Source organism: Rhinolophus sinicus, chromosome 3, assembly GCF_057876585.1.
Source record: "Rhinolophus sinicus isolate RSI-liver-muscle chromosome 3, RSI-T2T, whole genome shotgun sequence".
Taxonomy (NCBI): domain Eukaryota; kingdom Metazoa; phylum Chordata; class Mammalia; order Chiroptera; family Rhinolophidae; genus Rhinolophus; species Rhinolophus sinicus.
This window is the reverse complement of record NC_142503.1, coordinates 143,833,031-143,967,287: the sequence shown is the minus strand read 5'-3', so window position 1 is coordinate 143,967,287 and position 134,257 is coordinate 143,833,031. Positions and strand designations below refer to the sequence as shown.

Here is a 134,257-nt window from a genome sequence, read left to right as displayed (position 1 = left end):
AACACAGCAGAACCCCCAAAGTCTGCGGAACAGAGACCCAAGGCTGGCAGCATGTGGGTAAAGGCAGTGTGAACTGAACCCCAGACAGAGTTTCCAGGATCTAGGGTTCTTTGGTGTGGAGAGAACCGAAGAGATGATTCAGTTCCATCCTCTCATTTACAGACGAGGAAACTGAGGCCCAGGGAAGTGAAGGGACCTTCACAAGGTCGCTTCGACTTTTGGAGACATGTTAGGGGATTTTCTGATCCCCAGACTCTTGCTACTCCATCCTATACCCCAGAAACTAGAAAATCCCCTGGGGTTCTCTGCCATTCCCCAATTCTCCTTTGGAGAAGAAAATTCTCTAAGGAAAGCTTTGTTTTCTGATCCAAATAGCTGTGCCTGCTGAATTGGGATCATAGCACTCCTCAGGCAGAGATTGCCAGACTTTGCTACCCTGTGACACCGCAGACACGGCAGCTTCCCTGCCCCGGGAATCTTCCTCTCACCAAGCAGAAAGCACGACAGGGCAGCACCACCAACCCCGGGCAGCTTCTGCCATCATCACCATATTGACTTCCACAAGGTGGAGAGGGGCTTCCTTGCTCCTGCCCATCTTATCTCTGGAGATGTTCTTAATCCTGAGAGCAGTGAGACTACTCGCTGTGGGTGTGTGATGATGACAGAAGGAGAAAGACAAACATTTGGCTGAAAGATTGCATTCCGGTGCTTCTTGCTGCTCTAACCAGGTATCCGCTGAGTATTCCAACTTCTTTCCTAACCAGGAAATGCCAGTTATCTGCCTCCAGTGCGTGCTGCCCTTTACAGGTCCTCAGGCTTCCAGAGTGGGTGGATACACTCTGGATATGCAGCTGTGGTATAGTCATGTATGGAATGGCAGAGTTGTTCGCACCTTGCAAAATGCTTTTGTGGAGATGATCTCATTTGACCCTGTGGGGCAGTTAGCACAGCTATTGCTATACCCATTTTATGGATAAAGAAGTGGAAAATAGTTTCGATGATTCTTGAAATTCATCCAGTGTCAAGAAGAAATTAGAACCTGGGTCTGCTGGATCCAGTATGTTTTCCACCAAAGATGTAGCAGTCTTTCTAAAAAGTCTAATTGTTTTTAAATAGACAGTACCTTCCCTTCATTCAACATTAAAAAGATACAAAAAGGCATATAAAAAGGTGAAAAATAAGTCTCTTCCTTGCTTCTCAGCTTCGTTCCCCCAAAGCAACTCCCTAGAGTTGCCTTCTAGAATTAATCTGTGTTAGATCACAGTTGAGCCTTGAACAACACGTGTTTGAACTGCACAGGTCCACTTATATGCAGTTTTTTTTTATCTTGTAAACAAATGACATTAAACTTAATGGTATCTGTAAATACAATACAGAACTGTGAACATATTTTTCTTACGATTTTCTCTACCTTACTTTATTGTAGGAATACAGTGTACAGTACATAGATAGCATACAAAATATGTGTTAATCTACTGTGTTATCTATAAGGTCAACAACAGGCTATTCATAGTTAAGTTTTGGGGAGTCAAAAGTTATATGCAGATTTTTGACTGCGCAGGGGATCGGTACCCCCAACCCTTGGGTTGTTCAAGGGTCAACAGTATATGTTGTATCAAAATACATATGTGTATGTATGTATGTGTGTAAACATAAATTAAAAATAGCTTTTATTCACTTAAACATGTATTTTCCTCTTCTGCACGTGCGGCTTGCTGCCTTCCATAAAGATCAGTTGTGCTCAGATGGTTGGGGGGGTGGAAAGAATATCTTTCAGTTAAGTGTGTGTCCACCGGAGCCAGGCCGCAGGGCAGAGCTGGCACTGACACATGCGTGTTATATAACCTTTCTGATGAGTTTTCTCATCTGACAAATGGACCTAATAACTCCTAACTCATAAGTGAGACAGTGTCTGTAACATGGTTAGCACATAATGCGAGTATTCAATCACTGGTGGCTGTTTCCTGCGTGCCTACTATGCGGCAGACACTGCACTAGGTACAAGAGAAAGGAGATGAGTAAAACAAGGCATTGGCCCTGAACATGCTTATAATTTAAAATAGGAGAAAGAACCATCCGACGCGTCACATAACAGGTCGAAGGCACTGGCGGTTGCTGTCAGCTGATTCCACAGGTTGGTGGCAATGGCAGCTGTGATGGTGGGCTTTTTCCTGGGGAACCCATTCAGCTCTCTGGTGGGACAGCGCATCGAGAAAGTGCAGCAGAATGGGCAGGAAGCAATTAGTGTAGAGGATAAGAGCATAGACCCTGGATTCAGATATTCTGGGGTTCAAATCCCATCTTGGATGAGTTACTTGCTTTCGTCTATAAAACAGGAGTCATAAAGTTGTGAGGATTAAATGAAATAATACACAGCAGATAAGACAGTGCCTGGCACATGAGAGACCTTCAATAAAGAGTGATTTTAATAATTATAATATTTAATTCTACACATGAATAACTGCCACGTTAGGAATATGTACCAGGTGCCAGGGTAGCACAGGGAGAGGAAGAACATTGCAGTGATATGAGAACCTCCGTTGTAGCCCCCGCTTTGAGGATCATCACGTGCTGGTCCCTGTCGTTGGCATCTCACCTGCATCTCAACACTCGCAATCTCCCTGTGAGAATGGTATTTACTGCCTTTCACAGGAGGAAACCAAGGCTTAGCGTACTTGTCCCAAGGTGGGGGCAGAAATAGCCACTTTCTTCTCATCCTCCTCATATCATCTGGCTCCCCAGGGAAGAGACTCACTAAGACCAGGACGTCAGGGACCTCGAGTGCTTCCTGGACGACATTCACTCCTTGCTCTTCAGCCTTTACTGAGTCCTGTTATGTCCAAGCCCTTGGGCTGGGCCTGGGCGAGAGCTGGACAAGATGGCAGCTCCAGCCCTCCGGGCATAGACCACAGCCTCAGTGTGCACCCGCTGATTTTCTCGCAGTTGTGACAGTAAAAAGAAAGAGATGGGCTGGACCTGGGACCGACCCAGTTTAGGAAGATTTGGGACTCCATCTCCACCTGCTCTTGCCTCTGCTCTTGTTTTGGGGGGAGGTTGGAAGGAAGAGGTAGACAGACAAGGAGCAGAGGAGGAAGTCATTGGGCGCGTAGTGAACCAAGGGGAGATCAGTCCCTTTTGAGCCTGGACTCACAGGGCAGTGCCCTCGTTGGGCCTCCCATTGCCCCCACTGTGGTGAGCGCTGGTTGTCGGTAGCACCTCTCACACTGTGGCCGCCGCAGTGGTTGCTGAATTGACAAAATGCCAGAGTGTAGCTTCTGCGACTATCATCACCACTGCTGTTGATGTTATCCTTTACATCGTTTATGCGGCACCTTCTAGCTTACCCACCATTTCGTCGTATTTTATAGTAGATTAGAAAGTTTGTGTGCAATTGGGGTGTGTGGGTGTGAGGGGGAGGTTGGGAATTGGACTTCCACATTACTACTCCTCACTCTATCTTAATTTTCTACCTTCTGAGGTAGACTGGGTAGGTATTCTTAGCCCCATTTTAGATAAGGAACAGAGGATGTGAGCATTTAAGTGACATACCCAAGGTCACAGAGCTTATCTACAGCTGAGCAGAAGTTTGATGTGCAGGGTTCTGGCGCTAACATGCTTGGAGGCCATGCATTCATCTCTTGGTCAGACCTCGCACAGGTTCTGCCCGTCCCAAAAAGCCCCTCAGCTCTGTGTTCTCTGTCAGGTATAACCAGCCTGTGTCCCACAGGCCACTAGGCCCGAGGGAATATGGTTCTCATTGGCAGATTCCTCCTACTATGTTCTAGGGACACTCCCCAACCTCACCTTTGGCTCCTGTTAAGGACTGAATTATATTCCCCCAAAATTCATATATTGACGCCTCCACTTCCCATGTGACTATATTTGGAGATGGAGCCTTTAAGGAAGTAATAGAGGTTTAATGAGGACATAGGGTAAAGCCCTAATCGGATAGGATTGGTGTCCTTATGAGAAGAGGAAGAGACACCAGCATACTCTCTCTCGCCACACGTGCACAAAAGAAAGGCCACATGAGGACACCGCAAGAAGGCGGCCATCTGCAAGCCAGGAAGGGACGCCTCACCGGAAACCAACCCTCTGGCATCTTGGTCTTGGATTTGGAGCCTCCAGAACTATGAGAAGATAAAAGTCTATTATTTACGTCACCCAGGCTGTGGTATTTTGTTATGGCAGCCCTAGCAGACTATTACAGCTCCCATGACCTAACTCACTACCCTCCACCTCCACCTTGAGGCATTGAGGCTAGGTGGTTTACCCACGAGCTCCTCTCCAGCATTCTCCCAATTACTGTTTAAACTCTTCTGTCTCTTCTTTCTCACCATCTCAGCTCAAATCGTTCACCCTCAAGTTAGCTTAACATACTTAGCCGTCCTCTGTTATTCCGTTTCTCCTCAGCTCTTTTCTGGCCCATTAGGTATTATTATAAGACAATGGGTCTCTTTTTCCCTCCTATTCTCTTACAGTTGCCAATGAATTACTCAGTGTTGGTGGAGCCCAGTGTACAGGTGTAGCAATATCTGGTTTGGAGTCTCATCTTTGCTGTCTTCTAGCAGTGGGCCTTGATCAAGTCACAGCGTTGTTGGAGAGTAAGTGAATTAGCGTACATGAAAGGGATTGTACCAGTTGTAAGGTGCTACTGCAGTTGGTGGTGAAGGGGTCTAAGCTAGCTCCTTGGAGAAGCGCTCCCACCGAGCTGCGCATTGACCTTAGGCCACCATTGAGAAGCATTATTCAAAGCAGCCCTATGAAACTCACCCTGCTCTTAAAGAAAGATGTCCATAGATTTTCATAAAAACTTTCTAAAGACGTTTCTAAAGAAATAGCTTGTGATCCTGAGAAACAAGTTTGTTTTCATCAATGAACCCCATGAATTATAAAAATGATCATGTTTCCCTCTTTGTCTTGGCTGCTTGGGAGCTCAGAATTAAATCAACAGCTTATTTCTAGCAAGCTTATTTGCCCTTCTGTCAAACACTGTATGTAGTCTCACTACTGTGACCTGACTTTCCTTCTTGCTTGTTATCTTCACTTAGTTCTTCAATGTAGTTATTTCACAAGTTAATGGAGGAATGCATTCTTGTAAAGATGAAACGAACTCAGAGTTATACAGAACAAAACTTGAAAGTATTTATTTACTATTTATGGTGTAGTACTCTATTTGTGCAAGCAGCCTCAAATCCATTTGGAACAATATTAGGAATAATCAAGTTTTAAATAGCAAACAAATAAAAACTGTATTTGAAAGCTTACTACCATGCTAGATATGTTCACATATGCTTTCTCTTCACATATGCTTACTTGAGTGACAACTCTATAAGGCAGATATCATATGCCCATTTTACAGACGAGGTCCTTGCATGAGGTTAAGTTAGCTGTCCAAAGTCATAGATAGTCATTGGCAAAGCTAGGAATGAAACTCAGGTCTGGGATTCAAAGTTTGTGTGTTAGCTCCTTTATATGTTTTTAACTATTTCACCTCTCTACAGCAAAAAGGAGGTTTACAAAATTTTTGTACAACTGGGGTATGTGGATGTGTGTTTGTGTGGCGGGGAGCCTCGTGAATTGCTCTGTATTATAGCTACTCCTCACTCTACTTCAAGCCACTAGAATTATTTAGGTAAATTCAGCGAAGGGCATTTTTTTCTCTTTAAGTGCCAACAGAGGCCTGGCCCGAGATGGCCAATCTTGTGCTAACTGCAGGAGAAGACTCAGCAGAGGTCAGGTGTAAGAAAGTTAGCCTTCAAGCTTCCTGCGGATCAATGGGCAGCGCTATCAGGCCAGAGTTCAGCGTGGCCTCTCTCTTTTGGAAGAAGCAGTAGCAGCATCTGCACTGCTGATACAGCTGGTTAGGGTCTGGTGGAAAGAAATCTGGTCACGTCCCATTCCTTTCCCTCCTGCACCCCCATACCCCCCACCAAGGGCAAATTCTTACTGCTAAATACCATGTTTGCCTGGGTCTTCTTCCTGGCCACCCCTTCCAGTAATTTGTGCTGGCTTACTCCCTCCTTATTTGCTCTGGCCAGAGGACGCGCGGCTATTGACATAAACACTGAAAATTCTATTTTCATCTGAATTCCCAGCATCTTGGATAAAGAACTTGGCCGTTCCTATCACCAGACCCCTGATGAGGGAGGAGAGCCTGCGGGCTCCTTCTGTAACCTTCCTTTGACTTGGACTCAGAAGACAAAGGTGAACTTGAGTGCTGCCGGGACACAGCTTCCCTTTATGCTCCCACCATGCCCTGGGGCTGTCTCCTCTCTAGCACTGAGGCCCTTTTGTCCTGGCGGGGCACCCACAGCCTGACTGCCCACACTGTTAAAGCGCAGTTTCAGCGCCCTCTCCCCCTCCCGCGTGAGTCGCTGTGCCTGGAGAAGGACTTTTGAATTTTGCGAACGCATACTGGCCCTTTTCTTCTCTGGGCGCCTGCAGCTTTGATGCTGCGCGCCTGGCAGCCTGGCGCTCCGTTGATCTTTTTCAGGGAGGCCGTGCGAAAGCCGGGACAGGGTGCTCTTGCGGCCACCAGGCTTCCCGGGAGAGGCGCACCGCCCAGGGCGGCGTGGGAGCCGGGCAGGCAGCAGCTCTTACCGCGCTCCGAGGGGAGGCCGGGCTGGCCTGTGGCCTGGGAGGAGCCCCGTCCCCCCCCGCCCCCCCCACTAGAGTTCATCTGGGAAACTGATCATCCCCCTCTCCTTTCAGATCTTGAAAACAGTCATCCTCTTTGACCCAGCAATGCTATTTCTAGGAACTCATTCTGTATACCAGGATATTCAAATTTTTTTCACCCTAATCTTACAAAAAATTTCAAACGAGCAAAAAAGTTGAAAGAATGGTCCAGTGGATACTCATATATTCATTATCTAGAGTCTGCAATTTGCATTTTGTATGGAAGGATTTAGCTACAAGAGCTACGTATCACTGTTCTATTGTGCGTGTGTGTAGAAACCTAAATTCCCCGCCCCTTGTTTAATTATGGCATATTTGCCTAATTGTACTACATAGCAATGAAAATAATATGGTACATTTACTGACATGGAAAAATGTGGGGTTTTTTGTTAAATAAAAAAATTAGGTAGAAAACTGTATGCACAATATTATATTATTTTTGTTTGAAAAAAAATGTTTATATATAGTAACAAAACCACCCTAAGGTTATATATTAAAATGTTAACACGATTGTCTCTAAATTAGGATATGGGTACATTTAATTTTCATCTGGCTTATTTTAGTTCTATCAATGAAATACATCTATGTAAAGTGAAAAAGGGGGTTTAAAACTGTGTGGTCAGCTCAGGAGGCCAACAGGCCTCCCTGGGGTTATTCTAGCACCATTTACTTTGAGGGAAGCGCTCGGCTGTCGCAGCTCCTATGTGAGCATTACTGCGTCGCCTGGCCAGAGAGTTAGAACTCTGTGGGCCTCACACAGACGTCCCAGTTAGGGGCACCAGGCCTTCCTCTCCTCTTCTCTACTGTCCTGTAGCAAACTGGTGTCCTCTTTCTTATCACTGACTCTTAGGCCAGGGTGCTTCCTTAGCCACTAAAGAGGGAATGTCCTCTCATGCTCGTCATGTTCCCCACTGGAAGGAAAAGTCTCTGGGATGAAATACCTCTCCTTAAAGAGAGGGCCAGGGATACGCTCAGAGGTGCTATGCTTCCAGTGGCCCGTGGGCCCTCAGTTCTCAGTGAGAGGCCTGGCCCCAGTTGTACGCCAGGGGACTGCTGCTGTAGTATGTGTTCTTCAGGAGCCTTTAGGACCAGCTGGATATGTTCATCACCATTCCAGCGATGGCACTTTCCGAGATTAGAGTAATAAGAGCTCGCTTTTATTATGTGTGCACATGTTTTTAGTTCACAGAGTAAATCCACACACTCTCTTGCAGCGGTCCCCAGAGCAATATCAAAAAGCATTTCGAGATGGACATAGAGCGGCCAACTTTTATTTTGCCATGTAAAACCATTACAAAAAACCCCTACTGTTTATGATTACTGTTATTTCGTAACAGAAAAGACATTTTACCACACACACGAAATAGGAAGGACAATTTCAAAATATTAAATTGAAGTAACATTAGTTAATAACATTAGATAAATTTCAGTTATATAGATTCTGTATCTGTATACACTATTGCATGATAACCACCAAAAATCTAGTTTCCATCTGTCACCGTATATTTCACCCCTTTACTCATTTCACTCTTCCCTCATCCTCTTCTGCTCTGATAACCACCAATCTTGTCTGTATCTGTTAGTTTGTTTTTGAAAACACAGTGTTTAAATTTAACATTATAAAAACTCTTAATATAAGGTCCACTTCTCCCCCTATGAACTTTAAAAATTACTATTTCTGTATAAACTGGCAAAAACTTTTTCATAGACAGGTGGTGGTTTGGGAACCAACATTTGAAACCATTTCTCCATTGTTTTTGATTCTTATGGTCATTCACTTGGATGTGTGGAAACAGTTTCAGAGACCACCAGCTGATAAGTGGTTGAATTAGGATTTAAATTCAAGTCTGTCTTCTCCAGAACCAGTGGTTTTCCTCCCCCTTTTCCAGATTGTGTCTGTGTAACCAGGTTGCCTTTGGTGGTTCTTCCAGGAAATAGTTGACAGAAAATAGGTGTGATTTGCTTTGCAAAGTCTTGGTTAAACTCTGGTTACCAGTGTAAACCCAGTGGATCAAATTTTATCTTTGATCCTAAAAATCATTGCACTCAGTATTTGCGTTACCAGCGAAGCTACCATCACAGGCGATTTCAAGGGGCTGAGCATAAATTAGAATTCTAACTTACCCTCACATATCTACTAACTGATTCCTGAATTCCTCTAGTGTAATTGCCTTCATTGATGTGTTTGAAAAAAGCATTAACAATTTGGGAGTAAGGTAAAAAGGTAGACAGTATGTCTTTTCGATTTTATACTGAAGCATCATTTAACAGATTCAACTAACACTAATTTAATTATCCAAGTGAATGTAGTATGTCTGACTTTGCTTTTTACTATTAATTAAGGGCTTAGACTCCAAAGTTATGTGTGAACCTGTAGGACTTGTCTGGAATAGAGGCAAATAATCGCTGTCCAGTAGATGTGATAGCCCCAAAGGTTATGGTTGCCCTGTAGAACATTAACTAGTTTCATCTCTAAGTTGGCAAAATTCTTTTATACTGCCTTTCCTGACAGACTCCTGCTCCTCTAATGCCCATTTGAACCGGCCTTTCCATACTGCAGGTTTGTTCCCTCTTTGATGAGGTGAATAAAATCTACTTAAAGGCAGTCACCACCTCTATTACTTTAAAATGTTATCAATTGTTTGCCTCAGTGTGCAGGAAGAATCTGAGGACAGGTTTTGAGAAGTTAAAAGATGCAATAGTTGGGATCCGAGGAAGGTGAGGGAAAGGGTATGTGGGGTAGGGGGGTCATCCCAAATTCTCAGGACAGTTGTACCAGAATACTTCCATTTTTTCATATAGTTCCTTTGTCCTTGAGCAGTGGCCAGTAGCATGGCTTGTTAGAAATAGGATTTATAAAGAATAATGACTGTAGAAGAGGTTGAAAAACTAATTGGGGTTAGCCATGGTGAAGGATTGGAATTTGATCCTGTAAATCATAGGAGTCATTAAAAGTTTTAACCTGGGAACAGATATGATCACATTTTGAATTAGAAAGAAAGATAATTCAGATAAGAGTTTATTGGGTGGGTCGGGGAGAGTCTCAGTGAGAGATGACCAGGGTTCGGCCCATATGTAAATGTATGTGAATAGAAAGTTAAGTATAAAATCAAAAGGCAATTCAAAGGTAGAGTGGACAGATTTGGTGATGAGATGTGGGGCGTGAAGAGAGGAAGCAATCTGAGATGACGGCTGGATGGATGGAAAGATTCTGATGGTGATCAAGGTAGAAAGCTATGTTTTTGACTTGTTGAGTTTGGAGATTGTCAGAAGTTTGAATCTGCAACTGTGAGTTTGGGCTAGAAAAAAAAATTGAGGTTTAGCAGTGTACTGGCTATAAATAGAAGTTATGGATATATGTATGATTGTTGAAGAACATTGGAAAACCTCTCCACTACCTAACTATGTAGAGAAGCATGGCATGGTTCACTGGAAGGCATCCTCTTCTATTACCATATGCTACTGCCATGAACAGAGCCACTGCCCAAGGAGACGTGAACACTCCAGGGCTTTTCAGAGCCACCAACAGTCCATGCCCAACGCCTTGGCAAAGAGCATGCATTCTTACACCCATATTATTTTGTAGAAATGGAAGCTCAGGAAGACAAAGCAAATTTCACAATGTATGTTTTAGGAACAGAAGAGTAGATGGAAACACCTCCTAGAATGAACCCTGCAGTCCTGACAAGCACAGATGTCCTGGCCCAAACTTCACATCCCTCACGTCTTCCCCTCTATCGACAAGCCCGACAAAAGCAGAGTATGGGATAATGCATCTACCCTATTTTGTGCCCTTTCCCAGCTCCGCTTTTTGCAGGGCTTTTACTCCACTTCCATGCTCTACCTACAGGATCAACATTATTCTACGTTCTGCGAAAGAGAGCAGAATATAATTAATTCCACTGTATCCATCATCTAGCTTCAACGATTATCAATACACAGCCCATCGTGCTTCACCTGGGCCCCATTTCCTCAGCTTTTCCTCCCTGGCAAGATTATTTGAAAGTAAATTTCCATGATCAAATTGCTATATTACTCAATCCTGCCATACGTACCTCTAAAAGATAAGGACTTTTTAAAAAAAACATAATTTAGGGAAATTTTTAAGATGTTACAGATCAGAACGTCTGAGCTTAACATTCATTCAGCCTGGCTCTTGTTTAGTTCCGCTCCTCCCTTGGGCCTCTGCTCTAATAATAATGGCTATCTCGTAATGATGGCCTACTATGTGTCAAATACCCGTTTAGTCCTTACAGCAAGGCTATATATGGTAGCATTATTATCTTTTTTTGAGAAGATGAAGAGAAACTGGGGCTCAGAGAGGGGAAGTAAATTACCGAAATGATAGAATGTGAAAGGGAGACTCAGAGACAAGCATTTGGAAAAGAAAAATTGTTTGCCTTATAAGGAGGTTCGGTAAGGAGCCCAAGCTTTAGAAAGACTAGCCCACAAAATGTAAAATATAATGATTATTTAAAGGGAAAAACAAACTTACCAAGGCTACTGAGTGTGCAGTGAGTCTGCAGTGTTCTTCCCTGAGCATCTCATCTGCAGAGGCCATTGCATACCATCCCTCCTGCTTCTTTAGGGAGTCCTCAAGTTCCAACAAAGGCTTAAGATAGCTTTTATTTGGGGGACTAGAATTAGATGAGGCAAACCTTCCTCCCCTCCCCCCCTTACGTATTTACTTATTTATTTAGATTGTTGTTGCTTCTTTTTAATCTCAGGGTGCAAAAATTCTTTTTATTTTTTGGCTCACAGTACAAAGTGTCTGTATTAGTTACTATTGCTGTCAAAAAACAAACAAGCAAACAAAACACCACAAAACTTGGCAGCTTAAGCAACACAAATTTATTGTTTTAACTTCCCACAGGTAAGTCTATCATCTGACCACCAGAGTTCACATCTGTCCTACATTCACCTTATCCCAAGGTCCCCAAAGTCTCAACCTATGACGGTATCAACTCAAAGTCCCAAATCCCATCATCTAAATCAGGTATGGGTGAAGCTCGGAATGAGCCATTCTGGGGCACAATTTCTTTCCACCTGTGGACTTGTGAATTAAAGGAACATATTATCTGCTCTCAAAAGATAATGGTGGGACAGGGTAGAATAACAGTTATAGGGATATTTCAATTCAAACAGGGAGAAAATCGAAAGGAAAAAAAGAGGCAGTGATTTCAAGTAATTTCTAAATCTAGCTGAGCAAATTCCATTAGGTTTCAAGGTCTGGGAATAATCCTTTTTGACCTGCCGCTCTGTCCCCTGGGCAGTGTTTCTGCTGGCATGATATTCTGAAGAATTTTGTGGGTCTCCCATGCATGTCATGATGATTTACTCCATTAGCAAGAGTCTCAGTCACAAATCTTTCATAGAGAATTCCATGTCTATTTTTGGCTTTTGTAGACACGGCTGAGAGAACAGACCTTAAGCTCTCTAGTTTGAGGGTATTTGTGTGGTACACTTTTAATCTAAGAGCCTCTTATGTGACTTTATGCTATGACCTTTAGGTCCTTCCAAGGTGTCACACTTTTGGTTTTCCTGTAGAGCACACATTTCTGGCAGTTAGTCTTTTAATTTTAGCATCTTTTATAGTCTGAGAATATTCAAAACTATCAAATCATGGTTCTTTTTTGTTTAACCCTTCTTCCCTAAATTTATCTATTTCCTCTCTCATTTTACTAAAAAGAGCAAGAAGAAACTAGACCTCACTCAGAACACTTTTCTTGGAAATCTCCTCTGCTAAATATCCTATTTCATTTCTTTTTTTCAGATCTTTACTGGGGAAGGGGAACAGGACTTTATTGGGGAACAGTGTGTACTTCCAGGACTTTCTCCAAGTCAAGTTGTTATCCTTTCAATCTTAGTTGTGGAGGGCGCAGCTCAGGTCCAGGTCCAGTTGCCGTTATTAGTTGCAGGGGGCAGAGCCCACTGTCCCTTGCAGGACTCGAGGAATTGAACAGGCAACCTTGTGGTTGAGAGCCCACTGGCCCATGTGGGAATTGAACCGGCAGCCTTCAGAGTTAGGAGCATAGAGCTCCAACTGCCTGAGCCACCGGGCCAACCCCCCCCCCCCCATTTCATTTTTAACAAATTCTGCTTTCCACACAACTCCAGGACACAATTCTGTTAAGTTTTCTGCCACTATACTCATATAACATGGATCCTCTTTCCTTTAGTTTCCAATAACACGTTTTTCAGTTTTTCTGAGACCTCTCTAGCAATATCTTTAATGTCCATATTTCTGCTGATACTCCACTCAAAGAAATCTAGGCTTTTTTGATAATGCCCCTCAAAATTCTTCCAGCCACTATCTGTTGTCCACTCTCAAAGCCACTCCACATTTTGTATTTGTTACAGCAGCACCCCATTCCTGGTGTCAAAATCCATGTTAGTTTTCTATTGCTGCCATAAAAAATTACCACCAGCTTAGCTTAAACAACAGAAATTTACTATCTTACTGCTCTGTATGTTGGAAGACCCAGGCTAAAATCAAAGTGTTGGTAAGGCTGCATTTCTCTCTGGAAGCTTTAGGGAGTGGTTTGTTTGTTTGTTTTTGTCGTTGTTCATTTGGGTTGTTAGAATTCAGTTCTTTGTGGGTGTAAATATGAAATCCCTGTTTCTTTGTTGTCTGTCAATTAAGGGCCCTTCCTGGCTTCCTTGACTCATGGCCAGCCTTCCTTCTTCTTCAAAGCCAGTAACAGCAGATTGAGTCCTTCTGATGCTTCAAAGCTCTCCTCCTTTTTCTGTCTCAAGTCTCCTGGCTCTTATCGCAGCTGGGAAAGGTTCTTTGCTTTGAAATACTCGTGTGATTAAATTGGGCTCACCCACCGAATCGCCCCACCTCAAGGTCTAAATCTTAATCACACTGCAAAATTCCTTTCACCATGTCCCAGCTATTGGGTTGGACCCCTTCAGGAGCCTTTAGACAGCCTACCATACGATCAGCATCCAGATTTGAAACTAGGTTGGTCTGACTCTGACTGCATTTGGACATTTTCTACTAGACACCATAGTCTCTTCTCATAACTGCCTAGAGGCTCTGCTCATCTTGTATCCCTGTTTTTGCCACTGTATTTGTATCAGATAGTAATGCTTTGGGCTGTCAGTAACAGGTAACAGCTAACTAAAAACAAGTAAAGGGTTTTTTTTGTTGTTGTTGTTTTTTTGTGTTTTTCCCCCCCCTCATATAACTATGTATCTAGAGATGGTTGCTGGTCTTGTGTCAGTGATTTAATGATGTTAAGACCATTGCCTTGATAATTTGGTTGGCCTTTCCCTCGTGGTTAAAATATGGCTGCCACAGCGCCAGCTATCACATTTACATTCAAGACAGGAAGACATACAGAGAGATGAGTGGGCTCCATTTTTGTCTGCCCCTTTTAGCAGGAAAGCAGGTATTTTCCCAGAAGCCCCCATCAGAATTTCATTACCAGATCATCATAGACCAGAACTGTGTCACATGCCCCCACCCCCTGCAGTTGCAAAAGAAGCCCGAGAAGTAAGTAGTTAGCTTTTCCTGGTAGAGGAGGGCAAAGGAAAAGAGGATTGGAAATGAATTTGGCTTAGCCAGGTCTTAGTGCTAGAGTTTCTGTCTGTCCAGGGCCCTGTCTGTGCCCTTTTCTCTTTCCAGTCCACAGTTAGAATCGGAGTCCTGCTCCTGAGTCAGACACCTCCTGATGACTCTGCTCTGACGCCTGTCCAACACCCACTCGCTCCTCCTTGTAAGCTATACCTGAGCCCATTAACCATTTATACCGCCATCAGCAGTGGCCTGGATGCACTTCCTGTCACTGCCTGCTACTGGCCCTGGAAGCACCTGAACATCTTTCAGAGGCCTAGTCCCACTGGCAATGCAGAGGCAAACTTCTGTTCTGACAGGACCTATTTTTAACATATGGGCCATTTTTAAGGTGTGTGTGTGTGTGTGTGTGTGTGTGTGTGTGTGTAAAAGGGAAAATGGGCCACATTGACAAAGGACATTTTTGTCCTATTCCAGCTTTAAAGTCTATCTAGGTAGAAGGTCTTCTGAAAAGATTACTGTGGCAGAAATACTGTTGTCGACCATAATACTCATTCTCTGCTCCTTCCCCAGTAACAGACTATGATTTTATGTGCAGCATCCACGCACCCAGACAAAAGACTTTTTATTCTCAGATGAAGACTTCATTTTCTCTATAGTTAGGTGCAACCATATGACTAAGTTCTGGCTAATATGATGTAACTGGAGACGTTGTATTAGGCTTCCAGGATGTTTCTTTTAAGAGATTGGACATGTCCTTCTTTGTCCGTTCATCCATTTTGCTGCCTGGAGCGCAGGTGAAATGGCTTGAGCTTCATCAGCCATTTTGGACTCTGAGGAGAAGAGATACACTTTAAGGATGGCCAAGAGCTGACACTATCCCTGGACTTTCCACCTCCAAGGAAGTAAATGTTTTGTTTAAGCCACTGTTCTTTTGGATTTTTATGTTATTTGCAGTGGAACCTGACTCTCGGTAACTCATCTACTTTTCATCTGCATGATGTCTAATTTTTTACCTCGTGCTTCCAGGTATATTACAGGAAAATATCTGTTTTTCTGTGCTGTTTCTAGCTGGTTTGGTTCTGGTTCCAGGAGAGCCAGTGAGGGCCAACAGCAACCATCAGAGAACTGTTTACCTACCAAGGTTGAAGACTGTGAGAAAACTGAAAACATTTGGATCAGGAGGCACAAGGAAGAAAGGAAGATATTGCTTTCAGAGTTAATGACAACTCTGGGGGGAGTGGACCTGCCTACATTCTTTTCTAACAGATCCTGCCTTAGGTGTATTTAAACAAATAGCGACAGGAGGATGCCAGCCCCATGCAGACGGCAGCGCAGGGGTCACACTAATCCTTCTTTCCTCACATCTTCAGACAGAGTCCTCTAGTGTGGGGCCTTTGTGGGGCCCGAGCACATTTGGGAGCCGGAGCCTGAGCTTGAGCTGGAGGTAGAGCTGCAGTCACAGCCAGGGGCCTTGGTTTGAGCCTTGGCCTTGAACTTTGGCCAGTAGAGCAATGCGGGCATGAGCACGTTTCTCAAGCTTGAAGTAGGTGATGTAGGCAAGTTGACAGCTTGCAGCTGCCGCCCTTGGGGATCTTGGACTTGACCTCCTTGGGCTTTACCAGGACCTTGATAGCCTGAGCCCGTGCACTCATGACCTTGGCATTGTTGGCTTGCATCTTCTTCAGGCCCTTCTTGTACTTCTTGCCAAAGTGCATGTTTCTCAGGAACTGGAGGTCCACCATTTAAGAGACCTCTATCTTTGTGATCAGGGTTTCTTGATGCCATTTCTGTGTGGTTTTCGGGACTGGTTGTGCGTGGCGTGATTCTTGGACTTGGCCTCATTTGCACAGAAGCCTGCAGCTCCCTAAGTGCCTGGGACCAGAAGCGAAAAAGCGACTTGCCCCCATTTTTGTGATGCTAGGCCCTGGCTTTCAGAGACTCAACCCTTCCACACCATCTCACTTCCCATCCTTGAAGTGGTATTTTGGTCTCTGGCAGGAGCTTTATATAAATACTGTCTTGTGGAATCCCGCCCCCCCCCCCTCCCAAAATAGAGCTTTAGCAATGTTTTCATTCCTCACTGATGGGCTGTTGGACTCATCCTCAGTGAAAATTCTTCAGGAGTAGGTCTTGCCCAGTTACAGCTCTTCAGTAGGTCTGCTTTGGAATAGAAATGGTATTTGGTGTCTGGAATAAGAGTCCTTGTGCTATAGCACTCTGATGCCACCTGCTCCACTTTGTTCCAAAGTGGCAATTGGCCTACATCCCCCAGGGTTATTTCTGTCTTGTTCTATCTCCGCCTCCCTACTCTCTCTAGCACACCCTTCCTCCACCCCAAATCCCACAATGGGTTTTCTTCTAAATCTAGGCAGGCATTTTTACCCAGATCCCGTTTCCCCCCACTCCTCTAAGCAATCCTAGCAGGACCTGGCTAATTCTGTTATGGCCCAGCCTGACCCAGCTCTTCCCTGAACCCTCCAGTTCCATCCAAGAAGCCCAGCCAGGGCAGGCTATCCATTAAGAAGCTGGCTGAGTTGATTCACAGCAGGTGTCCTGGGAAGGGGGGATGTCTCAAAGCAAAGAAGGTATATCACAGTGGTCTAAGCAGAATCCTGCTTTCCAAGGGCAGGGATGAGAGGGGTTAATGGTACTCTGCTGGTTTAATGACAATAATGGCTTTTCTTATCTATTATTCATGTTTTTACTTCTGGCAATCCTGTGAGGTATTTGGGGTGAATGTTACAGATGATGATCTCTCCAAGGATTTGGAGAAAGGAGCAAGCACTGACGTTTTGTGAGCCTGAGTGTGAGTTAGGTTCTTGCACATGCGGGCTGGTATCACAGCGGGCAGAGGCACGTGGTTGGAGTGAGTCAGTACCTGGTTCTACACTAGAGCCACCACTAACTGGCTGTGAGGCTTAGACAAGCCAGTAAATCAGTGTGGCTTATTGTAAACTCAGAGCCTTGACTGTTTCTTTTGCAACATAGAGATGGTAGGCCTGGGATCTAAACTTGAGCTCTCTGGTGCTCCAGGAAATAGCCGAGTACAGAGGCTGCAGCACAGGCTTTGCAGTCAGGCACAGCGGCTGGAAGGGTCCCAGCATCACTGTTCAACTGTCAGGGGACCTTGGCCAAGTCACTGAACTTACCCTGAGCCTCTTTTCCACATGTGTAAGGTGGTGATGAAAATAGTCCCAGGCTCCAAAGGTTGTTATAATGATTGAATGAGAATACAGGTGTTAAAAAAACCAAGAGGCCCAAAATGGCATCACTCATGCTAAAAGCCCATGATACCAAACCTAGAGTTAATACTTGATGTAATTGCAATTTCAACCTCTCCCAGAAATGTAATCTTAATCTGTATGGAATTTTTTCATCAAGCACCAGTAAAGCAATCTGTCACGTAGGCATAGGAAAAAGAGGCAATCTGCAGGACAAAAACCCTCCCAGTTCTCATCGCCCAAAAAGAAGTGTCTAGGCCCCCAAATAATCTTTTCTTTTTTTTCTGGCTAATAGCTCTCTTGTCCCACCCTGCTTCCTATAAAGACCTTCCATTTTGTACAACACATTGCAATGCCCATCTAGTTGCTAGATGGCATGTGGCCCAATCCATGAATGATTTAATAAAGCTAATTAAATCTTCAAAGTTACTCAGTTGAATTTTGTTTTTTAACACAGGTAAACTATCTTTTGTTCCATAAATAGTCGCTCCTTTTAGTATTATTTTCATCAGTACTATCTAAAAAGGATGTTTTCGTGTCCTAGCAAGCCAACCACCTACCTGGAATGGAAATCTATTCAATTAATGGGTCTTCTCTTGCAAAGAGAAGAACTAGGAAGTTTTTCAGCCCCTGCCTTTGGCTGACAGCTGCTCAGCTTGGCTGGCTGGGGCTCTGAGGCTGTCTCCCTACTCCCCAGTTGCAGATCTGGTTTCTTTCACCCTGACAAAAGGCCTGGGCAGAGCTGCCTAGGAGAGCCAAGGTCCTCAGGGTTGCCAGGGACAGATAACAGTCCACAGTGGCCATGGCTGCTTTCTTACCTCAACTGGTCCCACTTGGTTCCCCTTCCCCAAAACTCTCCTAGGATTCACTCCTCTAGAGGAATGTAGGCCTGTCTGAGCCCCTGGAATCGGCCTGGTGAGGTGCATACCTGGATACCTAGGTCCCCTGCGCACCCCATCCTCCAGTCAGGAAGACCTCAGCAAGGATTCATATCAGCCAGTTGGGCTCCTGTGGTTCTGCACCTTCTCCAAATCCACACAGTTGTTAGGAAATTGTTTGGACAGTGTTGGCTTTCTTGGCTTCTCCTAATTTGTGCCAATTTTTCTTTGTAATTGCCTAGAATGGTATAGAATGTTGGGGTAAAAGTATCCGTTTCAGGGACAGCTGGCCCTGGTTCAAACGGCCTTTCTTCCCACAGACTGGCATGTACTTATGAGGCAGGCACTGTCTGAAGCATGGTTCCAAGTTTGCGGGAATTAACATTATCTCATGAACGCTCATAACATCTCCATTAGATAGCTTCCCCTAGCAGATGAGGAAATTCAGCCACAGAGTGGTAAAGTAACTTTCTCAAGGCAGCATAGCATGGGGTCTGCAATAGCAGAGAAGGAGACCCTGGGAGGGGAGGACAGAGAAAGAGAAGAAAGAAAAAGAGGAAGGTTACTTGACAATCTTTCCCAGAGCCAGTGTCTCCTCAGGGATGTGGTTTCCAAATGATTTAGCCACTCGCCTCAGTTTTGCCAGCAGGAGGTCAGCTGGAAGGATTGAAGGGAGAGTTTATGAAGATCCAAAAAGGCCTTCCCAAGGAAAAACACATCCTAACAGATCTGGCAGACAGGATGTGAAAATGTGCATTATTTCTGCGGGGGAGCAGGAAGCCAGCAAAGATGCCTTTTCAGCTGGTCACAGAAACCATTTAATTCAGAACCTGTGTTTGGATCCCCAAGGAGCTCAAGCCACCAAAGTCATGAACACACATGAGCCTAATGCAGCCTTGTGGGCAATAAGACAATGAAGACAGCATCCTTGATTCCTGTGGTTACCAGTTAGTTTTAATTTTTGAATGAATGCACAATTTCAGATATAAGAGCCTTGGCTCACCAAGAAATGTAACCTTCAGCAGAGATTTCCTTATTTCTTCTCTGTGATTTCCATATCCTCCCAATGTTTCAGCAGTTTCCTCTTGTCTTTTCCTAAAAGAACCTGCATTTCCCTCCCCTGGCTTCCTTTCTGGCTTCCTGTGTGCTAAGCCTCTTGCAGTTTGTCACCGTGTCTTCAGAATGCTTTTGATAGGTACAGGAAGTGGCACCAGACGGCAGATGAAACCAGCAATCAATAAAAAAGGAACTATGTTTCTAAGAAAAATGCATCACTGGCTCCCCACAGGAGTTATGTACCATATGTCCTAATATGGGTGGAACAATGGATCTAATTTTTAATTCTGCTTGGGTTTCCCAGCGCTCTCAACAGCAGCAACCACAACAAAATAGACCTTTTAACCTGATGCTGTCCAGCTTACTGATGATTTATAGTAAAGGTGGTCTTGCATGTTAACCCTTTCATTGCTAATCACAAAATAGAATCTCTCTCCTCTCCCTCCAGCTTTCTTTCTCCTGGCTACTAGCTTAGTATATTTATGGTGCATGAGTCACCAAGCTGCTGCCTGATTGGATAAAAACCAAGCACCCCTGAGACCATCAGTCAATTACAGCTATTCTCAGCTTCATTCACAGATTTATTAGCTTGCACACACACAGCGAAATTCATTCAGCAAAGTTCATTCATAAAAATTTCAACACTCTGCGTATCATCCTGCCCATCTCAGCCTTCGGCGGCCCACGCGCTCCTGAAAGAAGCTCTGAGACTGTGCAGGAGGGAGGGAAGCTCCGAGCATGGATGGGCAGGCTGGGAGGGGATCTGAGGCACACGTAGAGACCGCAAGTCCCTGAATGCTATGCAGCGCCCGGTCACTAGTACCCCTGGCTTGTGGCCCAAACGGATGCAAGACAAGATCTTCCAAGAGAGGGCGGCCATCAGAATCCACGAACTCAGGCAGAAGGGCCTTTGGCTCATATATACCTTTTCTTTTTATTCCCTTTTTAAATGAACAATCACTGGAACAAATAAAGGGTTAATAGACCAGTCATTGCCCCGCCCTGTGGGAACCGGAGGGAGCAGGTTTGAAAGTTCCTGTGTGCAGCGGGGAGGCTGGGGGTGGGGGTGGGGGGGCACTAAATATTTCTGCAAGGCTCCAGCACCGCTGGTGATGCGGCGGGACCCGCGGGCGGGTGCTCGGCGGGTTTCTGTGCCTAAGAGTTGGCGGTAAGCGATCCCCGCCGCCGCGAGCCCGAACCCAGACTTTCCCAGCAAGGAATCCAAGGCGAGAACCCCGGGTACTGCAGCCTGGGCTAGAGGGACTGAAGTCAGCTGGGGAGGCGCTTTCCCCTTGGGCTACCAACCCCGAAGGAGCCGGGAGCAGAGAGGTGGCCACCGCGAGTTGCGCGGGGCGTTGAGGCATTTGTTTTCCGTACCGTTTATCTAGCAGACGACGAGGCGATTTATGCAACAGTATCCTGTTTCAGCATTGCCAAGGCTATGCGAGAACGCAGTCAGGACAGCTTGGGAGGACTCGTGCTGTATGTAGGACTCTTCGGGCACCCCGGGATGCTGCACAGGGCCAAGTACAGCCGCTTTCGGAACGAGTCTATCACGTCCTTGGACGAAGGCAGCCCCGGAGGCTCCATCGGGAACAAGAGCTCGCAGCAGCCGCCTTACCCCGTCCTGGCTCCTCACTTGCCGGCTGAAGATGCCACCTTGGCGTCCCAGGAGAGCCCCACCCCACTGTGCACCTTGATCCCGCGCATGGCCAGCGTGAAGCTAGCCAACCCAGCCACCTTGCTGAGTCTGAAAAACTTTTGCTTGGGTACCAAAGAGGTGCCCCGGCTGAAGCTCCAGGAAAGCCAGGATCCAGTTCCCAGCAGCCCGGCTTCCCCAGAAACCAGTCTACATAGGGCCGGGTCGGCACCTCAGCCGCAGCAGGACGTGGTGAGGCACAGGGCAACCACTGTAACTCCTGATGCCTGCCCCCTTCCCGGCCCTGGGGAGCCAACTCCGGGGAGCAGGCAGGACAGACACTTTCTGCAGCACGTGTTGGGGATGGGCATGAGCTACTATGTGAGGGTAAGTCCATTCCCCTTTCTGCAGTCCTAAGAACTCCTGGGGAAAGGGGCCTCTTCCCTGCTTTGTGCAGGGGCGGCACATCACCGGGCTGTGGGCTAGATTTGGACAAGGCATTGCAACTGGACCAAAGGGAGGAGGCGAGCTGGCCTTACAGGTTTCCCTGCAAATACCTGGCTTGTGCTGGAGACAGACAACTTTGGTTCAAGGACATGAACTGGTGCTAACCTGTAGGTAGTTGCCAGGTGAGGGGGCAGCTTCTGATAGGGACAGCCGAGATGGTGCCTTTTTGTCCCCACTGGCTGTAGCATTCTGGCCAAAAAGAGTCAAGAATTTCAAATCTGATTAGTGATTGAGACCCGGTAGGCTATACCGGCCATTGTATTTCAGTAGATGTTTCCATGCTAGAAGAATAATAAAAATTCTTCATATTATTATTTATTCTTCAATTAAAAAAAAATTGAATTATTTTTTAAAAATAATTAATTCAGCACTTAAGAAACACTTCACAAAACATGGCCGAGTCTCTAGCCTTGTATGAGGAGCTAGTCGTAGGTCTTTGGTGCTCAGTTTTTGCCTTTATTGCTTACACTGCAGCGAGTGGGCCTCCTCCATGAGCTCTGAGTGCAATCAGGATCCTTACTGGCCTTGTAGCTGCCCTGGTCCATTCCAGATCGGGGAAAAGAAGCAAACAAGATTGGGCCCCTGCCCTTCTGGTGCTCACATTTCAATCGGGCAGACCCTTGAATGCATGTGAAAGAATAACAGAAATATACTTAGCAATAGATATCTGTGTGAGAATGCTGAGAGAATTCAGGAAAAGGAGTAGGTTGTTGTAGTCTGGGATTCATTCACATGGGAAACCTTCAGGAGAAGGTGAACCTTGGAAGAGATTGCAGATCTGAATTGGCAGAAGGGAAGAGATTCCTGGCAGGGCAAGAATACAAGCAAAGTCCAAAAGGCAGTAGGTTATCACCGGGGTGGCTGCAGGGGAGCATAACATTAGCTGGGATTAAGTGAAGAAGAGGGAGAATGCTGGATGCTAGTGGGTGATACAGACAGTGGCTGGTACATAGTTGGTGCTCAAACAAACTTTATTAATTGTTGTATTGAATAAAGACAAATATACATCGTGGGTAGCTTGGGGAGGAGGAAGCGATTGACTGAAGCTCTTAAATGCGGAATGAGGAGTTTTTAAACACTGATTAGCAAACAAGATCCCTCATAGATTTGTGGGCAAACTATGACTTGAGGGAAGTGGGTTCAAAAAGGTCAGTCTGTGGACATATTTGAGATGGACTGAAGGAGGGAAAAATTAGAGATGGGAAGGCCAGTAAGAGAGATGCTCTGGAAGTTTAGGCAAGAGGGATGAAAACATGGATGACGGTGGAGATGAGAGAAAGGGATGAATGCAGGAGACTCTGTGAGAAGTCCCAATAGTTTTGGATGATTGGTCAGAACATTTCAGGTCATGATATGAATAACAGTCATCATTTATTGAGCAGTGGTGGATGTGTTACTGTTGTTTATGGAAGTTGTGAATGAATAGTGTGAAGGGTTGTGAGGTGTAAAACATAACTTCATATTTAAGCCTCAGAATGGGATTAGTGATGTCAGTGATAGAAACAGTGAGTTGGGAAGGGAGGCTCATGCTGTTTGCTTTTGACGTGTTGCAGTTGAAAGTAATAATATCTAAGTGGTACTTATTTGTAGGTAGGCAGTCGCGTAACACTAGCACTTACATGAGACGTCTGATCTAAAGATGTAAATTTCAGCGCTAGCCCAATAACTGTATTACAAACAGGCAATTAAGATCTTTAGGACGGCCAAATAACAAACATTGGAAGGGTTACAAAGAGAGCAGGCTTGGGACAGCCTTAGCAAATGGATAACTGAAAAAATTTATGGGACACTCAGCTTTCGCCCTCCCCCACAGTGGCATTGCTCATGATAGAAATAGTTTTATGTATCTACTGAAAGTTCATGGGCACAGTCTCATCTGTCAAGCTTATGTGTCTGCCGTCCCTCATGGGAAAACAAGTGACTCTCGAAACCCATGTTCGTTACACCTGGCTTCCTATCACCTAGGCATCCTCTCCCCTCTGCTGTGCCTTTCCTTCCCTCTTGTACCTCCTTCCACGCCCCACACCCACACCCCTGTACAATTTGAAATGTGCAAAGAGTTGCTGTGTGATCTCCATTTTCCCTGGGGAGTACCTCCACTGGCATTTTAGATTTTTAATGAGGACACCATCTGTCTTTTCCGGGCAATGCTAACTGACCCTAGGAAAAGGGCTGACCTGGGACTCAAGTGAGCCACACTATTTTACCAGTAGACAGTGACATGAGACACCGGTTAATACCTCTGGTAGGATGTCAAAATACATGGAAGAGCCTACTTTATTAATTTTCATAGAATCCTAACTTTGAGAGATGGAAGGGACTCAGAAGTTATCAAGTTAAAGCCCCTGGGGGGAAACTGAAGCCCAGACAAATGATTTTTTAAGGCCACACAAGGAGAGTCAGAAAAAGAGTTAGAGCTAGAACCCAAGTCCCCTGTGTGCCACTTTTTGCTCTTTTCACCACAGGTTTTTATCCTGGTTGAGATTCTGTTTCTAAGAATTCTTCAAGATATAAACCAATTTTAAAAAATGCAATGCCAACCTGTGAATTTATAGTGAAAAATATCAGACCACGTGAACCAAAATTGTGATCGTTGTATTCCCATGAGTAGGAAAATGCACATAGGAAGACCTAAATCAAAGGTTAGTTGGTGATGATGGAGTCAGAGCAGAGACGTGGGAGAGGTGTTCTCAATGCCTACTGGATGTAGGGCCAAATTTTGTAGGCTAGAGACAGCCCCATATTCTGCTTCCTTACCTATGTCATGTGTCTGCTCACCTTCCTGCCCAACTAATTTGTTTATTCATTCACTCATTTATTCAACAAATGCGTATTGGGAACCACTTATGAGACAAGAACTGTTCCAGGCCCTGAAGATATTTCAGTGAACAAAAGAGACCAGGTCTGAGTCCTGGTGGAACTTACATTCCAGTGAGTGGAGATGGGTCCTGATTGAATAAACAAATCAATATGATATGTCACGTGTAATAAGTGCCAGGGAGATCAATAAACAGGGGAAGTAAGAACAGCAGTTGTGTGGGGAGAGATAAGAGGGTATTGTATTCCTTTGGGGTGAAAATTGGCATAATTGTACCTACTCTTAATTTGCTTTCTTACATACTTTATCTTCACAACAGGAAATATATCTGCCATACACTTTAAGTTAGAGTTGACTTTGGGTTAAAAATCCTCTTTTAAAATGACTCTGCTTTTGGTCTTATGATGTAAAATCAATTATAAAGCTGAAAATACTTTATGAATCCTGAGCACTTATTTTTGAGTAACTTTCGCTTAAGCTCAGGCCTTACACCTTCTGAAGGTCTCTCAAGGAAGATGGACTAGCAAACCATTCTTTGAGAGACACTGAGCCAGAAATGGACAACCAGACCCAGGCTGAGCAAAGTAGTGAGGTGGGTGAAATCTGTTAAACAGTGGCAAATGGTGACATTTATTTCCACTGCAAGATTAAGTCTCATTTCTTTATGAGTTCTTTTCATATCACTTCATCCACCAACAAATATTCACTTGGAGGTCTCCCAGGTGCCCCACGTAGTCTGTGGTGAGTGTGGAAATTATGCAATGCGACAGTGCGCTTATTTCTAAAATGAGAGGATTGGTCTGTATGGTCTTGAAGGTGCCCCTCACCCACACCCACCACCCATCCCCCTGCACTAGCATTTAATGACTCTAGGCTCCTTTATCCACAGGGGAACTGTTTAAACTGTTAGTTTCCTTTCCCATCTCCAACCCAAAAACTTCCTACAATTTAGTTCAAAGACTAAATAAAGCAGAGATGAAAAAAATAACCTTGACAGAGCAGCTACAGGTAAACACAGTAGTTCTCATAGTAACCCTCTGAGGGATGCTATATCCTCCAAGTGAGGAAAGAGACTCCAAAAGTATGTTATCTACCCTACATTTTACAGCCTACGTAGCTGACAGGATTCAAATCCAGGTTTGTCTCCCTCCAATGCTCGTCTTCTTCCCACCTTCTCTCCCTACATCTAAGCAGTACAGGCAGTCCTAAAAGTATGTGAATGGAGTAGTGTACATGAAGGACCACACTGCAAGATAGCTTTATAACTGGACCAACTCATACAACTTGCTGTGTTGCATTCATTTTCATGATTTAGTCTCCTCACATCACCCCAACCATTTCCCCAGACTGTATGGGTTTCCTACGGCTGCTGTAACAAATATCACAAACTGGGTGGCTTGCAACAACAGAAATGTATTCTCTTGCAATTCTGGAGACTAGAATTCTGAAATCAAGCTATCAGCAGGGCCATGCTCTCTGAAAGTTCTAGGGGAGGATCTTTTTTGCCTCTTCCAGCTTGTGGTAGGTGCCAGAAGTACTTGGCATTCCTTGGCTTGTAGATGTGTCGCTCTAATCTCTGTCTCAATCTTCACATGGCTCTCTCTCCTGTGTAACAATGTTCAAATTTCCCTCTTCTTATAAGAACACCAGTTATTGGACTAGGGCCAACATTAACCTGGCATGACCACATCTTAACTTGATTACATCTGCGAAGACTCTACTTCCATATAATGTCACATTCATAGGTTCTGGGGGTTAAGAATTCAACTTACCTTTTTGGACAATGTAATTCAAGCTATAAGTTTCCCCCAAAACGTTCATTGCAATGTGTTTGCTCACACAGATATTCTTGGATATTAGACTCATCAGCTTTTTGTGCAAATATGAATTTGTGCTGAGGGATTTTCTTTATTTCCTTTGTAAGTCTTACAGTAGACTCTTACTGTCCATCCTCCCGTGTCTAATGTATCTTAATACCAACAGGTTAGTATTGCCCATTGTCTAGATTAGTGTGGTCCATGGAACCACAATGTTCTGTCTGCCCCATGTGTCTTTTCCACAGGAGAGCACAGGTCTAGGAGTTACGAGATCTGAGTTAAAGTAATGGCTCTGAAATTACACAGATGTGTGACCTTGGGTGAGTCATCTTACCTCTCTAGGCCTCATTTTCTCATATTTAAAACAAGAAGTTTGAACAAAATGCTAAGATCCTGAGACTCCAGGTTCTCCTTTCCCACTGAGCTTAAATCTCCTTCTATTAGGATCTCTTTTGATTAGAAAACAGATTTAGGACAGTTTCCTGAAGGAAATAATTTTAAAAATCTGAGTGTTGATAGAAAGGAGAAGGAATGTCCTTAGAACCATCTAATAAACACTGAGCTGGCTTCACCAGTAAAGCAGAAGGGGGTATGTGGTACTGGCATGGGTACAAGTGGTCCGTTTTAGAGAGACGGTGAGAGAGGAGTCAGGTTGTGGAACAGCCTCCGCGTGTAGGATTCTAGGGAGGGGCAGAGGGTGGCCTGGGGCAAGGGGTAGGTCTGGGTGAATGATGATGGCTGGGATCCTGAGAACATAGCATCGCTCATGTTGTCTACCCAGCTAGGCCAGGTTGGGCTCGGGTCCAACCTGAGGACTGTAGGAGCAACATGAGGTAACCCTTCTCTCTTCTCTGTGGACAAAGTGCTAAGACAAAAAGGCCCTGCCACACACATAGACAGTCGGGTAACTCTGACCTTGAAAGAGGGAGATCTGTAACTTCAGGAAACCCTTGGAGAGACAGTCCCATGGTTTGTGCAAAATAAAGGCAGACATGAGTGGTGTGGGTCAGGTACTCACAGCGAATGGAGATGACTTTCTGTCTGCGCTGATTTCTCTCTTTCCTAAGTTATTGGTGGTTTAAAAGGAGGTAGAATGGGTGGGAGGAAGTAATTCCAGCTAAAACTGACAATTTGGCATTGAGGGTATTATATTTTCCTTCCTGTTTCTTTCTTGGAGTAGATATAGAAATAGATTCTGCTAGAACTTAGGAAAATCCTGGCAGATTTGACCTGTTGTTTCTGTTACTCTCTTTAAACCCTCACACATGACTTGATCTGTCTGGTCCTTGAGCACCCCTGGCCACTAGAGCGTTAACTAGAAGAAAGAGTCTTGCCGATCACCAAGTTCAAAACCTTATTTACAGTTGAGGAAACAGAGGCTCAGAGATGTGAAGTGACTTGCCCCATGCCACACAGCAACTTAGTAGGAGAGCCCAGACAAGAACTCTCAGTTCTGTATACAAGACTCAGTTTTCTATCCCTATCTTGCTTCATTTTCCCTCACTCCCTTTCCTGCGTGGCTGGCAATAATTTCAATTTTGGTCATTATTTGTCAACCAACCTCTAAACAGGATCACATAGTGAATCAGGGGGCTTATTTTGTGACCCTACATGGGTGAAAGGCCTTTGACCTTCAGTTTATTGTTTAGGATATTGCTAGTCCCCTGAAGACAGGAGCTACCTCTATGTTTAGGCCCCAATTTTCACACTAGATTCTTTACCCATTTTGGAAACTCCTTGCTGAGCATCTTGCCTGGATAGCTTCCCCTCTAGCCATTCCCCTTAGGCGGTCTGGCCATTTTCCTGGGTCGCAGGCAGGATGCAGGTTGAGGGTTCATAGTGTTTAGAGACCCCACCAATGTCAACTAGCCATTGTCTTTTCATTTCCTGCCCCTGAAAGACGGGAATGACAGATGGTTTAAGCACACTAATGAGAAATCCAGAAGCAACCAGCAACCAAAGGGGGTGATGATGGAGGGAGGACATGGCAGAAGAGCACAAAGGAAACGACCTCCCACCTATGGAGACATTTAAGGCTGGGAAAAGAAGGAATAAAGTTTAAAGTGCTGCTTCCATTGGTCAGGGTCTGACACCGGCAGCCAACGGTTCTGAAGGGAAATGGGGCTAAAGGCAGTCCTAGGGAGGAGTTGGGAATCATATGTCCTGTGGGAAGTTGATGGGATTGCGGGGGAGGGAGGGATGTGGAGGGGGCTGTGTGTGGGGGAGACAGAGAGGAAAGAATGCATAGTACAGGCTGTGTCCTACCCAGAAAAGAATCTGGAACACAGAGGTCATACACCAACAGCTTAGTGACATGTTTTGTTTGGTCAAATTAGAAAAAAAAATTTTTTTTTGATTAGTTGCCAACATTTTAAAACCAAGAGATTCCATATAAAACTGGATTTCTGGCTTCTCAGAAGAGTGGGTGGCACTGGCCGACATCCCATTTGTCAGCAGATAGCCAGAGCTGAGTGCTGCGCCCCAGTCCCCCCTCGTTTCACTCACAGTCACCTGTGCCCTGGAGGTGGCTGAGTTTGCATGCCTACCTGTGGCTTTGGAAGGAGAAGACATTTCTAACCTTTTTGTCTTTCATTTTCTAATTCAGAATACCTGGGAGAGAAGCTGAGGGAGAATGTCTTCTTGGGCAACAGACCAGGGCTTCATCCTCTTATGCGACAGGACAAAGTACTGGGGACTGGATGAGACCCACAGAGAAGGGATCCTGCCTTCCCAGCCCAGAGAGCCCTTTCCCAAACTAACACCGTTGCAAAGTTTTAAGGGTGGCAGATCTCCAGCACTAGTACAGGCCGTCCCTATGTTGTGAAGAGGTTGTGGGGTCAAAAGTTAGTTTGACGTCAGTTCTTGGGACAATGAATTTTCCCAGAGAAATCATGTTAAAAGTTGATAAGCTTTCTCATTTGGGTTAGGAAGAGGATTAAACGAGAAAATATATGTAAGGAGCTTAGCACAGAGGCTTTCACGTAGCAGGTCCCAGGTGGAGGGAGGAGAATGAACTTTCAAAGGTTCAGGAGTGCTTTTGGGCAAAAACATTTGACGTAGCCTTAGTTTGGTTTTGGCGGGCCACCACAGCCCTTTGGCATCCTTTCTCCTGAGCAGCAGTACCACCGGTGGAACTTTGCCCCCTAAACCTTTCCCATGGTGCGCTCAGGGCGGGCCTGCCCTCCTAGGGTTGCCTGTGATTTCTTCACTGGTGAGTTCTCCTCTTCCCTCAGGGCAGCAGAGTGAACAGTATTTGCTTTTGGAAAAATATTTACTTCATTGAATCTTCATTGTAGTGTTTCCCAAAGTTTTTAAAGAGCGGCCTGTATCAGTTAAAAATGTAGATTTCCAGCTCCTCTTCCTAGACATACTGGATCAGAATCTCTGAGTCTCTGCCTTTTTAAACAAGCTCCCTATGTGATTCTGGGGCACAGAAAATGTGGGAACCTCTGCGGAGTCCAGTTAGTGCAGTGGTTCTCAGCTGAGGATGATTTTGCCACTCGGGACATTTGGAAATACCTGGAGACATCCTTGGTCGTCGTAACTGATGTGTGTGAGAGAGACAGTATGTGTGTGTGTGTGTGTGTGTACGTGTACATGTACGCAAGTGCTCTCCTGGACCAGGGGCCAGGGATGTGCTTAAGCATCCTACAGTGCACAGGACGGCGCCCACAACACAGAATTCTCAGGCCCCACATGTCAATAGCATTGAGGCTGGGAAACCCCGAGTCCGTGGGATGAAGAACAGAAACCTGGGATGTGCATTAGGAGGTTACAGTGAGTGCAGAATAAACAATTGAGTAGCCAGTTGGCTCCTGGAAAATCTAACCAAAGCTACTTCTAGTTTTCTTTTTTCTCCTCTTTAAACCCACAGATTCTCTAAATGTTGTAGTTCTCTCTCTCACCTCCACCCAAACAATACTGCTTTGGCTTCCACCTCAGGATTTCAAGTGATGGGATGACCATGGGGACAAATCAGCCATACGTGGCCATGACTCACTTGTAGATCAGTCACGTCCGTGTGAGGAGCAGATTTCACCTTAACTCAGGTGTACTCTGGGCTAAATGCTGTTCACAGGCCAGCTTGCTATCCTTCCCATGGTATCCTACCATTACTGTCCCCGTCACTTCCATAGGGAAATGCATTAAGAGTTTTCACAGCTAACTTACAAGTAAATTTTAAGAACAGAGCCTGTTTGGGGGTTGGAAACTTCCTCTGGTCAGAGGGGAGGAAGTGACAGAAAGCAAGCGACTTGAGGAACGAGCCCGAGGGTTTTAAGGACAACCTCAGAAATTGGATATTTCCCCTCAGTGTCATCAGATAATAATTTATATGAATCATTCATTAGGAAATGGTGAAACATACCATTTACACTTAATTTTTTTAATCTTTGCAGACTCTACATTTTTGAAAGGCACTGCCCCTTCCCCTCCTCTCCTTTCAGCATTGTTCCTTTAACCCTGGACTTAGGACTCAGATGGATACATTAGATTACAAAGTTCTATTTCATAGTGAATTAAGCTATCCAAGGCCTCAGGACTCATCAGCAGTAGAGCAAGGACAAAAAAAGTGCAGGTCTCCTGACTCCCAGGCCCGTGCTCTTTCCCTGCCTTTTGTGACTAAGATAATTCTTGCATGAGGAGGTTACAGTATGAAAGGAGAACAAAGATGTCTGCACAAATTACTGTGATAGACGGCAGTGTATAAAAAATGACCCAAAGTGATACAAGTAAATCATGTGGGAGTTCAGGGAGGAAAGGGGACTCCTTCCATTTAAGATGATTAGAGAAGTTTTCATGAAGGCGGAGGAGGCATCTTAACTGAGTCTTGAGAAATGGGTAGAGTTTCCGTAGGCAGAGATGGAGGAAGAGCGTTCTAGGCAAAGAGAATGGCAGGAGTGAGGCATGGAGGTGGGAAAGTGGAGGATGCATTTGGGGAATAGTGAGTAAATTGATTTGGTCAGAGATCAGAGGAAAAATAGGATGGACTGATGCTATAACAAGGGTGTATCGGAAAAGTTGGGTTTTCCAACAGAAAACCATTGAATATTTTTTTAATAGGGGAATGACAAAATCAGAGATATGTTTTAGAAAGATTGTATGGTCTGCAGTTCTCAGAGAGAATCCGGTGGAGGGTGACTGGAGAAAGAGAGCCCAGTGAGAAGCAGTATGGGAAAAGGCAGTGCCAGTAGAAATGGGAAAGATGTGAGACCCATTAGAGAAGGAAATGAGGAGGCAGGAAGGTTTTGGGGGTTAGTTTTATTTTGCATGTGTGGCATTCAACGTGACCTCAAAGCATTCAGGTGGAATCTCCATCAGAAAATACAATAGTTAGGACAAAGGAGAAATTACTTTTGTTGCTGTTATCATCAAGCCTCACAGAATGGACAAGTCTATCAAAGGAGAGTGTGGAGCAGGAAGAGAAGAGAACCTTGTGAGTGCCACACCTAGGTATCCAGTGGAGATGAAGAAAAGGCATGGGTGGCAGTGAGGGGACTACTGTGTTTGTTTCCCCGAAAATAAAACCTAGTCGGACAATCAGCTCTAATGCGTCTTTTGGAGCAACAATTAATATAAGCCAGGTCTTATTTTACTGTAATATAAGACCCGGTCTTATATACTATGATAGGAGACCGGGTCTTATATTAATTGTTGCTCCAAAAGACGCATTAGAGCTGATTGTCTGGCTAGGTCTTATTTTCGGGGAAACACGGTAGCAGTGTGAGGAGCAGGATGGAGAGAGCACAGGGTCATCGAGGAGGGAGGAGAAAGAGGTTGGACAAAACAACGTCAGAACACATGGAGGATTCAAGGAAGATGAGAACTGAGAAAGTCAAGGATTTGGCCTTTTATCTCCTTACTGCCCCTCTCCACTAAGATATTCAATTCAACTGTTGCAAAGCAAACATCATCAGATACCGACACCTCCACTCCTACCTCTTGCTCTCTCAGTGAGTGGCATCTCCCAATTGCCTGAGTCAGAAATCCAAGAGTCATTCCAGACCATTCACTCTGTCTTACTCCACACAGCCTTCAGTTATCAAGTCCTGTCAATTCCACCTTCATGACATTTCTCACACACACCCATTTTTCTCCATCCCCACTGAAATTCCTAAGGTGGGGACTATAGTAGGCAGCATTTTCGAACTTGTTGTTCCGCTCCTCATGGAACTATTATTTTGTGAAACACACTTTGTGAAACTGCTGGTGTAGCATTCCGTTCAAACTAAGAGATGAATAATCATAATACAAAGTAGAAAATGATACAAATCTGAGGAAAATAGTCAAATACATCAGTGTAATGAACTCTAAGAGATAGAGACAACTTCTAGCTGGGTGGTCAGAAAAGGCTTCAGGGAAGATTATGGCATCTGAGGTGGTCCCTAAGAATGGACAGAAGTTCAACCACAGGAATATACATTTAAGAAAGGGTATTCCAAATGGAGGGGACATAGGTAAGGAAATACGGGTTATATACAAGGGGGAGCACCAATTTTAGTTTGGTTAAGTAGCAGCTGCTTGGAAAAGACTGGTGGATAACACATTAAGATTTGAGCCAGATTACAGCAGGCCAGAAATATCAGGCTAAGGAGTTTCCATGTTTGCGTAGCAGCATCAGGATTCCTTTGCACTAAAGCAGGGAGTAGCGGGAGGGGGGGGAATCCCCTTTCAGAGGCTATTACAGTAACAGTCCAAAGGAGAAGTGTCTCTATCGGGGTCTTAATAGAGGGAGTGAAGTTAAACACTGGTAGAAATAGTATGGAAGAGAAATTTGAAGAGAAGGGTAAAGACGGAGGACAGATTCCGATCCATCTTGCCTGAGGTAAAAGGCCTGGTGTCCGGTGAGAACAGGCCAGTAAACGACATGGAGGAACACAGGAGGAGAACAGCATTGAGAGGGAAGGTAAGAGGTTTGATTTCCCATATGTTGAGCTTGAAGTCACAGAGAGTCATCTAGAAGAGAGGGTGGTGCCCAGCAGACAGGCAGAGTTGGGGAGAGCCTCAGGATGCGTTTGCACTTTTGTGGCCAGGCCAAAGGATCCAGCGTCCTTACCTGACAGTTGTCCGATTAAGGCAGAGATTTTAGGTGATTTTCGAGGATGGTAAAGAATGGAGTGTTTCTTAATCTTATATAATAGAAGACCTGTTCTCTGATGAAAATGTTTCAAATATTCTTTTGACATTTACGTTAAATTTACTGTATTTCCCCGAAAATAATAAGACCAACCAGACAATCAACTCTAATGCGTCTTTTGGAGCAAAAATTAATATAAGATGGGGTATTATATTATATTATATTGCATTAAAGACCTGGTCTTATATTATATTGAAATTATACTGGGTCTTATATTAACTTTGGCTCCAAAAAATGCATTAGAGCTGATTGTCCAGCTAGGTCTTATTTTCGGGGAACCACGGTATATAAATGTGCTTTTGTGTTGTAGAGTCAAGCCCTTTCCATTTTATAGATGCAGCAATTACTATCCCCTTTCATCGTGACTGCATAAATTCTACCCATGGTTTTTCATCTGCAGGCCTCCGTTTAGTTTCTTTGAAGTGAGATGCGCTCTTAGAGTCATCGTCAAAGCAATCTGAGTGCAGAATCAGTTTTTATTTTTTAAATCTTTTAGAATTGTCTTATCTACATCTAGCATTATTTTTAAAATCAACTTGCCTTCGTACAGTCTTTCCAAAGCTTTTGACTTAATTTTCATAGATATGAAAACCTTTAAAAAAATCCACACTCATATTTTATCAGTTTGTTTGATATCTATTTAAATGATGTGATTTCAATAGTAAGTACAATTGCCATGTACAGGTGTGGCACAAATACAGTGGGATTCTTGGTAAGTCCACATTTCCAATGGTGGCAGCAGAAGGTATGGACATTCCAGTAGCCTGCTGGCTGCAGGGAGTTGGTTAAGTGGCAGCCAGTTAGCAGTTTTATTGTATTACTGTGTGTTAACAATTCAGCAACTTGGTTTGTTATGTTTCTCAATGCATTCATCACATATAAATGCTTTGCTGCACAGTGGTAATCAATGAGCATTTTTACATTCTACTCTTTTCCCTCCACTGAACTGACAACAACATCTTGCCCTGAAGAGCAGACAGCATTTAATGAATACTCTTGTATTTACTCTTCAAACGGTTTCTGTTCCGGGAAAGTGATATATAGAAAGTGTCCCAAGGCAAACTAGAAAATAAAAAACTCAACTAGGAATACAGCAGATATCCTGACTGTCCTGCAGAATCCTATCCACGACCCTGTTTTCAGAAGATAAAACGGAATCAGCAAGTAGAAGGGTGTCACTCTGGAGATGGAGGTTTAAATTTAGAAACTTATCTATGACCCAAACCCTTTCCATTTATAAAGAAATCCCAAAGCATGTAAGATTGGAGATCCCCCCACTGTTGCCAGCATTTTTACCTATTTAAGACTAAATGAAGACCTTATGTTTTTTGTTTCTCTTAGCAACAATCTGCATTTTATAGGGTGCCCTTCATATCTCGATAGCAACAAATAGAATAAGTTTGTAACAAGGGCAGATGTAATTTGTTCTCAGGAGCTTTTGTCATTTGGAAAAGATACATATCTTTCTTGGGTGTGATAACATTAACTATTAGAAATATGCTCTAGCAAAAATTAATTTGGTTTTACATATCTGTTTGCTAGAAACCAAGGTACTTTACGCAACAAAATGGGTATATTTTAACTCTTATTCACCCAGCACTCCTAGGTATGCAAAGGCTACCCCATCCTGGTGAATGAGATTGTTCTCTCACTGGTATTGTTTAAAAATGGAAGAATAAGGAAGGAAGAGGAATGAGGACTAACTCTCCTGAGTTATTTTTGTTTGCTCTGTTTTTCTCTATTGTATTTTCTGAAATGTGAAATTTAATACATACCAATTTTGGGAAAAATTCAAACAACGCAGAAAGTAAAAGGTAAATGCCCCTTCTCTACGTTTGTTTGGTATTCTTCAGACTTCTTCCTAAGCATTGCATATTTATATATACACACGAACTTGTTGACACAGTTGAAGACATATCGTGCACACTCCTCTGCAACATGCTTTTTTCTCTCCCACTGGTGGATTGGGCCACACTCGCACAGCAGTACGTGCTGATCCCCCAGCGGCAGTATAGTGTCCCAGACGAGGGGGCCCTGCTTCCTCTCCTCAGGGAGAGACAACTCGTTGGCTTCCTGACCCTGGGAGGAGACCCTCACGCACCCTGCACCGTTTCAGCTTGTTGTCTTCTGCCGTTAGCAGCCCTCCTCACCTGCACACATCTGCTTTGCCACATCTGGCTCCCGGGAAGCAGATGCTCCTAGGACAGGGGGATCCTGGTCCTCAGGCTAGGGAATGCTCTTCCAGTTATTGCGTAGCTGGAGATGCTGAGGTCCAGCAAGACAGACCATTTCCCCAAGGAAAATGGGAGAGTCTTAACTTAGATTAGCCACCTTGCAGCAACTCACCCCAGTGTGTGGAGGCAGGTCTGTACGTGTGAGTGTGTACGTTGTTTTAGAAAGCAAAACCTATGCTTTTGTGTCATGTGTTTCTATTGGAGAATAACTGGAATTCAGTAAATTCTGATGTGCATTTTTGGCTGTTAATTGTTTCAGTCTAGTATATCTAGCTTATATAGGGCTAGAAAGGACAACATCTTTTTAGGCTCTTGGTTTCTCTTTCACTATTTAACTTCAACTCAGCTTCTAGAAGTCAAAACTAGTCATATGTGATAACCCTTGAACAGATGAGCAAAGGTGCAGACCGTGGAGGGATATCCCTGGGCAGGCAGGGTCCCCTCTTTCCTGCCCACTGACTTGTGTGGCCTTGCGGGGGGAACAAACGAGACCTAGTATCTCAGCCAGGAATGGAACCTGCGGGTAGGATGGGGGGGGGGGGGGGAACCTGACCAGAGGCTCATCTATTTTTATGGTGGTTTTCTTTTGGTTTCTGAAATGATGTTAATGATACTTAGTCTGGCTAAATAAAGAAATGCTTTGAAAGAGTTTTTGACTTGAAAATAAAATATCTTAGAAGTACTGAAAATTTGAAATAATGCCTAGAACTTTTCATAGTAGCTTTAACTGCACCCTACGCTGGCTCCCCAACATATGCATCATGGATAGACAGCTCATGGGAGCTAACACATGTCCGTGTGCATACGGCTGGCCTCTCAGGACCTAGGTTATTTCAAGTATCTCTTCTCAAGCCCTTCAAATACAGAGATGAGGTTTTAAAAATATGTTAACCCATCTGGAGTAGCTCTAAGCTGTTCACTCAAATACAAAGAAACCCTTACTTAACAACAGATCTTAAATTCTTTATCTTTCATGACAAGCAGTAATAAGTTGCCAAGTTCTGTGAAAATAAAGGCAGAGACAGCAAGCACCAATCCACTGTGCCTAGTTCAGTGATAGGAATGTTTTGTGGTGGGACTGTTCAGAACGTATTGCACGGAGGGCACAGAAGGTAATCGGTGAGGTGGGAGAGTGCCAGACAGAAAACCCCAGCATGAAACAAAGGAAAGAGTGGAATGTGTGATGCAATTGCCGAATCTCCCTTCAGAAAATGTAAGAACCAGATTTTCTCATTAGGCTATCACCCATAAAAAGACGGAGGAAGGGGAGGAGGAGAGGAAACGGGGAGGAGAAAGAAGAGGAAGGATGAGGTAGGACATCGCATTGCTGTGGGAGGCCCTTGGGTCTTGGCAAGGAATGAGTATTGATCCCAGAGGCCTCCAGGAAGCATAATGTGCGTACTCACGGATAATATGTTTATTGATGATTTAGACCCTGCTGACTTCCAGAAAGGTTTTGATGTGGCTCACCTGCTGGTGAGTTAATGCTTCCTACACACACTGAGCAACGCTGAAAAGAGTGAAAGGGCAGAAACTCTGTGAGTCATCACCCAGCTATTTAAGTGAGCTGAGTGAGAGAGGGGCTGTTTCTTCTGAATGAGGTGCCCACAGGCGCTGTCAACACCCACTGGTAGGAATCCTGATACAGTCAAGCTCATTTAGTTGACACCACTAGGAAATCATTGAATCAAGGAAGCTTGTCCCTTTAGAAGCTAATCTTCGAAAACTTAAAACATTTTACAAGGAAATCTCCGTATAATGAAGATTATATGCTTCTTTCTCTTCAAAGACTCTTGATAAGTGATTGAAAAGAAATTTTTGAGAGGGAAATGACACATTTTTTCCTCTAGAGCTATGCGTTATTTTTGAAACAGTTTTATTGAAATATAATTCCTATACTATACAATTCACCCTTTAAGTATACAATTCAGTCATTTTAAGTATATTCCCAGAATTGTGCAGCCATAACCACTATCTAGTTTTAGAACATGTTCATCACTCCGAAAAGAAGCCATGTGCCCTGTAGCAGTCACTCCCCATCACCCCCTCCAGTTCCTGGCAGTTAGAATAATCTATCTATAGATTTGCTTCTTTGGTACATTTCATAAAAATGGAATCATGTAATATGTTGTCCATTGTCTCTGGCTTCTTTCATTTAGCACAATGTTTCAAGGTTTATCCAGGTTGTAGCATGCATAGTACTTCATTACTTTTTATGGCTGAATAAGGTTCCATTGTGTGGCTGTACTGCACTTGGTTGATCCATTCATCAGTTGATGGACATTTAAGTTGTTTCCATTTGGGGGTTTTTATGAATAATGCTGCTGTGAACATTCATGTATAAGTTTTTGTGTGGACATTTGTTTTCGACTTTCTTGGGTCTAAGAACCACCTGTGAGTGCATACAGATTGGAATGTCACCTCCTTTTCCTTCTGGTAGAAGTGGAACCTTAATTCTAGCAGCCATGATGCTGTGTTGGGACCCTGGGCGTCCTCTCAGAAGCTAATGAGTGCAATGGGTCAGTTGCCCCTGAACTCTGAGTCCCCAAATAATCGAGCTTTCTAAATTTTTATGTCTATATTTTTGTAGTTTTTTGATTCATTCTGCTTAGACAGCTGTCACTCTTTGCTTGTGACAGTGAGCCTGTCTCCAGGAGAACCCAAAACTTCACTTTGGGCTTCTGAGCTTCAGAGAAGACAACCTGTTACAACTGATTCTAAATCAAGAGTAAATGATCTCCGAATGAAAGACTAAGGTGATCTTTTAGGGAAAAAAACACAAACATAAGCTTTGGTGTTGACTTAATTAAAAAAATCTCTTTAGGCCTTTCGGTGTTCTCATGTTTAGGATATTTGAAATTGTCAAGTATGAGACTTCCAGTTAAGGTGTTATTGTATAAAACCTCTACTTTCAGATAGTAGGGATTAAAATGTTACTTTAGCTGGCATATAGGAAAATATACTTAAGGACTGCTGAACTAATTATAGTTCCAAGCCTTTTCACAGAGCTGTTGTTTAGTAGGAAGGGAACTGTGGAGGAGCCGTGACTCCTCGGCTGCCATCTCCAATGCACAGGTTAAAAGGCTTCTGTAGGTGCGGCCAGCAGCTCGGTTGGTTAGAGCACGATGCTCGAAACACTAGGGTTCCGGTTAGATCCCCGCATGAGCTGTGCTCTTCACAACTAGATTGAAACAATTACTTGACTTGGTGCTGATGGGTCCTGGAAAAACACACTTAAAATACATAAAAGTTAAAAAAAAAGGGGGGGGGGACCCTCTGTATATCTTTGGATTAGATTATTATAAAGACTCAAATAACTGGAATTTAAACAAGATAGAGATTTACTTTTTCATTCATGTAAAAGAAATCCACAGGTAGACAGGCCAGTGCTATCTAATGGTCCCACAGTCATCAATAACTGAGGCTCCTCCCAGCATTCTCTCTGGCCATCCTTAAAACATGGCTTCCATCCCGACTCACTCAAGATTGCAACATAGCCACTGGAGCACCTCCCATCATGTCCATTTTCCAGGCAGCAGGAGGAAGGAAGGGCAAGGACAAAAATAGTGTCCAGGCTGAGTCAGCCCTTTTAAGTAGCTTTCCTTGCACCCCATGACATTCTTTTGCATCTCATTGGTCTCCTGGCTTCAAGGGAAGCTGGGAAATGGTAGTTTTTAAGATGGGCACGTTGGGGGTTTTGTTAGTAAGGAAGAAAGGAGGAAAGGAAAAACAGGGAAAGGATATAGATAGGTAACCCAGAGTCTCTGCCCCAGCCTCCTAAGAGCTCATGGTTTCAGATGGATGAGATAAAGGTGGGTCATCACAGAGTGTTGCACACAGAGCTGTGCAGAGCTTTACAATGGCCTATCCCTGGACCACTTCAAAATTTGTAGGCTTAGATTGTTGAAAAGGATAATTTTTGGTGATGGTTGAAATGTCCATCTCAGTTCTTCAGTGGGAAGATCAGAGGACTTTCTGGAGGATATGGAAGTTCAGAAGGATGTTAAAGGAAATGATGCTATGAACAGAGACCCTCTTCACACATGGGAATGGCTGGCCTAGAGCCATCTGCATGGTGTCACCTACTCTTCTTGGTTTCCATTTGTGAACTCAGTGAATGCCGTTGGTCAGGGGTATTCAGGGCAATGATTGGAGGTATGACGTGTAGTCAATGGCTGGGGAAGGAAAGAAGCTTGTTGATTTCCATGAGAATCTCAAACCTGAACTACACTCCCATTGTTAACTATAACCTATTGACCTCTCCCTGCCTATAGAATCTTACTTCACATTCCTGTCTTTTCAATTACTTACCTTGAATTATAGAAATATCAACTAGTGGATCACTCCTTTCTATCTCTGATGATGATGGCTCTGTGATTTAATTCTGAAGCAACCCTGTGGTTGCTGAAGTCATAGGATTATGCTGGTATCCACCATAACGTTTCCTCTTACACAAACTTAGGCTCAGTTCTGATTAGATTTTCCAAATAGTATCCGGACATATGGAAAGGGCAAGTGTTTCTTCCAACTTTGAAAGCTATTTGATTTGGGCACTTGGAATCTGACTTCTTATTAAAAGAATGTATTTGAACCGGGCCTTACACATTTCTTGGAGAGTCCACTTCTGCCTCCCCATGGACTGTGATCTCTCCGTTCTCTCCCCTTGTTATTGTCAACCTTTCTATCATCTGAGCATATGCAAGTCTGTTCCATCCTTAAAATAACCTCCTTCCCTTAGCTTATCTTTCCTCTTTAGTTAAAAATATACATTTCTCAGAACAAAAAATGAAAACCAAAGCATGATGCTCGCTGGTTTACTCCTTCACCTCTATATCACACTCGAAATGTCTTTCTCTCTGGCTTGTACTCCTTTACTCTACTGAAATTGCTCCCCGAAAGCCAACAGGTAAATGAAGCCAGTAGTTGCCAAATTCCGGTAGACATTTTCCAGACCCTTAGCCTCCTGGTCCTCTCTGTTGCCCACGATTCAGTTAACAATCTCTTCTTCCGTGAATCTCTGTGTGCCCTTGGCTTCCACCATATCATACTCTTTTGGTTCTCTTTCTACATTTCTGACATCTGTTTCGTGTCTTTAGTAGTCTCTACTCTGAGTTCCCTTTAAATGCTGAGTGACATCAGACAAGCCATTTAATTGTTTATCCATGAAAAATAGAGGGGTTGGAATGGATAATCTCTAAGGTCTCTTCAAGCTCTATTAACTTTTTAGTCATACTATCAGGAGTCAGAATTCACTGACTTGAGCTACAGAAAACTATTGTGTTTCATGTAAAAAATAAAAAGTGTAATGAGAGATGATTAACATTTGGGCTGCAATTCTGCAAAGACATATTGTTGGCAGCTTCTTTCAGAGAAGTCACAAAAACGGAAAACGGGCGACATCATTCAGCAGTTTACCACCAGGCGAGAGACTGACTAATGTGAGTTGCGGTTTCAGCATCACAAAACAACTGACCATTCATGTTGACTTCAGTGCTGCGACTGGGGTGGTGGTGGTGTGAATGAAGTTCTTTGGCCACCATGACCTCTAGACATGACCACACACTGGGCATGGTTATAGCCCTAGAGACTTGGGAAGATTGAAATCACCATTATACAGATGCTCCTGCTGGGACATTATATTTGACTAAACATGGCAACTGATGACAAAAATATTGGCCTCTTCCAATTGGTCTTTTTCAGCGACAATTAAATGGTACCTAGTTTTTAGTCATAATTTGGTTATTAATACTGCTATCTCAGATTTCATATTTTCCCCTGAAAGTGGGATTTCATTTGGTAGGCAGGAGCAGGAGCAAAAGTTCAACAGTATTTGAATCTCTTAAGTGGGGTGGGTACAGACACTGCTGGATGAGGAAAAGGGAATAGAAGAGAGAGTTTGATAGAGCTGTTGAAATTTGTCTCCCTCGTGGTAGTACTTGCAGATGCTCTCATTTGTGATGTGTATTGTCCCTCCAATAAGAGTTTAATTTAACCCCAAACTCTAGGTCCTAGATACTCAAGGCTGAGTCAGATTTGTGCTATTTTTGGGCGCAGAGTATAATTTACTTAATATTTTTTGAGGAGCTCCGAACTGAGAGGTGAGGTTGTAAAAACCCGAAGATGTAGGATTTTAATTGTAGTATGTATGGGTTGGCAGGAGAGATCACACATGCACTATCACTATTCGATTAGATTAAGTTTCCAACTAATTAGACTAGAATACAAAATATAACTGGTAGGTCACCTGCTAAGCCATTCTGTAAACATGTTGCCTTGGCTACAGCAGTAACCAAATTAAGGCCATAATCAACAAGATGGTGGACACGTTGGACCACTGAGACAGTAGGCAGGGCCCTATGCCATTTTCTCGAGCGCCCTTGTCAGCCTCGATAGGGATGCACAGGGCCTGCTGCTCCTTGGCCCTCTGAAAGGAGCCTTAGCACACCAGATGGGCCCCCAATGGCAGGCCTGGGAATTGCATTAGATTTATCTGCACAGTGATGCTGCTGGCATTTTGCCTCACCTTTCAGAGCAAAGGACATCCAGCAACATTCTCCTGGGAAGCAGATTAACTTCTGTGAGTCACTGCTTTTCCATCTCATTTATGATTCATGACCTGGGCTATATTTTTAGCTTGTATTTATTTGGGTCTGAGAAGTGGGCAGGGTAGAAGTGTTGTTTGGAAGCTTATGGAAAAATGAGAAGAAATTGGCATCACACTTAAGCTTAGGTGCCTGAAATTTGGTTATAGTCATCAGAAATTCTCTGAATGTTCATTGAGAGCCCACTGCGTGCCACGTACTGTGGCAGACTCTAAGGATGCAAGGTAAATGGGACCCAGCTTCTGGCCCCCAAGAGCCCATTGAATTGTGCCAGCAGACAATGAACTAGATAACTGATCTACTGTAGCCCCTGCCTATACCCCCAACCATATCTCTGGACTTTAGTCATATTGAAGAATTGGGTGTTTGGGGAGCACCCCATCCTTGCCCTTACCTCTTATACGTGCTGTGCCTATTGCCTGGAAATCCCTCCGCCAAACTCTCCTTAGCTGCCCTTCATGACTCACACTAGCACCCCTTCTTCTGAAAAGTCTTTACTGATCCCCTGAGGCTGCACAGTCCCATGGCACCTACGTCTGGTGTTTCTCACACTCCTAAGAGAGTGCTCTTAATTGAGGTCCCTTTACGGTAGTTGAGGCTTATCCATCAGGTCCCCAAATGAGGAGCCAGGTGAACCTCAAGAGTCTGGGGAAGAGCAGCGCTGTCATCCAGTATCGTCACTGCTATTGGCCAGTCACCGTGCTCAGCACCACACATGCGTCACCTTATTTCAGCCTCATAATGACCCTAAGAAACAGATAAAACAGGTACGTTGTTACTGCATCAGTCAGGGCAGACTAAGTCATGCTGTGTGAATAAGTAATCGCAGCATCTCAGTGGCTTACACAAAAAAGGTGTACTTCTTGCTTATGCCACGTGTCCACGGTAAATTGGCTGGGGGGGCTCTAATCTGGATCCTATACCCTTAGGACCAGACTGAGGGAGGCTCTGTCTTCGTGCTTCCCCAATTGCAAGAGAGCGAAAATGTGAAAAGTCACTCCCAATGTCATAGTTCGCTTCAATATCACTGGCTAAATCAGGAACCACACACAACTTCAAAGGGGCAGGAGAAGTGAGGTCCTACTATGTGCTGGGAAGGTGAAAAATTAGAAATATTTGTGGAACAGCATTAATAATGCTCACATTGTATTATGTAAAGAAAGGAGTGGGAGAAGTGTATAAAAGTAAACAAAAGAGAAGGATAAAATGTCCAGAGGAATGAGAGCCTTCCAGGGAACAAGAGAAAGCTTGCCTTTTTCACCATAGGTCTCTAGTTAAACGGCTGTTGGGATCAATTATTCAGTTTTTCTTCCTGTAAGCGGCACCGTTAAGGCTTCTTCTCTTCTGAATGCATTAATGCTTTGACACAACCTGGGATCTCACTGGTCCATCAAGAAAGGGTAGTCAATTGCTATTACAAACGCCAACGTAATCTGAGTAGGACCAGTATTCCAATTCTCATTTTCATTATGTGGAGCCAGTCCCACCAGGTTAGAAACTTTCTCCAGGAACAGCATACCTGGTCTCATAGTGTTATGCCTACACAGTAATAAAAATCTCATAACAGTTTCTTAGTAAGCTGGGGCACAGTGCCAACACGTGCCCCTCCCCACCAAAGGACTTAGCTTAAAGCGATTGGTTGCAACTATTGAATCTCAACTTTAAAATTGAATATAAGGTACAGGGCTCTCAAGGAGTTTCTGCAAAGAGCACATTGAGAATATTTTGGTCAATTTACCTTTGTATGATGAAATTCCTATTTTTCAAGAACACAAGGGTGATTGCCATGGTGTGGAATTGAGTGTCATAGGTGATGGATGCAGCAATCATTCTTCAGGTCACTGTAAGTTATTATAGAATGTAAAATGTCTGCCACCTATAGAGGATGCCTGGCTTTACCACTCTTCTTTCTCTGCATGGGTGGGTGGAGGAGAGATACAATGCTGTATCTTTAATCCAGAAGTTTTCAGTTTCCTGAATTCATTTTCATTTTAAATATCTCCTGGGCTGCACCCATCGTGGAGCATGGGGCATTACAGTGGAGCTAAACGTCATGGGGAGACTTCTCCTCCCTGACCCAGGCACCATGGGGGAATTGGTGTCAGCAGGTGTCTCATTAATAGGACGAAGCACACTCAAGTCTTCAGCTAGTGTTCAACCTCACTGTGTACCATCTTGTACTTTATAGATGCAGGGCTTGAAGTCTCCTCTAGATGGGAAACTTCTCCAGGTCAGGGAGAGGAGGTGGAGCAGCATAGCTTTAAACATCAAAAGGTCTGGGTGGTTCTCCATGAAGCACCCCGGTGGCCCTTGAGCAAAACACCATATCTCTGAGAATCAGATTTCCCACCTGTTAAAGACGTATTATACACCCGTTCAGGTTCTATCACTGTTTCACCGTGAGGATCAAATGAGGTAACACTGGTGAGAATAGACAGACTATAAATCTCTGTGAAAAAGCACCTGATCACAGAGGATGGCTTTTCCGGCTGTGCCCAGTGACAGAAAGAGCTAGTTGTGTCTCCCAACACATGGGTGTAAAGGTTTTCCTCCGAAAGGTCATAGCCCTCCAAATGCTCTCGGCGTGGGTTTTGCCCCAGGAATGACCTCCTGCTGAGTGACTATGCCTATGCTCAGATCTGTAGGCAGAGATGAAACCTCCCTCAGTTCAGAAATTTCCCCGTGTGTAAGGGGTTTTCAATGAATGAGAGTAGGACTGTTGGTATGAGACGCCGCGTAGCCGCCTCATGTGATGTGGATGGTTGCCATATTTTCCTTGCCCACAGGCGACCAGTACTTTTTTTCAGATGAATTGGAAGGTTTTTGGGGGGACACTTGTGGACAGCCTAAATCCTAGTGTACTACAATTGGCAACAGGTGTGCCAACCAGAGTGCCAACCAGAGCAAGGCCTTTATTGTTTATCTGGGCTACTGGCACTCAAGACACTCTATCTGCAGGATCCTGGGTTACCCACTGTCAAAGAGGAACTTTTCTTCTGAATCAACTTAAAACTTTCCTTATTTAATTCTAAAATTTCCCAGGACAGTCTACTTCGATGTGATCAGGTCTTCTTGCTTTAGTGGACTTTAAAAAAAATAGGTGCTTGCTCCATCAATTGCACACAAAGGAGTCTACTTAGCAGGGAAAGGGCATAGAAGGTGAGGGTTTGGGCCAGAGTGACAGGCTTTGCTCCCTTCACAGCCCTGCTTTGGCTTGGTCAGGAACCCTGAAGAGGGAGATCTCACTTGTGGAAGAACACGCACAACACACAATTACTTTTAGAAGATTCCATCTTTGTGGGCATTAAGGACTTAGAGGGTTGAAATTCCCTGGTTGCCAAGACCCCAAGTATGAATGAATGAACAAGTTCAGATTTTCGGGCTTTTGAACCTGGAACAGAAGAAGGCGCTTTCATCAGGGTAGATGTTTGGATTTTTAAAAACATGTTCAATTCAATCAACCAACATTTATTTTGAGGGGCTACTGTGTGCCAGGCAATATTCTAGGTGTTGGGGATGGAGCAGTCCCAGCTCTCTGCAACTAACCTTCCAGCGGGGGAGACAGACGACAAACAAATACATAATACCGTCAGCAGTAAGTGCTCCGAAGAAAAACAAATACAAGAAGAGAGACAATGGTGGAGAGAGGGAAGGTGTCAGCAACCCTGTGCTCTTAGATGAGAGGTGTCAGAGATGCTGTGTGATCTAAGAAAAGTTGGTGTTTGGCAAGACTGCCTGTGCCTCTTCCACTGAGGCCTGTCTCCCTGTTTGTCTCACTGACCTTCCTCTAAACCTGCTCTCCAATATAGCCCCCCATTCAAGAGACAGCATCCCTCATCCCCACTGTCTTCCTGCCCAGGTTTTCATTAGATTGGCGCTGCACTAAAAAGGGAAGGGCTTTCCGTTCCCTCCCCACATGATGTGCCTTCTGACACAAACCTGACACAAGGAGAGCTTTGACCAGCTTAACTTCAGCGTTATTTTAACTGACAATATATCCCTTTAAGAAGGAACACATTACAGATGGTCCAGTTAGGATGCAGGTTATTTTGAGACTTCCTGAACATCATTTCTTGGCTTCTTCATTCAAATAAATCATTTATTGCCCTGTAAGAGGTGCTGGTGATAATGATGACTAAGATTCACTCCCTGCCCTTGAGAAGTCCACAGTCCAGCAGTGGGTGTAGACAGTTAAACAGATAAATTGCCACACCACTGGGTGAGTACAACCTTGGGGTATGACTAAGATGCTCTGGGAGCCCAAAGGAAGAGAACGGAGCTCGCCTGAGGATGCTGAAGAGGATTTCGAATAACTGTAATGATTCCCGATGCCTCATTTATTTATCCATTCACACATATTTCCTGAATAGTTTATATCAGGGTCACTGCATGCCGGATACTGTTCGTGTGTCCTGTTATTGTTATCGTTGTTATAGCTCTATTGAGATAAAATTCACATACCATCCAATTCACCCATAGAAAGTGTATAATTCAATGGCTTTTAGTATTTTCACAGTTGTGCAACCATCACCGATATTAGAACATTTTTAGCAACCCCCAAAGCAATCCTGTACCCTTTAGCAGTCAGAACCCATCCCCTCAACCTTCCAGCTCACCTTTCTATGGTACAGGACTGATTTGTCAATTCTGGACATTTCGTATAAATGAACTCATGTAACATGTGGTCTTTTGTGACTGCCTCGTTTCCCTTAGAATAATATTTTCAGGGTTCATCCATGTGGTAGCATGTGTCAGTGCGTCATCCCTTTTTATTGCCAAATACTGTTCCACGGCATGATATACCAGTTTTTATTGATCCATTTTTCAGTTGATGGATATTTGGGTTGTTTCTACTTTGTAACTATTATGAATAATGCTGCTATGAACATTTGTGTGTAAGTTTTTGTGTGGACATATGTTTTCAGTTTTCCTGGGTGTATGTCTAGGAGTGGAATTACTGGGTCACATGGAAATTCCAAGTTTGACTTTTTTGAGGAAATGCCAAGCTGTTTTCTGTACTAGCTGCCCCATTTTATATTCCCATCAGCAGCGTATGACGGTTCTAGTTTCTCCACATCTTTGCCAACACTTGCTATTTTCAGTTTGTTTGTTTGTTTTTTAAATTATAGCCATCTTAGAGGGTGTGAAGTGATGTCTCATTGCAGTTTTGATCTGTAATTCCCTAGTGATGCACGATATTAAGCATTTTTTTGTTTGCTTATTGGACATTTGTGTATCTTCTTTGGAGAAATGTCTATTTAGATAATTTGTCCATTTTAAAATTGCACTATTTATCTTTTTTATTATTGAGTTGTAAGCATTCTTTATATATTCTAGATGCAAGTCCCTTATCAGATGTATCATTTGCAAATATTTTCTCTCAGCAAAGGAGGTTGAGACAGAACAGTCAGAGGATAAAGATGGGGAACTAGAAAATGCTCTTAAAAAAATCAAGACAAGAAAGAGGTTCAGAGTAAAGAGAAGGGAGTGGCGAGACTTCATCAATGGCAGATGCCCTAGACACGTGAACAGAAAGCTGAAGGACAAGAAAAAAACAGTTCACCAGTGTGGACTTTGGGGAGGTGGTTGGTCTGCTCAGGCAGTTTCAGTAGAGTCTTGAGTCCAGAAACTATTGTAGTGAGTTGAAGCCTGAGTGGAAGGTAAAGAAGTGGAGACAGTGTCTCAAGTTTATGAAGAGAACATCCTCTCCCCACTTTCCCCCCTTTTGTAATGGGAAAGACTATGGGAAGTTATTTAAAGGTGGCAGAAATATCCTGCAGTGTCTTTAGGCCACATTGGTGGCCTCTATCATTGTTGCACATTCATTGCATGAAGGGCAGACCCTTGTCATAGCATAGTTGATTATATACTGTTCTTAAGCGTTCTGTTTGTTCCAAAGTGCCATTCTTCCTTATCTTGTCAAGTGTGGGGCCTAGGCCGTAAGTCTTCTCTTAAACAAAATTTCTCCATACTCCTCGCGCAGGGGCAGGCATGTTCTAAGGAAGGGAATATGCCACTGAAAAAAGGGGCTTTAACCCTACTTAATAATCTGTGGTTCCTAGAGTTTATGTGCTAGGCTTTATTTAATTGTTTAACTCTACAGTAATAGGACCTACTTATTTTCAAAAATATAAACAATAAAAAAATGTGAAGTAAAAAGTAAAAGGCTGCCTCTTTCCCATTCCTAGAGTAGCCACTGTTAACAGTTTGTGTATCCCTCAGACATTCTTTCTGAAGATATAAGAATATGCCATTCTGTAAAAGTCAGGATGAGGAGTTCCCATAAGCCAGCTATCGGTTTTCTCTAAAAACCCCAGTAACTTCTTATTGTTTTGGAATGCAAAGCCTAAGATACACACGGCCTGAATAGGCTCTCCCTGGGAGCAAGTGGTTGACGCTTCCACCGTACACAAATATTATTACTGCCTTGGGGCACAAAGGGAGATGTGAGCTGGGAGTTAGGAGAGCCGCTGTCAGGTGCTGAATGGGGAGGTTGTCTGAGCACTGTTGAGCTCCGCCACTTTCTCACCACCCCCTCTGCCTCTAAAACAGGCCTTCAGTGTCTTCTCCTCGGCACAGGGGCAGGAATTAGGGAGTGTCTTCTGTCTCACATGCTGCCTCCTTCAGTCCCCAGAGGAGCCTGGCTTCATGCCTGTCCTTCCCAGGTGGCCCCCAGGCTGCTCACCTTCTTACCTACCTGCAGAGACCAAAGAAGAGTCAGTGGGAGCCAGCTGAATGATCCCTTCCCTTTTTGGCTTTCATACAGGGTCCCAGAAATGGACAGTGGACTGGAGAATAAACCGTGATTCAGTCTCATTGAATCAATGAAACCGAGCCAGGCAGTTTCCTTTAATAGGCCTTCATTTCCTCATCTACTAAATGGAATTAACAACAATGACTAACCTCATAGAAAGAAAAGTCATCTCTTTCACAGTTGTCCTGTGACTGGGCCTGGGTTTCTTAAGAACAGAGACCATGTCTTACGCAGATCTGCATTTGATAAATGAATGAGAGGTATTGTCATCCCCAGTTTATATGTAAATCAACAAACTTCTCCTCCCTCAGTCCTCCACATTCAGCCACTATCCACTTATGCAGTCATCAGGTACCTAAACAAAGAAGTGGATAGTTTATTTTTATGTGCTGCTCGCTCCCCGCTTTCTCACAGCAGTGGTTTCGGAGTGAAATGGACTGTGTCAGTGAATGGGGAGGCCGACCCCATTCTGGGCTTTGGGGTAATTGTGGCAACAATCAGGCATATTGATTCCCTCCCTTCGCTTCACTTGCAGTGGCTTCCTCCGCACAGGCCCACAGTGGAAGGGAAATGTACTCATTGTCGTGATCACCTCAGGCCATGACTCACATTTCTTCAGCAGCTTCAGCTTATTACACTAAGGCTGGCAGAAGGTGTCACCTGTTCTGTTGCTTACAGACAAGTGTGTGAAGCAAAACAGAGGTTTCAGTGAAGGGAAGGGGATTGGAAGCAATGCCTGGGCCTGCCTGAGAAGGAAGGAGATGGGTGGTTAGCACCATAAAGCGTGATGAAGGACAAAAGTTTGGAAGACCCCCTCTCTCTCCCTGTCCTCCTCTCCCACTCTGTAGTGAAAACCCTTCTCCTCTGTGATAACCCAAATCCCAGCATTGGTTAGATTCACTCAGCTGAGAATTACCTCCCCCCCCCCCCCCCTCGCTCCCCTTAGACACTCTCCCTCACATAGGAGGGCTCATTGCCATTCAGGGCTCTCCCAGTTTCCCTGCCCCAGAACACTCGAGGGGCGCTGTTCTCCCCACCTGACACTTCACTTCAAAAACCCCTCTGCTTAGATTGTTTGTTGCCAATCTCTCTGATGGGAGAATGACAAAGATAACCTACATGGAAGAACTAACAAAGAAATCCAGAAATCTTCCAAAGGTATCATCCTGACCTATAATTCCTGAGTCTCTTTCTGAGTCCTCAGTTCTCCTGTATTCCTTACTTATCTACCTGGATGGAGAGACCGGTCAAACCTTCAGTGCCCTCAAGCTCTTCTTCCTCTCTCTGCTCATTTTAAAGATACTGTTGGAGTTGAACAATAGAGGCTGTATTCACTCTTTCAGCAGTACTTCCTGAGTACCTGCCTCGTCGCAGGCACTGTCCCAGGTGATGGGGTACAGTGGTGATCCTGCTGCTTACTCTTTTGGTGCTTACAGCCAAGGGAATGAAGACGGGTAACATGCAGATTAACCTGATAGTGGCGTAAAAGTGACAAATGGGAGCTGTGATGCAGGGAGACAGGAGGGGGCTCCTGAGGCAGTGACATTTGGATTAAAACCTGACAGATGAGAAGGAGTCAGTCCTGCAGAGCAAGGGGCGGTGCGGGGGAACAGATGGAGGAGGCGCAAGTGTAGGGAGGAGGGGAATGGGGAAGGAGGTGCAAGTGCAAAGGTCGTGTGTTTGGAAAGCGTTGGGTGTACTTGAGGAAGAGAAAGCAGGCCCATGAGGCAGCAAATTGCATAGGGGGAGATGGACTCATATGGAATTGAAGGGGCGAGCAGGGGCCAGAAACACAGGGTCTAGGGGTTTATAGTATTGAGTTTGTTTTGATAATAAATGTGAAGAGTTTTACACAATGGAGGGGCAAGGTCTGATAGATAATTCATTTTGGAAAACTCACTCTGGCAGAGTGTGAAAAATGTAGGTGCGTGGCCACATTTTCAAAATGTGTGCCCTGATAAGCTGAGTCACCTCATCTTCAATTGATGATTTATAGCTGAAGGGACCGATGACACCCATCTCTGCACTGACAAGGAATTGGGTGCAGCCCAGACCTGTCTCCCGAACCCCTGTGGGGAGTCCATTCTTTCCTCCATGAGGGATGCAGGAAACAGAGCTGCAGGAGTTACGTTCTGGAACAAAAGAAGACCCTGAAAGACAGGAAAAGTCAGAGCAGCCAGTGAGGATGGGAAAACCATCTTATCAATCCATCCTGTCATGGAGCTTGAACCGTTGGAATCTCCTTTCATGACAATTCTGAGCTGGGCTTTATACCATACCCCCTAATCTAGCTTTCCTTTCCTAATACGTCTTATGGTTTATTGAACAGAAATCTCGCTTACTTCCTTGAGGGACTCAAGCCTTTGGAATTTAAGTGTGATTGGGACTGGATAAAATATCCCCCCCCCCAAGTTTATGTCATTATTAGAGACCCCAAGAGGAGTGTGACAAACAGGAATCTGGCTGAGAATCGCCAGGTGATTGTCCTGGCCAATGTGTTCTCCCCAACACTGGGCTCTAAGCAACCCTTGGTGGACTGCCCTGCTCTTAGGATGCGAAATCGACAGAAATTACTCAGAAAAACTACACGAAGTGTCTGGGGATGCACCCACTAGCTCTTGCCATCTTTCCACAGTGCTTTTGCCATTTCCAAGAAGAGGGAGGCTGGAGGGCTTCCAAAGGAAAGCTAAACAGGAAGCATATAATTTTCAAGGAGCCGACATATCACTTTTAATCAGATGGTTTGGCTTTCATAACATTTCCAAGCTCATTCTCAGAGAAACACACTCTCTCCTCAACTAAGGCTCTGCTAAGAGGATTTACTCCCACATCCTCACCTGGTAAAGCCACACAGATGACTACTAAATCTGCATGCCCAGGCTTAATTCTTCTCCACAATCCCAGAATCCAATTTTCAACTGCCATCTTGTTATTTCCTGGATACGCCACTAGTGTATTTCAGTGAATGGGTCCCAAACCAACTCATCTTCCCCTCTCCTGACTTTCCTGTTTCTGTTAATGGAATCACTGTTCCCTCTGCTACCCTGGCTGGAAACGTCTGAGTCATCCTTGACTCATCCTTCTCTCCTATTCTCTACATCAAATCAACTGCCGAATCATGTAATATCTATTTCCGCAGTGTCACTTGAATCTGTCCCCTCCTTTTTACTGCCACCATCCCTCCTCAGCGTAGGCTGTCATTACTTCCCTCTCAACAGGAATATCCTCACTTATTATCTCACTATTAACCCACCTTCACACTGCTTCTGACATAAGGCTCCTTAAACCCTGGCTGATCACATCACTCCCTTACCAGTAGTCTGACATGGCTCCCACTGCTGCCACGTTAAATATAAACCACCTTTGACCTTATAAGTCACAATTCCTTTTCCAATAGTCCATGTTCAAGCTAAGCTTACTCATTCCTGGTGTAGGACATAACTTTTTTTTTTGAACTTCCTTAATAAATGAGTTTGCAAAAAGTAAGAGCTTCTATTACTAAATTGTATATTATTTGTATTTATATGCTTGTTTTTCTCTCCTTAGAAGATTCAGCATTTCTGTATTATTAGTCTCACATTTATTTTTGCTTCTTCTAATATTTGAGCACATGTAGGTACCAGGTACTGCTTTTAGAAGACTTGCATGAGATAATTTAACTCTCTTAATAATTCTAGTTGCATCCTCATTTTACCAGTGACAAAACAGATGCAGAGAAGTTAAGTAACTTACTGAGAGTCCACACTAATAAATGGCAGAGCTAGGATTCAAATTCACGTGGTCTGGCCCTGGAACCCAAGCTCTTGACCATTGAACTCACTTTGTCTTTGTAACCCAAATTCCTGATATAATAGTTTGGATTTAGCTAATGTTTTATAACTGCACTGAAACATAAGGCGTGTGTCCATTAATGGTCAGAAATATCAATGGTAGCCTGCGTGTGCAAATGTAACTTGGTGTTAGGAGCTGATTTACCGTGTTTCCCAGGAAATCACTCTGAAGCTAAGAGACATCTTTGTGCTACTTTTCTCCCTACTTCTTTTTTTTTCTTCTTATTCTAGTACATGGGCTGTATTGAGGTGCTACAATCAATGAGGTCACTGGATTTCGGAATGAGAACCCAAGTTACAAGGTAAGAGAACAAAAAAGGGAGGGACTTTGGGAATTATAGTTTAAAGTCACAAGAATTTCTCCCACAAGAATTTCATGCAAGCCTTCAAAGTCACCATGGGTTTTTATTTATGTGACTGGAAGATAGAGCTTGGATGAGTGGCTTCATCTCATCACGTGAAAGATTTCCCGATTATGTGGCAGAACATCTGCATTTTATATAAGAACTGATAAGATGATATAACCATAGAAATAGCTGGTTTCCCAGGTACCAGAAGTATTTAAAATTTTGCCTGGAAATAGGACCTTACAAAATCTGAGAGCTGTTAAAGAAGTAGCTGAAAAGAAGACCAGGGAAAAATTTCCCACATCAGAAATCCCAAACTCTCCCCATTATGGCATCTGTGACATGAGAACCTGTTCACTCTTTGTTTGGGTCTCCCTCTTCTGTGTACAGTAGCTGGATGGAAGAGTTGAACCGGGACATGGGGGTGAGGGAGTGCCTTACCCATGGTGTAAGCTTAGGGGAGGAACCAGAATCATTACTACCCTGAGTATAAGTCAGAAGCAGAAATACAAAGCATGGTTCATTAAGGTCAAGTTCAAAGCAAGGATGGAAAGGAGAATAATTGGGTGCTAGACTGGTAACTGGGAAAATTGTGAAGTGAGGGGGATGAGGTGAGAGAATGGATGGAACGAGTGATTCAGAATGAAGACTTGGGCATCTGTTGTACGTGGTGCCAATGTGTGTCTCAGGTGCCAGCCACAGTGCCCACCTGTATCCCTGGTTGCAGGCCACCTGCTCCAAAGGTGAATGTGCTCAGGGAGGGTGACTTCCTAATGCTCATCCCATCGACTTCTAGGCCTAGAAAAACTGTCGTGTTGGCCCAAAAGCTTTAGGCAAAGGAATCTAATTCCTCTTTAGGAAAGTCACAGTAGACAGTAGCGTACCAAAGACTCTAGAAGTCCTGTGCTGTAGGCTAAGACTAACTTTATCTCAAGAGTTTCTAAACTTGTTTGGCCACAGAATTCTTTTTTTCATGTAATGTAAATAAACATCCCATGTAGCCCTTACATTCCATGAAATGAACTGTAGGAAATGCTATTCGGTTTTATGATGCATCTAAATCTTTTTCCAAATGTCTCACCAATCTTTGGTATTCCCTCTGGAGTCAAACAGATGAAATCTAATTCTGGTGTGTGTGTGTGTGGGGGGGGGGTAGTGAGGAAGTGTTGTTTCGTGGGTTTTTTTTGTGTGTGTACTCTTGGTGCCTACCTCAGTCCCGGGCACATGGAAAAGGCTCCATAGATATTTATTGAATAAATGCGTGGTTCTGCCTGACTAGCCTCCAGGATCTGGAGATAGCTACATTTCTTCTCCCTTTTAAATCTTCTCTTTCACATTTTCAGTCCCCTCAACTATCCTTCAAGTGACATGGTTTCTAGACTACTTCTTACCCTGTTAGCCCTACTTTGGGTACACTTCAGGCTTTATTTCATCCTGATGATCCAAAATCTGGAGAAAGCCCTTTGATATAATCCTGAGCAAGTTATAGACAGGAGGAAGATTCCCCCCTAGGTTCCTAGAATCAGGGCACAGGACAAAGGAATGCCCACTGTCCTTACCTGAGGATGATGGATTTTCTGTTCGTTCATTCATTCATTCATTGACTCATTTTTTCACTGGAATGTTTATGGAGTGCCCATTAAGTGCCTGGAACTCTTCAAGAATTAAGGATATAGAAGCCTCTGACCTTATGGAATTTATATTCTATCTGGGGAAACAGCCTTTGTCAAGGAAACAAATACACAGTATGCTTTCAGGTAGCAATAATTGCTCTTACTATAATAATAAAGGTGGGTAAGAGGATAGAGATATATGGGGTAGGCTTTTAATTTGCGTTTTCTGATTGTAAAAATACCGTAGGTTTACTTCGACTATTTGGAAAAATATGGAAAAGTGTGAAAAAAGAAAATCACTCATAATCTCACCTAGAGATGATGTCTACTGATATTTTATGTTTTGCAATATCTTTCGTCTTTTTCCTATACATGAGCTTTCAATGATTTTTATAGAAAATCTAAAAAAACTTTGATACTGTTTCCTCTTGAGCATTTTCCTGTTGCTAAATATTCTAAAGCACTCTTATTGTGGGAAAATATGCATAACATAAAATTTACCATTTTAACCCTTTTAAAGTGTATAGTTCAGTGGCATTAAGTACATTCACACTGCTATGCAAACATCACTACCATCCGTCTCCAGAATTGTTTCATCTTTCCAATTTGAAACTCTACTCATTAAACAATTACTCCACATCCCCCTCCCACTGCCCCTGGCAACCACCATTTTACTTTCTGTCTATGAATTTGACTATTCTAGGTACTTCATATAAATTGAATCATACAGTATTGTCTTTTTGTGATTGGTTTATTTCACTTAGCACGATGTCCTTATAATGTTTATCACTAGGCCAAACAACATAAATATCATGAAGGCCATTGATGTGTATTGCTAGATTGTTCCACAGAAGAATTGTGCTAGTTGATACTCCTCTCTTCTAGCCATGTGTCTAATTTTTGTTAGGATCTATATTTTTAAATGGTTGTAAACTTATAAGTCTATATTTTCCTATTGTTTAGTAAATGGTAAAAGACTATTATTTTCTTTGCCATGAAGTTTCAGTTTATGCCCAATGTACACAACTTATATGCAATAATACAAGGATATTACTCCTTGTAGATATGTCTGTACGTGTTTCAGGCATGGCAGATTGTGCTCTGGGCAGATCTGTGGAAGCTTGAGGGTGGTAGTTTTCTTTTTAGATTTGGTGGGGAAGGGCTCTCTGAGGAGAAGATACTTGAGCTAAGCCCTGAATAAAGTGAGGGTCCAGCCATGGGAGTTTCTGGGAGAATACAGCTCAGGGCAGAGGGAAGCCGGCTGTGCATACTACTGAGCCATAGCATCAACACTGACAATGCCCACAGCCCGGGTGCGTTGTTTGGTTAAGAGTGTGATCTTCTTCCAAGAGTGGCTACAAAAAATGTCCAATGGGCTCCAACTCAGGGGAGGGAGAGGCTGACTGGATGGGAGGATCAAGGTTCAAGATGACCTATGGTGCTAAGTGGTTTGATTGGTGTCAGGAGACTCCAGCCATCGTTAGCCCAGGGACCTTGTCTACAGTGTGGCTTCAAAGCAGTGTGGCTGATTTCCATCCACCAGGGCCAAACATCAGTCTCCCTGCTTCAGAACCATATGTTCTCGGCTGCCCCTTCCCAACTCTTGAACCTCTTCCCAGGAGTTTGTAGAGTTTGAGGTGCTGTATCTTATAGCTACCTGGGCTCAGCAGCAGACCTGGGACTCTCTGATTCAGATGGCAGAAGGGAAAAAACCACTGAGGAAGGTTAGATAGGAAACAAAGGAGAAGACATGAAATAGGTCTGTCCCACTTTAAAGAATTAACAAAAATCTAAGTTTACTGAACAGAGAAATTGTCATTCAGAATTCACCTCTGGGTTCCTTTAAGTAGTGGATTCCTCCCTGGTATTTCAAAGAAAAATTAATATACAGAGGAAAGTATTTTCACTTTTTCCCCCCAGGAGCTCACCTATTGCTGAAAGCAAGAGTGATCTTTGAAACTCTAGGTCTTGTGGGAAATTCAACAAGTAGATATAAGCTTAGGTGTTAGTGCACAACAGTAAACGTCCCCATATGTTACCTGTATGGGAACATTTTATTTGAGAATGGGATCTTTTCTTTAGGTCTCTGTCTCACCTTGATGACTGCCACATTCAGGGAAGTGTGTACCTCAGAGCCATTTGTGTGTTGCTGCCCCCAGTAGATGATTTCATTGTTCTCATGTGATTAGCATACGAATATGGTTCACTTTCCCTGAAACCTCTAGTTCCTGCCCTGTTTGCCAAATATTTGCTCTTCTTTCTCTATTAATTTTTTCTTCTTTATCTCATTCTCCTATCTTCTCTCAACTTCTATGTATTTTGACATTCCGCCACTACTCCCGTTGCTTTATTACCAGTTGTATTGGATATTATCATTGAAATGTTACTGTTGAATCCGTTTTCAAATTGTTTTAGATTTAACTTTCATATATGCAGTTTCATTTTGCTCATAATCCTACTTAATGCAAGAAAAAAATTTTCAGCAGATCAGTTAAAATTCCAAAAGAAAGAACTTATTTTGCATGACCACAGTATCTCCTGACATTTACTATAAAACATAAGATCAATCAGGTGTGAATGCTGATGAATTTGTGTAATTAACGGCCACTATAGATACAAACAATTGTATTCAGGCTGATGTCCCACATTGGTAAATGGTCTTACCACCTCTATCATAGTGAAGCCATTATTCCAGGTAATAGGGAGACAGCAACATGAAATTCCTGGTAATAAAGGAGGAGCCATGATTGGGATACACCAACTGCGTCAGCATTTGAGACAGAGGAGAAAGGTGGAGTACAATTCTTCTCTTTATGAGAGACCTTTCTGCCAATTGTTTGAGGGCTGAATCCACAGGACCTAGAACACAGGAAATACTCAAATAGAGCAGAGAAAAAGAAAAGGACAAGAGGCTATTCACCTTCAAAGCTCCCATCACACTTCTGTACCTCAGTCCAGAGTTAGTCCCTTAGAGAGCTCTGTGTGTGGCTCTGACTATTGTTCCTCCACTAATTCTCACCCAGGCATTTATCTTTGTGACTGATTTAGGACCAGATCTCATTTTTGAGTAATCGAGTATTCATGCAAAAGGGCAAAGGAAGAGGTTTTTCTTCATAATAAAGAGAAGCAAGATCATTAGGAAAACAAAGGCTCTCAGTCACAGTTGTCTTCAAAATGTCTGGAAAACAATATCAAAAGGAAATAAGAGAAGGGGGAAATGAAAATCATGCTAAGGATGATACAGTCATTTGTTCTCTCCTACAAAAATGTTCTCATCATGATTTTTAAAGCAAAGCTAAAGAAAACAAAAGAACCTCATCACACACACACACAAAATCAGGTCACTAAAACCTAAACCTAAAGCCCGACTTCCCTCCCTTGAGTAAGAATCCATATCATTCGAAGAAGGAAAAATCTTCCTTCTCCCCTAAGGATGCCTCCCTCTTTGAATCTGAGTGGGAACCTGCCTCAGATACCAAAGGAGGAATAAACCCATCGAAGGGAAATCCCATAAGTGGAGCTGGTGGGACAGGGCTTGGCATCCAGCCCTGAAGAACAGAACTTCATAGGAGACTCTTGAGGGGACACTTAATTCACCACCGTAGGATGCAATTTATTCCAAGGGAAAGGCACACTGCTGGTGGAAAGGACCTCCAGATCATTGGCTTACTACTGTCATCTTCCTGCATTTATTGCTTTGCGTTTATAACTCATATTTGGTTTAAAAAAAACCTAACCCATCAGTCAGACTAAGTGCAAGGCACCCAGCGTGGGATCTGTCCATGCTGGGCTCCAGGACAGCTGGGAAACAGCAGCTGACACTGGGTTTGCCTCATTTGGTGACTGCCATCCCTGGGGGGTTGTGAAGGAAAATGGGGAGCTGTTAGAGAATGGGTGGTGAACACTCCCTTTTGGGGTCCTGGCCTAAGATTCATTGTTTCTAGGTGATCATAAGGGGCTGCATATCGTGGATTATTTATCTGTCTATTCCATTCCATGGGGGAAGAAAAACTCTGACTAGCGTTGTGTTTTTGAACTGCTGTTATAGACAATAAGCAAGCTGTTAGGGTAATTTGGTACTAGGTAAAGCAACAAGGATGCAGAGATCATAAATCAGAAGATATTGTAATTGGACTAATTTCCTGTTTGAAACGTTATTGCTCCTGAGCAGTGATTCTGCAAATTTAATTCACTAGCTTGAAACTTTGATTCTTTGGCTTCAACAGGACATTAAAGGCAGTTCTTCAGAGGCAAATGCATACTTCGTGTGTGTGTGTGCGTGTGTGCGTGCGTGCGTGCGTGTGTGTGTACAAGCAACTGTGAGATGGAAAGCAGGTCCAGGATGCAGCTAAACATTTACATAAAGGCCTATGCATGTGGTTTCTAAGAAATGTGAATGGTAGGAAGGGAAATATTCTTAGAGGTCCAATACCTGCATATTAGGTGGCTAAATTAATGTATCTGTTTGAACACAGGCTGGAATTTACCTAAATTTCTTGGGGATTGTTAGGAATGGAATTGGTGCAGCTAGCATGGATAAATGTCTGTATTTTTGTGTAAAACTTGAAGTAACCGTACAGCATCTAGCGTGTGGGTTCTGTGTTGACTTGTGAGGAGGCCACGGAGTTAGGAGTAGGATTGCCGCCCAGATGGCAGACAAAATAGACCATGGGGTGGGGGTGGGGCAATAAAAGGCCACGTCTGTTCATTTGTTAGGTAAGGAAATGCTCCCCAGAGAAGACTTTTACTAAGAAGAGTGGTAAGAAGAAAAAAACTCAAGAGTTTCAAAGTTCTAGTTCTTAGTGGTCATGTGAAGTATTGAAAATGAGCACCATGGCTGAGGCAGGATGTACATGGTTGGATTAAACAAGTTTCATTGTGCGTTGGTCAAGAAAGAATGTTAAGACCGCAGTAAGGGTTTGGTGTTCTAGGGTCAAGGTTTCTGACTTTTATCGGCTAGTGACACAGTTACAATAAAACCTAACAGTCAAACACTCCTAGGCAAGCACTGCTGTAATGGATACTTCCTTTCACACACGTGTAGATGTCAGGAAGCCCTTGCTGGAGGTTTTGGGGTGTGTGTGTGTGTGTGTGTGTGTGTGTGTGTACGTGTACATGTACAACCACCACATCTTCTAGTTTCAATTTCTACTGTTCTCCGGTTCCTCACAGCTTATTTAGGACTGAGATCTCACTTCTCAGATATCTGAGATGAAATAGCCAATTAAATTCCTTTTCGAAGACTTCAAAGATCTAGTAATAGAAAACAAATGCTTCCAAGCAGTTGGGCAAGGTTCTGAGAGCATGACAGAGCCAGAGGAAGAGAGAGGACAGGAAAGGACAGGAAAGTCAACAGCACTTTTGCTCAGAGTCATCAGCCGTGTCCCAGTTAAGCGCCCAGTCACTGTTGGTGTGAACAGGTATAAGGCCAAGAAGCATAGTTAATAAAGCAATCCACAGAATGTGAAAAATATTTGCAAACCATATATATGAGAAAGGGTTAATATCCAGAATATATAAAGAACTCTTACAACTCAACAACAATAACAAAACAAACAACCCTTTTAAAAACTGGGCAAAGTACTTGACTGGATATTTCTCCAAAGAAGATATATAAATGAGCAATGAGCACATGAAAGGAGTCTCAATATCACTAATCATTAGGGAATGCAAATCAAAACCACAATGAGATAGCACTTCCCACTCATTAGAATGGCTATTATTAAAAAGAAAAAAAATAGAAAATCACAAATGTTGGTGAGAATGTGGAGAAATTGGGAACTCTTGTGCATTACTGGTGGCAATGTAAAATGGTGGTAGCCACTATGGAAAACAGTATGGGAGTTCCTCAAAAAATTAAAAGTAGAATTACCATATGATCTAGCGATTCCACTTCTGGGTATATACGTATCTAAAATAATTGAAAACGGGATTTGAACAGATATTTGTACACCTGTGTTTATAGCAGCATCATTCACACTAACCAAAAGGTGGAACTAACCCAAGTATTCATTGACAGATGAATGGATAAACAAAACACAGAATATTAGTCAGCCTTAAAAAAAGGAAATGCTGCCAGTTGTGACAATGTGAATGAAACTGGAGGGCATTATGTTAATTTAAATAAACCAGACAGAGACAGACAAATACTGGATGGTATGATTTATATGTGGAATCTCCAAAAAAAAAGAAAAGAAAGAAAGAGCGAGAAAGAGAAAGAAAGGAAGGAAGGAAGAAAGAAAAAGTTTAACAACAAAAGTTGTACTCATAGAAACAGAGAGTAGAATGGTGGTTATCAGGGGCTGTGGGGTGGGGGAAATGCACAGATGATGGTAAAAGGGTACAAACGTTCAGTCATAAGATGATTAAGGTCTGAGGATCTAATGTAGATCATGGTGACTATAGTTGATAACACTGTATTGTATAATTGAAATTTGCTAAGAGACTAGATCTTAAGTGTTTTCAACAGCAACAAAAAAAGTAAATAGGTGATTGAGGTGTTAATTAACTTGATTGTGGGAATCCTTTCACAATGTATACCTATGCATATATCAAATGATCACGCTGTGCACTTTAAATATATTACAATTTTGTTTGTCAGTTATACCTCAATAAAGCTGAAAATAAAAGGAAGGAAATTCTGGCACATGCTGCAAAATGGACGAGCCCTGTCTTCATCTCTTTGGACTACTACAACAAAATGCCACAGACTGGGTAGCTTATAAAAAACAGAAATCTATTTCTCACAGTTCTGGAGGATGGATTGTCTGAGATCAAGGTGCCAGCATGGTCAGGTGAGGGCCATTTTCCGGGTCACAGGCTTCTCATTGTATCGTCATGTGGCAGAAAGGGCTAGGGAGTTCTGAGATGTCTCTTTTATAAGGACACTAATCTCATGCATGAGGGCTCCACCTTCGTGACCTCCTAAAGACCTCACTTACTAATACCATCACCTTTGGGAGTTAGTATTTCAACATACAAATTTAGGGGATACACAATATTCAGACCATATGAAATTATGCTAAGTGAAATAAACCAGTCACAAAATGACAAATACTGTATGATTTCACTTATATGAGGTACCTAGAGTGGTCAGATCCAGAAACAGAAAGTAGAATAGTGGTTGCCAGGGTCTGTTAAGGGGAGAGTTAATGCTTTAACGGGTACAGAGTTTCAGTTGGGAAGATGAAAAAGTTGTGTGGATGGATGGCAGTGATAGTTACATAACAATGTGAATGTACTTAATGCCACTGAACTGTATACTTAAAAATAGTTACAGTGGTATATTTTATGTTATGAATATTTCACTACAATTTTTAAAAAGTATAATTACTAGATGATATTGGAGTATTCAATATTGTACAAATTATTTTATTTTGTTGAAAGGGTGCAAAGCCAGTAAGGGAAGGATAACTGAGGCTTCAGGGCCTGAGTTTCTAGCAGGTCCTGCAGTCAAGAGAATTTGGTAAGGAGTGATAGTGGCTTCTTCTAATTTCTTGACAAGGAAGTCCAACCAGAAGTCACACTGGCCAAGAGGGCTGCTGTAGGACAAAAGGAGAGCGCAGCTAATGTTTGTTTAGCACTGCACAAAGCTTTTGCATCTGTTCTTTTATGAGCCACACAATCACCCCGGGAAGAGGGTACTACAGGTCTGCGTTTTAGAGCAGGGGAAGCTGAAGCTCAGAGAAGTTAAGTGACCATCCCAAGACCACACAGCTCTTTTGCTGGGGCTCAAACCCAGATACTCCCACTTAAGTCAAATCCTGTCCTAATGACTTAGTGTTTCCTAATGACAGCACTTAGTAGTTCCTAATGACATGGCTTTGGTCTGAAGCTAAGAAGCTGCCCTTGTAGCTGTGAGTAGGCTAAGATGGTGTGAGGCAAGGGAGAAAAGGCAGGCCTGAGTCATCTTTAAAAATCAACTCTAAGTGAGAGAATGACATGGCTGTGACCATCATCATCACTGACGGCAGGTCTCGATGGCACATCTGACTCTTACATTTTTTCATGATTTTTTTTCCTGATTACCAAACATAAATGTGGCTTATTGTGGGAGTTGGAAGTAGGGTGAAATGAAGAAAACCAGACCAATCACTGGAGATAACCAAGAGTAACAGTTTGGTATAAAAGTTTTCCAATTTTATGTTTAAACACGGAAGTGGCATTATATGGTACCTATTAATTTGTAACATATTTTTGTCATGTATTGTGCCCATTTTCTAGGTCATTAAGTGTGAGTGGTACTTGCTTTTGACCTGAGCTTTAAGGTGGAAAAAATAATTTTAAGTATATCTACTTGCCATAGGTGTATTTATTGAGTCTTTTTGGCTTTAAGTAACAGAAAATGACTCTGCCTAGCTTAAACCAAAAGAGGGATTTCTTAAAAGGATATTGGGGCAGCTCATGGAAACTGAGGAACAGTGAACAAACCAATAGAAGGACCGGGGTCTGGACTTCCCAAGGCCTCAGCAGCAGGAGTGCGGAGACTCCCCATCTCTGGTTCTCTCAGTTCCAAAAAATCAAATTATCAGGCAATCTGGTGATTGGCAACTAATCCTGCACCAATCATCTTTGGCCAGGACAGAGTTGCATTGTGGCAATATGGTAATTCCATAAAATAGTCATATATTGGAAAGGGAAGTGGGGGCAGGAGGAGGAAGAGAGGAAAAAGCGGTAGGAGAAAGAAGCTTGTAAAATGGAGGTAGTAGGTGCAATCAATACAAAATAGATTTCCACCTCAAAGGGAAACAAAGACATTAGATCAATTTCTTTGGACACCTTAAAAAAAGAGAGAGAGAGAGAGATTAGGACTATTTAAATCATCCCCAAAATGCTCCATTAAAATCTAAGGTTTGCAAAATTGTCGATCAAATGTTTTGTGTTATTATAGCTAGTACATTAATTTTAGGACATAATTCAATGGAGCTGTATTTTTATATAGTGAAGGAAACTTGAAGACTGCATGGATAGGTATTTTATAGGTTTATGCCACTTTTCTAGGACCTAGGGCACTGTTTTAATACTGTAGATATTTATAGATGTTTATAAAATGGTCATTATTTTTGTTCCATGACAGGCTGTTTATAGTATCTATATTTTATTTGTCAAGGAGCCCTTGGTCAGGAATGAAACTCCCAATTATAGCATCTTTTCCATGGAAAATATGATCTACTTTATGGAGTGGTTTTTAAAAATATATTGCAGCTAAAATCCAGGGCCTGCTAATTTATCCATACGAATCTACAGAAACTTACAGATGTGTAGATATTATCATACAAACAAATACACCAACAAACACATACTCTCACATAGGTGATATACGTAGATTCACTAAAGTACCCAATTGAGAAGTTAGTTTTTTGTTCACGTCTAAGTACGGATGGTAGTGAATGGCCTCAAGTGTTTGAGGAGACACAAATTAATTCAGAGGTTAAAATGCATGAATGTTAAAGCCTTTGCACCTTGGGGAGACCTCAATATTTTTTATTTCTGATTGCTGAAAGAAATAGCATTCTATACCCATTCCCCTGCTCCCCCTTTCCCCCACCACCCCTAGGCCTTCTTTACCATGTGGAGCCAGATGAGAATGGCTTCCAGTATCTGTCTCCCTTTTGTGGCCATTTTGGGGTTTCCTTTAGGAGTCAATACTGAATGTTGGTAGCATCTCAAGCATTCTCAATTATACTCTGCGCAAATGTTCTCCAGGAGCAAGAGAGTGGATTTCTAATTTTGATTTTGATAGACACCTCCTGGTCTGAATCATTTAACAATGCAAGTAGAATAGGCCTTCGGAACCACTGTTCCTGGAAACGCCAGCCCTGTAGTTACATGGGAGCCTCCTGAGAAAGCTCAGAGGGTGCCCCAGAGTGTGGCTGGCCTAGAAGGGATTGGGTCCTCTATCATTATATTTCAATGGAACAATCATAAGGGCTCCATCATCTATCATCTTTGGGCGTTAAGGTTCTCCCTGGTCCATGGGCCTAGTCCACGGGCCTGGCATGTTTCAGAGCTACCGTGCCTGGGACATAGTTGGATCAATAAATATTTATCGATCAACAGAGAGGTTTCAGGGCTTCTCACAGGTCTTGACATGACTGTGGAGGTCTTGAAGATTCCATGGTCACTACTAGTAATCAGAAAAAAAAGAAGAAAAGACCTAAACAAACTACAAACATGGACTCTGGTATCCCGAACTAGGCCAAATTCCAGAATGAGGAGCTCTTAGAAAACTGCGTCAGGTCCCTGGCTCCATGGTAGCGTGTTGGGCACCATTTGTATATATTATTGAACAAAGGAATAAAAATAAATTCACTGAAGATACTCATTTTGGTTCAGAGACTCTTGGGGTCCAAGGAGTCGATTCAGATGAAGAGTAAGATTTCTCAATCCACATGGAACTGGCTGAACTTCAACCTCTTTCTAGTTTAGGGTCTCAGACATGATTTTCTACCATTAGCAAGCAATCTACAGAGCAGTTTATTGTTAGTTAACAGCTACTATCATCATCATTGTCGTCATCACAAAAATTAATATTTATAAAATAGATATGACTATTAATCCTATTGTACCCCTGAGGATACTGAGACTTATAGAAATGACAGAACTCACCAATGTTACTTAGCAAGTTAGTAAGTGGTGGAACCAGAAATCAGATCTGCCTGACTCCTGTGTACTAGGCCTCAATCAAAATGAGAGAATTTGAAGAAACACAACTCAGGGAATGCTGAAAACCTAAAGTGACAATAAGGAAACGCTCAGTCCTCAGACTGGAAATTATCTTGGGTAGACAGATTCCTGGTTTGTGAGTTTTCTCTGGAAGGGCTTTCATAAAGATGCTCAGAGATCTATACGTGAGAATACTTTTAGTTTCCTTTTATGATTTCTAATGAGGAAAAAAAAAACACCTCAGATTGTGTCAAACAGTTCTTAAACTGTAGCGTGCAAGAGAAGCAGTCACCCGGAGGGCTTGTTAAAACACGGAATGTTGGGCCCCACTCCCAGAGTTTTTGATTCAAGAATTTGCATGTCTAACAAGTTCCCAGATGATGCTTCTGGTCGGGGTCCACACTTTGAGAACCACAGGTGTAAAGGAAGCCTATCCACTGATTTCAAAATGAGGTCACCAGCTGGACCGTAGATCTTATGGAAAACCCTTATTTTTGAAAAGGTGGTTCCCCAGGAAATCCCAAAAGGCACCTGGAGGTTTTTATTGTTTTATTTTTAAGAAAGGACAAGGGCAAAGCTGAGGGAATGCCAGAGCAGCAAGTTTTAATTCTGCTCTATGTATATTGTATATATAGCCAGGAAAATCAATGATACAGTTCCTTTTGGGAGAAGTGAGCTAGATGGGGGCGGGGCACTCAAAATTCATTAGAAATTAATCTCAGCTTGAGAGAGTCCTTTCTTGGATAAAAAGAGAGCTTTGTGGCCCAAGGAAATGCAAGACAGTTAGTGTATCTCTACACCTGCCAGGCAGATTCGTTTCATTTCCTATTGGTATTCTCCTTAGGAAAACTGAGAAATGCCTAATGGAATAAGTGCACAGCTCTGGCTCCTTAATTAAACATGGGTTGTAGCATGTGAGAGTTGCACCTACTCTAGGAAAACGTGTATTTTCAAGTATGTTTGAACAATGAGAAGGTGGATCTTTTTGATCCAGATCATCTGATCCACTTACGAGAATTTCTCTGAAAACATTTTTTTTTCTTCACTATCATCTGTGACAACACAGATTCTTGAAATGGAAAGACATCCTCTGGTTACGTGTATTTGCCAATGTAAAGTAGCATAATTCTGGCAGCAGCTCATTAGCAGCCTTAGGCTGGATCTAAAAACAGACTCTGAGATGGAGAGTTAAAGCAAAAGGGTTACTGGGAGGGCGCTCAAGATCAACACGCGAGGGAGTGAGGGGTGCATGACTGGGCAGGGGAGACGTTCAGTAGTGATGCCATCTCAACAAAGGCCTTAGCAGATCTCAAGAGCAGACCTTCAAACCCCATATTGACCTGCCACTGGTTGCCTGTTGCCTCTGGGGAGGGGACATGTCTGTGGGCAAGGTAACTGCCTTAAAAAGTACAGTTTCTGGGGAAGGAATTCAGCTGTGAGCCATTAACAGTGACCACTCCAGCAACTGGGGGCAGTGAGTACCTCTGTTCTGAAAGGGGGTGTGGGTTATACAAGGAGATGAGGGTCACACTTTGTTTCATGCTATAGAGCTGTCTAAACATTTATATATGAATATATGCCGGGGGTGCCCCCAAAATGTATGCACATGACTTGTATTCATCTTTTGTTATTGGTATATATTGACTATTACGATTTTAATAGTTTTTTCCTTTCTTAAAATATGTACACATTTTTTTGGTACCCTCTGTATTATGTCCAAGGTAGCCTACTAGGTGCCATGGGGTATCCAAAGAAAATCAGGTAGGCGTTCTGCCTTTCTTGAAACCTGTACTCTTTCTTCATTACTATTTGTGTGATAGACATAATTGGACCGCTAGTACAACATATTATCTATAGCATTTCAGTTATAACACACAAAGTACTCTGCTGGGTACCAGGCATTGTGAAAAGCAGGTTAGACCCAGTTCTTAAAGCAGGCAGACATTGTAAGGATAATGCAATAATAATGGCTAGCATTTACTGAAGCATTTTTCAAAACACTATTATTATACCCACTTTATGTATTTAAGAAATTGAGACGTAGGTAGCTTTAAAAACATGCCCAAAGTCACAGAACTTGTAGGAGACAGCTAGATTTTGAACTCTGGCTGTCTGATTGCAGAGCCCACTTAACCAGCCTTTCTTCGCTCTCTATTATCATAGAGGAGTTATAGATAAGTTAAAGCCTTCAACTTTTTCCCCTTTTAACATTTACTATAATTTTACACTTTTATTTCTGTGTCCCCCAAGCACATTTTATTGGATCACGCACATATAATCACGTAATGAAGCTTAGTTGAGATATATATAATATATAATATATAGTATATATCAATTCTCTCTCTCTCTTTATATATATATGAAGAATTTTAGTACCCCTCTCCCTCCACTGAGTGCTGGTAGGAGGGACAAAGAATGTAAGATGATAATTTACAGTTTGTAAAACTATATTTACATAGTAGAAGGAAGACTCATCTTTTATAAAACCCAGCTTCCTGTACCAAGAAACTGAACAAGACCAAGTCCAAAATACATATAACTAATCTTTGTCTGTAAAGATTAAAAGGTATGTTCTGGTACGTTTCCTGCCATGCACAAACTAATAGCTTACCCGACCCCAGAGCCTCTTAAACTCATTTATGGTCTGCTCCAGAAGGGTCAGCAAGTCACAGCCTGCAGGCCACCTAGCCTGCTACCTGATTTTTGATTTTGCCACCTTTTGATCCAAGAATGATTTTTGACATTGTTTAATGGTTGGGGGTAATAAAATGAAAAGAAGAATATTTTGTGACATGTGGAAATTGTATAGAATTCAAATTTCAGTGTCCATAAGTGTTATTGGCATACAAGCATGCCCATTCGTTTATGGATTGTCTGTGGCTGGGTTTTGAGCTACAGCTACAGAGTTGAGTAGTTGCCGCAGAGATTATATGGCCTGCAAAGCCTAACATTCCTACTGTGTGGCCCTTTGCAAAAAAAGGCCTGCACACTGCTGTTATTGAGTGGTTCTCAACCTCAGCTCAGTTGGAGACACCTGAAGGAACTTTTAAACCTCCTAGTATCCGAGCCCCACCCTGCACCAATTACCTCAGTGCATCTGAAGATGAGACGCAGTCTTTAGGATTTGTTAAAGAGCCCCGTGTTTCTCCAATGTGCAGCCAAGGTTGAGAACCACTTCCTCGAGTATGAATGCATTTTGAGGGACAGATGGACTAGACCTCTCGACATCCAGGCTGCCAGATGGGAGAGAGAATGTAGGTCACTCATTACCACGCGTGTGTACAGGGGGTAATGTGAGCAAAGAGGGTTAGGACCTCCACATGCCCTCTGGTGAAGCCTTTCCCATGAGGAGATGGCAGGGATGAAAGGGAACCAAGGGGAGAGGAGAGCATGGATTATACCAAATATCTATTCCAGTGTATTGAGTGACCAAGTTGAAGACAGATTTTCTCTCAAATGGAACATGATCAAATGTACAGGTGGTGTGGCCGTCCTTCCCTACCCTAGCCTCTAGAAACAGGTGACCTAATTCCTTGGCATCCGCTAACACAACCATCTGGTTGAAGTTGTGCAGTGCGTCCAAGTAGAAGTTTTAATCAGCTGCGTGGCCCATGAACTGATCTGCTTCAGAAAAAGAACTGGAGATTCTTAGGCCCCACCCCAGACCTAGAGAGAATCAAAGTCTCTAGGAACAGTCTCAGGAATCTGCGTTTTAACCAGCATCCCCGTTGATCCTTAAGAACTTTAAAGTTTGATCACCACTTCCCTAAATGGTTGTACTGGTGAATGCTTGGCAGATGTGCAGGCTACAGTGGTCCTACCTTTATTTGCCACAGTGGACTGAACAGGCTGGGCCAATATTGATTCCTTCCAGAGGTACACACACACACACTTAAAAAATAAAAAGAGAGAGAGATACCAGATAATTTCTATAACATATTTTTTTACCAGGTAAAATCTATAACATATATGTTAAACGGCCCCTAAAAAAAAACAAACCAGTCACTTTTTAAAAAAACAGTGGTGGAAGTTATACACTCATTCCACCAATTGCTGTCTTCCTCAGTATTATTGATATCTCGATGTCACACGGTTATAAATGTCTAACTAGTGCCAAATCTTCCTTTTTTTTAAGATAGGCCTGATTTTTGTAGTAGATAAACATCATCTGGAGTGAAATGTGGTGGATAAAATGTGTGATTAAGTTGGATCTACTTTGGTTTTTAAAAAAACATGAGCTGTGACTCTTAAGTGACAACCCGAATGGTCAGTACATTCTATAATTCCAACAGACATGCTTTCATAATATTTTGAATATTCTGTCTAAAGCAGAGTTGTTTTAGGAAATTCAGTTTATCCCCAAGTAAAGGAGAACAGTCTTTTGGATTCACAAATCCTAGTGTGTTTTGTAGAAAATCATCTGCATTTCTCTTGTCATTTTCATAAGGCTTAAACACATAAGGTGTATAAGCCATCAGTTGGTGGGTGTAGGTGTTTGCAGTTTGAAATATGTGATTTTTATTACAGGAAATCATTGTGGGATAGGGGAAAATCAGCACTTCATTTCCTTCATTCAATAGGGGAGACTTGCAGGAGAGGTGCCATCCTGGGGACAAGATGGTCTTTTACTTCATTAAAGTGCAATTGGTGGGTCAACATTTGCATCAGAGCCAAAGAGCAGAATCACGGAGTAGACAGAACAACCTGTGTATTGTGGTTGCTTGCACTGAGTAGAATGGTGAATGTACTTTAGAATCAGATTTTAAATATAATTCAGGTTGAATGCAGTCGTGAGATAAGTCAAGGTGAGAGTAAATGCTGTGGGCAGTACTGAAAGGTTTTATTTGACCACCCTGGGACCCAAGTGCCTGTTTCTAAAAATGAAAGGATATATTTTATGGGCTGAGTCTGCCCTCCTAGAGTGCATGGGCGATGCCCCTTGATAATAGCACAAAGGGAGTTTGAAGCTCTCCATTCTCGACTGGTCTCTGGGCATTGACTGCATTCATTGTGTGCTTATCACCGTGGAAGCAGGCTCATGTTCTAAAGTGCCCTGTCTGAGGGCTTGCCACATTCTTGGATGGCTTTCATTTCACCAAACTGGACGAAATTGAACACATAGATCACTGAGCCTTGATGTTCTAAAGGCAAAGATTTCAAAAAAGAAGGTACTCGTTTCCCTGGGACAATTGGAACCACATAATACCACACTGGTGTGGAGTCTGCGTGACACACAAGTCCCTTCATTCATCAGTATGAAGGCCATTTGAGTCATTCAGGTGACAACTTGTCTCTTCCACATTGATCACTGATTTCTTTAAGGATTCATGTTGGAGATGAAAAGTAAAGGATAGTCCTTTGGGAAATACAGGTGGCTTTGTTCACCTAAGTATTTTTGAGTTTTATTTTGGAAAGGCTCTTGCTGTGATTAAAATGTATTCTCATTTCTGTTTGGACAAAACTGAGGGAGGGGGAGGGGGAGGGGAGGGGGAGGGGGAGGGGGAGGGGAGAGGTGGTGGTAGGTGGGGAGAGCTGCTTTTGACTATTCCAGCCGGCCATTTGCCTGGTTTCATGTTACACAATTTCTGTCTTTCCTATCTACTAAAGAATTGGTTTTTGACATTCACTACAGATAATCTGTCCCACAGCCTCTCCTCCCACCCCCATTAAATACTCCACTTTGTCTTGGATTGTGATATTGCCTTCTAAACTTAAAAAATAAAGGGGAGGGGATGTAGGCAACATTGCTTCCAGAGGAGTTTAACTTTTTAAGGGTTAAAGACCCAGAAAAATGATAACAAGTACTGTAGCAGCTAGGGGTTGCTGAAGAAAGGTGGCTTTGTTTGCATGATTAGTTTGGACTCTGTTAAGACAGACAAAATATCTTTTTTAGGTCTTATGGCGTAGGCAGGGTTTTATATGCTTAAAAGCAAATCTTCATCTGCATTCTCATTCTCTTACATCAGCCCACTTCTCCCCTTCCCTCTCATGTGGCAAAACAATAAACAAAGTGGCCACTGTTGGTGCTGTGGGGCGTTTCTCCCTCTTTCCTTCCAGTACAGGCTCCCAGGGTGGAAATCTTTAGCCATTTCAACTCCCCAAATTCTGCTCTTCTGAGAGGGCATTTGCTGAATGTTTGTTAGCTGGAGAATGTCTCAAGGCAAGTCAGTACCAAAGGATTATGCAGAAATCCAGGCTGCTTGGGCAGCAGGGATGGCGGGGGTGCCCAGGTCCTCTGAGGAATCTCTACTTGGGGTTCTCTGTTTTCTTTTTCCTCAGCATTTATAAAGTCAACGCTTTAGGTGGGAGGGTGTAGCTAAAACTTCAGAAAAGCATTGAAAGTACTGTCTGTTCTTGAAAATGTTACAGTTAATCTCTTGGTCCTAGTCTGAGGGGAAGAAAAGATCTTTGTAAAGAAAGGCAACAGAATGCAGGCATGTATCTGTCTTCCCTGGATGGAGTTTCAGGAGATTTGTTAACACTGCTATCAGCAAAGTAAACAGAATTTGAGAGGTTATTTTAAAGCAGTGGTTCTTAACCTGGGATCTGTGGATTCCCAAGAGGCCCACACATGATTTTCTGGGGGTTAGTAATGATGAGGTGGGTGGTGGGCACTCTAAAATTGAATACAAAAGTTTGTACAAACAGGCCTTTTATTGAAAAGCGAGTCTGTGACTCTCTTTAGAGTCTGAAAAAGAAAAAAAAATTAATAATGAATTTTGTGGTGGTGGTAGTGGTGGTAGTAAAAATATACAGAACGTGAAATTTACCATCTTAACCATTTTTAGGTGTATATTCAGTGCTATTAAATAAACTATTGTTGTGCAGCCATCACTACCACTCAATCCCATAATTCTTTTCATCTTGTAAAATTGAAAGTCTATACGCATTAAACAATAACTCCCCATTCTCCCCTACCCTCAGACCCCTGACAACTACTACTTTCTGTCTTTATGATTTTGACTACTCCAAATACTTTATATAAGTGGGATCACATAGTATTTGTCTTTTTGTGACTGCCTTACTTTACTTGGCATAGTGTCCTCAAGGTTCATCCATGTTGTGGCATGTTGCATAATTTCCTTTTCTGGGCTGAATAGTATTCCATTGTATGTATATACAGTACCACATTTTGCTTATCCAGTCACCTGTTGATGGACACTTGGGTTGCTTCTGTGTTGTAGCTATTGTGAATAGTACTGCTGTGAGCATGGTGTACAATATAACAACTACTTTTTAAAAGCGAGTTCATAAGCACAAGTTTCCCTTTTTCTTCTGAGCAAAAAGTTGTATATCAAGAGATTTTCAGAATCTGTGAAGCTTCTGGTGCCTCAACTGACATTCAAGTTCTGAGTGAGTGAGCCTGTGCACACACGTGAGCGCTTGCCTACTTGGGCATATGGCTGGGGTCTGGATGCTATTCTCTTCCATAGGGAGATAACAGCCAAGTGTAGAAAGCAAAGGGCTGAGCGAGGCTAGGGCCACCCATGGGAGCCATTTCCAGAGCTGACCCCTGCTACTTTGCCCTGTGCCCTTAGCAGTTTACCTCAGCCACTTTGGAAATAAGGATTGGCCAAAAAGGTGCCCTCACTATGTTGGGGAGTGAGCCAGGGAAGGACCCCCAATATACCTCTTTCCCTAGACCCTCCTTTTCATGTACCTGGCAATATGGTCCCTCCTTGGGTGAGTGTGAGTTTTTGAAGTTAGACCTGGATTTGCATTTTGTCTCTCCCACTATCAGCCACGTTATGTGGAGGCAAGTATTTAAATCTTTGAATTTTAGTTTTCACATTTGTAAAACGTGGATAAAATACTTACGTCAAAATGGCATTGCTAAGACTCAGTGAGACGCTTAGTACTGGGCCTGGCCATATAGATAGGAGTCGCTCGTTTATTAAAACCCAGGCTCTTTGCTACAGCATCATGCATCATTCTGAAGTAGGGATTTCTAATGTAAAAGTGTTTTAGATCTGGCCAAGACTTTTTTCTTTATGAAACTTTGGGGGAATGGAAACAGGCAAGTCTACCAAATAAACTGAGAAGATAAATCTGGATTTAGGGGCTATAAAGATGGAAGAGTTAAAGGCCAAATTGGGACAGGAACAGAGAGAGAAATAAGATGTGTTATTATCTGTAACACGAACATTGTCCCACTTCTCTGTGGGGGTTGGCAAAAAAGAGAGAAAATCTGTCACCTCCCCATGGGGACATCCTTGATGTGCCTTCACAACGCCCCAGCTCAGGAGCAAAAGTCCTGCTGAGGGAACTTACTTTGCATTTCTTTGAATATTTTAAAAGAGGATTTATCCAATCAACTGCACAATACAGGTAAAACATTATGTTGTTTACATCTAAATATTCATAGACTCAATAACAAGAAATAAACCACACTCACACACACACCATCTTAACCAACTCAGTTTATAAGTTCTTTCCATATCACTATTTATACAGAATTAATTTTACATAGCTGCTACCAGTGTGTATATACCATTCAAGTTCTACTTTTTCCCACTAATTTATATAGATCCCTCATTTCAATAGTCTTCCTATCATACTTAACATTCCAAGTGGCAATATTTATATTGCTATGTTTTATATCTATATCACAAGCTTTGGGTATTTGTTTTTAACTCTATGGTAAATGTTTCTTTTATATACATACTCAATGCTATTTCAATACAAATTCTCCCTCACTTGTCAAAAGCTCTGACAAATTTTATGACATATGTTATCTTTTATCAACTTACTCTCTAGAAAGATGGTATTAATACTAACCATGGCCCCCAGCACTGACTATACCTAAAGTGGAATTATTCCCATCTTTCCCAACACTGAATTTTGTAATTTTCATTTTTGCTAATTTAATGAGAGTGAAGTATCTTGTAGTTGTTCTAATTTTTAGTTTTAAAATTATAATGAATGTGAACTGTGGCCCTTGGGTCAAATGTAGCCAGCTGCCTCTTTCTAGAAATAAAGTTTTATTGGAACACAGCCATGTTCATTTGTCTACAATGCTTTTGAGCTGCAAGGGCAGGATTGAGTAGTTGCAAAAGAGCAAAATCTAAAGTACTTACTATCTGGCCTTTTACTGAAAAAGTTTTCAGACTCAAATTCACTTGTCGACACTCTTGTCCTACCACACTTTATGCTCCAGCAATATCAAAGAGGACCAGTGTACTTCCCCTCATATTATGATAATTTCTGTTTTGTTATCTTTGCACATGTTCTTCCCTCTGTCTGGAATTTCCAGACTCCAGTGCCAGAAAGGTTCATGCTTCCAAACCCTCTTTGAGAAGTGCTCATGGTATAAAAGCATTCTCTTTAATTCAAATTCACGGTTTTACTTTTTGTTAGAAGATATTGACAGTTGGTATAAGAATAAAAAAAAAAACAAAACAATGTCTGGGAAAGCACTTTGTAAAACGAGAGGGTGCTAATAAAAAGTAACAACTTCTCATAATAACTGCTTTTATACTTAACAGCATCAATGCCCACCTTTGTTTCTACTTTTATTTCAAACCATTTACAAGGAGTTTTTTGGCCAAAGTCCTCCAGTAGACCAATAGGCTCTTATGGAGTAAAGGATCTGATGATACCTTATAATATCTCTTTATTAAATACCAATAACATAGTGGGGTTGGTATTTTGGCACTGGTTATTTTGGCAACACCAGAGGCCAATTTTGATCAATTTTATGTGCCTCATCAATTTTTGAATAACCATTAAGATAACTCAAAACATCAATCAACCACACAAAAGAGCCCAACCCTCTATGTTATCCTTCTATTTCATTCCAACGACAAAGTTTAGAATCCTAGAAAAATAATAAATATAAAGAAAATATGCTAAATCAAAAAGTCATTCTATCTTTTGGTTGCAGGTAATTACGCACAAATCAGACAAGATAATACCTTAGAGAAGAGTTTCATTTATCCAGAAAAAATGGAATCAGAACTAAAGCATACATTATAAATCCAAAATGATGCCTGGAATCTTTGGGAATTCTGCTTATCTTTCCAAAGTGTCTACCAGACGAAATGAAATATAAAAACTGCAATGTGTGTGTGTGTGTGTGTGTGTGTGTGTGTGTGTGTTAATATAGTTTACCAATTTAAACAGTGATCTCCAGGGCACTTGGGAAAAAGCTTAGAGATTTCCATTTGCTTTGTGAAAAGTTTAATATATGCATTGAAAGCCACAAGGCAAAGGCTCATATTACACGAGTGAAAGCTTGGGCAGTTATGAATGTTGAGTTCCAGAGACAAAAGCTCTTAAATCTAACTGCATTTCTGGAGTGGAGGGCGCCAGTTCATTCACCACTTCCATTAAGGAACAACTACTTATTTTAGTGGTGCCTTTCTCTCAGGAAATGCAATATATAGTAAGGGCAGAAAAATAAGCAAAGGAGGAAATTTGTTATTGATTTTCATTTCTTCGGTGAAATTACATGAAAGCTCAATGGCTTGCAGCAGTCACTTAGTCAATACGGCTCCATTTGAGACCACCTTTAAGTTCAGTTCTCTCCTGATCCTTTTAAACTTCCTCTAGTGTTGGTTTCTTTTTTATTTAATTGTCTGTGGTGCTGAGTTGAAGCTACTATGAAGCTTTTTATTCATAACACCACGGAGAGGATTTTGCTAAAGGTAAACTGTGCAATATTCCCAGACAATAAAGTTCCACCCCTCCCTTCTGGTTAAAAATCAACAACACTAAAAACCAAAACGGAAAATCCAAGTTAAAAAAAAGAGATGAAGAAGGTGAATGGTAGGACTCCTTATTGTAAAGTAATTTTTCAGTACTAGGCCGTTGCTGGGTTTTCTTGGGTTCGAACTACAGAAAGACTAAGAACGGTGTTTTCTTCTACGGGGGTGGAGGAAGGTCATTTATGTCCAGACTCACCATTATATGTGTGTACATTTTAGTCATAATACTTGCTAACATTTATGGAACACTTCCTGTGTGCTAGATAGTATGCTAAGTCTCTGTATGGTTTCTGTTCTGTAGGGAAGCAATAAGTCGCCTGTGTGAAGCTGTTCCTGGGGTAAACGGAGCCATTAAAAAGCGGAAGGTAAATATTGGTGTGGTTTTCTTGTTTTATATTTCAACTATGGGAGAGATAATATCAAAATAGTTGTTAGTTCATTCCAACATATGACCTAAAGTTCAGAATGGCCTTTATTAGTTGGCGTGATAACCAGAGATGCACTCAAAATTGTTCTGGTCTCTCAAATTTTTCTGACTTGCCTGACACTCTCTTAAATGGTGATGCCTAGAATGAAAGAGCAGCGAAAACACCTGGGTTTCAAGTCAGAAAATCTGGGTTCCAGGTCTGGGTCTTTACTTTTCATTGAACATGCTATCTCATCTCTCTGCGATTCCATTTTTGTTCCTGTAAAGTTGTTGAACCAGATGACCAGTGTGGTACCTTCCAAGTTGAATATTATAAAATGTATGTATTCTACATTTTAACATTTTAGACTTTTTAAACTCCTTGACCTATTTTCAAGCAGAAACATGGGTACTTGTAGATGTGAGGTAATAGCACATGGGTAGAGGAAGATTTTTCAAACTTGGGTTTAAATCCTGCTTCTGCCACCTACTGTTAAAGAACAAAAATTCAATCGAATAAATTTATAGATCTAATTGGCTTTATGAGTGATTCATGAATTGAGCAGTGTCCCATCTAGTAAATAGAGAGGTGATCTGAGAAGCTATACAATATGGAAGGCTTTCATAGACAGAACTGTCGGACAAGAAAGTTATTAGCAAAAGAAAAGCAAGGATTGTTTCAGGCAAGGTTACCTTCCCTTAGGGAAAGGTAGGTGTCTTATCAGGCAGATCAGCTTCCTTTGTGGGATGGGGAGAAGGCGGAAGGTGAGAGATTACCGCTTTGGTACTGAGCAGAAAACTCCAGATTGACCAATTCAGATTACAATCCTGGAAAAGGTTGAAACTGCAAATAGGTCAGGTGTTAAATTTGGGTTTAAAGTCATGGGCTTTAGCATAAGTGACTCCATTTGGTTTTTTCTTTGACACTAGTGACTGTGTGATCTTGGACCAGTCACTTCACCTTGTGGATCCTTGGTTTCCTAATCTGTAAAATGGGAGAAAATAACACTTACTTTATAGAGCTGTGGAAGAATTAAATGACGTGATGTCTACAGAGTGACTAACAGTGTCTGACATATATTAGACTTTCAACAATAATGGTAGTTAGTATTATTATCATTAAGTAGTTATTAACCCTAGAATGTTTAGTTGCTTTGAAAAGTCCAAAGGGGATGTGTAAAGGTTCTTAAGATAACAATACGAATATAAATCATAGAATTGTAAACTGAGGAAGAAGGAAGGAATTTTTTGGTATCTTCCAGTGGAACCCTCTCCTTTCTCCAGCTACTAAACTGGCTCAGAGAAGAGATTTGCCTTGAGTGACAAGGACAACGAAGATCAGAGCCCACTGTAGAAGGCAGGTCTTCAGAGTCTCAACTTAGCCCTCTATTTCCTTGCCTCCTGCGTCCTTTTTTTATCGTTCTTTATCCCTTTGCATAGTGCTGAACCCAGTGTAACCCAGAATGACACAGATGAGCCACATGGTATGGAAAACTCTGATATATGCCTTTGAATCCTATTAGAACTCCCTGTTACTAGTTTCTCTGACAGAACCCATGGCCTCAAAGTAGCCTGGAGCCTCCTCTGCTTTCTCATAACCTCTGTGAATAGGATGCTTCAACTGAATGATCCCAACAAAAGACTCATTCATTGAAGACTTTTTCATTTTAGGAGTAGGGAGCCCACACCCCAAAACAAAACAAAACAAACCAGGCTATCATTGTTCCACAAAGTACACCTGTAAAGAGAAAAAAAAAGAAAAAGAAAAATTTGAGTTAATTTCCTTTGACAGCTAGCATTTATTGAGTACTTAATACATGCCAGGGATTCTTCCAAGCACTTTATGTTTTTTTAACTCTTTTTTCCCAGTTTAAAACGTGGTAAAGTACACATAATATAAAGTTTACCTATTAACCATAAAAAGAGTAAAGTTTAGTGATATTAAGTACATTTATGTTGTGCAATTATCATCACCATCCATCTCCAGAACTCTTTTTATCTTGCAAAACTGAAACACTATACCCATTAAATAATTACTCCCCATTCCCCCCTCTCCCTTTACTCTGTGTGTGTGCGTGTGTGTGAAAATCTGCTTAATTGGAATAAAGATGCTAGGCCACAGGAATCACACATTGTCCACTGTTCTACTTTCTGTCTCTGTGATTTCCACCACTCTAAGTACTTCATATAGGTGGAATCATACAGTAGTTGTCTTATTCATTTAGCATAAGGTCCTCAAGGTTCATCCGCGTTTTAATATGTATCAGAATTTCTTCCTTTTTAGGGCTGAATAATATCCCATTGTATGTATATACCACTTTTTGCTTATCCATTCATCCGTCAGTGGACACTTGGGTTGCGTCCACATTTTATCTATTGTGAATAATGCTGCTATGAAGATAGATGTCCAAATATCTGTTTGCGTACCTGCTTTCAGCTTTTTGGGGTACATAACAAGAAGTGGAATTGCTGGATCATATACCATGTTTCCCCGAAAATAAGACCTAGCCGGACCATCAGCTCTAATGCTTCTTTTGGAGCAAAAGACACATTAGAGCTGATGGTCCGGTTAGGTCTTATTTTCGGGGAAACACAGTAGACAGCAACTTTTTTTTTTTTTTTTTAAATACTTTTGTTCAAAAGGACTTGAGAATTCAGCTAGTTCAAGCTCTCATAGGAATTCCTTTTATACAAAGCAGGCCCCTACTCCCAACACTTGGAGAGAAAGGAATGTCTGAGAAAAGTTCTGAGGGCTCAAATTTCACTACTTACTGAAGAATTTTGCTGCATTCCAATTTTTTAAAAAGTTTTTATTTAGAAAAATCATTTCATTTCCTTTGATTTATGTAAAGTAAAATAGAGATGAAGAGTATGGGCTTTGGTCATTTTTAACATTTATAAAACAAACATTCATTCTGTAACAAAATTCATAACTGAGTGTTGTTTTGTTATTTTTAAAGCCTCCAGTTAAGTTCCTATCAACAGTTCTTGGCAAAAGTAATCTTCAGTTTTCGGGAATGAATATAAAACTAACCATCTCAACATGCAGCCTCACACTGATGAATCTTGACAACCAACAGGTAAGATCATGAATGTCATGTAGAGCTTAACATATTACCTATTTTTCTAGAGGAGCCTGGGCATAATACAGAGAATCAAGTTTCAGACAGAGTGTGCCGAAAATTTACTAAAGCACCCTGGTAAAAAATCACCAAGGATTTATGAATAACAATAATTAGAACAGCATTTGTCACCCATCACGGGGGCATTTAACTGCCTGCATACTTACCCCTACCCAATTGGCTTTGTAATAAGAACTAAGGCACAAAGAATATAGTAAATACCATTTGACAACTCAGATCCTTGAATCAGTCATTTATTACTCTCCACCAACCCTCTCTGAAGAAGAGCAATTTCATTATCAGAGCTAACAGACTGTATGTTGGGGGATGCAGATGCAGGACAGAGAGGGAGGGTGATGTTAGGGTTAATATTCTGGCTAACTGAACTTGAAGCAGAAAATACTTTCCACAATTTAAACATAATCGTTTTCATCTTTGATGATTTATGATAATATGGTCTGTGCCTGAGTTTTCATTGTGAACCTTATTCTCAAAAACCAGCATTGCTGAAGCAAATGTAAAAGACATACAGGTATTGGGCTGAATGTGTATATTTAAAAAAGGACACTTTTGGACTTGCTTTTTTTTAAAAAAAAACTAAATTCCTTGTGTCAGGTTGTTTATATGTAGCAAAATCTAATTTTTCTTTGTTTAATATGTAATGATTCAAGGCTTTTAATATTTAATATTTAAGGTTTACTCTATGGAGTGTGTTGTTGATCAGGGACTCAAGGAAGGTTGAACGTGTACTTAGCAGTGAACTTAGCAGTGAGAAAACACTAAGAGATTTTGAGGTCACATATAGATTGAAATCCTGGCTTTGCCGCTAATGAGCAAGTTACCCTGCCACTCAATTTTCCTCATCAGTAAAATGAAGATTACAGTATTCATGGAGTTTCTGAGAGGATGAATTTAGCAATATTGTAGTCTATATCTCATAGGGTTATTTAAAGGATTAAGTAAGATAATGGATATAAATCACTTAGCACAGTGCCAGTCACATGGTACTTATTATTATTACTTACTCAAACATTCTTCCCTGAGAACTTTTTATATTCTCAGTACTTAACAGGGGAAGCATATTATAATATATAATTATATATTTATCAATAACATATAAGTACAGTTATATACATTTTGGCTTCCATTTTTTTGCCAATAATTTCACTTGTGGTTTTGAGGGCTGCTTTATTTTCTAAATTCAAAAGCAGAATAAAATACATTGATTACACAGTAGTATAAGTCATCATAGAGGAAAATGCTTAATGTGAAACAGTTCAAAATAGATTCCTGTCCAGTTGGATCTTTATTGGTTATCCAAGAGAGGTGATTCTGTTAGTATAATGACAGCAGAACATTTGGGACTGTACTTGAAGATGCAATTTTTGAGTAGAAGGTAAAACATTCATTCAGTCTTTTGGATGCTGTGCCCTTAAGACATTTGCAGATGTAAAATTTATTTTTAGATTTCACCCACGTGTTTGATACCAGGGTTACCTAATGCTTTTAGTTATGAGATCTCATTGAGTATAGGAGCCCTTGAATTATGAGTTTTGTAGGAGAGGAAGAGTAGGAAGAACTAGAGCCAATATGTTGGCAGTCATATGTGCAGAATCTAATGAGCATTTTAAAAAATGGCTTTCCATTGGGTGACTAAAAAAATGGGTGATTTAGGAAGAACAGGGCTGTGGTATGTGGTAGGGGGCATAGTTTATTCTTAGCATTTCCTCCTCCACTACGTTTTTCCAAGCCAATTAGAGGTGGTATTGCCACACATCCATAATCTTTGTGGCAGAATAGTGCTAACCGTGGGCATGGCTGGATTCCAGTACCTATAGTTATAGCAGTGAGGTACCTTTGGGAGTGAATCACATTTTCTGCACTGGTGGCACGGAATGGAGTTGTATTCAGTCCACTGCTGGAATGGGAATGAAACTCAGGATCTTACTGATAAAATGTAATAACTCAGGGGCGGCCGGATGACTTAGTTGATTGGAACGTGAGCTCTGAACAGGGTTGCCGGTTCGATTCCCACATGGGCCAGTGAGCTGCGCCCTCCACAACTAGATTGAAGACAACAAGCTGCCATCGGGGTGGCCGGATGACTCAGTTGCTGAGAGCGAGACCTCTCAACAAGTTTGCCGGTTAAATTCCGGCATGGGATGGTAGACTGTGCCCCCTGTAACTAAGATTGAAAACAGCGACTGGACTTGGAGCCGAGCTGTGCCCTCCACAACTAGATTGAAGGACAACGACTTGGGAGCTGATGGGCCCTGGAAAAATACAGTGTTCCCCAATATTCTCCAATAAAACAAGAAACAAAACAAACCCATAAGCCATAAAGTGAAGAGCAATAATTGAAAAAAAAAAGTAACAGCTCAAGTAATTTTGAACTATTCTGCAGGTCTGAGGGAAATGGGGTGTGGGGCTTATAAAAAAGAGACGTGTCATACTCTGGATGCTTCAACTTGAGAAACTTTATATATTCCATCAAGAGGGCAACTAAGACGTTCAAGGGATGAAGGCAGCAGAGACGCGACCTTATGGATGCAGCATGAGAAAAGGATTTATTAAATTATCTTTAAAGAAAGCTACCCTTTGAAGTTCTAAGATAAATACAAAGAAATACTAATGCTCCCCCCTTAACATCTAAGATATACTTTGGACTGAAAACATAAACAGGTTCAAGTTTGTAGAAACATTCATAGATGACAGAGCTTTTATGGATCAGATGGTTCATATTTATTTTCAGCCACTGAGAACTTCAAAAATAGAACCGATTCACTCCCAGAAAATGTCTCACAGAACCTCAGAGGCAAAAAATAAAACTATCTTAAACATGTAATGCTTGCAATTTCTAAAACTTACCACATTTTGGGATGGGAAAATACATTTTAGAAAAGCAAGTTATAGGGTTTTTTGTATATTCCTTGTTTTAAAAATGTAAAAAACAGACTTCCTTGACATACTTTAATATATATAGTGTTTTAAACAAAAATGTCAGTCTCACTAGCTTCCACTCCTATCTTTATTAATTTCTACACTTCTCCTACCAACTTTAACAATTACTGAAATTGAGAAGGGTAATAGATTAAGAAGGTAAAACAGGCAGAAAACTTAAGACATCCTTTAGTCTCAAGTATCTAGAGAGGCCAGGCAGGTAATGCAAACTGTTCAGGTACAAGAAAAAACAATGGTGCAAGCACAATGATAAACGGTGAGTGCCACTTGGACACCGTGTTGGGGAGACAACATTGGGAAACATGGAAAACAATACCTCCCCTATATAAAGGTGAATCAGATACTTATAACCATGTCACTAAAGGTCAAGAGCTGCCAGATCTTCCCCTTTTGAAAAAAGATGGAAATCTAGTTTTGCAATTCTCTCTTGAATTAAGTGTTGGTTTTTAATTAAGAAATTAACATTATAAGCATGAATGAAATGAAACAGATGTGTCCTTAGGGCAGCCAATGTGGGATATCTGATTTAAGCAAACATTTATTGTACTTATGAATAGATTCAGTAAATGCTTCCCAAATCACACTACATCCTCATAAACTTTTTTAAGTTCCCTCTACTCACATTACAAAATCAGGATCAGAATTTCCCCAGAACTGCTTTGTTTAGTTCCCATCAAATGAAGATATACATGTATCTAATCCCTATTTTTTTGTTCAGGACCCTGAAGCAGAAAGATTAAGTAATTTAAGTTAGTAAGTAGTGGAGACTAGATTTGAACCAGGTAGGTTAGTTCCAACCTGTGATAACTTTTATAATAGAAACGCATTTGATTTTACACCCTTACAAGGGGTATTAAAAATATTACCATTTTCTATCTTTAGTAAATTAACAAGTGTTAATTTCAGTGATCTCTCAAGTTATTGCTTATTTTTAAAACCAACAACCATCAGAGGAATCAGCTGCAGAGTTCAGCAGGTCTTTCCCCACAAAACAAGCCTTCAAACCCAACAGGGAGCGGTTTTCTTTTCCTGCTCCCTACTGTCCCAGAGGAGGAATCGCACCTCCAGGTTTGTAAACCTGTTTTTTCTGAGCCTGTTTCCTGGCATCTTTACCTAGAAGTAAATGCAAGTACTGAGTTCATTGTGTATTGGCCTCCAGTTTTTTTTTCAGAGTACTGTTAATTCGTATCACATAAGCAATTCTTTATCCAGTCTTCTGACTGCAACTATAAGTTGTCTGAAAATGCAATGAAGGAAGTGAGGCATGGTGGAGGCAGTGGGATTAGGACGTTTGTCACCTGTCTAGTCTTTCCCCCATCAATCTATCTTCCGCCCCTCCAAGCTAGTGTTTGAGTGATTATCGTCATCCTTGTTAGTCCCCTATTTTACAGAAAACAATCCCTCTCTGAAAGAAAGGATGACTGTACGATAAATTAAGGTTCTGAGTTGTCCTGTTGTATTGGATGTGTCCTCTACAGCCATAATGGAGCAGGAACATCTAGTACAGTTTTATTTACTGGTCACAGGCTTCTGACAGAATCATCATAGAACTTTAGAACCTTAATAACCACAGCAACATGCTCATTAATAGTGCAGGTTTTCCCAGGTTGGCAAATTCTTACAGGAATTTACTGTTTAGTTTCCCAAGTTAATTTGTAAATCAGATTTTGAAGCTGGAGCACGTTCCTTTATAAATTGTGGTTAAACTGAAAGCATAAAGTGGTTCCAATAATACAATAAAATAGTATAATACAATAAGACATAGGATGTAAAGTATGTATGCAATGCTATTAGCCAAACAAAATACACAGAAGAAGAAATTTTATTATCTCGAATGCTGGTGCATAACCAATAACAAGCTTCATTAGAGGAGGAGACAGAGGGAAACTTCAGAAACTTCAGGTAGATTTCTGGACAGGTTTAAAAATCTTTAAAGGTTGATGGCATAATTGTTCACAGTCTTTTTTAAATGTAGGGCTTTCCTTTTACTTGACAATTTTCACTTAACAGTTCTTGTTAAAAAGTTCAACCAGTCTTTTGCCTGTAAAGTTAAATGAAAACCAGACAGCAAGTAAAACAGAGTATTTCTGTAGTATATAACAACGTTAGAAGTAGTTTTTCTTTGTACTTTCACATACATTTTAATGTCTAAATTTGAAAATTTACTAAGGACTTTTTCATTTTTGACTTTTAAAAATGGTCAAGACAATGCATTTTCTTGAATTACGGATCACAGTAGCTTTATAAATGATCAAGATACATGTACAAAATTTCAGATGCTCTTGGAAACATTTTAAGATACAGCACACAGGATACATATTTCTTTTTGGGTTTGCTTAGCCTTCTGGGAATACTAAGAATATTCAACTTATCAGACCCTAAAAATTTAGCCTCTGATAGATCACAAAGTGGAATCTTCAAAGTTTTCTTATCAGGTTTTCAGTCCAAATAACTCAAAGACATCTCGTTTCCTAAGTTGGAAGTTACTTATTCTTTTGTAATTAGTATCAGTGGGCTCTTGTGCTGGCAGTTTGTCTTGGTCATGATTTATTCTTGCAAAACCATCCTGTAAAGTGAAATAGGAAAGTAACTTCCAACAATGCAAAGAAAATAATCTGGATTAATAACAAAGTCAAAGCCATACGTGTTTCTGGACATTCTTGAAAACAGGTTTCGACAGTCCTAAGATCCGTTTTCTTTGTTTTCGTTTTCCCAACGGTGCAGTCACAGCCCTATTCTATTCTGCAAAACAAAACAAACAAAAAAAAAACATTTTCTTCTGAACATCAAGTTCTTCATTGGCACGGAACCATTTGGAATAAACCCCCGAGACAGTGGAATGTTGGGTCTCTCCTCAAGTAGCTTCCTCCTCTGCTGACTGCACTTAACTACTCTCTGTCAATAATCTCATCGCAGCCGAGTTCTTCGGTCAGACGATTGACAACCATGAGTGAAAAAAGCTCTTCAATAAAAGCCAACTGATCAAACGGGGTCTTCTCGTAATGCATCTGAAAGCCGCCATCCAGGGCTGCTTCTCTTGCTCTGGATGTTCTCAGAAACATCTTGTTGGCTTCTTCCAGGGCTGCGGATACTCTGTAGCCGGCACCACTCAGCTGCTCCTCTTCCGGATAGTCGTACTCATCCTCCCAGTCATCAAATTCCTCGCCCTCGTCCTCGCTCTCGAAGTCAGGGCCTGCGATCGGGCCTGGCTGTTCCCCGGGGTTGGGGCGATTCGCAAGGCTCCGTTCCCCCTTTGGCTCCGCCATTGGCTGGGCCGCCTCCTCCTCCATTGGGCCTTCTTCCTCGAGCTGTGGCGGGGCCCCGTTGCGGGAGGGGTTCGGGGATGGCTCCCGGCTCCCGCTGCCTACCTCCATCTGCGGAAGGTCACTCTCGCCAGGCATCACGTCCATCTGCAGGTCGTTGCTCTCCTCATACAGCTCGGACAGCTCGTTCATTTCCGACATCGTGCAAGCGGCTCAACCTCCTGCAAGGCGTTTTCGACAAGATCGGAGTTACGCGGCCCTGGGGTTGTGCGCGTGCGCAAACGGCGTGCGCGACCTGTGCGTCAGCGTGACCCCCAGACACCGCCTCCCGCTGGGCGCGCTAGTCGGGCGGTAGCGGCTCACTGTAGTGCCCGTGGCTTGATGGTTTATGTCTGGTTCGGTTCGAAATTCATACCTGAAGACTGCATACGAGAATATTAATTCGTCTTCGCCTTACTTAACCGTCCTGCTGCTTATGATGCTATAAACTGGAAACTATGTGCCCGCCGTAACAACGCTTTATCCTCCTCCTCTCTCTTCCTCCCCCTCGTCCTCCCTTCTGCTCCTCCTCCCACCACCCCAGGCGATCGCATCTGCTCCAGGTTGTTAACTACCACTGTCTGCGCTACTGGCTTCTAACTCCGCTCCTCCAACCACACACACTGTTCTCAACCACAAATCAGCATGTTAAGAACTGATGCAGTAAACATTTTTTCAATTTTTCTCATTAGAAAAAGCTAAGTTTACAAATAAGTATATTATCCGTGTCCTTGTACAAAAGTTATACTGAGAAAATACTCGGTCCCATTTCTTTTTACACGAAGTAACCTTACACTGTTATGGGTGTGTATCCTTTAAATCCTTTTTCTTTGCATTTACATGGATCTTAGGTCCTCGTGGAAATATCTTCCTTTTTTAAAAACAGGTCTCACATAACTGTCTTCAACTTACAAAACAAACCCCTCAGCAATGTCTTGAAGATTTAGCTATGTTAGTACACATATTTTTTCATAGCGTTCTATTTGTAAAGCTGTACTACAGATGACCTAACTATGCAAAAAAAGTTGCCCATTTTTTGATACTATAAACTGGATAAATGGACATCCACATGTGCCAGTGCTTCTCTAGAATAAGTACCTAGAAGTTGGACGGTGTAAGTGCAGAATATGCATACTTTGGTTTTAATAAATACAGTCAAATTGCTCTCCAAAGTTCCTGTACAAATTTAAGCTCTAGCCAGCAGTGTTGGAGAATATCCACACCCTTGCCACACACAATTTTGTTGAACATGAACAATTTCATCAATTTAATGGTATCTTGTTTTATTTTGAATTCTCTTGATTTCTTGGAGATTGATTATTTTTTAATAGGCTTATCGAACATTTGTATTCTGAAAATTAACTGGCTTTGTTTTGGGTTTCTTTCTTTTACTTAATGATTCATAGGGATTCCATATGAGCTCGGTATATCAATACTTTTGTTTTGCATGTTCCAATATATTCTCTCTTCCTGTTGTTTGTCTTGTTCCAGGAGTCTTTTCTTATACAAAAGTTTTTAAATGAGGGGTTTTTGTTTTGTTTTTTAAGATTTTATTGGGGAAGGAGAACAGGACTTTATTGGGGAACAGTGTGTACTTCCAGGACTTTTTTCCAAGTCAAGTTGTTGTCCTTTCAGTCTTAGTTATGGAGGGTGCCATTCAGCTTCAAGTTGTTGTCCTTTCAGTCTTAGTTGTGGAGGGTGCAGCTCAACTCCAGGTCCAGTTGCCATTGCTAGTTGCAGGGGGCGCAGCCCACCATCCCTTGGAGGAGTCCAACTGACAACCTTGTGGTTGAGAGGACACGCTCCAACCAACTGAGCCATCTGGGAGCTCAGCGGCAGCTCAGCTCAAGGTGCCATGTTCAATCTTAGTTGCAGAGGGGGCAGAGCCCACCATCCCTTGCAGGACTTGAGGAATCCAACTGGCAACCTTGTGGTTGAGAGCCCACTGGCCTGTGTGGGAATCAAACCGGCAGCTTTCAGAGTTAGGAGCACGGAGCTCCAACCGCCTGAGCCACCGGGACAGCCCTAAAATGAGTTTTTAAGTAATGAAATGTAAAGGTTTTTGTCTGTACGTCACTTTGTCTATTAAGATGGATTTTTCTTACCTCAGAGACCACAAACATAATCTTTTATCTGTCTTCTGATATACTTGTAGATCTTATATGAATCAAACGTTTATTTATACAGATGAGGACAGGATTTATAATATTTATATATTTTTACCATATATATAGCTAATTCAGCCAACTCCACTAATTTAATCACTTGTCCTTTTGTCTGCTGTTTGGTGCCACATTTATTATAGACTAAAAATCCATGAATATGTGAGACTGTTTTTAGACTTTGAATTTTAATGAATTTCTATAGTTTTATAATATGCCTTGCTAATAGGAAAAAATTTGATCTTTTTGTTCTTTAAAAAATCGTTTTAGCTTTTTTTGCATATTTATTGCATGTGAATTTTAGAGGCAGCATGAAAAGTTTCCTGAATGACATCAGTGGAATTTTTGTTGGAATTGCATGTAAATTACAGACTAATCTGGGGGGAGAATTGACATCTTCACAATAGCCAGATAAAGAAACACCATTTGCAGGGTCCCAGAAAACCACTTGCTCTCCTTTCCTTTGCCCCAGATGTAACCAGTATCAGACTGCAGACAGAGTAAAATAATTTTGCCTGTTTTTGAACTTTATGTAAATTAAACTATGTGGCATATAGTCTTTGTGTTTGGCTTCTGCCCAAGAAACATGTTGTTGCTGTGTAGTAGTTCATTGTTTAAATATCACAATTGTCACCAGTGGGATTGTTTCCAGTTGTGGGCTATTATGAAAAGGATAGTCATTTTCTTTAGAATATCTTTTGGTGTTCATATTTACACAGTTCTGTTGGATATACATCTAGAACTGCTTTGTCATCTTATAGAAGCAACTTTAATAGCTCAGAATCTACCTCTGAAGACAGTATTAGCTAATAGGTACACAGTTGGTATTTTAATGAACCTTCAAGACAGTATGACAAATGCATCTCTGGAAATTGGTCATTATGTTGTGGGGATTACAAACAAGCAATCCTAGAATATCAACTGAAAGAGATAGTCTTCTTGGCTAACTAATGCAGTTCACTCTGATGGTCTTACTTCTTATTGGAAATCTTAATGTTAGTGCCTTAGAATACTTTTGGTAGAGAATGACTGCAGCCCAATTCAAACTAATTTATATAAAAATAAATTAATAAGTAATATAGAAAAAAAGATAAAGAGTGATGGGAAGTGTGTTGGTTGAAAGGGTGAATCAAATGTTACCACCAGACTTTTTTCTATTTTTAAATCTCAGCTGATTTTCTCCAGAGAGAAAGCTTCATTTTGCAGCAGGCTTTTCACACATGTCGGCAAAAGATGGCTGACTCCCAGAAGCTTTGGGCTTACATGGTCGTTAATGGCAGAGATAAATGTATTCTCTCCTGTTGTCCATATCAGTTCCTCCCCAATGACATTGATTGGTTCTGCTGTATCCACATGTCTTCTGATTGGCCTAGGTCATATGTCCACTTGCAAGGAGAGGGGCAATGAAATGAGCATTGCAAATACATCTAAGTGAGATTATTATAGAATGTGGGTGAAGTGGTTTCCAAAGGATGTCATTCAGGCAAAAACAAAAAGAAACGTACATTACTGTTAGATTGTATGTAACTAGGAATAATTAATTTAGAGCATCATACATGTTTAATTTGTTTACGTTTTCCAGATTATTGCAAATCATCATATGCAGTCTATTTCATTTGCCTCTGGAGGGGATCCTGTAAGTATGGATTCATAAAAATTCTTCTATGTAAGTTAAAAGAATTTCTACATAAAGCATATTAGACACTACATGTCTTTTCCAAATATCTTATTATAGTTTGTGAATAGCTACATGTAACAGGGAATCAAAAATGTGGTCTGACAAAATATTTCCTGTTACTGATTTTAAAAATATTTGGGTTAGTAGATGATCTACTAATACTTCATTGTGTTATTAGCCATGGAGTTATCTTTTGAGAAGCTTCTTGTAGATAATCTCAAAGTCATGAAAAACAGATGTGTTATACATGTGTCGCAAGTCCTTTCTCAGAATTCTTCTCAACACAGAGCTCCAAGGAGATCCTACTAATCATTTGGATTTGGCAGATGAGGAGAAGCCTATCTGCCATACATGGCAACTAAGTCTAATCTAGAATGAGCAAGGAGGTTTGCAGAAACTTATGGAGGTAACGCTCAGCTGGGGAGAAAGAACTGCAGTTCCTCCCTGCCACAAGGTCACGTAGTGCTCATTTTCCATGAATGGTGCAGGACTGAGCCAGTGTTCTCTCTGCAACCTACTTTGCAGAATGGAGGGTCATTCTCTGACTCTGTACTGCATCATTTCTGGACCAGAGCAAAAGGAGAGGGGTAATGAAACTAGGAAGCCTGTGGCTGAACAAGATGCAAATCTGTTGAAACTAAGGTAGTAGAAGGAGGTTTTTGCTCTTCCGTGACATCGTGACATTTTTCTTGTATCTGCAAACATACAGAAGACTAGAGGAGGGCAGAGTCTGACTTTCATAATGATTGGACATCAGTAATGTCAAGAAAACATGGGGAACATATATTGGCCTTTTCCTTACTGACAATTATTACCTTCTTTTCTGCAAAGCATTTATTATTATCAAAGATTATATCCTTCAGAAATGAGGCAGTAAAATCCATTTTAACCGTTTTTTTTTTCCTCCATTACATTTAGTTTCTTTCTTTCAACTGAGGAATAAAATTTAGGATCATAAATGATAGGACCCATAATCCAAGCGAGGTATGCAGTGGTAGTAAAAATGAAATCTGTCAGCTGATGTCACTGCAGAGTTTTGATTTATTTTATCTTGAAGCTAAATATTTAAAAGGAAATAAAGTTCTGAAGTTACTTTGTTTAATCATTCCTTCTTTTACTGGCATCTAAAGTATTTAAGCAAGTTCTTCCACTTGGGTGGTGGTGTAATTTTTGTGTGTGTGAAATACATAGTAAAATGCTGTTTAAATTAGTCCATTTTTTAAAAACATTTCAGTAATTACTTGTCTTCCCATTGGCTAATAGTGACTCAGAGTATTTAAACATGTCAAACCTAGACAAACTGCCTTCCAAACATCCTTGAAGCATTTGGAAGAAAGCCAGCCTTTACAGAATTTCAAATCATTGTTTTTTTCTTTCGTTAATGCGTACTTAATTTTCCCTTTAGGATTCACTACTTCCTCACCTTTCAGCTTTGGGTATGGTTTTTTTCAAATGACTATCTTAGTTCCATGGTGCCAGCATTTAAAAGTAAACCAAATTTGAAGAGTTCCACCTTTTCCCCAGTAGATTCCACCGATGGCTAATTGTGGATTCAGTAGCGAATGGGGACATGCAAGGTGCCTGGTGCTTAGCAGCTGCAACATGAGCCCTGTACTAATTCTGAACTCTGATCCATCCAGCCTTGTAATCTGGCCTCACAGCAACACCAAGGGATATGGTTGGTAGCAGAGTCAGTTGACTGAATCCAGCCTGAAATGCCAGCGCTGCCTCTTCTCCTTCTCGTTCGGTCATTCATGAAGGAACTCAAATACTTTCCTTAAGATACTTAAAGTACCGAGTTCTATAAGTGTAATGTGAGGAATAGTTTTTGCTATTTAATTTGCCTTAAATTTCCCCTTTTGAGTTTCAAGAGTTGCTGTCATTTTTAGGATTTGTTCGCAAATAGTTTTATTTACCATGAGCATGTCCTGTGTGATGTCTCTAGAATCATGGTTCAGAATCCTAATTCATTTTAGACTGTCTTCATGTGTCTTTACTTCTGTAGTTCTTTCAACCGACAAAAGTATTGCCCCTACCAAAAATAAATAGTAAAGAATTTGCAACTGCTGTGGCAGTTTGTGCCTCCTGAAATGAGTGGGACCTCTGTGCTCTGTACAGCTGTGGAGAAAGCCTGCTGATTCGAAATTAAAACTGGAGCCACTGCATACTTTGGCATTAGAGGTCCCGAGTGAAGTTTTACCCTCAGGTCAAGGTGACAGTAGGGAGGAGTGGCAGCTTTTGGAGCCATGTAGACTTGACTTATTTATCCTAAGCTTCAGGATTTTCATCTATAAAATGGTGAATGATCACCCTTGCCTCACAGTGTCGTGAAATGGTAGCACAGTGCCGGGCACAGAGTGATAAGAGATGACAATCACCCCTGTTCCTAACACGTGTCCATTTTTATTTTGTTTCACTGAGATAATTTACAACTTCACAGCTAACTCGGTACGAGGGGTAGGAAGCGAAGTATTCACGGCCCAATATAGTACCCTTCTTTCTACCCTATTTTCTCCAAAGTTGAAAAAATACTGGGTATTTTTCCTCACTTCTTGACCTTTGCTCACCCTCACCTTCACTTTCTTCTCAAAAACAGTTTACTGTCTTCCTTCTATCAGCCCTGAAGACAGTTCTCGGTAATGCTTCTGTATCTACATATACTTTCTCCATTTTACAAATGCACTAATGAGTCTCGCCAAGTTAAATACATTTTATTACATTTCCCCCCCAATATTTGTGTTTTACTTTTAACATCCTTTAAATCCTCCCACACATTTACAGTTAAAGAATTTTTGAACTATAAGAATGTTGGACACTTTTGAAGATGAGGAGACTGAGGTCTGGAGAGTCCTCTGACCTCCTTCCCATCATCTAATTGCCAGACAATATTGCTCGTGTCATACCACCTCTTTAACTTTAAAAATAGCAGCCAAGCCCCCAGCAATTGTGGCTTTGTTTCTAAGTTAGTATAAAATAAAGCTGATAGATATGACCTTATTAATTTACAAGATATTTCAAACCTTTTCTTTTTACATAAGAGAAATTTACTTAGGTATGTGTTATTTTTTAAAACAACTGAAGATGAGTTATGCTGACCCTGAGATCTGCTTCCTGTATGATTCATTGTAGGTTATTAAGTGATTGTCCTTGAGGGTATTACAAACATGGGCTTTTATTTCCTGCCAGTTGATTGTATCTTCCCTCTAGAGAGTCATACTTCTAATCTGCAAATGGCACTGTGTATTTTTTTTCCTGAGAACTGAGATAAGAAAAAGCATCTTTAATTATTAAAATCTTATTATTAATTAGCTTAGTTGTTTTCCATAAAAATCAGAATTACCAAGTGGCTTTTTGTTTTTACAAAGTCAGCAGCACATCTCTTTTTTAACAAATTAGGTTTTAACGGATTCTCTTTTTCAAAAATGGTTTTTTCTTTCTCTATATTGATCAAATAAATTCTTGTATGTCTGCTTTATTATTCCTTAAGTTAACTTGCACTACGCACAAGCAAGCCAAAGACAAAACCCAGTGTTTTTTTAATTTTTAAAAATATTTTTTATTTTTCAATTATGGTTGATATACACTATTATGTTTCAAGTACACAATAGTGATTAGACGTTTATATAACTTACAGAGTGATCATCCCAATAAATCCAGTGCCCATCTGACACCATACATAGTTATTACAATACTACTGACTACGTTCCCCGTGCTCTGCTCTACATCCCCATGACTGTTTTGTAACTACCAAAATTGTGCCTCTTAATTCCTATCTCCCTAACCTCTGGCAACCATCAAAATGTTCTCTGTATCTATGAGCTTGTTTTTTCTGTTTTGTTTGTTCATTTATTTGTCCTCTAGATTCCACATACAAGTGAAATCATATGACATTTGTCTGCCTCTGTCTGACTTACTCCACTCCACATAATACCCTCTGGGTACATCCATTTTGCTACAGATGGCAAGATTTTATCCTTTTTTATGGTTGAGTAATATTCTGTTGTATATATGTACCACCTCTTCTTTATTCATGGATGGATGCCCAGATTGCCTCTATATCTTGGCTATTATAAATGATACTGTGATGAAAATACGGATGCATATGTCTTTTTGAAGTACTGTTTTGGGCTTCTTTGGATAAATACCCAGAAGTGGGATTACTGGGTCCTTCTTTGTCTCTTGTTATAATTTGTTTTAAAGTCTATTTTGTCTGGTATAAGTGTCGCTACTCCAAATTTTGTTTTAGTTTCCATTTTCATGAAATGTCTTTTTTCATCCTTTACTTTTAGTGTGTGTGTGTCCAAAGTGTTTCTTTAATCCATTTATTTTCTGATATACGTGGCATCTATTTGGATACCTGGGAGTCATGATGCCACATCCTAGTCTGTGACACCTGTGTGATAACTAATGTAACCCCTGGTATTTCAACTTTCAACATGGGAGAGTCACAGTCCCTAGCCATTTTTTAAGAATCTATGTCCTAACATATTCCCTACCTGAATTTTCTTTTATTCTTAGTGGTATGGTCTGCCTTTATGTTTTTAATCTTCAGAGTCTGTCTCCAAAGGGCAGAGAACGTGGACCCCACAAGTGCTAAATTATATAGTGTATATTTGTTTATGTTCCTTCCTAAGATGCTTTCCTTTTCTCTTTAAAAAGAAACATTAATATTTAAGTGCTTTCCTCAGTATTGTGTCCTAAATGTACTCTTATTTTTCAACAGTACAATCCATTCATTTTAAATGCAATCATTTTCCCTTTTTTATAGGATACTACAGACTATGTTGCCTACGTAGCTAAAGATCCAGTTAATCAACGAGGTACGGAAAGCAACTTCCAGGTTTTCTTAAGAGCTGGTATATACCAACTTTAAAAAGTAACAAGCAGTTATTTTCAATATAGAGAATGATGAGGATAACTAGAGTGCTGTGTTGGGTTCTAGAAATGTTATGTAAATTTGAGTTGGAAATAAATAGCAGGACAAAGTAGAAAAAAAATATATAGGTGGGAACCAAATCCCAATCATTTGAGAGAGACCCATAAACCAAAAGCTTTATTATCTATTTGTTTAATCGAAAGAGAATCTGTTTTGGTTGTGAAAGAAAGAACTGGCTGCAACATCTGCAGTGGACAAATGAACTACACATAAGACCCAAGCTTGTGAGTTTATTGGCCTTCATTGGCTTCAATAAATTGTGTGTGTGTGTCTATGTGTGTGCATGTGTGCTCACTTGCACATGCACGCATTTATGTGTGTTGAGTGTATGCTCAACTCAAGAGCCTGGCATATCATTTTGCGTGTTTGGCTTCTCATCATTTGGATCTTAGTTTAAATGTCTCTTCCTCAGAGAGAGCTTCTTTGCGTGAGAGCACCACCCGTCTCCAGTTAGCATATCCCACTCTGCTGTGTCTTAACACTTTAATTCTCTTTTTATTAACACTTCTCCCACACTTGCATTATTTCATTTACTCACTTGTTGATGTGTCTGATGTCTGTATTTTCGACTAAAAGCTCCATGAGGGCAGGAATCTGGTGATCTTTTTCACTGTTGTTTCCCAAGCACTCATTACAATGTTTAACACATAGGTGATACCCTATAACTATTTTGTTGAATGGCTGAGGGAATGGAAGAGTGAGTTGATTGGATTTCTCATCTCAAGATTTAGGAAGGTTGCCTAAGAAACCCATCTGCTGGCAACACTTTGGGTCATTGGACCTCTCTAGACAGACGTGGTTAGAAGTGCTTGTCATCCCTAAGTCCAGGTCATTCAGACTCCTCTTTGGGATGAGTGTTAGGTCACTTTTCCTCTTTAACTAGAACCTATTGGTTGGGCAGCATCCTCTGCCATCCCAGGGATACAGAGTTTTCCCCAAGACATTTATTAAGTACACCTGGAATGGAATTTGGAAATTCAATGAGCTATAAGACGCAGAGGTGGAAATGCATATGGCATGCTGGGGAGCAAATGAATAGAACATAGTAGATGTAGATTGTGTATGGAGAATAAAAAGAGAGTCTAAAGGGCATCTTGAAGGCATATAGAAGAGAGCTAATAAGTAGGGACTTAATCCTGTGGCCAAACGAGTGGAGAATGCTGTTTACAAAGCAGAGCTTTAGAAAGATTGGTTTAGTAGCAGGATGCAGTAGATGAATTCAGAGAGAAACTTAAGGCAGGGAGATCCACTTGGAAGCTATTGTGATTGTCAGAAATGAAATTATGAGGACCAGCTTGCAGGCACAGAACCTGGCACATAGTAGATGCTCAGTAAATGCTTGCCAAAAGAACATGGCCTTGGTAAGATGGAGAGGAAGGAACAGGTGGCAAATACTACGCAATACTCCATTGAAATTGATTCACTCTTAATGATACAATGAAGAACGGATAACAGTCAAAGAGTGAGTAGGAGGGACAGGAACTAGTGAAGGGAGAACGGGGGTGTAGGTACGGAACACAACAAAGGATACCAGAGAAGAGCAACCTCTTTTAATTAAGCCTGAGCTTCCCTAAAGAATAACTGCGTGCTATTTTTGGGAAGGCCTCTGAACAACAAACTCTTTTATCTTAACTTGTAAAAGACAGGGTGAAAGGAAGAACAAATCAGGAAATCTAGATGTTTAGTAACTTTGCCATCAGTCATTGAATATCTCATTGTCATTGTTCTTCATTCAGCAGATGCTGGTGAGGAATTCAAAGATTACTGCCAGTAGCTGAGGGTAATGCCAAACAGGATTTACATGGTTGTGCATATGCCCCCATGCTTAAGTGAAACAGGAGAGGCAGAGAAAATTATGATGTAGCTCACTCACTTTGAAAGATCCTGTTTTGGTGTTTTAATAGTTCACCAGAGCTGAGCTGCTTAAAGGGGAGCCACGGATATCCTGACATAGAGATCCTGAGAAGGCATTTATGAGAACTTAAGTTGATGGAGGTCATGGATGGAATTTGGAAGAAAGGAATGGACTCAGAAACAGTCCAGATAGGTTTCAGTTTTTTCTTTCTTTAGTCCCCAGACTGCGTAAAAATAAGAAAGATGCTGGAATCAGATGGACTGGGTAGGAATCATTCTTTCATCATCTCACCATATGACCTTAGTCCAGTTGTTTCACATCCTTGAACCCCAGTTTCTTTAAGTGGGAATAGTACCTTCTACCTGCTGGTGGTATTGGGAGGAGTAACTGAGATGATACACAGATAGCATCATTTCCTTTCCTCCTTCATCTCATATTCTTTCTCTTTAGGGAAACGGGTCTGTCTAGTAGATAGATGACTTAAAAACATAGGGTAATTTTCTTGTATTAAAAAGTTAGTACCTCCCATCACTTATCACTCCTTTTTTTGCCCCCTGTCCTATCTCTAACTTATCTTGGTTATAGAGGCCTCTGTGAGAAGCCACTCTGCTCTCAACATATTCCTGCTTGCATAAATCCTGTCCCCTCACTTGAGCCTCTGTACTTTAGTTTCTACACAATCGTACTGATACAACTTTCAAGTCCACAAACAATTATTAATTATATACTAATATACAAGGAGCTGAGTTAATCACTATGGAAGAAAAACAATGTCTGGCCACCACGGGCTCATCATTTAGTGGGAGAGAGAAGCATAGTCTATAGGATACTCACTGAGAAGAAGGAGGGCCTAGAGAACAGTGCCTGGAACATAGCAGGTGCTTGTCAGGATTTGTGGGAGAAATTAATAAAGGCGCAGGTAAAAGAGCCATGTAACGAGGTTTGGGCTATGTTTTTGGGTGGTTTTGTGGTGTGTGTGTGTGTGTGTGTGTGTGTGTGTGTGTGTGTGTGTATGTCTATAAAGGTGGGGCTACAGAGAAGGTGTGTATGAGGTGTGATAAAAAATACGGTGACTGTTTAAGTTTAAAAAAAGTATTACAGTAAAAGACACATTACCATTAGTTCCCCTCAAAATACTCTCACTTCGAACACACTTATCCCATTGTTCTTGCCACTTTCTGAAGCAGTTCTGGAAGTTCTCTTTCACGAATGTCTTTATAGGCGTTTAAGAAATGTGCGTAGAAAATGGCCTGAGAAATGGGCAATGGTTTCCCTCATGACAATGCTCCGTGTCACACATCGCTTCTGGTATGACAATTTCTGTCAAATAAAAACATGGTGTGTCGTCATCCATCTTATTCATTGGATCTGGCACAATGCGACTTCTGGCTCTTCCCCAAAATCAAAATGACCATGAAAGGTAAATGTTTTGAATGTATTCAGGACATTGAGGCAGCCACGACAGCGCAACTAAAGACACTCACAACAGAGGACGTCCAGAACTGCTTCAGAAAGTGGCAAGAATGATGGGATAAGTGTGTTTGAAGTGAAGGGGAGTATTTTGAAGGGGATTAGTGGCCATGTATCTTACTGTAAATTTTTTTTAAATATTCACTGTATGTTTTGATCACACCTTGTCGTATAAAGGTGGGGTTGGGAGCCTTCAGATGTGGCTGAAAGGATAGGTCAGAAACAAATTGTTGAGGACTTTGAATGCTGGTGAAAAGGTCACTGGGAGCCATTGAAGATTCTGAGCTTTATAAAAATTATTCTGGCCTTTGTCATTCTATTGGAATTGTAAAATGATAATGGGAGGGAGTGTGTGTGTGTGTGTGTGTGTGTGTGAGACAGAGCGAGAGCGAGAGCGAGAGCGAGAGCGAGAGCGAGCGAGCGAGCGAGAGAGAGAGAGAGAGAGAGAGAGAGAGAGAGAGAGAGGAGAATATGAGATCCAGCCTTCAGTGCAGGTTTGGAAAAACAGCAACTTCTTAGCCCAAAGGGTGAATGATGTCATGAAGGAGTAACCCAGAAAGAAGAAGGCTGGGGCGGGGGGGCGGGGGGGGGGTTTCTCAGGGAGTGGGAGAAGTCAGAGGAGACAGTGAGGAGCCAGAGAAGTAGTCAGCGAAAGGGAAGAAAATCAGGAGATGAGTAGCACCTAAAAAGGAGGAAGAGCAAGTTTCTCTGGGAGAAGAAGACACCCTGGAATGTCTTATCCTGAAAAGGAGTTAAGGAGAATGAAGGTGGAAAACGCCATTTAGTCCAGCAGTTAATACCTCTTGTCACCTTGGGGAGCACAGTGCCAGTGGACAGGTAAAGACAGGAGCCAGACCTCAGGGATAAGGAGGGCGTGGCTGACAGGAAGTGAAGGCAGAGGAGACCAGGCTTCATGCTAACAGTCCTGAATGTTCCCACTGTCTCCTTGATTCACTTTTAGCATTAATGCATTCAAGTCAGGGCAGTTACCACTTTTTTCCAGCTTGGTGAGCACTCTTTAGTGAACTCCTCATTTTATAAAAGGCCTTTTTTTTTTTTTTTTTGTAGAAAAGGTAAATTCCACTAAGAATGTTTTGAGTTTACTTAGTGACTAATACAGCCTGCCCCTCTAATTGCCATAAATAAGGAAATCTCTTCACCTCTTACTCCAAATGTGCAGGAAGGTTTAAATACTTTCTCTGAATCTAGTCTAAGAGGCCCCGGTTTACCTGGACTACCAGGATATAGGAAGGCCGTGGTTCTGAGTCTCTGAAGAAAGTTTTAAAACAGACTGTACGACCAATTTAAATTAACCCATTTATTTAGATTTATGTTTACAGTTATAAAATACACTCACTACTGTCGTGGTGACATTAGTTAACTGGACTGATTGCTGGCTTGCTTCTTCCTAAAGGATGGTGGACTCCATGCTTCAATCCCACTGCACCATCTGGTGGTTAATTTGAGAAGCTGCACTTTTGAATTCTTGTTTTCTAGTAACAAAAACAAAAAGCAAACAAAACAACAACAACAAAAACTGGTCCATTAAAAACAAATATAAAACAGTAAAGAAGGGCCCGTTATCCTCTAAGAAAAGTCTCAGCCCCTTGTTCATGACTATTTCATTAGGAAACCAAATGTAAAAGACAGAAAACTATGAATCTAAGATTCTTTTAAATCCTACTTCATATAGTACCTGATACCCAAGGATAGAACTGTGGGTCTATTTAGCTACAAGGTGGAATGAAAAGAACCCAGATCTCCATCTGATTCCACACACAGAGATCAACGCTCAGGCCTCCATGCAAAGTTACATCACTGGAAAATCACATTCTTTTTTGGGAATTGGAACTTTTTATATAGCTGTCTTTCTTCCTCCCATTAACTGAAGATTGGGCAATTCTTAGCCAAACTGGCTGCTTATCTGAGCTTTTGGAGATGTGTTTAACACTGGGAAATGGACATATTTATATGTGATTTAAAGCCTGTCCCTTTTCTGGTCCATGACCAACTTAAAAAACAACAGACTATTTCCATGGAGCAGCGTGGAGTGGCAACAATAGTACTATCAAAATGTGAGTGTTCCTGAAGGTGGTGAGGCTGCACAGAGCATCTGCGCAGGGTCAGCCTTTTTGTCCAGTGTTCTTTCTTTCATGGAGGCAGGCACCATGGTTCCCCGCCTTCTCAAACATATAAAATGGCAGTTACAAGGTTTCCAAAGTAAAGCAGAAAATTACGTTGATAGCATTGGCCCAGGAACAGGACCAAAACTTCAAAGTATCAGACTATGAAACATTTATCAGAATATAAAACATTTTAGAAGTACATGAGAAGTGGAAGAGGAAAGTTGTGTGTTTGGTTGATTCATTCATTCCTGCTGCCCATGTGCCTTGCCCTGTTCCTAAGAGGGTTTAAGCTGCTGCCACAGAGGAAGGATAGGATTTCTATAAAGCAAGAAGGGACTTCAAAGATCATCCAGTGTCCTGTCTTGGCAGCTGAGGTCCTTGCTGTAGAGTGATTTGTTTGGGGCCACAGAGATCGTGGCATAATGGAAACTTCACTTTGGATCTGAATCTTTTCACAGAGTTCTTTTAAACATCCTTGTTCTTTCATCCCTCTCATGGGAGGCACATTTTAGTCCTTCCTTCCTTCCTTCCTTCCTTCCTTCCTTCCTTCCTTCCTTCCTTCCTTCCTTCCTTCTTTTCTTCTTCCTCCTCCTCCTCCTCCTTCTCCTCCTCCTGCTTCTCTCTCTCTCTCTCTCTCTCTCTCTCCCCCTCGTTTATTTATTTAGGAATTTTCTGCCTCTTCTTCCCCATCTTTATCTCCAGACATCTCTTTGATCTTAAGAAAAAATGAAATTACAAAAACTGTCATCTCTGTTTTGATAAGATTTCTGGTCTTTATTTTTAAATGGACCAGGAATTTATGAGATGAAAAACAAAAGAATTCAAATGAATTACCATTTTTTATCATAATGTAACACAACTCTTTTGGCTCAACTGGAGGGTACATCTCCGAGGGCACTTTGCAGGTTTAAAGATATGAGGCCTGTCCAGGAAGGAAACCATTTCCACAAATGACCCAAGTAATTGTTAATACCATTCAATGGCCGTAAGAACCTGCCCCACTATGAGAGCTCATTGGAGGTCTCATTTCAGTAAAATTGAAGACAATTTCTCACAGTAGAATTATTGATGTGCTTCAGGGAAATCAGTATTTATTCATTCAAAACACATTTTAAAAACATCTGTGCATTGTCACTATGTGAAGCTACTATAGAGAAAAAGAAATGTCAATATAAAATAGCAGTCTAAAGATAGACCAAACATTTTCTTTTGGTAGAAAGAATGTAAATTTATAGATATTCTCAATTGGGTTTTCAAAACTGTAATTAGCTCCTTGTCTATTTCAGGATCCAAGTTGCTTCTTTAAAGGGACAACTTTATAGGAAATGATGAATAACTCTTGGAGATTTGACACCGTAGCATTGTTTGATTTAGTAATACCACTCCCCATCCCTTCCAAAAGTATTCAAAGACATAAATCCTTTACGTAAACGTCAAACTAATCTGAAATGACAATAATCTGATATTCCTTGAGATGATTATCAACATAAGGCTAAGAAGCACTGTTGTAGGTTCTACTATATAACCTGGTGTTACAGGCTCTTCAAGTTCGATCAGATGTGAATGAATTGCCTCTTACTTTAAATAAATACAAAAGTATCCCAAGAAAATGCAAAGCATAAAATCATGATTCTAAGTCAACACAGTTAAATCATTCCATAAACACAGGTATCCCTTTTAGTAATGTGTTCCAGTATTGGTTTCATGGTTCCCAAGACACACGATGATTTCTTGCTACCTAATTTAATTCCCCATGCACTCACTTAAGCCTTCCTTATTCTCAGATAGCTGACAGGTTATTTTTGTTTGTTTGTTTGTTTGTTTTTATAATATTCTTGTATGTATTTAACTGTTATCAAGCTTTTCCTCATCCTTCAGTTGTTCAGGCAATGCAATATATATTTTACAAATTTTCTCAGGAGACATTGCCTCTATCTTTGTCATCCTTAGGACTCTTTCTAAGCCATCTTTATGAAACTTCACATTCAAATAAATCTGCATATTCCAAGGCCCTAAGCACGACATCATACTTTAACTGAGGCAAGAATGATATTCCACATAGTAGGGAGATGAACATATAGTCCCTGAACACATGTAGTCTCCTGTTTTTCTGTACAGCAGCAAATTTGTTAATTCATTTGTGATATTCTGTCAGCTGCCCCCTTCACAATTTATTTCTTCAATTTGCTGGTGAAAACGAGACCTTTCCAGTAACTACTTCTCAGAAAAAGTGTCTAAGAAAAAAATATTTATCTTCTGGTAATGTCATCTTCATGAAATCTTGATTTTGATGCTTATTGAAGATACTTCTTCAGTTGGGTTTCAAAGATGGGTTACCATGCCATCACTGCTAGCTAGCAAAGACAGGGCAAAGGGATGGCTAGAGGATGAATATTCTATTATAAAGCTCCTATCTTCACTAGTAGCGCATCCCCCGTTTGGGGTGGGGGGGTGGGGAGGTTTGGAAAGTTGCCTTTTTCCAATCTTCTGTAGTATACCACGCAAGGCAAAGACTGAGAACCTCATCTCCCCTTCAGATTGCTGCCCTAGCAACCCCTGTATTGAATTCTAGAGCTAACACTGAAATGAATATTAGTCAAGATCAGTCTCCTTTTATAAAAATGTGGGCCCAAGATACCTGCCTTGAGACAAAAATTTGTAAGTGTTTTGAGATATTTAGATGTAAAATATAAATGTTTCTTCTCTTTGAAACATAAGAAATATGAGGTATTGTTACACCATTGTAGAGCCAATGAGAGTTTGTAAACCTACACCCTTTTATTCAATTACCAGTCATGTTCTGGAAGTATTTTGACTTTATATAGTCTTCTCTTACTGAAAATTTATTATAATTTTTTTGTGTGTCCTTTTGCAGCCTGCCACATATTGGAATGCCGCAATGGAATGGCCCAAGACGTCATAAGTACCATAGGACAGGCTTTTGAGCTCCGTTTTAAACAGTATTTGAAAAATCCTTCTTTGAATACTTCTTGTGAAAGGTCAGCTAAGAGTTCTGTAATTATTTGACTTATTATATTTTGTTTAATTTTAAAATTAATATGGCATTTTCAAATTGACTAATGAAATTAGTAATTTTTTTCTTACAAATAGGCACTGTTCTGGCACAAACTAATAGTGACATTTTCTATTTTTCTTCCATTCATATTTGTCCATATATTTCTTCTTGCTTTGTAATAAAATTAAAGGAGACACTTAAAGTGAGAAGGGATCAGCCACGTTTCTCTGATGTTATTCAGAACTATGAATTAAGTAGTATCATAAAATAACAAACATCAACAAATTTCTCAGATTTGTTTCACCCCAAAATCCCTTCATATCAATTAAAAAAAATCAAGAATGAACAGCAGAATAATAAGAATCAAATGTTTACTGCAGGCATTCCTGTTAATTTGCTGGTTTGCAATGTAAATAGACCAGCTCCAGTTAAATTGGCAGGGGTGGAATATACCCTGACCCAAGAATCTGGTTGTTCTAAGGCAGAAAGGACAGAAAGTTCGCAATGAAAGCTGAACCCTTTCAGGCCTGTCTGACCCACCACGTGTGGAATTCAGTGGGATCCCTGGCTCACAGAATTCACGCCTGAGAAACGAAACTCTTGGGCGCTTTTAAATGCATTTCTCCCCCTAATTGATCATGTTGTATATCAACACACACTGGGTTTGGAGATCGCCCTGTATGAGGTGGTTTAGGATAGGGGTTACCAGAAGGCCTTGATGTTGAATTTTTCCTGGGATAGTACTTACGTCTTAGTGCTGTCATTTTGTTGACATGTTATGAACCCAGCAAAACTGTGTGTGTTGTCAGTGGAATTGGTTCATTCCAAAAGGACCTGATTTATTCTTTTTTCATAAGAAACTTTTACTAATTTCAATTTGGAAAAAAAGTACATTTGTGTGGGTTTTTTTTTGCCCTGTTTCAATTTTTAAAACAATGCATGTTTATATAAATCTACCCACTTGCCACATATGGTTCTAATATTTCTTTATGAATCCCATATACTCCTCCAGATTTGTGCAGACAAGATAGCTGGCCATAGCTGTTTTTTTTTTTTCCATCTTGGTTTAATAAACTGGACCAGGCCCTCTCCCAATGTCTAAATTTTCTTTGAGCAAAACATTTATGAAATGTTACAAAGCTGGAGATACCCAGGAAAACTGTATTTTTATCTTACTGACAAAAATGCTTTATGTTCAGGGAGTTCATATATGTATATGTATAGAGCTATCTGTATATCTATATGTCTCTCTCTCTCTCTCTCTCTCTCTCTCTCTCTATATATATATATATATATATATATATATATATATATATATATATATATATACATGTATATACACATGTATATAATTCATATGTATATATACTTTTAATTACTGGAAGGGAGACACAAAAGCATCACCCTTAGCACTTTTTGTTGGCTTACCCCACTTTAATTGTCTATAGAAATCTAAACAGCTCAACCATCTGGTTGCTTCCATCCAGATGTTTGATATCACTTAAGCACATCTGTAAACTTACAACATGCATGCGAAGTTTTTCAGGATGATTTGCATGGTTCTGATCCCTCTGCATCCCCTACAGCGTTTGAATTCCCGCCCAACCTCTTGGGGATTCTTTTTTCCCTTACAGTGAGGTGCACACTGATGGCCCTGCTGAAGAGAGAGGGGATCATGAGTATTACAACGAAATACCGGGAAAGCACCCACCCTTAGGTGGTGTTTCAGACGTGCGGATCAAAGTTCAAGCCACAGAACAAACGGCTTACTGCCCCATACGGTGTGAAAAGTTGTGCTATTTGGTAAGTCATGTTGTATTGTTATTGGAACTCGCAATGAGATTCTGTCCTTATCACCAGAGAGCTTAATTTGAGGGTTTCCAAATGCTAGTTTGGAGAAAGTATCATCTTCCTCTGTACACAGCCAGAGAGTGAATCATTGTTAGAGCCTGTAGAAGATCATTTTTCCTCCTAATCCCCCAACCTCAGCCTCAGTCCATGACCTCACATCTCGCTTCCCTGGGAAGACTAGCGTGGTCCAACATGTTACATCAACTTTGCCCTTCCCATCTCCAAGTCTTCCTGTGTTCTCTTTGTTCTGTTCCTTAGTTACTGTCTCCACAGCTAATCTTTCCCCTGAGCTCCTGGTCCCATCCCCTCCTACCAACTCTGTGCCCTTGTTCTGGCCATCAACCTCTGTCTCAATCCTTATTCTCTGCCTACTGGTTCTTTCCCTTGTGTCTGCAAGTAAATTTAGACTCTTCCAACTCAACGAATAATGTCCCACCTCCTTCTCATCTTCCTTTCACCCACAAATTTCTAGAAAAAACTGTCTTTACCTCTGCGTTCACATCCACACTACACTTCTAAGATCTGAACTTTGCTTGACAACTTGAGAGAAGTTACTTTTACATTGGTCACCAGTGTTTTTTTTTTTTTGGTCACCAATGGTTTAAATGCTAAATCTATTTCCTTCGTCAATATTTTGACTGTCTACATTTGATAACTGTTGGCTGCCTCTTCTTTTCTTTTTGACCACTTCTGTTAGCTTCTAAAACATTTCTCATCCTGCATGTGTACTTGCTGTTTTTCTTTCTTTTTTCATGTTTTCCAAGTTTTATTATGAATGTTTTCATACATACAGGCAAGTTGAAGGAATTATACAGTGAATATTCATATACTTACCATCTAGATTCTACAAGTAACATTTAACTGTATTTGCTCTGTCATCCTATGTAGTCATCTATCATCCATCAATCCATCTTACTTTTGATGTGTTTCAAAGTAAGTTGCATCTTTTCTTTTTATATCCTGAACCTTTGCATCCCCTCCCTGGGGAACTCAAACCCCTCCCTCACCACCATAAAGGTACTTTTCGATGCTCTGCTCTTTGGCTTGATTTCTCGTGTGGCATGCCACCTGCATGTGCACTCCGCCAGCTTCTGTCAGTACCTCGCTCTCCAGCTGTAATGCCACAGGCATCATTGCTTGTTTATATCAAGATTGAAGTCAGCGTTTTCTCCTTGACTCTGAAACAGGTTCCTCTGCTGATTCACTCATGTTTATTAATGATACTGCTACTCTTTCACTAATCTATAGTCATTTGTTTTTCTCACACTTTGGGCCCCATATCAATTCAGTCTTTGAGACCTAGGATTCCATCATGAAAATATCTTTTGAATCTACACAACCTTTTCCATTCCTATTGCACCTTTCTAAGTTCTGGTCCTCACTTGCCCAGATGAGTCTGAAAGCCCCTTCCTTTTCTCATGTCATTCCCTTGAGCCCTCCTGTATGGTACTGCCGGATTACTCTTTCTAAAACATAGACACTGCCCTTCTCAAAGGCATCAGTGCATTCCACTGCATTATTGAAGAGAGCTGTGTGTAGAAGGGATAATTGAAGCCTTTTGATGGCATGAGATTTTTAAGGATTGAAAAGTGAGCCTGGCACACATCTCAGCAGAGGAGGGCTCCAGTCTGCCACTTCATGGTTAGATAGAGGTTTGCTAAATGGCCAGTGTTTATACAAGTATCCTGGAAATCACACTTTCTGGCTGAGACTTGGATTGAGCCCTGGACGGTGACTTCCCAAGCAGAAGCAGTAACCTTCAGGCTACAGACCTTACGGTGGCAGCCTGGATGACCCCCACCCCAATCAGACCCATCTCTGCAGCTCCAAACCAGTGTACAATGAAAGGAATTTACACAGCCCACCCAGAATCTTAGTCTTTTGTTTTTACCTGTCAGACACTTCCTATGTCAGAAAGTGACGTCTGCTGTCTTCTGCTGGGGGTATCATTAATGTTTTGTTTGGTTTTTTGAACGTTTATGAATGCATACTATGTTTGTAAATGTTTCACAATTTGTTGTTCATGCAGCCTGGAAGCTCCAAGTGCAGCAGTGTGTATGAGAACTGTTTGGAACAAAGCAGGGTGACAGGTAGGTACAATTGCCTTCTGCATCTGCCACTCTCCTTATTCCTTTTAAACCATGTAGTCATGTGTGGCCCTTGCCCTTACGTACTTCATGGAAAAGGCAGGTGTATATAGCTAAACACATAATGCTGCAGCTGCAGGCTTGACACATTCTGAGAGGCCCACAATGCCGGTTGTGTGTCACTTGGAAGGCTTATGGTTCTCCCGCTACCACACTATTGTTCTACCTTATGGCGTATTTCACTGCTTTGACATCGTGAAAACTCTCACTAGAAAGGTACTTTCTCTGCTCAAAACTCAAGGGAATTCCACATCAAAGAAGATCAGACAGTAGGCTAATGTGAAAATTAATGCTTGTCAAATCCATGAGGATTAAGATAAAACCTTTATTTCTGCTTGCCAAAGGGAACAAAAAGAAATCTGAAATGTGAGAGTCCCACTTAGGGTCCCTTCCACCCCATACTTGCCAGGGCATTAAATGTCTTATTACTGCTCATGATAATTGACGTTGGGCATAGGTTTTCCACAATGCAATGTAGAGCATCAGCTATCAGATTGGAAATATATTTTCATAAAAACAAGTTATACTGCTAGGTAGTTCATTTTATTCTGATAACTCATTGAAAGTCTTTATTTCTTTAGGAATTAAAGTTTTGCAGCTTTAGATGGAGAGATAACTGGACAGTATAAATAATTCAGTGGAGGGTAGAGCTGGATAACCACACTTAGGGACATAAATTAAATTACCAGGAACTTGCCCTCTAGGAGGTAGTCATTTCCAAGGATACTTTTGTATTTCTTAGGGAATTATGCCAAAGTACTCTATTAATTATATTATTTTTATACAGTGAGGAAATATGAGGATTTACTGTTTTAGGTACGCTATGATTACCCCCTTCCTCCAGTCTGCAAAAATAATAGGAGTAGTGTGCTAAGGCAGTATTTAAAATTCTTCAAAAACATGGCTCCTTTTCATAGAAATTAAAATTTCATCCCATTCTTTAAGGTTATTTAAAATTTCAAACTAATTGTTAATAATACGACTAAAACAAATTAAATTAGTGGTAAGGTAAGTACAAATGTCCTTTTAAAACTGTCCTCCCTACGAGATATAATTCCTTCTTCCCTACCCCCCTTTCCTTTACTCAGTAAATCCCTAACCTAAGGATTTAATAGTCAGGGACATACTACATATGCCCTGTCATATTGTAACTATTTTCTACCTGTGCTGAAGCCCACTTGGAAATATCTCCATGCTCTGTTTTATCTCATTTGATGTTCTCCATGTATTCAACAATTTACTCAATGATTGTTTATGAGGCCCTCCTGTGGGTCAAGCACTGAGCTACAACATTGTTTCCTGAAAAAATTAGATTCTGACTTCCAGTGGGAAGCAGATCGCTAGGAAGCCATATCCCCCAGACCTCAACCACTAAGACCGTGGAGGGACAGAAGAGGCCTTCCTATTGTGATAGGAAGAATTTTCCGAACTCAGTGTCCTTTCATCCACAGACACCCAGAAATTAGGTGTTCCTATCTTGGGGCCTGCCTGTGACTACTTGGGCATATGTTTAAAAAGTGATCTGAAATTCTTGACCAATGAGCAAATTAATAGCAGTTGCTATTAATAGCAAATAGACATTTTTTATAGGTTTTCCCAGAGATTTATACGTAAGCATTTGAGAGACACCTATACAAATATTTTCAATAAGGTTTGGCTTTTCCTCCCAAGACATTTATTTATTCAAATATTGACTTAAAACTTGAATTCCGGTGTGTTATAAATACTGCAATAGGCTTCTGGTTGTTGAAGGAGTTAATTGTATTTATTGCCAGATGTATAAAAGATTCCTATCCTTCATAATAAATTCCCTTATGGAAGAAATAATTAGCAAAATAGAATAATGTTTCCCCAACCTTCAACTTAAAATGGAAATGTTGATATTTTTAATCAAAAAGATGTTAAATTCCCACAAACCCTAAAGGCTTGCACTTAAAAAAAAATTGGTACTTTAGTATCTACCCTGTGCGTGTATTTATTTTCTGCTACAGATCTTCTCTTAAGCAGGTTGGATAGGTTCTCAGAGTAATACTTGGCACAAAGAACTTTTGGAATGCATAATGGCTGGCATGTGTGGTTGAGCTTTCATCAACCACACACTTTACCCTAGAAAGATTTTAAATTTGGGTGCAAATTTGGGCAAAATTTTTAAATTTGAGATACTTTTTTTTTTTTTTTTTTTTAATTTAAGACAACATTGCTGACTTAAATATAATGGCACATTTTTGAAAAAGAAATGGTAGCTTTCACAAGAGACATTGGCGCTTTTGTGCATGGCCAACTTGATGTGGTCAGCTCATGTCAGTGCTGTGTGAGGGGCAGACAAGTCAGCGCCCTGTGCTAAAGGTTGGCTCAGGGTCTTCAGAACATGGTAGGATCAAATATGCTAAGAAAAGAAAACTGGTAGACATTCAGTCATCTGTTCATTCAGCTGACAGATGTTTTTCTTTTGTGCATTGTGCTTTCTACCAGGCATTGAAGATGCAAAACATACACCGGTAAAGGTTCTAGTCTCTCTCAAGGACTTAAGGAATCTGTGGTCTCCAGGGGAAGACAGACAAGTAAACAGATACCTACAGCTTATCATGGAGTGGCATCTTACCCAGTCTTGGGGAGGGAAGGACTTAATAAGGGAAGGCTTCCTGAAGGAGGTTAATTCAGAGCAAAATCTTAAAGGACAAGTGGGAGTTAGCTAAAGAAAGGGAAGCGATGGATATTGTAGCAAGAGTTAAGCATCACATGCAGAGACCCAGCATCAGGAAATAAATGCACAACTGAGCAGTGATAGAACTGAGCAGTGATAGGAACTATTCATTGAATGTCTGCTACAAGGCACGTGCTCGTAATAGTATGCTCAGTGAATGTCTCACCCACATTCTTTCATTTAATCCTCACAACTGTATTGTAACCGAGGCACCCCCATTTTACAGGTATGTAAACTGATATTTAGAGAGGTTAAGTAATTTTCCCCAGGCTGCACAAATAGTAGGAGGCACCACAGGAATCTGAACTCACATCCATGTTAATTTAAAAGCAAATCTCTTACAAACGCTTTTGATCGTATTCCACTTTTAGTAAACTTTTAGGAGCAGATAGTCCTAAATAAATGATAATTCAATCATGTATAAGTTATATACACATACTGGTATATTATGCATATATTATGAAACACAAAAATAGAAAATTTTAGTTAGAGTTAATAATAAACATTTAAAAAAAACCTCTTGCTAATTACAATGGCTGAATACTATCATTAGATAATATTTCAAGGCCTGATGTACATTTAGAGCATTAAATGATAAAGAAAATTGACACAAAGCCACATTTCAAATCTTGTTAATTTTAACTTTTGGGAGGTCAAAGTTCGGATCTAATTAGATCATGCTTGTTTATAAACTCTAATGCAGTTAAGGAGGAGCTTGTACTAAGAGTAAAAGAATAATTTTCAATTCTTGATTTCTTTGTCATGATGATTTAGCCACTTACCCATTTGTGAAAGTAAATTTAGTTTCAACTACGTAATATACTTCATAAATCCAATTAACCAAGCAAATGGAAACTGTCATATGTTGGAAAATGTTGCAAATAAATGAAGTACCTTGTGAACCCTCTCTCAATAGAAATCCCACTCCTCCCTCAGGATATCCCACATACAGAGAATGACATGGGACAAGGTGACATGTAACACTGATAGACAAGGAGGAAAGAAGGAGCAGGTAGTAAGACTATAGTCTTCTGACTGGGCTTCCTTTATTCGGCGTACTCTTAGATTTCCATGTTATGTATTACGAGAATCAAGCACTATTCACCATGATGTGAAAACCAGTATGAGGTTGGTCCTTTTTGGGCCACATGGGAGGGGCTTACTGACTGAAACAACAGAAAGACTGATGTTTTATGGTAAGACAATGGGATGTCAGTGTCACTACTTCACGTGCAGCCTCCTGTGATCTTGTAGTATCTATGGCCAAAACCATAAATGTGCTTGTTTAAACAGAGAAGCTGAAATGTTCCATCCTGGCATTCCCAAGACAAAACCATCTGGTTGGTACAAAGTACTTCATCTATCCGGTAGTGAAATATGGTGCTAATATCCATTCAATAACTGTTGATGTGATTTTATGTGCCAGTCATGTGCTAGGAGCAGGAGTTTCAGCCGTGAACAAGACAGACAGGATCCTTGTCTAGATGTAGTACAACCATTAGAAAATTAACATAAGCAGTAGAACTTATTACTCTTGTGATACGGGCTTTAGAGATGAAGTATAAACTCTTAGGAAAACAGAGAGATAGTCTAGTCTGAGAAGGAAGGTCAGGGAAGGTTCTCTTGAGAAAGTGATGTTGAAACTGACACCCAAAGGATGAGGATGATGGAGAAGCAGGCGGGAAGAGCATGTCAATCAGAGAAGATGGTCTTATGGTGGAGATTATATGGCAAGAAGGCCGATGTGAACCCGGGCAGAGACTGGGGAGGCCAGGGGTACACTCCAAGGGAAGCTGGGTTGAAGAACTTTATCTGAAGAGCAATGGGAAGCAATTCAAGGGTTTTTAAACTCTGAGAAATATGATCAGATTTTCAGTTTTGAAAGGATCATTTTGGCCACATGTATAGAATTGCATGCAGGGAGAGAGGACAGAGTAAGGGGGAAGGAGGAGATAACCTGAGGGGTGACTCCTTTCTGTTAAATAACAATACACATCAGCAGTTGGTACAAGGCTGAGCTTGGCAAAACAAAACTCTGGGCATAGAGAGAAGACAGACTTCCTGTTCTTAATAATTTTAAGTCAAGAATTGAGTTTTTTTAAAAGGAGTTTAAATAATGATATTCAAGTTCCACAGGGCATGTGTGTTTTCTATGTTCCCGGAGCGTATTGTGTGTGGGTTTGTGCTATTTGCTGGACAGTCAGCCCTCTTCCTCCCCTGGCTTTTCCTCTTTCGGGGTCTTCCTGCTCCTTTCCGGTCTTCTGTAGAAGCAATGAGTCAGCTGAGGAGAGGGCCAGGGAGGGGCAGGAAGGCCAATAACGGAGCTTTGCCTCAAAGACCAGAGCATATCTTATTTTTTACAAGTCACATCTAAAAGTCAGTATTCAGTCCTTATATGGGATGGGGTAGCTTTTCCCCTCCTATCAATTCTAGACTCAAACATAATTTTATTTATTGTTTATAAAGCAAAAACATGATACACTGATCATGACTAATCACTACAGGTAATGCCCATGAGAGAGGGGTGCAGGCCCAAAGAGACACCTCATTAATGAAGCATACGTGTCGAGTGGATCTCTTCGACGACCCCTGCTATATTAATACACAGGCTCTTCAGAGTACACTTGGCTCTGCCCGAAATCAAAGCTCAGCTCACTCACTGGGAAGCCCATGGCACTGTGAAAGTAAGTACCTACTCACTGACTGTATTAGTTTCCTGTGGCTGCCATAACACATTACCACAAACCAGATGTCTTAAAACAACAGACGTTTATTGTTTCACAGTTCTGTAGGCCAGAAGCCCTAAATCAAGATGTCAGCTGGGTTGGTTCCTTCTGGAAGTTCTGGAAGAGAATCTCTTTCATGCCTCTTGCCTAGTTCCTTGGTTTGTAAACACATCCGTCCATTCCCTGCCTCAGTCTTCACACAGCCTTCACACCTGTGTCTCAAATCTCCCTCTTCTTTCTCTTATAGGAAAACAGTCTCTGAATTTAGGGCCCATCTAAATCCAGAAAGATCTCATCTTGAGATCCTTAATGACATCTGCAAAGACTTTTTTTCCCTAATTAGGTCACATTCATAGATACTGGGTGTTGGGCCTTGAATCTATCCTTTTAAGGTTACTATTCAACTCTACACTGTCTCTCATTTTGAAGAAGGTTATTTTCTTGGCCTCATTTTCAGGGAGCTAAAAAGGATTCTTTCTTATCTCAATCCCTCACCACAGTTAATAACAACACTTTGTGGAGCTGTTATGGATTTCAAGATTTTGGGACTTTGATTTTGCATAATCTTTTCAAATACTTTAACTCCCAACTTTTGGTTTCTGCTGTGTGCTCTTGCTGAAGGAAGGGCTGTCAAAGCCAGGAGATAATTTTGAATTCATTTGTTTGCATGAGGAACAATGGCCATGATTTTGGTTCTGTTTAGTGATGGTGTTAATTTTATTCATTTCAAAACCCCTTAGTAAGTCATCTATCTATGCAGCATTAAAACAAGATGGCTCCTTTCCTCAACTGTAAACTGTGAATAAAATGCAGTAAGATTTTAATATTAAAATGCATCACTCTCCTGCCAAATTGCTCCTAGGGGTAAATGCATAAATAGGAACATAAATAAATAAAAGCAAAGTAAGTGAAAAGCCTACAATAAACTGAAAAATAAATAAACAAAAAATGCTTTTCATAACATATTGAAGCTTATTGGGTTCAGAGGTTGGGTTGGTGTCAAATTTGATTCATTCCAAAGATAGAGAACCAGTTGCTGAACAAGTCCTTTCACTAGCCCAGGAAGACTTTCTAGACCTGCCAAAGGCAACTTGACAGCTAGCACGGCCAAATGGCAAGGTGAAATTTAAAAGGCGATTTTGCCGAGCCTGGGCTTAACCAGATCACCTTAACTCTCTGGAGTAAGAAACAAAGGTCTTCATTGCCAGCCAGGTGGCCAATGGGCCATCTTCTTGCAAGCTCTCCATGATCCCTCTTGGCTCCCAAACAAGCCTGTTGGATTCTCTGGAAACAGACACTGAGATGGGCTTGTCATGCAGGGTCTTTATTGGGATCAGTATAAGGAAGGGAGGGGGAAGAAGCAGGCTTGGGTAGAGGGAGAGATGTGACTACCGTGCAGGCCTGACAAAGCCTCAGCCAACCCTACAGACAGCATATGGGCCTGTCAGAGTTGCCCCACATTGGGCCCAAAGGACTGGGCCTTTTAGCCCCACTTAGCTCAGTCTTAGGCTATGGGCCACGTGAGGGCTTGCCGGAGGGCAGGGCAGCTCTCTGCTGCTGAGGCAGATCCTGAAGGCTGGCTGCTGACACCTGGAGCACTTGGTCTTTCCTTGAAGGGCTCTGGATAGTGCATCTCTGTTTCCACCACAGAGGGCATCTTGTCCCATGAATAATGGGTATGCCATGATTTCTGCAGTGAACTTCATTATGGAGTATCCTATGTGGGTAAGGTAACATTTGTTAGAGGGACAGCTTTTTGAAAAAGGGTTTCTGGACCTCAGGCTTTAAAAGGAATTTTATAAGAGTATACACTTGATAGGTTCCATTTTATGGACTTTTCAGAGCAGCAACATATTATTAGAAATATGGCACAAGTTAGGTGATCTGATCTATTCCTTGATTCACAATTGCAGTTCCTTTATAATCAAGTCTTTAATGTTAAAAATCTTCATAATTCAAGCAAAGAAACTTTGCCTTTTGTCATAGACAATGTAATAATATGAAAAGGCAAAATTAATCCAACCTGCCATTGGTTGAAAGTCAGTGAGGCCTGCTGTATCCGAAATTGTAATGTCAAATGTGTTTTCACTGACTCCAGACTTCTTTTTTCATCTTTTTTCCTCTCCCTGACTTAGTAGCAACATGTTTGATAATTTAGGCCTCTAATACTCTCTCGTTTTTTATTTCCTATTTGGATTTAATGTATTATAGCTCTCCTGGGCTTCTTGCTATCCCCCTGAGATTAATTTCAGCCTAGCATCACTCCCTCCAAAAATTTAAATCCAACACCAAAAGTATAAATAATGTTGACTTAAGAAAATTGAGTAGAGTTGGAGTAGGGATAACTTTGTGCATACTTTTTTGCAAAGTATCTTAAATACCCATACACCTTTTAACCTTTCTCCCCTACTGTTTCCTTCTATTTCTTTCCTTCCTCCCTCAAAAATCCTCTTTTGCTTCTCCGGTCATACTTAACCCCTCTTATTCAGGCAAAAGCTTACTGACTAGTTTGGTAAAATAAAGCAAGAGTAAAGCTAGAGACATGAACCTAATATCTCTCAAGCATGCCTTCAAGGCTTCTCAATTCATCACAGCACACTACCAACATAGCAAGAGCTCAGACACACTCTTAATTCTTGTCAAACATGGCAGAATAAATTAGACAGTATGCTGTCTAATTTTGGTATTGATTTATTATTAACTTCAGTCTCAGCTTCCATAACAAAGAAACCCCCAAAATACCATAGTGTAAAAAGGACTGAAGTTAATTTATTTTACCCGATAACCCAAAGATTGGTGGTACAGGTCTGGTAGGACCTTTGTCATTCTTGACACCTGGCTTCAGTCTGTGATCTAAGATGGCTGCTTGGGATCTCACCGTCACATCTGTATCCAACCAGTGGGAAGAGAGAAGGGCAAGAGGAATGCACATACATTCCTTTAAAGGACACGACCCAGAAGTGGCAGACATCATTTCTTCTCTTGTGCTATTGGTGGAACTAGGGCTTGTGGCCATCCCTAGCTTCAAAGGGGCTAGAAAAGTGAGTCTAGCTGGGTGGCCATGAGCCCAGCTAAAACTTAAGAGTTCTATTATGTAATGAAAGGGAGACTATATTGGCAGACAGCAGTCTGCTACAGCACACCTTTCTGCTACCCAAATACCCATGAACTCTTCTTTTCGCATAGAATATACTTGCCCTCTCCCAAAGGGAGACATTGCAATACCGCATATGATTACAACATCCAGCCTAAAACTCCATGGTGGTGATGTGAGTCCTCTCCATCAAGATTGGGTAGGGAATCCTTATAATTTGTAACTTGTCTGCCCTCTCCGCAAGCGAAATTGGTGGAATTGGAATAAGATAACCACAATACAAACTCACATTCCCAAAACGGAAGCATGCACAGCACACAGCAGGCACTGGTTCACAGCGATTACCAAATCCTGCCAGCCAGTGATTGCTTAGGCTCCCTGAGCTGGAATGACACAAAATGATTTGCTTGGACTCTGTTTCCGCTTTATGAGAGGAGCCTCCTTGTCTATTGTCATCTATGGGCTGGGTCTGTGCCTTCTGTGCCATTATCCTCCATGTGTATATTTCAAGTGGATGCTGGAGAATGTGCCTTTTCTTGGGGCTTTACCACCTTTAAAGCCCATTTCCTACTGGTATGAGCTTGAGAGATTGGGTTCACTTTAAAAGCCTTACAGCTATAGACCACCAGAAGGGATTGTGGTTTCTTTGGCAATGTAATTTCCTAAAAAACTTAGTAGGATGTTGCTTTGTTCACTTAGAATCAGTTCTGCATGAAATTTCCCATAATATTCCTTTATTATTCTCTTGCTGCCTGAAGGATGCCTTCTCTCTTTCTTGTTATTGGTACTTTCTATAGTCTCTCTTCTTTTCTTGATCAGTGTCCATTGAGATTTATTAATTTAATTGATCTTTCCAAAGTATACAGGTTTTGGTTTAATTTTTCTATTTTTGTTTTCTGTTTCATTGATTTCCATTTTTATCTTTATTATATCTTCCTTCTATTTGCTTTGGATTAACTTTTTCTCTTCTTTATCCAGCTTCTACTATATTTTCTTCTATCGGCATTATATTTTTATTTCTATAATAAAACATATATTCCACTTGAACTTTATGTTTGATATGAGGTAGAAGGTCTAGTGATATTATCTATGTAAAGATCCAATTTTCCAAACATCATTGACTAAATAATCTCGTCTTTCTTTAATGTCAATCTCTATTATACTAGATTCCTCCTATATATGTTAATCTGTTTCTGAGCCTCCTATATATGTGAATAGTTTTTCTATTGACCCATTTGCCTGTTCTATACCAGTATATTAATTGCAATATACTAGTTACTATGGCTTTGTAATATATTTTAGTAGACATGTGATTATTCCTTTATGTTACAGATAATTTTTCTCTGGGTAGTATCTTAGCCTTTCATTTATGCTTAACATTTTATATTAACATCTTTTAGTAGCAACTTCTTAGACACCTTATAGAGTGGTCATAGTTTTTCCCCTCAATAATCCAAATAAGTTCCTATTTGATAATTTTCACCCCCAACTGACCCGTACTGATAAACAATAAACAATATACAGTTGATTCTCATTATTCGTGAATTCCATATTTGAGAATTTGCTCACTCACTAAAATTTATTTGTAATCCCCAAATCCAAACTCATGGCACTTCTGTGGTGATTTGTGGACATATGCAGAGCAACAGAAAATTTGAGTTGCCCAGTGCACACATTCCCCGCTGAGGTCAAACAAGGCAGTGCTTTGCCTTTTTGTTTCAACTTTCATATTGTAAACAAGTGTCCTATTGCTATCTATTTAGTGCCACATTTTGTGATACTTCTTGATGATTTTGCTGTTTAAGATGGCCTCTAAGTTCTGCTGGAGTTCTGTCTAGTGTTCCCAAGCTCAAGAAGACTGTGATATGCCTTACAGAGAAAATATGTGTTAGATAAGCTTCATGTGGGCATGGGTTATAATGATGCAGGCTGTGAGTTCAGTGTTAATGAGTCAGTAATATATAGTAAATGTGGTGTCTTGAGACAGAAACACGCGTAAAACAAGGCTATGTATGATTGATAAAAATGTTGTGCCCTGAGGCTTGGAGGAAATTCACCCTGCAATTCCCCTAGGGACAATGGTTCACTTTGCACTAATTCAGTGTTCATGGCAACTTTTAAAAATATAACTACATGACTAAAGAGAATTGGCGACTTGTGGTCCTCCTGAATCAGAGATGAAGCCGTTGTAACATGACGTGGGGAGAAAAGGGCACGCTTTTCTTCCCACAACAGAAAACTGAGGATTGTCCCCTAACCCTGATACTCTTCTCACAAGTTTATATCCCTCTTCTGATTTTTTTTTAGTTATGTGGTTATCCTTACTTTTGCGTATATTTTTAATTCTATACACAGTTATTTTCCAGTCCTTTGATAATATAATAATCAATACTATCAAAAATATCTTTTTACATGTGCTTTTAAAAAACTGAATGCATCAATATGCTGTCTTCACAGTTCACATTGGTTTCTTTAAGTGTCTCACCCCCCTCCCTTCTCATTGGCATTACTTGCAATTGTTTATTTCAGATTTTACATGTTAGATTTTTTTCTCTTTCCTAAGCTGTATTCCCCCTTTCAAAGGTTTTGTGCATCAGATACATATGGGTGTGGATATTCATATGTATCTTGTGCTTTCCTGAAGTTTTAATTGTGAACAATTTGTCTTTAGTTACTAATGGAACTCCAAGGTGACATGATTATTTTCTTCCATGAGCCTATCACTTTTTTCTTTTTTGGTTTCAATTAGAATGGCCTTTCTTGCTGCTTCCTTAAACTTCACTACTTCTGAGAAAATATATCAAGCCAACAATTTAATATTGTATGGAAATTATATATAAATAACTATATTTAAATTATGATTATCATCCTCAAAGTCAACTTTATGTAAGGAAAGGACCACGATAATAGATAATGTACCACCATGTTAAGAGTGGTTAAGACCATTGGTGATTAATTTTATTTTTTCCAAGATTTTAAAAAATTAACATGTATAACTTTTAAAATTAAAACAAAAATTTACAAAAGTCTGTGAGATATTCTCTTTTAGTAGAAATAGATTTTTAGCAAATGTTTGAATGATTGAAATCTCCTAGCACAGTGTATCTTGTCCTTGTGCTAATTTGGGAAACCATGTTAGCAAAATAATGTCCAGATTCTCTGGCTGGCCCATGATCTGTTGCCTCTTTTCAAGATGATATAATGTCTGTTTTTCTTTTGTTTTTTCCTTGTCTAAAAGCTCTCCACCATAATCTCAGAATAAACCCAGAGCCATCGTGCACTAAGATGTGTGTGCCCACACATATGCATGTGTGCTTCTCCTCCACACTTGCAAAAACACTTTCTCTCTTACACACATAAACACACACAGCTACTCAACAGAAGTTCCCCATTATGCTTGAAAGCAGACAGCACTAAGTCCATCCTCAAGTATTATTCATCAAATCCAGACACATTTCTTCAGGCTTTTTCTAGTGACAATTGAAAGACCTGATTGTTTGTAAAGGAGAATATTTATAGCCACTAGAATAGACAAAAGATACTTTTAGAAGATATACTTGTGAATGTGGCATCATAACTGTGTTATGCAGAAAGAGTTCTTAAGCAGGGACGAAACTGTAGCATATTAACAGGAGAACTGCCTTATGTCCACAGGGCACTCGATCCCTTTATCAGCGACTTTATAGGATTGTCACGTATAAGATGTAAAACTCAAAATCAAGAGGATTTTTCATTTATGAGACCTTTGCATAAGGACACATAAACACCCCTTTGCATTTATGAAGATAAAGGCTGGTTTCTACTGCAAAAGGTCTTTTGCATTTAAAAAGACAAAATCTGATTTCTATGATTATTTTCCTGGTTAATTTGCCATATTAAACATATGACTTTTAGCTAGATTCAGACATAAGAATTTTATGTTGTTACTTCTGGAGATGCTGTAAATCATCCTGATAGCCTTTTATCTACTAAGGACCTTGGTGAGTACAGGAGTAGAGTGGCAAGACCAGTTGTGGAAATAGAAAGATTTTTCAATCCAAAGCAAGAGCTTTAGAGTGCGGTGATTAATGACTTGAGCTTGGAGGTCGGATCTTGTTTCAAATCCCAGGTCTATAACATATTAGCTGTGTGACTTTGGGTAAGTCATTTGGACTTTCTAAAGATCTGTTTTCTTGCCTGTCTAATTTTGAGAGTCAAACAAGATAATATAGCATTGAACAGTGCCTGTCTTGTTCGATAAATGGGAACTACACAATAATGATTATCACTGTCAGTATCAATAGCACTGTTAAGTGCTACTTGGAAGTACCTGTCATCCCCACTGCCCTCACTCTGGATAATACGCTTTCTGCAGAGCCTTGGGGGGCTGCCTCAATGTTTTGCCTTTTTTTTTTTTTTTTTTTTAACCTGATTGACACTGTTTTTTTCCAGGCAAGTGAATGACACAAACAACAGAATGGTCATTTAATAGGAATACTCTTAGGATCAGCAAAGCTTTGAAGTGCTTGGTCAGAAGCATCTCTGAAGCACCTTAATAATTTGGTTTTTAAAAAAGCTGAATGCTAAAAAGTAAGCATAACCCAAAGTTACTGTAGGCATTTTCAAAGAGTTTGGAAAGTCTTAGAAGCGCTCTGTAATTCAGATACAGCATAAGCCTCTTTCTCTTCAACATATAGCCCTCGGGACATAAAGAGCCTGACGTAACTGTCTCTGCAGTTATAAAAGCAGTTCTCATGGGCCAGTTCCTTTTCTCATCTGAAAGGAAAACTCCTGCACCTGGACAAGACTTTCCTGGTAACAATGTTTGGATCTCCTATTAAAGTAGAGCTGTTGGAAGTTCTGAAAACATAAACCTCATTTGTTTTAGAAACAGCATTATTTAAATAGTGCCCGGCGCACAGTAGGGCTTCAAGTTGTATTTGCTGAGTGAGTGAATGAATGAATGAATGAATGAGGAGATAACTTGATGATGTCTCTCTTTTGTATTTTGACTTCAGAAGCACCAGAAACTGTTCAGCCAGGTGCCATGGCCCAGCCTGCCAGCTCACATTCTTTGCCACACATTAGGCAGCAGTTGCGGAGTGAAGACTGCTACCACGGCAAGCTGAGCAGGAAGGCAGCAGAGAGCCTGTTAGTCAAAGACGGGGACTTTTTGGTTCGAGAGAGCGCAACATCTCCTGGCCAGTATGTACTGAGTGGACTACAGGGAGGCCAGGCAAAACACCTTCTCCTGGTAGATCCGGAAGGCAAGGTACCACTGACTTCTCCTTGTGGTCTTTGTAGGGTCCTGTGAGTAATGTTACTCGGAATAAGATCCACAATCTATTATATTATTATATTGAAAAGTGTTCAAGGTTAAGGGTTTACTTTTTCTTGAACCTTCCAGTTGGAGCAGGAAGTGCTAAATCAAGGTTAGTGGAGGGGTTTGAGTGGGATCCACACTGCAGGATCAATTCTGCCCTTCTCAATTCAGTTCAGTGAATTAAACGAATATCTACATGGATGTACAGGGATTTACAATTGACTATTGCTCAGTATCACATAGATAGTCCTTGCTCTCAGGGTACTTACAATTTCATAAAATCGATGCTTAAATAATTATAAGGATGAATGACATAAGAATGGTTCGACCAAAGCACTATGATGTTTCCCAGGATAGAGGAGCGCTCTGGATGAGGCAAACTGAAAGGTCCCTTGCAGGGTCTGATATGTATGATGAAACTTGAAAGAAGGCAAATTTTAAAAAGGGGGTACATTTGAAGTGTAGGGAAGAAACCATAGGAACAGACAGAGCAGTAGAATGGTATTATGCTAATAAAAAAATGTATGGCTGGAACAGAGGATACCTGTAGACTGAAATGATCCTGGACTAAAAACAACAAAATAGTAATAATAAGTCCTTCCTTGTCAATAATTACCTTAATTGTAAATGGTTTAAACTCTCTAGTCAGAAGATGTGGAACAACTAAATGGATAAAAAAAAAAAGATAATCCAATTATATGCTTTCTATAAGAGGCTCACTTTAGATTTAAGGATACACATAGGTTGAAAATGAAAGGATAGATAAAGATATTCCATGCAAATGATAACCAAAAGAGAGCAGGGGTGGTCATACTTATATCAGACAAAGTAAACTTTAAGTCAAAAACTGTTAAAAGAGACAAAGAATGACATTATATAATGATAAAAGAATTAATTCACTAGAAACGTATAACAATTATGAATATGTATGCACCTAACATCAGAACACCCAAGTATATGACACAAACATTGACATAACTGATGGGAGAAATAGACAGCAAAACAGTAATAGTAGAAGATTTCAATAACATCCAAACAGAAGATGAATAAGGAAACAGAGGACTTGAATAACACTATATAGATCAAATGGACCTAATAGATATGAACAGAACATTCTACCCAACAGCAGCAGAATACACATTCTTCTCAAACACACTCGAAACATTAACGTTAGGTTATAAATCCTAGGATATGTTAGATCACAAAACAAGTGTTAACAAATTTGGGAAGATTGAAATCCTACCAAATATCTTATCAAATCACAATGGAATGAAACTAATGGCAGAAAGAAAACTCTAATATTTACAAATATATGGAAATTAAACAACATACTCTTGAACAACCAATGGGTCAAAGAAGAAATGAAAAGGGAAATTTGAAAATATCTGGAGACAAATGAAAATGAAAATACAGCATACCAAAACTATGGGATGCAGCAAAAGTGACATGAAGGAAGATGATGGTGATAAATGCCTATGTTGGAAAGCTCTCAAATAAACAACCTAATTTTACACCTCAAAGAACTAGAAAAGGGAGAACAAACTAAATCCCAAATTAGCAGAATAAAGGAAATAATTCAGATTAGAGCAGAAATAAATGAAAGAGAATAGAAAAACAGTAGAAAAAATACACCAAACTATGAATTAGGTTTTGAAAGAATAAACAAAATTGACAAACCTTTAGCTAGGTTAGCTAATAAAACCAGAAGCAAGACTCAAATAAAATCAGAACTGAAAGAGGAAACATTACAGCTGATGCCAATTTACAACAAAATGGAGGGATATTGAGAGTATTATACTAAGTTAAATAAGTCGGATGGAAAAGTATAAGAACTGTATGATTTAATTCATATGTGGGATATAAAACAAAAAGCAACAAATGAACAAAGAACTGATTCAACAGAAATTAAATGATTATAAGAGATTACCAAGAACAATTATATTCCAAGAAATTAGATAACCTAGACGAAATGGATAAATTCCTAAAAACATACAGTCTACCAACATTAAATCATAAATAAATAGAAAATCTGAATAGATAAATTACTAGTAAGGAGACTGAATCAATAATCAAAAACTTTCCAATAAAGAAAAGCCCAGGACCAAATGGCTTGTTTGTGAATTCTACAAAACATGTAAAGAATAACTAATGCCAATCCTTCTTAAACTTTTCCAAAAAACCAAAGAGGAGGAAATACTTCCAAACCCCTTTTATGAGGCCAGCATTACCCTTATACCAAAACCAAAAAAAGACACTATAAGAAAAGAAAATTACAGGCCAACATCCCTGATAAACATAGGTACAAAAATCCTCAACAAAATACTAGCAAACCAAATTCAACAGTGCATTGAAAGAATTGTATGCCATGACCAAGTGGGAATTATCCCTAGAATGCAAGGATGGTTCAACATATGAAAATCAATGTGACACACCACATTAGCAGAATGAAGGATAAAAATCACATGATCATCTCAATAGATAAAAAAAATCATTTGACAAAATTTAATACCTTTTCATGATAAAATAGACACTCAACAAACTAAGAATAGTAAAGGCCACATATGTAATGCCCACAGCTAATATCATACTCAACAGTGAAAAACTGAAAGTTTTTCCTCTAATATCAGGAACAAGACAAGGATGCCCACTCTTGCCACTTTTATTTAACATAATATTAGAAGTGGCACTTTTATTTAACATAATATTTAACATAATATAACAAAAAAACTGTTAGAATAAACAATTTAAGCAAACTCGCAGAATACAAAATCAACATACAAAAACCGGTTGCATTTTTATACACTAATAATGAACAATCCAAAAAGGAAATTAAGAAAACAATCCATTTACAATAATGTCAAAAAAGAATAACATACTTAAGAATGAATTTAACCAAGGAGGCATAACACTTGTGCCCTGAAAACTACAAAGCAATGCTGAAAGAAATGAAAGAAAACACAAATAAATGGAACGACATTCCATGTTCATGGATTGGAAGATATAATATTGTTAAAATGCCTATACTACCCAAAACAATCTATAGATTCAATGCAGTCTATATTAAAATCCTAATAGCATTTTTTTATGGAAGTAGAAAAATAATCCTAAAATTCATTTGGAACCGCAGAGGACCCCAAATAGCCACAACAATCTTGAGAAAGAAGGATAAAGTTGGAGGCATCATACTTAATGATTTTAAAAAATAAAGATACAGTAATCAAAACAGTATGGTACTGGCATGAAGACAGACATATAGACTAATGGAACAGTATAGACAGCTCAGAAACAAACCTATAAATATATGGTCAAATGATCTTTGACAAGGTTGCCAAGAATGGGGAAAAGATACAATGGGGAAAGGGTAGGCTCTGCAACAAAAAGGGGTTAGAAAAACTGGATATCCACATGCAAGAGAATGAAATTGATCCCTTGTCTTTATACCCTACACAAAAATCAACTCAAAATAGATTAAAGACTTAAATATAAGACTTAAAACTATAAAACTCCTAGGAGGAAACATAAGGGGAAAGTTTTATAACATTGGTTTGGCAATGATTTCTTGGATACGATACCCAAACCAAAACACAGACAACAAATGCAAAAATAGATAAGTGGGATGACATCAAACTAAAAAGTTTCTGCGCAGCAAAAGGAAACAATCAGCAGAGTGAAAAAGCAACCTACTGAATGAGAGAAAATATTTGCAAACCATGTATTTGAGCAGGGATTAATTTTCAAAATATATAAGGAACTCCTACAACTGAGTAGCAAAAACGAAACAAACAAAAACACAAATAACCTGATTTAAAAATGATAGACAACTTGAATAGACATTTCTCCAAAGAAGATGTAAAAATGGCCAACAGATATATGAAAAGATGCTCAACAACAGTATCATCAGGGAAATGCAAATCAAATTCACAGTAAGACATCATTTTTCACTTGTTAGGATCGCCATTATAAAAAAAAAAAAACCCCAGGAAAGAACAAGTGTGGGTGTGCAAAAATTGGAACACTTGTACTCTGTTGTGAGAACGTAATGTGGTGCAGCTGCTATGAAAATCTGTATGTAGTTTCCTCAAAAAATTAAAAATAGAAGTCCCATATGATTCAAATATTCCACTTCTGGGTATTTATCCAGCATACATCCCCAGGGGAATGGCCAGTCAGTGGAGCAGTCAGAACACATACAACATTTATCAATTCAGTTTTCTGTTTTATTTGGGTATGGTTCATGTTGCCCCCAAGCAATTACAATAGTAACATCAAAGATCACCATAGCAAATATAATAATGAAAAAGCTTGAAATATTGTGAGCATTACGAAAATGTGACACAGAGACACGAAGTGAGCAAATGCTGTTGGGAAAATGGTGTCGGTAGATTTGCTTGACATAGGGTTGCCACAAACCTTCAATTTCTAAAAACGCAATATCTACAAAGCACAATAAAGTGACACGCAGTAAAACAAAATATTCCTGTATGGTGAACACTTGAAAATTTGTTCAGCGGGTAGATCTGTGATGTTTTGTTACCACACACACACACACACACACACACACACACACACACAGCCTGTGTGATGGGGGTCACAGTGACAAATGTTTGCAGGGCCTGCCCAGTGCTGTAAGTGTGTAAAGCTGGGCAAGAGATGGAAGGAGCAAGGGGTGTGGTGGCCTGTGATGAACTGAAAGTGAGTGCATGTCTTGTGTAAGGGGGGCGGTCACCACTCAGTGCCAGTCAATTGCTGCCATTTGGTGTAGGGGCTGTTGTAGCCAGCTTTGATTTTTCCATCGAAGCCACAAAACTAGATTTTATATGAAATCTCCCCATTTTTTAATTCAAAAAACTTAAAAACTCTCTTCCACCTTATTCCCAGCAAACCGAAACACCTCTTGGTGTATTCACCCAAGTGGTTAGTTTATAATCCTGGCACTAAGAAGATTAATTTGCTATTTGCATGCAAGATCGATTAGAGAGAAGGGGGGAAAACCAAGGACAGAGAAAGTAATTAGAGGATTATAGGTTAAAATCTAGTGAAAGCTTGAACCAGAATGGAGGCAGGAGAAGTATAGAGGAGGGAAGAGTGAGCTGAAATGAAGAGCACAGACTGACAGAAGTGACCAGCTGATTTGACTTGGGTTGGGGATGAGACGGAAGAGGTAAAAACATCTTCCAGGTTTGGGGCCATTTGAGAGTAAGTTGGAGACATCGTGCCCTTTTCCTTTTCATCCATGAGTGTGTATTTTCTAAGAATAGGGATATTCTCTTACATAGCCATAGTACCATGACCACAATCAAGAAATTAAAACACTGATGCAATACCATTATGTAATTTACAGTTCGTAGTCAAACTTATTCCAATAAGTGTGTGTGTTTTATGCTGAAAACCAGTATCTAGACAGAACTTAAAGAATGTCTTGAGGAGATGAGAGGTAGCAGAATTATGGAATAGGGTGCTCCCTGCTGCACCCCTTCCCGCTCCTGGACAGTTCCCGGCCAGCCTCCGAGCAGGAGTATGTTATGGACAGGCTGCTAAGCCAGTGGAACCATGATCAAGAGTAATGTCTTCTGCCCGTGTCTAGGGTGAGGATATAATTACACCAGGGAGGAAAGTCCACAGGAGAAGGCAGGCCTAGGGCAACTGAGTTTCCTGAGTTTGGCATGCAGGACACGAAGTTCTGTGTAACAAGTATTTATGTAACCCCGTCATGAAGTCTGCAGGAAGGAGACACATACCTGTTAGAAAGGTCTGAGAAGCCTCTTGGAAGGCACAGGATTTGTGTTGAGCCTCCCAGGAGAGGTAGGACTTCTGCAGAAAAGCCTGCTTCCTGCACAAACAGGATATTATGGAAGAACTCTGCTTGATGAGATTTAATCATAATCCTGAAATTCATGCTTTGCTACAACCCTCTTAAATATTTATAGGAATAGTGACATGATAGAATATAGCAAATTGTCACATGGCAAAAAGGTTGATTGCAAATTTGGATTGGGTGACAAATGCTTACCATTTTCCTAACTGGGAAGGACAGTTGCTTTACAAAGGTAATGGGGAATGAAAAAATTATTTACTGAGGGATACAGAGCTAAAAACTACCTTTTATTTTATTCAGCAAAATAGCTCTTTCAGGGATATGTGTTCTTTTGGTTCTTTTTTCCCCCTGATTGTTTTGTCTTTCAGGAGAACTATTGTCATTTAACCTAAATACCTCTGTATTTCCTTTTCAAGGTGAGGACCAAGGATCATATATTTGATAATGTCGGCCACCTTATCAGATACCACATGGATAATAGTTTGCCAATCATCTCTTCTGGAAGCGAAGTAAGCCTTAAACAACCAGTAAGAAAAGATAATAATCCAGGACTTTTGCATTCAAACAAATGATAGTAGGGAAATACCATCACACTGATACTTCAAGAAACTCCATTTTGTGTTAGGACACAAAGATAATTCAAACTTGGATTCTAGATAAAATAGAACACAAACTGTGAAGTGCATCTTTCTGAGACCATCATGGATTGGATCCTTTATAAAACAAAGAACTAACAAAAATTGATCATCAGAAAGTGAAAAATCAGAAAAGGAGAAGAGGATTGGTCCCTTTGAAAAGGAATTATACATATGCACGGATGTCACTTTTTAAGGCCATATTGCATTGATAACAAGCTAAAAGCACAATTAAAATTTCACATGCTAAAGATAACTTGAATGAACTGCTGGGGCAGTGGTATGTGCCTTTCAACTTGATAATTTGGGGACATTTTCATATTGGGGAGATTAGTTATAAGTGTCTTCATATTCTATACCTACAGAACCATTTGCCAAAAAAAAAGTTGTTACAAAAATAAGAATCAATTTGCTTGATGGATATTGACTTTATTATATTTTCTGTTTAGTAGCACTTTCACTGCAATATTAAAATAAATCTGACATTGAATTCGGACTGTGTCTATGCCAGTGGAATCAAATCAAAAGCCACTAAAAGCATTGGTCTGCTCCATTGGCTTGTCCCATTTGCTGGTTAAAGGGTTGGGGCCCAAATTATTTGGCCTAGTATTTCTCAATTTTTGCTGTTTGAACTGTTTGTATGTAGCATGTGACAAGCCGAAGAGACCAAATCTATCAGTCATTTCTGATATCATATTTCTCCCTCCTCCCATCCCCCCACCAAAAAAAGCTCATGAGCACATGGATTTAAAAGATGGCAACCAAACCAGTGTTCGTCACATTCACTATCCAAGTTGGTCCTGTTACTATTTAAAATACTGGATTTATTTGAAAGGGCAGATATCCTCTTGATTGGCTGTGACTTAATGATAGTCCCTCACCTACATGTATCTATAGCACCTTTTCTAGATGTGACCGGACAAAATGCAGAAGGGAGTAAACATAGTAAACTAAACAGTTGGGAAGTTTTGCCACATGCAGATGCACTGGTAAACAGGTGGTGTAATTAAGCGTTGTGCAGGGAAGAGTGCTGGACCGGCTGTGATCACTGTGACCATTGGCAAGTCACTGAACCTGTCTGGACTCCAATTTCCATGTCTATAAAATGAGAGACCTAGGCGAGGTGAATTCAAAGGTCCATTTCAGCCCTCACATAACATCGGTCTATAAAAAGCAAATTTTCCATTTATTATGGATCAGTGTTGATAACCAGTCCATATAGTGAAGGTGAAAACTCCAGTGTTTTCCTTTAGTCTGTGTTTGTACTCAGCATGAATTGCACAACTGATGTCAACATGCAAAAGGCAGACACCCCAAGCCTTTAAGGCAAAAACATTGAAACTTTGGAATAAAATGAGTGAATATGGTAGAAGGATTTGGTTGTTTTAAGTAGCAAAAAACTGCATCAGTCCTTTGCTTGCCCTTGCATATAGAGATACGGCCCTTATTTTAGAGTGTTTTTTATCCTGAGTTATCTGGATAATTGCCTTAACTCCACTTCATTTTGGCTATATAGATACAACTTAATATTTGTAATTGTGATATATTTGCTAAGTTTTAAATAAAATACGGGAAACTTCTTTTGGATAGAAATCATCAGAAACCAAGCACACTGAACTCTTAATATTTTTATGTAAGGGTTTATGATTTTTATTTTACTGCTACTGCTATTAATTTCTTACACAGGTTTGTTTCCTTTTATACAACTAGGATATAATGTATTTTTCATCAGTTTTGCATACACCGTAGTTCTTGATTATCTCTTCATAAAGATCAAGAGGGATATAGATCATAGAAACTGATGGGTGATCTAATCACCTTCCTCAGAGAAGGGCTGTGGTCTCAGTCTGGCTGAGCAGAGTGTTTGCTGGGTAGCAAGAAAGAATTCCTGATACAAATAGACGCAGCAAATAAATGATGGGAGCAGGACACATGGATAATCAGTATTTCAACTGTAATGGCATAGTAGCTGGATGAGCAAATACTGCTCTTACGAGTACTGCAGACACAGTTAAAAGAAAATAAAACAACAAAGGAAATGTTTGATTGCATGTGTTAAAGTGGAAATCCATCTGCCTATAAATACCTGTAAATGACTTTTCAAAAAAAAATAAATGATTATTGCTTTGTGACAATTGACAGTATATATCTGATGTTTGGGATTTAGAAAATTTGTCATTTGTAGGCTGTGTCATGCAGTCCTGACAGGAAACAGATGGCTCGCTTACATTGGGTAATTTGAGGAGAATTTAATACAGGGACTCTGTTTTACAAAGGTGTGGGAGAATCTGGGAAGCCACAGGGGAGGGTGCAGTGCCCTAGGGCCAGTGAAGGGGTGGAGGGGTAGTAACAGAAGGAGGGGGAGCTGTGTGGAAGGGCTGCCTTTTAGGAGCTGTGGCCTACAGTGGGGGGACTCAACCAGTCCTGTGAGTCAGAGAGTTGGAGGCTGGGGCATTTTACTCAGTAGACAGGATAGTCTTTTCAACAGATGATGCTGGAGCCATTGGACACCTGTAGGCAAAAGAATGAATCTCACACTTTACATAAACATTAGCTGAACCTGATGGTGGACTTAAACTTAAAATGTTAAACTATGAAACTTTTATGAAAGAAAAACATAGGGGCCATTCTTCAGGATATGGGGCTAGGCAAAGAGTTCTTAGACTTGATATGATCCATTAAAGGAAAAACTGGTACATTATGTTTCATCGAAATGACAAATGTTTGCTCAAGAGGATGAAGGACAAGTGATAGACTGGGAGGAAATATTTGCAAACCACATATCTGAAAAAGGGCTAATATCTGGAATACATAAAACACTGTTAAAACTCAACAGTGAAAAAGTCTAGTTAGAAAATGGGCAAAAAAAACATGAACAGACATTTTACTGAAGATGCAGAGATGGCAGATAAGCGCATAAAAATATGTTCACCATCATTAGCCAGTAGGGTAATGCGAATTAAATTCACAAGGAGATATTACCGTATACCTATCAAAATGGGTAAAATAAAAAATAGCAACAACACTAGATGCTGGCTAGGATGAGGAGAAAGTGGATCACACATTCCTGGTGTGAATGAAAAATAGTACAGCTACTCTGAAAAGCAATTTGGTAGTTTACTAAAAAACTAGACATGCAGCTAACATTCATCCCAGTAGTTATAATCCCAGGCATCGATCACAGAGAAATGAAAACTTATGTTCACAAAAAACTTGTAAAGGAATGTTCATAGTAGCTTTGTTTATAAGGACCTACAACTGGAAACAAACGAACTATGGTACATCTATACCATGGAATAGTACTCAGCAATAAAAAGGAATGAGATACTGTTACAAAAACTTGGATGAATCTCCAGAGGATTATGCATAGCAAAAAAGCAAATCCCAAAAGTTTATACACTATCGAACTACATTTATATAACATTCTTGAAATGATAAAATTATGGAAACGGAGAACAGAGTAGGGGTTAAGTAGGAAGGAGGGAAGTGGACATAGTTATAAAAGGGCAACATGAGGGATCCTTTTGTGATGGAATTGGTCTGAATCTTGACTGTATCCGTGTGGATATCCTTGTTGTGATGTACTATGGTTTTGCAAGATGTTATCATTGGTAGAAACTGGGTAAAGCTTACAGGAGATCTCCCTGTGTTATTTCTTGCAACATCATGTGAATCTGCTGTTTTCTCAGAATAAAAAGTTTAGTTAAAAAAAAAATGTTGGAGGTGAAACTGAGATATGTCAAAAGATTTTAGGAAGCTGGCTACTTTTTAACTCTTGGCAGTTTCCCTGAATATACTAAAGCCACAGAACACGATGGTAGGGTCACCGTGGCGCACCTGATTCCATTATGCTGGAACTAGGAGGGGATGAGCTGCGTGAGACCTCGCCTTCATGAAGGCCTCAAATGGAAATGCGTAATATCATCTCCAGAGAAATGCTGATAAGATCAAGGGATGGTAAACGCATATGTCGTTGGAGACACTGTCAGCTTCCCCAGACCCCACTGGATCCCTGGAACCGTATCTGTATACCCCTCCTCTGGCCTCTGTATGTTTTGCTCCTAACTGCCTGCACGGTGATTCTGTTCATTCTGAGAACAGCCTCAGGCTAGGGGAGCTGCTTTGAGTCAAAGGCACCTGTAGGTTTCCTTTTTCTATCCGCTGCCACCATCACTGGTGCAGGAGTGGGAAAGCCCAGCTCCCTTGCCCCATCCTGATTACCCTGCAGAGCTCCCTGTGAGTCAGGCTGGGTGGGCACCCCTCACCCAACGACGCCCCCTCCCCCATAGGCTCTGCCCCTTCGCTGATGTGCTTCCTCACCCTCTGACAGCTTTCTCCAGGTAGCCCTTCCTTAATAAATCATTTGCACCCAAATTTTCATCCCATGGTTCATTTCTAACCTGACCTAAAACAGAGGAAGTTCAGACAACTTTAAACATGTGCTCCATTACTGCACTATGCTGTCTGTGTGTTCAAATCCATTAAAATTTAAATCCTGTAATATTTCTATGAATGGTAAGATTATGTCATGTTGTATTTTGTCAATATGTATTGAACGCGTTATATAAGCATTTAAAATACATACTAATTTAAATCTTGTTTGTGTATTTCCTTTCTAATCAGAGTGTTTCAAGAAACATAAGCGGAGTGGCCTTTGGGAGGGTGTGCATTCCATGTTCAAATATAATTCCTGTAGAACTGGATCTTTGTTAAATGGTCATCATCACCTCTTCTGAGCTTTTACTGGTTTTCTGATTTAAAAACTCATCATGACTGAAAATCCTAAATATTAAATCCAGGCAATTGGTTCTCATATGCTTCTGGCCAAAGACTACTGAAGATGCAAAAGACCTACCATTCCACATACATTTCCCCCCCCCCACCACCCTTTTTTTTGGTAGGGAAAAAGTAACTCAGCAACATAAAGAGCTGGAGAGGAAAAATAGGAATTATTTATTTTTAAGGGAAGAATATGATCTCAATCATATAATTTTTATATCTCCAAATACTGCCTCGTAAATTATTCAAAAAACTTAAGTAAGTTTATCACTATTAACATCCTTCTCCCAAAGTGGGAATTTTAATTATCTTCAAGTGTGTATGAGCAGGAGCTTTGCAATGTTGTGCACAGAAATGACGAATAACCTTTCTTGGTGAACTTGAATAATGTGCTCATTTTAATTTATGAATTCTAAACATTAGTAACCCCTAATACCTTCCTTAGATTCCTAAACGTAAACCTTAGCTGTATGTAAAGATAAAAAGCCTATAAAATTGCGAGATATTTTTCCATGATAACTGAAGAGATGACTTGCATGTTTGTACCATTTAATGGTCCATCAGGAAGAACCTTCAGTCCCACCAGTGGGCCGTGGATGGTATTTGGAGAGTCATTTCTATTTTCAGATTGGGACTTTGAGGCTCAGAGAGGTTAAAGCAATTGTGTGGACAAAAGCTAGCAGGTAGGAGAGCTGGAGCTTGAACTTGGATCGTCTTTAAGTTCAGTGCTCTTTTGAGGATAGCATTTCTCATTTCATGATGGCATTGCTTTGACCTGATGGTTTTACACCAAAGAGAAAGTGTCAAATACTTCTTCATAGGAGGGACCACATCTCATCAACAATATGACATTTCCATTTGAAATGTAAACAAGTATTGTACAGGTAGCGTCCTTCCTAGCTCCTAGGTGTGTCTGTTTAAAAAATGCAAGGCATTCCACAAGTAATCTCTTGTACAGGATACCAGGTGTTTGGGAGTTTCTCTCTCTTCCCCCACATTTGTCCTTATTACCCCAGAATACCTCTGCTTATGTTTCTCTGGACATGTTCATTCCCTGTGTGAACAATACCTTACCTCTGTAGAATGCCTTTCCCACTGTAGGCCTCAAGCTCTTCGACTGGCTACCTTCTTCCTGCCTACTTCTCCAATCTTACCTCTAAATAAAAGAATCCTTCACTTTTGTTGTTTTGGCCTTCACATTGCAGTCACTCATGTGAATCAAACTTCCTATTGATTGACGGTCTCTTCCTCTTCCTCTAGCAACCTTCCCTGATAGATCCTTCATTATTCACTTGCTCCCCAAATTATTGCCTATTCTACTCACAGCACAGGTAGCAAACTACTTTTGTGCCTTGTTTGTCTTTTTATGTAAGCATCTTGCACCCCCAAATAGAGTGTGGGTAGCTGCCTAGGTAGGGGTAGGGGTCCTGCCTCACACTTTGTATTCAAACACCTAGGCCAGGAATTAAATAGGATAGGCAGTCAAGAAAAGTTTATTGATTACAGTATATTCATAACTCCACTCAAATCCATTTTTAGAAGCAAGGGGCTCCAATTCTTTATTTAGCATCTTTTGTGACTTAGGTGCTTAAGCCTAATGTTTTATATGTAGTGACAAGCTCTAGATTTGGAGGTATAGGAACCGGGTTCAAATTCCCTCTTTGTCTCACATGAGCAGTGTAGACATGGACAAGTCACTTAATTTTTTTGTCAGTTTCTTCCACTGTAAAATGAGATACTAACACCTGTCCTAGGTATTACATAATAACAGTCCACTTGGCTGTTGTGAGGACCAAATGAGCTAGTGTCTGTGAAAAAACTTACCAAATTCTAAAGCACTGAGTAAGGGATTATAAACACTGCCTCCTCATGTGCTCCCCCCAACTTACATCTTTTGCGTTTCATCCCTTTAAAAAGCAGTTGTTTGAGGACAGGTATCACTTAGCATTCTCGCTGTAGCATTCCATCTTAACCCTTAGCACAGGATGCTGCAAACAGCTTGTTGATGGACTTCAGTGAGATAGGAAAAATCCCTAAGCTTAGTTCTCATTAACAGATCCTTGGCTCAGGTTTCAACAACTGCCATATACCTGAATGCCTTTGTTTGCTTTTTCTGGCACAAAAACCCTTCATTATTTGTTC

The 134,257-nt window shown here is 40.9% G+C and overlaps 2 protein-coding genes across 3 annotated transcripts; one reads left to right on the top strand and one right to left on the bottom strand.

Moving 5' to 3' along the window:
- The first annotated feature begins 20,413 nt into the window (after positions 1 to 20,413).
- SHC4 (SHC adaptor protein 4) lies at positions 20,414 to 129,471 on the top strand. 2 transcript variants are annotated; one of them, XM_088797197.1, is made up of 12 exons: positions 20,414 to 21,387; positions 52,929 to 52,999; positions 76,330 to 76,393; positions 79,395 to 79,514; positions 89,564 to 89,617; positions 94,428 to 94,479; positions 102,922 to 103,045; positions 104,697 to 104,865; positions 106,943 to 107,003; positions 112,269 to 112,448; positions 120,582 to 120,835; positions 127,118 to 129,471. In XM_088797197.1, the coding sequence occupies exons 1-12, from the start codon at positions 20,803 to 20,805 to the stop codon at positions 127,271 to 127,273; spliced, it is 1,890 nt and encodes a 629-aa protein (XP_088653323.1). In that variant the 5' UTR covers positions 20,414 to 20,802; the 3' UTR covers positions 127,274 to 129,471. The 2 variants fall into 2 exon arrangements, with proteins under 2 accessions (XP_088653323.1, XP_019586243.3); XM_019730684.3 differs by lacking the exon at positions 112,269 to 112,448.
- On the bottom strand, positions 84,322 to 86,059 carry EID1 (EP300 interacting inhibitor of differentiation 1). Its single transcript, XM_019730685.3, has one exon. It carries the CDS (start codon positions 85,979 to 85,981, stop codon positions 85,406 to 85,408), a length of 576 nt encoding a protein of 191 aa, XP_019586244.1. The 5' UTR covers positions 85,982 to 86,059; the 3' UTR covers positions 84,322 to 85,405.
- Positions 129,472 to 134,257: the final 4,786 nt, after the last annotated feature.

Coding starts and splice junctions, on each gene's coding strand:
- SHC4 (XM_088797197.1), top strand. CDS start 20,803: ATGCGAGAACGCAGTCAGGACAGCTTGGGAGGACTCGTGCTGTATGTA. Junction 103,046..104,696: donor TTGAATACTTCTTGTGAAAG/GTCAGCTAAGAG, acceptor TTTCCCTTACAG/TGAGGTGCACACTGATGGCC. Junction 107,004..112,268: donor GGAACAAAGCAGGGTGACAG/GTAGGTACAATT, acceptor TAATCACTACAG/GTAATGCCCATGAGAGAGGG.
- EID1 (XM_019730685.3), bottom strand. CDS start 85,981: ATGTCGGAAATGAACGAGCTGTCCGAGCTGTATGAGGAGAGCAACGAC.